The sequence below is a fragment of the Achroia grisella genome, unplaced genomic scaffold, assembly GCF_030625045.1.
Source record: "Achroia grisella isolate CSIRO2021 unplaced genomic scaffold, CSIRO_AGI_Agris_v1 utg1419, whole genome shotgun sequence".
In the NCBI taxonomy this organism is placed as follows: Eukaryota; Metazoa; Arthropoda; class Insecta; order Lepidoptera; family Pyralidae; genus Achroia; species Achroia grisella.
In genome coordinates this window covers 346,102-467,589 of record NW_026712630.1, presented here as the reverse complement: position 1 = coordinate 467,589, position 121,488 = coordinate 346,102, and the positions used below count along the sequence as shown (strand labels likewise).

General features: G+C 36.0%; 4 protein-coding genes, 2 non-coding genes and 1 pseudogene across 6 annotated transcripts; 4 read left to right on the top strand and 3 right to left on the bottom strand.

Annotated features, from left to right (window-relative positions):
- Nucleotides 1-1,556: 1,556 nt before the first annotated feature.
- Nucleotides 1,557-1,629, bottom strand: Trnam-cau (transfer RNA methionine (anticodon CAU)). The gene has a single exon. It is a non-coding gene; the product is annotated as a tRNA-Met (tRNA).
- A 38,970-nt stretch (nucleotides 1,630-40,599) lies between these two features.
- LOC131855439 (homeobox-like protein HDP1) lies at nucleotides 40,600-41,932 on the bottom strand (annotated as a pseudogene).
- Nucleotides 41,933-43,295: 1,363 nt separating this feature from the next.
- Nucleotides 43,296-45,455, top strand: LOC131855438 (homeobox-like protein HDP1). Its single transcript, XM_059206713.1, has 3 exons — nucleotides 43,296-43,394; nucleotides 43,450-43,683; nucleotides 45,264-45,455. Exons 1-3 carry the CDS (start codon nucleotides 43,296-43,298, stop codon nucleotides 45,453-45,455), a joined length of 525 nt encoding a protein of 174 aa, XP_059062696.1.
- A 6,753-nt stretch (nucleotides 45,456-52,208) lies between these two features.
- Trnal-cag (transfer RNA leucine (anticodon CAG)) lies at nucleotides 52,209-52,292 on the top strand. The gene has a single exon. It is a non-coding gene; the product is annotated as a tRNA-Leu (tRNA).
- Nucleotides 52,293-53,090: 798 nt separating this feature from the next.
- On the top strand, nucleotides 53,091-57,749 carry LOC131855459 (6-phosphogluconolactonase). Its single transcript, XM_059206737.1, has 4 exons — nucleotides 53,091-53,351; nucleotides 54,520-54,720; nucleotides 55,460-55,740; nucleotides 57,489-57,749. The coding sequence occupies exons 1-4, from the start codon at nucleotides 53,234-53,236 to the stop codon at nucleotides 57,588-57,590; spliced, it is 702 nt and encodes a 233-aa protein (XP_059062720.1). The 5' UTR covers nucleotides 53,091-53,233; the 3' UTR covers nucleotides 57,591-57,749.
- Nucleotides 57,750-60,217: 2,468 nt separating this feature from the next.
- LOC131855437 (trithorax group protein osa-like) lies at nucleotides 60,218-109,455 on the bottom strand. Its single transcript, XM_059206712.1, has 32 exons — nucleotides 109,388-109,455; nucleotides 100,590-100,759; nucleotides 97,555-97,629; nucleotides 96,565-96,687; nucleotides 95,880-96,092; nucleotides 95,199-95,807; nucleotides 94,679-95,135; nucleotides 93,752-94,563; nucleotides 93,608-93,686; nucleotides 93,064-93,149; nucleotides 91,919-91,993; nucleotides 89,585-89,752; nucleotides 88,825-88,908; nucleotides 88,074-88,158; nucleotides 87,175-87,245; nucleotides 86,060-86,227; nucleotides 84,731-84,832; nucleotides 83,635-83,707; nucleotides 81,122-81,419; nucleotides 79,935-81,006; nucleotides 79,688-79,783; nucleotides 78,780-78,881; nucleotides 77,776-78,018; nucleotides 75,448-75,532; nucleotides 74,896-75,188; nucleotides 74,130-74,312; nucleotides 72,288-72,438; nucleotides 71,407-71,501; nucleotides 70,848-70,958; nucleotides 66,253-66,288; nucleotides 61,711-61,811; nucleotides 60,218-60,930 (listed from the first exon to the last, which is right to left on the bottom strand). Exons 2-31 carry the CDS (start codon nucleotides 100,713-100,715, stop codon nucleotides 61,722-61,724), a joined length of 6,261 nt encoding a protein of 2,086 aa, XP_059062695.1. The 5' UTR covers nucleotides 100,716-100,759; nucleotides 109,388-109,455; the 3' UTR covers nucleotides 60,218-60,930; nucleotides 61,711-61,721.
- A 1,033-nt stretch (nucleotides 109,456-110,488) lies between these two features.
- On the top strand, nucleotides 110,489-116,620 carry LOC131855436 (TIMELESS-interacting protein). The gene is made up of 7 exons (XM_059206711.1): nucleotides 110,489-110,649; nucleotides 111,381-111,530; nucleotides 113,349-113,495; nucleotides 114,098-114,234; nucleotides 114,982-115,181; nucleotides 115,474-116,039; nucleotides 116,196-116,620. Exons 2-7 carry the CDS (start codon nucleotides 111,383-111,385, stop codon nucleotides 116,456-116,458), a joined length of 1,461 nt encoding a protein of 486 aa, XP_059062694.1. The 5' UTR covers nucleotides 110,489-110,649; nucleotides 111,381-111,382; the 3' UTR covers nucleotides 116,459-116,620.
- Nucleotides 116,621-121,488: the final 4,868 nt, after the last annotated feature.

Here is a 121,488-nt window from a genome sequence, read left to right as displayed (position 1 = left end):
TAGATAAACCATCATCTTGTTGCGTAATTTAAAAGGTACAGGCGAACAGACAGTCGCGGCGATTTCATTTTATACTATGTAAAAATCTAAACATATAAATAAAATTGGAGTGTCTGTTTGTCATAAAACTGTGATAAAAGGAATTACTCTAGAGAATTTGTAAAGTTAACATTAATAAGGGCTGAAATTATTATTATCTTTTTATATAATATATAATCTTTCAATTACCTAAAATTAATTACATTGTGTGTGTAATACATAACATTAATTATAAGAAATCAACTAACAAAGTAACATAAAAATACATTATTATTATTATTATTAATTAATACATACAATAAAAAAAAACACCTAAAAGTTAATTGCTATGATTGTCCCGTATCGTACCCGGCTTAAAGGTTCCCATAACGCTCGCAGCATTTCCACGTTGAATTGCTAGGGAAATCCTTTGCGCCAGATACAATCCGGAACGTATTCCGTTATTATCTAAATATATATAACTCAAAGGTGACTGACATAGTGATCTATCAACGCGCAGCCCAAACCACTGGACGGATCGGGCTGAAATTTGGCATGCAGGTAGATGTTATGACGTAGGCATTCGCTAAGAAAGGATTTTGATTAATTCTACTCCCAAGGGGATAAAATAGGGGATGAAAGTTTGTATGAAACTTTGTCATTTTAAACTTTAAACCGATCGGGCTGAGACTTTGCATGCATAAAACTACTATGACGTAGGCATCCCCTAAGAAAGGATTTTGATAAATTCCACCCCTAACGGGGCAAAAAACGCGAGCGAAGCCGCGGGCAAAGTGTTTACATATACACCTTACTCTTGAACCACTCTATCTATTGCTGAAAACTGCATTAAAATCCTTTGCGTAATTTAAAACATATAAGCGAACAAATAGCAGCGACGACTTTATACTATGTAATAATATGTAAGATTAAGATAAGATAAATAGATACCTTAAGTTACACCTACCAGCTAAGTTAAAATACCATTTCAGAGATTATTACATATTACAAACAGACACACCAATTTTATTTATATGTATAGACCTGCCAAAAAAGCCTAAGTCCCGTCAAAATCGGTCCGACCAGACATTTGCTGGAACAACCAGACCGACAGACAAAAATTATATAAAATCTTATTTTGGTGTATGAACGGATTTATATTCATATGCATGTAGTAAAAAACGTTTATTTCAATATTACAAACAAACACTCCAATTTTATTTATATGTATAGATTACAGGTACAATTGTAATGGGGTTTTCACATTACTAAGAACCACTTCTCTCATGTTCGGAGGTTCAATCAGAAATATAAATATACACTCAAAGTTTTCTTTAGTTACAACCAGACTTGAACTTCCGACCTTTTGGGTGTATGTATAAGTGCATAGTAAATCAAATTTAATTTAATTAATTTAGAGTACAGCGCTAAACAAATGAAAAATATATTTTATTCACTATATACTTTATTTAAACCATTATTGTTTAAAATATGTAACTTTTGCTTATCTGTAGGTGTATAAAATAGGACAAAAAGTATGCCCCGGGTGAGGATCGAACTCACGACCTTAAGATTATGAGACTTACGCGCTGCCTACTGCGCTACCGAGGCGATGTTGTAACCATTTGAAAATAACGTTCTCTTCACACAGGATGTTACGTAATATATTTTTTTTATTTTATATTACTCTGTACTATATTATACTTATACATATAAATAAATTTGGAATGTCTGTAATACTGAAATAAAGGTTTTTTACTACATGCATATGAATATAAATACGGTACACCAAAATAACATTTATTACAATTTTTATCAGTCTGTCTATTTGTTCCGGCTAATCTCTGAAATGGCTGGACCGATTATGACGAGACTTTTATTGGCAGGTAGCTGATGTAATAAGGAGTAACTTAGGCTACTTTTATTTTAGAACAATAAAGTTAAATTCCACGCGGACGAAGTTGCGATTACAGCTAGTAGTAAATATATACATACGTTCTTATTGAGACATGTTTGTGGGGACTGGGGAGTGCCATCTGCACTCGCCCCCTATCGTCCGGTGAAGCTGTAAAGGCCAGCTGCGGCCAACATTAGAGTAGTCCAAATGTTCGTAATGTGGACTAATGATACGGTTTCAACGCCTGGAGAATATACCACAAAACTAACTGACCTGACCTCATGCTCATCTTATCATCCTCCACTGGTGCCCCGCCAGCGTATACCGTTAGCGCAGGCGGGTGCACCATTCCATTATAATCAATATTTAAATAAAATACGCAGATATACCTTCTCGTGTCACAGTTTTCGTTCCCATACTCCTCCGAAACGGCTTGACCGATTCTCATGAAATTTTGTGAGCGTATTGAGTAGGTCTGAGAATCGGCCAACATCTATTTTTCATCCCCCTAAATGTTAGGGGTAGTCCACTCGTAAATTGTTTTTTTATTTAAGGCAAAATATCGTTTGCCGTGACAGCTAGTTATATATATAAATTATACCTTGTAGCTATCAGAAGAATACCAGTTTCCTTGTGCGACATTTAACGTATGTGTTTATCTGTCTGTCCTAGACACAGAAAGGCTGCAGGAAGGAACCTTGCGGGTATTATTACGCTCACACATAAGGGTGTGACCTGTTCGCTAATTGCGATATCTCATATACAGGCTGATCGGTTATTTAACGATTAATTTCATTGCCATTCCAATTATATAAAAAAAACATGCTGTATTTTTACGAGCAATGACATGGGAGATAACTATATCCTTACATAGTATAAATATACAGGCTGATCGACTATTTAATAATTAATTCATTGTCATTCCAATTATATAAAAAAACATGCTGTATTTTTACGAGCAATGACATGGGAGATAACTATATCCATACATAGTATAAATATACAGGCTGATCGGTTATTTAATGATTAATTCATTGTCATTCCAATTATATAAAAAAACATGCTGTATTTTTTACGAGCACTGCCACGGGAGATAACTATATCCATATATAGTATAAATATACGTAATGGCCACTACACATCCTATGTGGTTGTGGCCCACTCATGCATAAACGAAATATCTCCTTTGGAAAGTTTACACTCTTTCCCGAGGAGATAAAATCCATCGCTCCTAAGAATATCCTTCAATTCTTGTCCCTGACGGGTCTAGGTAGCGAACTTTGAAAAAGGGCGAGCACAATAGATCTATGTAGGTCGCAGTTTAATCTATACATATAAATAAAATTGGTGTGTCTGTTTGTAATATTGAAATAACCGTTTTTTACTACATGCATCTGAATATAAATACGATAAACACACCAAAATAGCATTTTTTACAATTTTTACCTGTCTGTCTGTCTGTTTCTTCCGGCTAATCTCTGAAATAGCTGAACCGATTTTGACGGGACCTTTTTTTTTGGCAAGTAGCTGATGTAATAAGAAATAACTTAGGCTACTTTTATTTTAGAAAAATAAAGTTAAATTCTACAGTACAACTAGTACATATATACGGGTGCTGCTTGACTGGTGGACTGGTCTGCTCTAATCACTATGACTTATTTTCTCTTATTAATTGTTTAACCAGTTGTTGTATATTGAATGTTTTTTCTATTTTATTATTTCATTGAATTAGTGCTAATCGGTGGTTTGTATTCACACACTTAAACTTAAATTGTAAGTAAGAATAAATTATTTAAAAGAACAACACACAAGTTTCTTGCTCGTTCTTCTTGTGATGAGACAGCTTTCCGAATGAGCGGTAAATAAAAAAAATGTTATGACTATTCAAAAGTGCTTAAATGAAGTTTATTTGAATAAATTATTTTCTATTCTATTCTAATAATAATAAGGACAATTATTATATGTATACTATAATATGTTTTTTTTTTCGGACTACTCTAATACAGCTTCACAGGACTACCATATACAACCATACTATATATTTTTTTTATAACACTATTTGTAAATGATACCGCCGCCATGAGGGTGCATGAGCACCCTCAGGGGAATTGCAAGTACGTTGTCGGCCTTTTAAAAAGGAATAAGCTCTTATCTTGAAGGTTTCAATATCGTATCGGTTCGGAAATACCATTGCTGGAAGGTGATTCCACAATGTGGTTGTACGTGGCAAAAAGTTTCTAGAAAACCGCACTGTGGAAGACCGCCATTCATCCAGATGATCAATATATATTTACAAAAATATATTTATATCAGTTGTCTAGTACCCATAACACAAGCTCTGCTTACCGTTGGACTAGATGGCACTGTGTTAAGGATTATTTATTTATTTATTATATAATTAAATAACTACGGGTGCTGCTTGTAGGGACTGGTCTGCTCTAATCACTATGACTGATTTCCTCTTATTAATTGTTTAACCAGTTGGTTATGTATTCAATATTTTTTCTTTTTGAGTATTTAATTGAATTAGTGCTAATTGGTGGTTTGTATTCACACATTTAAACTTAAAAATGTAAAGTAATAATAAAATTATTTAAAAGAGCAATACACAAGTTTCTTGCTCGTTCTTCTTGTGATGAGAGAGCTTTCCGAACGAGTGGTAGATTAAAAAAAAATGTAATGACTATTCAAAAGTGCTTCAGTGTAAGTTTATTTGAATAAATGATTTTCTATTCTTCTATTCTACTATATTACTGACAGCCTCGGTGGTCTAGTGGTTTAGCACACTACTCTACTATCCGATGGTCGCGGGATATATATACACACACACACACACACACACACACACACACACACACACACACACACACACACACACACACTTATGGTTGACTACACACACACCCTTACACACACACACACACACACACATTTATATATTGTATTTGTGCATTAAAGTTCATCATCAGCTTCTTCCTTATCCCATTTATTTGTGGTCGTAATATGTATTTCGCTTCCATTCATCCCTGTTCGCAGTCATCGCGTTATTTACTTCCTTTCTTACCATATCATCTTTCACACAGTCCATCCATCTCTTTTTTGGCCTTCCTTGTGCATTAAAGTTGAAATAAATATGTAATTATTTTCAAAAAAAATGTATCCATGTATTTATATCAGTTGTCTAATACCCATAACACAAGCTCTGCTTAGCTTAGGTCTAGATGGCGTTGTGTGAACTGTCCTGAGATATTATATTCTTATATTATTAAGTATCGATCGACAAAACAAACATCCTATACACACTAGCCTCTTATGGAAAGTGACAATTGACAAATATCAATCACGAATTTGTGTGTAAACACCTAATTCCTTGTGATAAGGTGCATAATGGTTTATTTTTCTGTTTATCAGATACATGTGTGGTTGTAATATATTACCTTACCTTTCGCGAAGTTAACCAATGTCACAGCGGAAGGAAATAAGGTCATATACGCATTGTAACTGCTGTACATATAAATAAAATTGGAATGTCTGTTTGTAATATAGAAATAACTGTTTACTACATGCATATGAATATAAATACGGTACATACACCAAAATAATATTTTTTTACAATTTTTGTCTGTCTGTCTGTCTTAAGGTCATGTACGCATTGTAAATCTATACATATAAATAAAATTGGAGTGTCTGTTTGTAATATTGAAATAACTGTTTTTTACTACATGCATATGAATATAAATACGGTACATACACCAAAATAACATGTTTTTACAATTTTTGTCTGTCTGTCTGTCTTAAGGTCATGTACGCATTGTAAATCTATACATATAAATAAAATTAGAGTGTCTGTTTGTAATATTGAAATAATCGTTTTTTACATCAGATCTCCGTATTTATATTCATATGCTACATGCATATTGTTGAGAAAACTCTTTTGATATTAATATATTTAAAGGTTTTTTCTATTCTATAATCAAAAATATAAAAACAAAAATTATTTTGTTTCACCTTCTCTATCTACCATTACATTAAAATACATATTTCAGTCATAAATAGTTTTATTACATATTTATACAACACATATGAATATAAATACGTACATACGTACATACACGAAAATAACATTTTTTACATTTCGTCTGTCTGTCTGTTTGTTTGTTCCGGCTGATCTCTGAAAGGGCTGGACCGATTTTGACGGGACTTTTTCTGGCAGGTAGCTGATGTAATAAGGAGTAAGTTAACCTACTTTTATTTTAGAAAAATTATTTTATTACAGAATAATAAAGATAAATTCCACGCAGACGAAGTCGCAAGTACAGCTAGTGCTATATAATTCTTTGACACGTTCTCAATGTGATCATATTTTTTGTATCTATAATTGCTATACAATTAGCAACCTTATTGCGTTACAAACATTATTTGTTTTGTTTATGGTAGTTTTTTTATGGATGACAATGGAATGGAGCTCCCGCCTGCGCAACGGTTTTAGCAACTGTGTCAGATTGACACGTGGTTCCCACTGGAAACCATCACTCTCTCAACAGACACTCCAATTTTATTTATATGTATAGATTATTTAAGTATGTTAGTCTATATGGTATTTATAATATAGATCATATAGCCTGAATTACATAAATAAATATATTATCGAAGAGGTTAAAGAGTAATCGTCTATCGTGGTATGGGCATGTAATGCGTAGGAATGAAGATCATATCCTAAGGACGGTGTTACATATGAATGTGGATGATTATAAGGGTAGAGGAAGACCTAAAAAGAGATGGATGGACTGTGTCAAACATGATATGGTAAGAAAGGAGGTAAATAACGCGATGACTGCGAACAGGGATGAATGGAAGAGAAAGACATATTACGACCACAAATAAATGGGATAAGGAAGAAGCATATGGTTTTATTATTATTTCTCATATATGTTACCAACGACCTCGGTGGTCTAGCGGTCTGGCACACCGCTTTACGTCCGATGGTCACGGGTTCGATTCCTCGCACGGCACAAACATTTATATTCATGAGTATGATTGTTTGTATCGGTCTGGGTGTTTTCTATGTATAATATGTATGTATGTATAAATATAATATCAGTTGTCTAGTACCCATAACACAAGCTTTAGCTAGCTTAACTTGTGTCTAGATGGCGCTGTGTGAATTGTCCTGAGATTATTATTATTATTAGATTATGTTAGTCATTAAGGTATTTATAATTAGGCACATGTAGAATTCAATAATAAATATCCTAAAAAAATCTTGCGACACGAACTGAACGAGTGAACTGTCGTGCGTCATTGAAATGGGCATCACTACGACAGATTGAGAGATATAGCTCTCAAATCGATCACCATTTATCAGGGGAGTCAAAAGACCTGGCGTGTCACTCACGAGCCGTTCGCGGTACTTTCAATGTCGAACTTAATAAGGTCAAGAGCTCGACACATACCTGTGCTTTTTTAATGTAAACGCTCGTGTGTGGTGCATAGTAGAAGCGATAGCGATTCGTTATAAGACGAGTGTACACGCGTTGGCTCAAACTATTAAACTCAAACTCAAGATTATTTCGCTTATTTTGATGAAAGATCAAAAGGTAAGGATATTTGGTGGGCCCCGAACCCTTCTGTGGTGTGCCTCGTTGCCTAAAACTGGGACATCTCAAATTAATAACCAAACGAGAAGCACTGAATCACTGGCAAGAAATGCCAGGATTTACACATTCAGAAGCCCTAATATCGGGCTTCTCGACCAAATACTCCAATAGACTACTGCTATTGAGTAAAAACAACATATGCATGATGACTAGGGCCCTCACAGGACACTGCAAATTAAACAAGCATATGGCTAAACTAGGCCTATGCACGACAAAAATCTGTAGATTCTGCCAAACTGAAGAGGAAACGCCACTACACATCTTATGTGGTTGTAGCCCACTCATGCATAAACGAAATATCTCCTTTGGAAAGTTTACTCTCTTTCCCGAGGAGATAAAAACCATCGCTCCTAAGAAGATCCTTCAATTCTTGTCCCTGACGGGTCTAGGTAGCGAACTTTGAAAAAGGGCGAGCACAATAGATCTATGTAGGTCGCAGTGCTACAGGTGCTATAGACACCTGACAATAGCCCAAACAACCCAATGAAAAAGAAAAGGGTATTTGGTATAAAAGTTTACAATATGAGCCTCTTCATGTACACTGGTTTCATTTCATTAAGTACAATAGAAAATGAATTGTCACAGCTAATGCTGTCTGGAGCGTATGTTTCATTAAAAACAATAATAATAAATAAAATAATTCAATAACTTATCTTATTTAAAAAATACGGAGCTTCCTTTTTTTCCAGTTCTTATTTTTTTTTTTTTTTATGGATGATAATGGAATGGTGCACCCGCCTGCGCTAACGGTTTACGCTGGCGGGGCACCAGTGGAGGATGATAAGATGAGCATGAGGTCAGGTCAGTTAGCCAATCGTGACAAATTCACCAAGAATTTATCACGATGATTTCCAGGGGGAACCGCGTGGAGGTCAACCTGACATGGTGCATTGCTAGCAATAAGATCATAAGTCTACATTACTACCAATCCCCTTTCCCCCCTCCAGTTCTTATTTTAAATATCAATATTTTTCTTTTAAATTTAAGTAGCCACGTGTTTTTATTGATGACCAGTACTATCGAATGCCCTTTGAGGTGAGCACATTGTATAGCCTTTATTGATCGTTACAAGTAAATTAATATTTTTGTGAATGAACTTTATTCACTAAAAACGACCATCTATCATAATACCACAGATAAGATAATATCTCACGTGTTTAATAAACATGTAGAAAATAAAACAAGATTTTTCTTTAATTTGTACATATAAATAAAATTGGAGTGTCTGTTTGTAATATTGAAATAACGTTTCTTACATGCATATGAATATATATACTCGACATACACAAAAATAACATTTTTTACAATTTTTATCTGTCTGTCTGTCTGTCTGTCTGTCCGTTTATTCCGGCTATTCTCTGAAATGGGAGGTCCAACTTTGACTGGACTTTTGTTGCAGGTAGCTGATGTAATAAGGAGTAACTTAAGCTACTTTTATTTTAGAAAAAATCTTTTAAATTCTATTCAATAAAAATACAACATATTGAAACTTTATGTATAGTAGTAACATATAGAATTAAATAAAATATGAAAGCGATTGTATTTCCTCCGCTACCTCTTGTTACTTGTGGTCCTATTATAATTGGAGCTTATTTATCAATATTTAAAATTTTAATATAAATATTTTTTCCTAATTATTGCCTTAAAATATTTAGGTCAAAATTAATGAGTCGTTCAAATTGGAGATAATGTCAGAAAACGGAAGCTGTTGAATATGGAAATTAAAAAAAAACATATATTTAGGTACATATATACGTAGGTATATATTTATATTTATGTATGGATATTTGTAATTATTTTTAAGAAAACCTATTTATCTATGTTAGGTAAAATTATAGGTTAGTCCTTTACCATCACTGCCCATCAACCGCTTTCTGTTCTTACCTAATGGTTAGCTGGTAGAGGATGCCATATGGCATTAAGCTCGCCAAATTGTACAATATTTAAAAGTGCAATAAAGAATAAATAAATAAATATATAGGAAAAATATAATAAAACAAAAACCTTGTACAAACTCACTAATATTATAAATGTGCAAGTAGGGATGTATGTAACACTTTCACGCAAAAACTACTGAACCGATCATGATGAAATTTTGTACACATGTTCCTGGAGGTATTTTTTTTAAAATAATAATGTTTATATAAATATTTTTTCCTAATTATTGCCTTAAAATATTTAGGTCAAAATTAATGAGATAACACGACGGTCTGGTCAAGATCACATGTTCCTGGAATTTTTTTTAAATAATTATAACCCTGGCAACACGACGGTTGGATGCGCTGGAAGGCATTGGATGCGGGCAGCGCAGGACCGTTCGTCGTGGAGATCTTTGGGGGAGGCCTATGTCCAGCAGTGGACGTCTTTCGGGCTGCGATGATGATGATGATGAAATCTGAACAATACACACAGCGTCATCTAGTCCTAAGTCGAGCAGATCAAATCAAATCTTTATTCTTGTAGGTCTATTACAGACTCTTATGATATGTCAAATATACCGTCAGTTGGGAATGATTTCGAGATGAGAAGAACTGACAAGAAACTCAGCTCGTATTCTTTTCAAATTCAAATTCAAATTAAAAATCATTTATTCATGTAGGACATTTTAGCCGCTTATGAACGTCAAGTTTTTACATTATAATTTTTTTTCCATACCGTCCAGTTATATATATAGGTATATAGATCCAATTGAGAAGAACTGGCAAAAAACTGAATTGAATTACTTTTTTTTTAAATCCAGTTTATTTACAATGCGTAGGTATTTATATAGGTGTCTATGTCTAACATTAAATGAAAATCCCGAACATGAAAACTATTGCCATGCACGCTCGTCATTCAAGTAATCGTTTAGTGAGTAATAGGCCTTGCTCAGTAAATATGATTTAACAGATGTTTTGAATTTATTTAAGGGTAATTCTATCCTTTGGTATCTTATTGTATAATTTTATACCTATTCCCATAAAAGACCTATTGACTTTTTCTAAACGATACTTGGGGACAGCAAGTTTGTCTTTAAATCTAGTATTAATATTATGAATATTGCTGTTTTTTGGAAAATGTACATGATTACAAAAATACAGTGTACATAGTACACAACTTGTGTTATGGATATAAGACAAGTAATATGAATACATAATAATATAATAATAACGTCACCCTTCAAAAAGCTGCCATCTTAAATACCTGTCGTACAGTCCGAAAATTTCTCGAAATCGATGAAAATGATATAACACCAGTCACACCAGGCACACAATAAGTACACACACACTCACACATACATACACGCGCACACACACATACACACACTCTGCACTTACTGGTTTCGGCAAGTGATAGAAAACCAGCAAAAGCTGAGAAAAAATAAAGAATAATAATAATAATCTCAGGATAATTTACACAGCCCCATCTAGACCCAAGTGAAGCTAGGTAAAGCCTGTGTTATGAGTACTAGATATATACCCTTCTTGAAAACACCCATGCAGTAGTCTCTCGAGAAAACCGACAGATAGTTCATTTAACAATCTAAGTGTATGTGCAAGGAATCGAACACGGGCTCATTAGAGGTGAGGCGGCGTGCTATGCTGGACCATCGGCCTTCATCATCGTAGCGTATTAAGATTGATTATCAGTGTCAACCCTCATAAACGATTATGTCGTAATATATACATATAAATAAAATTTGACTGTCTGTTTGTAATATTGAAATATCCGTTTTTTACTACATACATGTCAATATAAATACGGTATATATATGTACCGTTAAAATACCGACAAAAATTGTAAAAAATGTTCTTTTAATGCAATATTATATTATCTGTGGTGTAACTAAAAGAACATTTATTACAATTTTTGTCTGTCTGTCTGTCTATCTGTTTGCTCCGGCTAATCTCTGAAACGGCTGCACCGATTTTGACGGGACTTTTTTCGGCAGGTAGCTGATGTAATAAGGAGTAACTTAGGCTACTTTTATTTTAGAAAAATAAAGTTAAATTCAACGCGGACGAAGTCGCGAAAACAGTTAGTAGTTCATAATAGGTTTAATATACAGCCCGAGGCGATACAGCGTCGAAACTTGACTCGCAGCCAGTTAATAGTCACTTCAATTGATCTAACTATACACTTTCAATAATAAGAAAGTGAATTAAAAAAAATATATCTCTAGATCTCTTTTTGTACAATTATATACCGTATAATAAGTGTAAATATAGTTTTAGTTGCGTAACCGGAATGGTAAACAACGGCCCGGCTGATGGTAACTGGCTACCTGCGCTTATGTAGGCACATTAGCCGATACAAACAATCATACTCATGAATAATGTTCCCACCGCGCGAGGAATCGAACCAGCAACCATTGTAAGCGGCGTGCTACACCGCTATACCATCGAGAGCGTGAGGATATTTAGGAAATTTTAAAACAAGAATACATTCTTAACTGACATGAAAAAAGCAGGTAGGTATATATAATATATACATAGTAACTTTTCGTCAAAATTAGAATAGAATAGAATAGAATTTATTAACTCGTTTTATACAGTAATAACATGAGAAGTACAAGAATAATTTACACACTAAATAAAAGAGTCAATGTGGACCACAGCTCAGCATAATGCTGGAAAAATGGTTTCCAACTCTGATTTTCAGTTGGCCGGTTCTACCTGGAAGCCATCGTGATGAATTCTTGGTGAATCTATCACGATGGGCTAACTGACCTGATCTCATGCTCATCTAGTCATCCTCCACAGGTACTCCGCCAGCGTAAACCGTTGGTACAGACGGGAACACCATATCATTATCATACACTAACAAAAAACCTACGCAACAAAATGTGAATACCTATACTATAATACCTGCTAATTAACGTTGTCTATTTCGAGTTCACATAAAAAGCAATCACAGTTTTTGCAGCTCGTGTTAATCGCAATATTATTATAGGAAAAACCTGGGTGATTTCGCGAAAACCATTAGAAATCGTCATAACCCAAGTTTTGCGGATGCCAATTTATAAAAGCAATTTGCAATCGCCCGGTCGCCTCAGCTCGATCGATCGGGTCAAATTATTGTAGAATTCCATATTTTGTATAGCATCCCCTGTACTATAAAAAATTGAATTTCAATGAATCTGTATTATTGTAAACATGTACAACATTTATTTGAAAAGTATACGAGCTGAGTTTCTTGTCAGTTCTTCTCATCTCGCAATCATTCCGAACTGACGGTAGATTTGACATACCATAAGAGTCTGTAATAGACCTACATGAATAAAGATATTTTGAATTTTGAATTTTTATTTCTGAAGAAAATCGTCAAATTTCGTTAATTAAAGATTCTCTTGAAATACGAGGTTAGAAATCCAAATCTTTGGGGGATGCCTATTCCCAGCAGTGGACGTCTTCCGGACTGCGATGATGATGATGATGATGATGACACATATATACTAAGCCACGACTGGTCTCATTCTTTCACCGCCCTTTTCCTGCTGCTGCCTATACCAGACGAACACTGGTTACATAAGTAACAGCCCTATAATATCCGCTAAAAGTTCATATTCAAATCGCATATGTATGATTCAAGTAAATTAAAAAACTTTTACTATCATACGCAATCTTTGTAAACCATTTCAAGTAAATTAAAAAACGATTTTATTAAACCATCAAGATCATCTCACGAAACGCAGTATTTTTACCCATTACAATACTCCGGGTAATGTTTAATCTTTAGATCCCATCGTACTTGTAAAATGTAAAATGTGAACTTACAAGGATTGTTTAAAAGAGCAACACACGCCCGCACAACGGCCCGAATGAGAGGCTAATTGCGGAGACTGGAGTCCAACATACAATACAAGAGCTACACACAAGTTTCTTGCTTATTCTTCTTGTGATGAGACAGCTTTCCGAATGAGCGGTAGATTTAAAAAAAATGTTGACTATTCAAAAGTGCTTAAATTAAGTTTATTTGAGTAAATGATTTTCTATTCTATTCTATTCTATTTTCCTTCTCTCAGATCTTCGGCCAATCATCTCCACACCATGACGTTTTGTCTCCATGTGATCATACAGGCAGGATATTTATTTCTAGACTTAGATACTGATTGCAACATAATTAAAAGTGCAATGTCGTGACACACAATTATGTAAATACGAGATATAAATAGGTAATAACGGAAGACAACATCTTAGGTATTATAAGAGTCTGTTTACAATTGAGAACTGTCAGATAAAAAGACATAAAGCGAATTTTGAAATCAAATATTTCAATCAATCAGCATTATGAAGAAAAGTTGATTGTGAAAAATTTCGCTTGCATAATAATTGATAATGTAGGTGCGAAAAAACTAAAAATATTTTTTAAATTAAAATAATATTGATTTATATTAATAACTATCTGTTCCCGCGACTACGTCCGCGTGGAATTTAACTTTTATTTTTCTAAAATAAAAGTAGCCTAAGAAAAAAAATACTTAGATACATTTTTTTTGTAAATACATACATAATATATATAGGATATACAAACATTGGTATTCATGAGTATGATTGTTTAATCACGGGGAATCTAACCCTAGACTATTGGAAGTAAAGAAGTGTGGTGTGCTAAACCACTAGACCATCGAAATCGTCAAATTAATGAGTCAGTCTGACTCATCTAAAAGCTTATTCCTTCCTAAAAAACCGGCAACGTACTTGCAATTCCCCTAGTGTTGCACCCACGGACGGCTGTCACTTACCATCAGGTCAGCCGCAAGCTAGTTTGGAATCATCATCATCTGCTTCTTCCTTATCCCATTTATTTGTGGTCGTAATATGTTTTTCGCTTCCATTCATCCCTGTTCGCAGTCATCGCGTTATTTACCTCCTTTCTTACCATATCATCTTTCACACAGTCCATCCATCTCTTTTTCGGCCTTCCTCTGCCCTTATAACCATCCACATTCATATGTAATACCTAGTTTCGAATCTATACTATAAAAAAAATCCTTCTAATACCCAGCAACGCCTTTTCAATTCCCCTAGTATTACAGGTGTTTACGGATGGCTGTCACTTACCATCAGGTCAGCCGCAAGCTAGTTTGGAACCTACGCTATAAAAAAAATCCTTCTTAAATGCCCAGCTACGCACTCGCAATTCCCGTAGTGTTGTGGGTGCTCACGGACGGCTGTCACTTACCATCAGGTCAGCCGCAAGCATATTTATACTCTTTGCTATAGAAAATTTTAAAATTCAACATGATTTTAAAACTTCCTGTATTATATTCTTTAAGCTATGTAGCTATACTTTTAATCTTAATATAATATTTTCTTTGTATATAGTTTACTTTTTTTAATTAATTATAATAGTTTAGAAAAGGTTGTTTCAATGAATTATGTAATGAAACAGTTGGTGCAAGATACTGAAGTCAAGAGTAAAACATCCTATAGGCAAAACTTTCTATTCTAAAAAATAATAATATGATTAATCAACCGCGTTCTTCTCGGCGACATGTCCCTAACAAAAGATATATAAACACACATTTACTTCACTTCCAGAGGCCTTGAGTTAATTTACACGCTTCCGTATTGCATTTCCTACTTAGGTATGAAGATAGGCATTATAAATAGTTAGGCTAGGTCATGTCGGACCTTGCCAGCTGATGCAACTAGAATAATTATCACTTGTGATGTGTGGCGTCTCATTTGAAAGTGTAATATGTCACTATATTTATAGTTACTGGCGGAAGGTTGCTCTTGTTGTAGCGTGTGTGGACTTGATGGGAATAGTAATAAAACTTCACGACTAATATCTCTGATGAGGTAGATAGAGACGTAATAATAAAGTCTGACGGCCTCGGTAGTCTAGCGGTTTTGTACACCGGCTTACAATCTTCGCGGGTTCAATTCTTCGCACGGCACTAACATTTGTATTCATGAGTATGACTGTTTGTATCGGTCTGGGTGTTTTCTATTTACATTATGTACTAGCTGTTCCCGCAACTTCGTTCGCGTGGAATTTCACTTTATTTCTCTAAAATAAAAGTAGCCCAAGTTACTCCTTAATACATCAGCTATCTACGAAAAAAAGTCCCGTCATAATCGGTCCAGCCATTTCAGAGATTACCCGGAACAAACAGACGATAGGGGGCGAGTGCAGATGGCACTCCAAACCAAAGGAAGGACTTATGGAGCGGCTGAAGGCCAACTACCGCCTGACGGATACGACTTTAGTCTGAGGGCACCGTTAGGGGTTCGAACCTCAAGTGCTAAACCACTAGAACATTTAGGTCGTCAAAAAGTTTGCTTGTAGCTACATAGATGGCGTTGTGTGAATTGTCTTTTATTATTATTATTATTTATCATCAACCATCACCATCATGCATATAGTTGTTTTTTTATCGCACTACTCTGATGCTGTTGGCCGCAGCTGGCCTTTACAGCTTCACCGGACGATAGGGGGCGAGTGCAGATGGCACTCCAAACCAAAGGAAGGACTCATGGAGCGGCTGAAGGCCAACTCCCGCCTGACGGATACGAGTTTAGTCTGAGGGCACCGCTAGGGGTTCGAACCTCGGCTCAGGCCGTCGTAATATCGATCCCCGTTTGAATTGGACGGGGGATCGATGGGTGAGCATTCTTCTGTGATTTGTAGTAACACAGATCTACATCCTTAAATAAACATTCCCCTGCCACTCGCGCTGCCGGAAATATTGCCGGGCGACAACTGAGCGAGAGGGCTGAATGTAAACATACGCTGCCACTCGCGCTGCCAGTCCTTTGACTCGCGCACACAACAGCGGCAATAGCATAGGAAGTATCGTGTTTACACTCTCGCGCTGCTCACTTCCCTGCCCACTCGGACTGAGTGTAAACGTAGCAATACATATACATACATGTGGTCCATCGAATCTATGCAATACAAATCATCTTATAGAAATAACAAAATACAAATAGAATTGATATTTTTAAATAACTAAAAGAACCGGTTTCTAAGTGAAGTAACTGGAACGGTTTTTTTATCCTTCGTTAAAACGGTGTTTTCCCCGTATTTTGGTATCGGGGAAAACCGAAAACCATATGAAATCCGAAAATGATACGATTAAACAATTATAGTTTCGTTGCGTAACAACGATCTACTAATATAACATTTTATAAATCTTATATATAAAATTCTCGTTTCACAATCTTAGGTGCCATACTCGTTTAAGTGATTTAAATTGTACCATAATTAATTTAAATATATTGTAATTACCGAATCTTCATACCTATTTTTAAGACTGAGTAAGACCATAGACAAATAATATTAAAATTTTTATGTACTAGCTGCACCCTCGACTGATTTTTCTAAAATAACAGTGTCCTAAGTATTTCTATTACATTAGCTACCTGCCAAAAAAGTCCCGTCAAAATCGGTCCAGCCAATTCAGAGATTAGCCGGAACAGACAGACAGACAGACAAAAATTTTAAAAAATGTTATTTCAGTGCATATATCGTATTCATACACATGTAATAAAAAACGGTTATTTCAATATTACAAACAGACACTCCAATTTTATTTATATGTATACATACAGTAAAGGCCTATTTAAAACGGTTTACAAATGGCAAGACTTATCACAAAAGATAATGCAATGCAAGATAACGTGAGATGTCATTGGCACATAAAAAAACGCGTGCGGGCGCGACCTCCACATAGAAACACTACCGGTGCCGCGCATGCGCAAAATGGCGGAGATAGCAACGTACCGTCCACAAAACTAGGTCCTTTTTATATTTTTATACGGTTATAGAATACTGTTCCATATTGTTAACTATTAGTTATTAGATATGTTTATTAATATTTCCCAACCCTTCATGCCCTTCTTTTTCCTATAATTTGACATCTTACTTATATATATTATACTAAACTAGCTACTCGTGCCGGCTTGAAAGAAAGAAAGAAAGAAAGAAAGAAAGAAAGAAGGAAAGAAAGAAAGAAAGAAAGAAAGAAAGAAAATATTTTATTCAGTGCAATGTAAAAAATACAATACTTCGCACGGATGTACATGTATTATATAAATAAACCTTCCTCTTGAATCACTCTATCTATTAAAAAAATCCGTTGCGTAGTTTTAAAGATTTAAACATACATAGGGACGGACAGACAGCGTCAGCGACTTTGTTTTATACTATTTAATGATACTGTGTACTAAGAAGTTTTTTTAATGAACAATAAACATGAAATAAGCTATAAACAAAACACGAAACAAAGAAATATACGAAATAGAAGACTGACTCTCATTTCTATTTCAATCAATAATGCAAAATCATTACGATTTGTAGAAAAACTACATTTTCTAAACACACGGCCGTCTAGAAAATATACTTTTTTGAACTAACAGACATATTCTTTACAAATCTAATATACTTGCAGTATCAATTTGTTGATCCTTCAATAAAAAAAAAATCTGTTAAATTAAAATAAATAACCTAAATAATTATTAAACTATATTTTATTGCTGACCGTACAATGTCCCAGCGCTGACCTTCCCCAATGTCGCTCTAGTGACAAACAATGCAGCTTTCACATACCGTTCCATTGCGGATCACATAACCCTTATTACAATTGCATAAAGTTAAATTTTCACTAAACTGACGACAACAAAAATTTGTAATTATGTACACTATATAATTTGATAATTGTCTCATAAAATACTGTTAAAAAAAATTATGCCTAATTTGTTTATCCATCTACATTTTTTATCAATTTCACGCCCATCACTATTCCCACGGGCATCAATATTTTTTTTTACAAATCGCTTCTATTTTTTTTTAATTAATCTTATATATAAAATTCTCGTGTCACAGTTTTCGTTCCCATACTCCTCCGAAACGGCTTGACCGATTCTCATGAAATTTTGTGAGCGTATTGAGTAGGTCTGAGAATCGGCCAACATCTATGTTTCATCCCCCTAAATGTTAGGGGTAGTCCAGCCGTATTTTTTTTTTATTTTAAGGGAAAACAACGTTTGCCGGGACAGCTAATATAATATAATAGTCTCAGGACAATTCACACAGCGCCATCTAGACCCAAGTTAAGATAGGTAAAGCTTGTGTTATGGGTATTAGATTACTGATACATATACATAGATATTTTTTTGTAAATACATACATATTATACATAGAAAACACCCAGACCGATACATACTCATGAATACAAATGTTTGTGCCGTGCGAGGAATCGAACCCGCGACCCGCGATCGGTTGTAAAGCGGTGTGCTAGACCGGTAGACCACCGAGGTCGTCAAATATATATGTCAAGCTGTATAATCTAAGCTAGTTAAGCTAAAACATAAGTACGTTTTAATAGAAAGGCGAAATTTCAGGGTACTGAGACATATTGGGCGAGCCTTCCCATATGTTTCTTCGAGTGAATTTAGACTTAATTTTTAACTTGATATCGGTGTTTCATTCACCGGAGAGTTAGTCAGAAATATAAATTGAATACAATATATATTGAATGCAATATTACCTTTTTGGTATGAGCTACATTTACATTCACAACCTTTTGAATTTATCACAATGTATGGTGAACACCATGTGCCAACTGACTTTACCTCACACTCATTTTATCATCCTCCATAGATGATAAGAAAAAAAAACTCAATAAATACTTATTTATCATCCTCCATAGATGATAACTCAATAAATATTTATAGGCATCATAGAAGCAGGCTGATTTGGGCCATGTTTTCAATAACATCTTGTGCCAAAATCGCTCACAAAAATGCACAAATGACTTGCTGCCTTCATGAAACAGGACTACTGGCCGAAAGGTGTGGTATATCGGCGGTACCGTGGCAGATTGCCGTCTTCAGTGCCGTGATCACACAGACAATATAGTATTAGTTTTTAAATATTATATTATATGTATGTTAGTCTATATGGTATTTATAATATGTGCCTGAAATAAATGAATAAAAAAATAAAATAAATAAAAGTTAATTATTATCATTATATTGTACCGTACGAAAAATCGAACGCGCGACTATCGGACGTAAACCGATCTGTTAAGCCGCTAGACCACCGAGGTCGTATCTGTAGATTAATCATCTACATGTTAGTGTTATAAACATTATTTCAGGGGCAGTATTAATTACGATCACTTGATTACGCGCTTAATTAAGATAACAAATAAATTGAGATGTATAACAGCTGATCTGTCTTGTCAATAAGTTCACGGCCAGCCTCCTTTGTTGCAATCTACTAGTTCATAATTTGATATAGCAATTATACAAATAAAGAAGGTTAACTACTTAATATTAACTGACTTAGGAGAGATAATTAATTTTACTTTTATACTGTTCAAAATATACCCTGTATCATCGTAAGCACAGATTATTATATTACAGTCCGTTAGTTTCTGTTCCCGCGCGTTTCCTTCTCCCCTCCCTTACCTAGTAACAAACGGACTGTACAGCGGCCTTGACGCGCGCGCGCATTGTGTTGTGAATTAAAATAAATTAGAACTGTGTTAACCTACTGTGAAGCTGGAAAGCTAGCGAAGATACCTTCGAGACCCTGAAGCCTAAGAAATCTGCAGAACCATAAAGGTAAATGACTGACGCTTCCCTAACATTTTGGTTGCAGAGTAGTTTCCCAAACATATACTATTTATATATTTACGTATTCACACTGTAGGGACTGGTCTGCTCTTATCACTACGACAGATTTAATCTTATTGTATATTTATATTTGACCCTAAAAAATTAGTGTTGGTTGATAGTTTGTATTCATACGTTTCGACTTGTAAATGTAAACTTACAAGGATTATTTAAAAGAGGAACATACGAGTTTCTTGCTCGTTCTTCTTGTGATGAGGAGGCATCCCGAATAAGCGGTAGATTAAAAAAAATATTATGACTATTCAAAAGTGCTTAAACTAAGTTTATTTGAATAAATGATTTTCTATTCTGTTCTGTTCCGTTCTATTCCATTATATACCATTCTATTCTATTCTACTACTGTAAATAGTCCTGGACAATTAACACAGCGCCATCTAGTCCCACGGTAAGCAGAGCTTGTGTTACGGATCCAAGAAAAATAATTGTACTTGTGTAATGGAATTTATCACGATGGTTTCCAGGGGAACCGCGTGGTCAACCTGATATGGGACATTGCTAGCAATGGGGTTTTTAATTCCCATTACTAATAAGCCCCTTCCCTCGCAATAATGAATGAATGAATGAATAAATGAAAAACACTTTATTGAACCTCTCACAGAAAGATATGTTATATCTTTCTGTGAGAGGTCTGTTATTCATTACATAAATTAATACGTACATTCGGAGGGAAAGGACATTGTTAGTGTCACATTACTAACAATCCGCCAGGTTGACGCGGTTCCCCCTGGAAACCATCGTGACAAATTCCTGGTGAGCTTGTCACGACATGCTAACTGACCTGAGCTCATGCTCATCTTATCATCCTCCACTGGTGCCCCGCCAGCGTAAACCGTTAGCGCAGGCAAGTGCACCATTCCATTATCATCCAAAAAAAAAATGTACATACAAATATAAAAAAAAACATATAATGTAGAGATAACAATGGGGGGAAATTTGAGGAATTACTTTTTGAAGTAGGTTGAAGTATAAGACTGATCTGTTTACGTACAAATTAGGTTTCAAACGTTGTAGTTGCAGATCAATATGAAACGATACGAGTCTGGCCTGGCACGGAATCCTTTGTTGTTATGTTAAGGCTGTTTATGTTCGCAGGTGGGTAGGTAATATCATTGAGTGCAAAGGTCCCCAAACTTTCATCGCCCACCGTTTAAGGATTATATCCTTAATCAATACATATAAATAAAATTAGAGTGTCTGTTTGTAGTATTGAAATAACCGTTTTTTTTACTACACGAATATGAATATAATATAAATACGGTACATACACCTAAATAATTTTTTTACAATTTTTGTCTGTCTGCCAATAGAAGTCCCGTCAAAATTGGTCCAGCCATTTCAGAGATTAGACGAAAATTGTAAAAAATGTTATTGGTGTATGTACCGTATTTATATTCATATGCATGTAGTAAAAAACAGTTATTTCAATATTACAAACAGACACTAATTTAATTTATTTGTATAGGTAATTCGAGGAGTCAATACACACTTTGAGAACAACTGCCATTATTTAATGTTGTACCATTGAAAAGTCGTGATGGACTTGTACTGAAGGCGCAGATTTGTCATGTCTTTGTGCATTAAGTGCGTCTGTCACACGATAACCTCAGAACTGTTGCGTAACCTCAATGGAGTTCGGCGATGTGTTGGCAGTACATACTTGAGGTAAGGACAGGTTACAGATAAACAAAATTGTGCGTGGATCCACATGTAACACTAATTGATTACCCCGGCTTTGTCCTATACTCTATAACCTAATAGTAGAAATTCATTTAAATTTAATCCACATTGTTCCACGTGTGTATGTATGTGTGCACACGTATATCTATATATATATATAAAATCTACCAATGACAAATGTGTAAATGAATAAATGTTTTTCTTTCTTTCTTTCTTTTTCTGTTTTTTTTTTTTAATTTCCTTCTGCTTATTCGTTACATCACATGCTCCACGAAAAATATTGTGTTACAACAATATTATAATTATTATTAATTTTAGATTACAACTAATATATGTAACCGGTTTATTTACATACAATACCTTTATATGAGGTCATATACATATAATAATAGAGCGACGCGTGTGTCTGTGTATTGGCTAACAAGAGTTACATAATCTACACCCAACCGGCTTGCTGACTACGATAGGGTTCGGTATTTTTTTTTTAATTTTTTATGTAACTGGAATCACTTGGTCATATGATTAGTTGCCATCGACGTAGTATAAAAAAATTGTAAAAAAATAATCATGAGTGGTAGTCATGCGTTGACAGTACAGACAATTTCACTAAACCAGTCAGAAATATAAATTGTGAAGTACTTTGTTGACCAGATTCAAACTCACTATCTTTTTCTTTCTTATCTTATCTTTTTAAGTGAGAGCACTAAGCCACTCAGACACAACGCTGTCAAAAATATTTTTACCTAATATTTAATTGTCTGCGTAATTTAATAATATCTCAAAACAATTCACGCAGCGCCATCTAGTCCCAAGCTAAGCAGAGCTTGTGTTATGAGAACTAGACAACTGATATAAATACATACATAATTATTTTGTAAACACATACGTAATATACATACAAAAAATCATACTCATAAATACAAATGTTTGTACCGTGCGAGGAATCGAACCTGCGACCATCAGATGTAAGTGTAACGATAATAATGTATAAACAGATAACTGTACCGTGATAAATATATTATTATAAAAGTTCATTTGAATTACAAAAATAATATGACATCCGCGTAGTGAGATAATTAATAATAACTATAATAAATTATACCATTTTTTTATAATCAAAAACACTATGATATCATGGTAAACATAAACAAAATATTTATTGCAAAAACCGTGTAAACAAAAATATTCCTTAACAAAAAAGCAATTGGGTCGAATATAAATATGTTTACCGCGATATCAAATCATAATAGATAAGAACTTAACTCTATATCTATAGGACACATTATTGCTTGTAAATAAGTCACTAAAGGTACAAATTATTCAATTGATGACTATAAATACTGATTCAGTCATAAAACTTATAAAATTAACTTCCTTTTCCTACATTAGTACAGTAATAAATTAAAAAATAAAAACTCATTTTCCCGCCAACTAGTTAACCCTGTGACAGCGAAAAAAGCTGCCAGCAATAATTATAAAGTCCGAATCCATTGATTTATATTCGTATAGCTACTGAAATATATAGAACCTTATCTACCTTAACCACACATAAAATTGCATAATAAATACAAGCATATGTCAAAAACATGTAATGCGATAGGGTTGTATCGTGTTTGCGAATGGATAAACTGCCAATTGAAATATAATTCTTATTTTAAAAATCAGTTGAAGACCTTGACACGAATTTGGTACGTTGTCGCTGTACGTGAACATGTGTGGGTCATACAGGTAATTCCATGTGTACTGGCTTACAGCTTGATTGCATATTGACAGCGCTAAACGGCCATGTCTAGCCGCTTGAAGTACCACAGAAGCAATTTTGAATTTAGAACTGTCAAACGAAATTAAATATATTTTTAAATTTTAATTGTTCCACTGACAATGTACAAAAATCAAATCAAATGAAACAGACATTATTAGAGACAATTTTGAATTTAGAAAACGAAATGAGGAATATTTTTAAACTTTAATCGTTCAACAAATAATGAATAAAAATCAAATGAAATCAAACAAACATTGTTAGAAGCAAATTTGAATTTAGAACTATCAAGCGGAATGAGGTATATTTTTAAATTTTAATCGTTTGTTCAACTACAATGTATAAAATTCAAATCAAAACAAACACACACTATTAGAGGCAATTTTGAATTTAGAACTGTCAAATGAAATAAAGTATATTTTTAAATTTTAATCGTTCTACTAACAATGTATAAAACTCAAATCAAACAGACATTTTTAGAGGCAAATTTGAATTTAGAACTGTCAAGCGGAATGAGGTACATTTTTAAATTTTAATCATTTGTTCAACTCACAATGTATAAAATTCAAATCAAATCAAACACACACTATTAGAGGCAATTTTGAATTTAGAAATGTAAAATGAAATAAGGTATATTATTAAATTTTAATCGTTCTACTAACAATGTATAAAAATCAAATCAAACAGACACTATTAGAGGCAAATTTGAATTTAGAAATGTCAAGCGGAATTAGGTATATATTAAATTTTAATCGTTCTACAGACAATGAATAAAAATCAAATGAAATCAAACAAACATTGTTAGAAGCAATTTTGAATTTAGAACTGTCAAATGAAATAAGGTATATTTTTAAATGCTAAATGTTCTACAGACTACAAATTATTATGTTTTGATTACCTTCCAATTTTCTAATAACAATTATAAATGTTCAGATAGTGTTTTTCTATTAACCTATTACTAGGCTAGTACTATAATTGGTAAGTATTTTTGGGGCCGGGTTGAGGGGCGTCGCAAAAAAATAGCGTTTGGGAAGCTCTGCTATAACCTAAAATAACTATATACCATTTATGTGGGAATTTCGTTACTGTTCAAGTTATAATTGCTCATTTCCTGAATTGAAGTGTAATAAAAAATATTAACGTTACCATACAAAGAATAGGCGCCATAATTGTACTCAGTAACGTTAAAATTATAAAAAAAATGTAATGACGCGTATTATTATTATAACGACATAAACAATTACAATTAAAATAGCATTTGTTCACAAATAGAAACATCTAATGGCATAAGAATTATTTCCTATGATTATTTTCTATTGATGAGGACTCGCGGACAAAATAATACCAATATTTCACTGTAAAACAGCAGGAGGTATTAATAATAATAGAATAGAATAGAATAGAAAATCATTTATTCAAATATGTGATGACTATTCAAAAGTGCTTCAATGTAAATTATTGAAGCACTTTTGAATAATCATCACATTTTTTTTAATCTACCGCTCGTTCGGAAAGCAGTCTCATCACAAGAAGAACGAGCAAGAAACTTGCGTGTTGCTCTTTTAAATAATGTTATTATTACTATATATTTTTAAGTTTAAGTGTGTGAATACAAACTAGCGCCATCTAGAGCCAAGTTAAGCTAGCTAAAGTTTGTGTTTCCGACTTGCTTCCGATGGTCGCGGTTCGATTCCTCGCACGGTGCGAACATTTGTATTCATGAGTATGATTGTATGTTTTCTATGTATAATATGTATGTATTTACAAAAAAAGTATCTATTTATATCAGATTATTATTATTTATTTATACATTATTTCTATGGTAATTATTAAGTATTAAATTGAAATATAACCATATTATTAGGAGGGAAGGGGATTGTTAATAATGGGAACTAGGATCGACCTCCACGGGGTTCACCCTGGAAACCATCATGATAAATTCACGAAGAATTTACCACGATGAGCTAACTGACCTCATGCTCATCTTATCATCTTCCAGTGGTGCCCCGCGAGCGTAAACCGTTAGCGCAGGCGGGTGCACCATTCCATTCATTCATTCATTCATAATTAAGAGCTGTGCTCTTGTCGGTGGAGCTCCCGCCACCTTCCACGATCTTCTATCAGTCCCTTTAGCTGTTGATACGACACGACTCCAACTTTTTCTTTAACTTGCTTGATATAGCTGTGTTTATCATTCCAAAAAAAACATATTCTTATTGTGTGTTTATATTTGATCCTAAATAAATTAGTGCTGGTTGGTAGTTTGTTTTCACACGTTTCGACTTGTAAAATGTGAACTTACAAGGATTATTTAAAAGAGCAACACACAAGTTTCTTGCTTATTCTTCTTGTGATGAGACAGCTTTTCGAATAAGCGGTAGATTTAAAAAAAAATTGTTGACTATTCAAAACTGCTTAATGATTTTCTATTCTATTCTATTCTATTCTATTCTATATTATTATTGTAATTATGATATATCGTGACTGCATACAATTATACAATTCATATGAACTGTATATAAGTTAAAACGTAATCCATTCAGTAACTCCTGAATACGATGGAATTATCACAATTTTGATGTATTATTATTGCTTTATATTGGATACAGTCAGCAATAAACTACTAAATCAAGAAATTTAATATTTACTGGTAATATTAAAAACTAGCTGTAGGACGACTTCATACGCGTGGAATCTAAGTTTATTTATAGAAATTAAAAGATTTTTTTCTAAATTTAAAGTAGCCTAAGCTGCTCCTTATTACATCAGTTACCTGCCAAAAATGTCCCGTCAAAATCGGTAGAGCCGTTTCTGAGATTAGCCGGGACAAACAGACGGACAGACAAAAATCGTAAAAATGTCAAAATTTCATTTTTTACAATTGTACAATTGTGTTTTGGTGTATGTACGTATTTATATTCATATGCCTGTAGTAAAAAACGGTTATTTCAATATTACAAACAGACACTCGTATTTTATTTATATGTACGGATATCTTACTAATATTATAAACACGAAAGTTTGTGTCGATAGACGGAAGAATGGATGGATGTTTGTTAGTCTTTCACAAAAAAACTACTAAACGGATTTTAATGAAACTTTACAATAATATAGCTAATACATCAGAATGACACATAGACTATAAATTTCATACAAGTGAAATCGGGGGCACAGCTAGAGTAGTACATACAGACAGAAAGAAAATATAACTTGCCAACCATTGCATTGTTGCTAAATTTTATCCAGGTGAAACCAGGGCCAAAATTAGTATAATAATATAATACATACAGAAAGAAAGAAAATATTTATTACCAACCATTGCATTGTTGCATACATATACTAAATACCATCCTGATCATCTGGATGAATGGCGGTCCTCCACAGCACGGTTTTCTAGAAACTTTTTGCCACGCACAACCACATTGCGGAATCACCTTTCAGCAATGGTATTTCCGAACCGATACGATATTGAAACCTTCAAGATAAGAGCTTATTCTTTTTTAAAAGGCCGACAAAGTACTTGCAATTCCCCTGGTGTTGCGGGTGCTCATGGGCGGCGGTAATCACTTAGCATCAGGTGAGCCGCATGCTCATTTGTCCCGAGTGTTATAAAAAAAAAACATATACTGACATACGTACGTATATAATTATAGTATAAGTATAACAGTAACCCAATTTATTTGTTGTCTGTACACACAATCAATGTGGTTAAACATGTGAGCACGCATGCAAGGCAAACTGGCGCGCCCAGCAGCCCTGCACGCCGCACTAAACACCGTCCGCCTCACTACACTTGTGCGGCCACCCACCGTGTCGATAAACTTATAGACTCCTTATTACATCAGCTTTCTGCCAAAAAAAGTACCGTCAAAATCGGTCCAGCCATTTCAGAGATTAGCCGGAACAAACACACAGACAGACATTAAATTGTAAAAAATGATATTTTGGTGTATGTACCGTATTTATATTTTTTTACTACATGCAAGTACATGCATGTAGTAAAAAACGGTTAATTAAATATTTCAAACAGACACTCCAATTTTATTTATATGTAGACATATATTTACAAAAAATTGTATCTATGTATTTATATCAGTTGCCTAGTACCCATAACACAAGCTCTGCTTATCTTATAACTAGATGGCGCTGTGTGAATAGTCTTAAGAAAGTGATTGATAAAATTGTGATCTTATTTCTTTTGCCTATATAGTAGTTTATAAGATAAACTTTATCGACTGCGTCCCATCACTAGCGGTCAAGTTGTGTAACACGTGTGGCGCGGTGTGAACTGCAGGCCGATGGTGACAGTGGCGCAACAGGGCGCGGTCACCACCTGAAAGATCTATTAACATTATACCACCTTCTAAACTTACCACTAAATTAACTACCTTCAAATCCAACAGTTTAATTTAATTTCTTAAGAGTCGGTAACGCACAAGTTACACTACTGTTATCTGTTGTATCATACAACATACAAAAATACATACAATCCTAAATTTTCCCCCTTCTATCATCAACCTCTATTTTTTTATAGCGTTATTAATTTATATGGCAAAACAACGTTTGACGGGACAGCTAGTAAATATATATAAATTCACTATAAAAATAGAAATAGGTAATATAGGAATACTAAATACATAAACATACAAATACTAAATGTACATAAAAGAAATATACTCGTATTTCACAATCAATAAAATACTATAGCACTATAAAAATCCATAGAGAATGCAATAAAACACAGTGGGGGCCAGACGTCCTTTCATAGGCACTATGCCATAATTGTATGCAAATGATTCGATATATTGACATTGGTCTCGCAGATGTGTGACTTCATAAAAAAAAATGAATACAACCACGAACAATATGAACTTACAACTGTATTCAATATCCCAATCATATTATGCAGTAACCAAAAATTCTCATTTATAAACGACTTGTTCAAGACAATTATTATTATATATATATATATGTAGGTATATGTATTTATATATTATACTTAAATATTAATTTAATATTCTAGTTGATATATACAATGCGTTTGCATCTTTTTCCTTTGTTGTTATTGTCATGTATATATATATATTATATATATATATAGTTCCACCACTCCATAATTCGTTTCAGTCATTCAAAGATTGACTTGAAGAAATCCCTCATTTGGGATAAGTCCGGCATTGTACATCTTATATATATATATATATATATATATATATATTTTTTTTTAATCGTTGTATCTTTAGTTAATTTAAATGTATTTATTGTGCAATAAAGTGTTACAAACAAACAAACAATTTGAACATAAAATAATTATAAATATTTTGTAACATATATTTGCAATTGTATTGTAACATATTGATGCTCGTAGCAATAAAGTCCTCGAATGGCGACCACGGACCGGAAGACGCAGCGTGGGAAGGCCTCCAGCAAGGTGGACCGACGATCTGGTCAAGATCGCTGGAAGGCATTGGATGCGAGCAGCGCAGGACCGATCGTCGTGGAGATCTTTGGGGAAGACCTTTGTTCAGCAGTGGACGTCTTCCAGATTGAGATGATGGTGATGATGATCAGAATAACATCCAAACTGATACAAGCAATCATACTCATGACTACAAATATTTGTACCGTGCGAGGAATCGAACCCGCGATGTTTGACCACAGACGATTTTCCATTAACCGCTAGACCATCGATATCAATTGTACCCTTAATTTAATTAAATATATTTGAGTCATAATTACAACAAATTACGTACAAACAAAATTAAGACATATATTGACATTTCCAATGATCAAAATAAATACCCAGCAATTTCAATAACAATGAACAGCAATTTAAAACACATTTCAAATAATATATATTTCCATTAATTAGAACATTAGAGGAAGTATGAAAGTGGCACCGGTGTCAGAGAGGTTGAAGAGTAATCATCTATCTATCATGGTATGGACATGTAATGCGTAGGAACGAGGATAATATTTTAAGAAAGGTATTACATATGAATGTGGATGGTTATAAGGGCAGAGGAAGGCCGAAAAAGAGATGGATGGACTGTGTGAAAGATGATATGGTAAGAAAGGAGGTTATTTACCTCCTTTCTTACCATATCATCTTTCACTTGCGATGACTGCGAACAGGGATGAATGGGACCGAAAAACATATTACGATGACCACAAATAAATGGGATAAGGAAGAAGCAGATGATGATATATTTCCATTAATCATGTCGCTAATGATGTCACCAGTATTTCAATTATAATACAACAATACTAATGATGAAATGTCTCTTAGCCGGAGCCAAAAGAAGAGAAAAAAAAGTCAAAATCTCTTTTTTTTTCTCTTCATTTGGCTCCAAAATATCTCTCAATATTAGTACATTTTTTTTTATACTACGATGGTGGCAATCAAGCATACGGCCCATTTGATGGTAAATGGTTACCGTAGCCTATGAACGCTTGAAACAATAGGGGTATCACTTGCGCGTTGCCGACCCTTAAGAAACCTTAATATACCCTTCTTGAAAAACCCCATGCTGTAGTCTCGTGGGAAAACCTCGATAGGAAAATTTATTTGACATTTGTCATTATATTTCGCATAATTTCTTTTTCAATTATAGCCTATGGTCTGTTTTTTAATCAACATTATTTTTTTAATCAAAATTAAGGTTTTTGTATTTTTTAAATGAAACGACATTAATGTATATTTTCGTTGTACTAGCTGTACTCGCGACTTTGTCCGCGTGGAATTCAACTTTATTGTTCTAAAATTATTTTTTTCTAAAATAAAAGCCTTCTTTACCAAAATAACATTTTTTACAATTTTTGTCTGTCTGTCTGTTTGTTCCGGCTAATCTCTGGAATGACTGGACAGATTTTGACGGGACTTTTATTGGCAGATAGCTGATGTAATAAGGAGTAACTTGGGGTACTTTTATTTTAGAAAAACAAAGTTAAACTCCACGGACGAAGTCGCGAGTACAGCTAGTGTATAAATAAAGCTGTTAAATTTTGCGCCAAAGTTCATAGTTTAATAAACAATAAACTGCACAATATAACGAACATAAAAACAAACATGTTGAACATAATATGTGGTATTATATGATGATCTTGAACCTGGCTCCCCGCCAATCGTGTCACGGCCAGAACAACTGCGTGGCTGCGACGAGAACCAAACTCTGTATACACATCCGGACAAAACACGCAGACGCGTAAACATAATTATTCATATGCACTAATTTTAGTGGTTGCACTTGTACTAACAGTCTGATAGTTTATTTATTTATCTTATTAGATAATATATTCATTGTACATGTACGGGATTTTCATTTAATGTTAGACAGAGATACCTATATAAACATTGTAAATGAACTGGCCTTTTTTTTACATAAGGAATTCAATTTAATTCCTTATGTAATTATAAGATTGTTTGTATTGAACTGGCAAGAAACCAGTTCGATACAATCATACTCATGAATACAAATGTTTGTGACATTTAAAGTATCAAACCCGCTACCATTGAAAGTGAAGCCGTATGCTAAACCGCTAAACCACCGTGGCCGTCAAATCATACTATTGTAATATTATAAACGTGAAAGTTTGTGTATGTACGGATGTTTGTTACTCTTTCACGCAAAAACTACTGACAGATTTTTCATGAAACTTTACAGTAATATAGTTTATATATCGTTTAAAAAGATATATAGTTTATATATCTTTTTAAATTATAACCTACGTGTTATTCTAAAATAACACAGGCTATAATTTAAAAAGATATTATGTAAGCCTATTACTCACTAAACGATTACTTGAATGACGAGCGTGCATGGCAATAGTTGTTCATGCACGGGATTTTCATTTAATGTTAGACATAGACACCTATATAAATATACATTGTAAATAACATAATGACTGGCTTTTAAAAAAAAAGTAATTCAATTGAGTTTCTTATCAGTTCTTCTAAATTGAATCTGTATATTCAACTGGACTGTAGGGATATTATAATATAAAAAAAATTACGTTCATAAGCGGCTAAAATGTCCTACATGAATAAATGATTTTTGAATATGAATTTGAATTTCTAAATTAGGCGAAATATAAATGTCAAATAATGCAGACAAAGTTTCGCGGCTCAACTAGTAAATAGATAGAAAGGATTCCATAGTTTATGGAAAATCCCTAAAATATGGTCGAGCGCACTGATGGCTGGCTCATCCGTCATACTCGTGAACGAGTGCTGCTTGAAGGGACTGGTCTGCTCTTATCACTACGACTGATTTAATCTTATTGTGTTTTTATATTTGAGCCTAAATAAATTAGTGCCGGTTGGTAGTTTGTATTCACACGTTTCGACTTGTAAAATGTGAACTTACAAGGATTGTTTAAAAGAGCAACACACAAGTTTCTTGCTTATTCTTCTTGTGATGAGACAGCTTTCCGAATAAGCGGTAGATTTAAAAAAATGTTGCCTATTCAAAAGTGCTTAAATTAAGTTTATTTGAAGAAATTATTTTCTATTCTATTATATTCTATGTAGTTTGAAAATGCAAATAATTAATACAAATATAACCTTCGATTTGCATTGAATTCGATGCATTTCAGTAAAGATCGAATTTACTATCAATATAACCATTAATATGTAACTAACAGACAGTACTGATGTAAGGTTTACTGCTCTATATAATATAGTAGCCTTGATTCTATAAACTCGTGTTAGTTATAATAACATACTTAACCTAATTTCTCATTTTAGATTTTCCCAGACATGGCCTTTGGGATGGTTTTGAGCAGCGGTCTTCAACATTTTAGAAATCAAGGGCCAAAAACATTTTTATATTTAGCGGCTTTATTTTAGCAGCACCATATATATTTTTATAAGGATGTTTAATTAGGGAATTTTCTATAATTTCAATGAAAAATTCTAATCAATATACTTCTTTATTTTGAAGCCTTAAATACTTGTACTGTACTTAAATAATTTCAACCATTATATCACTTAAAAAAACTTTTAAACCTGTATTTCAGTAATAAATATGACAATATATATATTTTCTCTATAGTTCGCTTATGGTATATATATTATTATGTATTTTTTAAATTTTGTTGTTTACATTTTGGCGCCAAAATATTTTTTACTATTTTTTATGAATTTATCCACACTAAGGAACATCCTATACAGCTATATTGGTATTATAAACTCTTATTATTATTTTTATCAACATATAAATCGTAGGATATTTAACAAAGGATTTATTTTATTTTATATTAAATGCACTTTTTATTACTTAATAATTTGTCATTATTGATAGTGGGCTTATGCTATTGACAGGCCGCAGAAAACACACCAACGGGCCGCAAGCGGTCCGCGGGCCACGGGTTTTTTTTTTGTGGATGATAATGGAATGGTGTACCCGCCTGCGCTAATTTAGGTTTACACTGGCGGGGCACCAGTGGAGAATGATAAGATGTGCATGAGGTCAGGTCAGTTAGCCCATCGTGACAAATTCACCAAAAATTTATCACGATGGTTTCCAGGGGGAACCGCGTGGAGGTCAACCTGACATGGTACATTGCTGGCAATGAGATCATCAGTCCACATTATTAACAATCCCATTTCCCCCCCGGGCCGCGGGTTGAAGACCGAGAGTTTTGGATTAGATGAGTTTGCCAAAACTCTAGTTTACTGGGCGCTATGGGTAGGTAGTAGGTTGTTGGGATTGTTAGTACCGAGAAATAGAAATAGAAATAATCTTCATTCAAATAAACTTAATATAAGCACTTTTTAATAGTCATAACAATTTGTTTTTTATCTACCACTCGTTGGGAAAGCTGTCTCATCACAAGAAGAATAAGTAAGAAACTTGTGTGTTGCTCTTTTAAATAATCCTTGTAAGTTTACATTTACAAGTCGAAACGTGTGAATACAAACTACCAACCAGCACTAATTTTTTTAGGTCAAATATAAATACACAATAAGATTAAATCAGTCGTAGTGATAAGAGCATCAGCATCAGTCCCTACAAGCAGCACTAGTTCACGAGTAAGACGGATGAGCCAGCCATCACAGCGCTCGACCATATTTTAGGGAGCCCAATGACCCGGGCCACCACATGTCTGGACATTTTAGTGAGCATGACTACTTTCCACTCGACCACGTCACAGCTACTAAAAATCTTTTCTCTCTTCTTTTGGCTCCAAAATATCTCTTAATATTAGTACATTTTATTATTTAGTTTAGGTTTAATTTAGTTTGACGTTTCAGATGTTGCCAGACTTTTGCATTTTTTAAATGAAACAACATAAATGTACCGGGAAATAGAAATAATCTTTATTCAAATAAACTTAATATATGCACTTTTGAATAGTCACATTTTTTTTTATTCTACCAATCATTCGGAACGCAGACTCAACACAAAAAGAACGAGCAAGAAACTTGTGTGTTGCTCTTCGGGATCTCTAGCACCGTTGCTAGCAATGGACCATCCGTTCATCCATTGACTTCCGCTGCAGCATTATGCTGAGCAGGGACCTATTCAGTGGATTCACCTCGCAAACATACGTAACTTTTTGAATGGAATGAGGTGAATGAGGTGAAAAGGTGAATGAAGTGAATGAGGTGAATGAGGTGAATGAGGTGAATGAGGTGAATGAGGTGAATGAGGTGAATGAGGTGAATGAGGTGAATGAGGTGAATGAGGTGAATGAGGTGAATGAGGTGAATGAGGTGAATGAGGTGAATGAGGTGAATGAGGTGAATGAGGTGAATGAGGTGAATGAGGTGAATGAGGTGAACGAAATGAACGAAATGAACGAAATGAACGAAATGAACGAAATGAACGAAATGAACGAAATGAACGAAATGAACGAAATGAGCGAAATGAACGAAATGAAAGAAATGAACGAAATGAACGAAATGAACGAAATGAACGAAATGAACGAAATGAACGAAATTAACGAAATTAACGAAATTAACGAAATTAACGAAATTAACGAAATTAACGAAATTAACGAAATTAACGAAATTAACGAAATGAATGAAATGAACGAAATGAATGAAAAGAATCCGCTAAGAAAGGATTTTGATTAATTCTACCCCCAAGGGGATAAAATAGGGGATGAAAGTTTGTATAAAACTTTGTTAATTTTAAACCGATTGGGCTGAGATTTGAACGAAATGCATAAATTAACTATTAACGAAATTAACGAAATTAACGAAATTAACGAAATTAACGAAATTAACGAAATGAACGAAATGAACGAAATGAACGAAATGAATGAAATGAATTCCATTCAAAAGCTAGTTTTTGATATAATGGTACACCCATCCGTTTACAAGAATTTTGGTAAAATCCACTCCTAAGGGGATAAATTAACGCAAGCGAAGCCGCGGGCAAAAGCTAGTTCACTATAAATTAAGTAGAATGTCTGGAGAGAACGTAATTTATTAGTAATGTGGCTAATATTTTTTTATTAGCCCATTCAAATTCAAAATATCTTTATTCATGTAGGTCTGTTACAGTCTCTTATGATATGTCAAATCTACCGTCAGTTCGGAATGATTTCAAGATGAGAAGAACTGACAAGAAACACAGCTCATATTCTTTTCGTGATCGTAACCCGAACAGACCAGTCCCCACAAGCAGCACCTGTTCACGAGTATGACGGATGAGTCAGCCCAGTTGCCACGTTGCCTTCCAAGCGGTACCCTTGGAAACCATCGTCATATATTCCTGTAGAATTTGCTACAGTGGGCTAAGTAATCTGACATGTGTACCAACATACCAACGTTAAACATTCTAAAATTGAATGTACGTTGAAATCTCATTACTTTTTAGATAGATAGATATATTCTTTATTCACAATTACAGACACATAACGTACATGAGATACAGAAAAAACATGAATTAATAAAAGAAATGTAGGTGACTTTATGTGCCGCAAAAGTGAAATGGCAGCCAACTCAGCATAATACTACAGATAACTCTGCAGCGCTGATATTCTGTTGGCTCCTTACTTGTTTATACTAGCTGTACCCGCGAGTTCGTCCGCATAAAATAGTGATCAAATAATTAATTAATAATCTAACACAATAAAAACCAAATAACAAAAAAAAAATATTCTAGCTTCAACAATGACGAATTTCCATATAGAACTCCATCCAAATCAATCAATAGCCTAAAAAATAAGTTAGAAGCTTATAATTTCAAATGACAATTCTTCCATACAACCTTGCATCTCCCCTATCAACACCTTACAAACATTTTTTCGCATTTAAAAATAGCCTATATCCTTTCTCAGGATATAGACTATCTGTGTACCAAATGTTATTTAAATCGGATCAGTAGTTTTGCCGTGAAAGCGAGACAGACAGACAGAATTACTTTCGCATTTATAATATTTATAAGGAGTAAGGATTTATTACTAAAAATTACATGAATATATATTAAACTTCGAGCTCTTTAATTGCATATTATCAAAACAATAATATATAAAGTATGAATTAACACACTATGTATATATGTGTCGTTATATCTGCCCGTGTGTTGTGGGGGCTGCAGTAACTGGTAAGTGGTAAGTGGTAAGTATATAATAGGTGGGGTCACCACACACGGATCTCGCACGCAACGCCAGCCGCGCCCCGCTCTGTCGACACACATTCGTGGTACCGTAGTACCGTCCACAAAACAATTGCAACCTACCTATTTTTAAATTTATATTGCATTAAAATGGCTAGTAGGCCCGCCTGCTCGCACAGCTGCCTAGCTTGACTGCATTTCTTAAACAGAAGCGTCTACGTTGGCTAGGGCACGTGCACAGAATGGAACCCTCTCGTTTACCACGACGCGTTCTGCTCGGTGCAATAGCGAATGCAAAGAGAGATGTAGGGAGGCCTTTGCTTCGCTTTAAGGATTGCGCCAAACGTGACATGCCCACATTTCAAATAGACCACCGTAGCTGGGAAAAGCTCGCAACCAATAAATCAGATTGGCGCAAACGCGTAATGGAGGGTCGAAGGGTTTGCGATGATGCCTGGCTTCAAAGGCTTGCTGACAAGAGACGGAAGCGCCACCTAGGCGGCTCAGTACAGACTACTGCCAATGGTTTCCCTTGCCGGGCCTGTGGTAGGCCATGCCGTTCTCGTATCGGTTTATACAGCCACGAAAAAAGCTGTTCACGGACCATTACGCCATAAATCTTCTATAATAGACGCATAGGCCATTATATATTATACATATATAGGCCCGCCTGATAGTAAATGGTAAGTGTCATATAAACACACTAACAGCGGGGTGAAAGGGTTACTAATGGTTGACCCCACGCGGTTAACTGGAAACCATTGTGATAAATTCTTGTTGAATTTGTCACGATAGGCTAACTGGCCTGACCTCATGCTCATCTTATCATCTTCCACTGGTGCCCCGCCAGCGTAATGACCTGACCTCATCTTATCATCATCCACTAGTGCCCCGCCAGCGTAAACCGTTAGCGCAGGCGGGTGCACCATTCCATTATCATCCATAAAAAAAAATACACTATAGCACTACGTATATGATAATATTCCAATTGACTATGATTTAAAATTAAAAAATCGCTACGCACTCATTCTTAGTGCAATCAGATAATATTGTCAGCGATATGAATTTTAAGTTTTTCTACAAAAACATTATTGTATGCTTTTTTATAGCAGATTTCACTCTGTATTATGGAATCATTACATAATATAAAAAAAGTCGCTGTCGCTGTCCGTCCCTATGTATGCTTAAATTTTTAAATCTACCCACCGGATTTTGAAGCGATTTTTTTAAGTGATTCAAGAGGACAGTTTACATATATAATACATGTACTATTGTATACAACTACTCGCCCCGGCGTCGCACGGGTGCGAAGCCAAGGCGAGTAGCTAGTACTGAATAAACGTTAATTTTTTTGCTATCTGTATTAGTGTTGCTAAACAACGAGTCGAGATTGATATCGGTGATAAAAACAGACATGTGAATAGATATTATATATATATATACATATACACCTACTGTACCAGACTGCAAATAAAATTATTGATAACAATTATTTATTTGTATTTGAATAACAACATAACAATGGCTGTCGCTTTGAGATTTTTGAATATCGTTACCTAACATACTAACTATACTAACACCGTTAACAAACACTTTAGAGAACCGACGGTAGTTCCTCTATTGCCATATTGAGATTTAACGTTTATCGAAGCTAACTTCTTTTGTAGCGAATTAACGATTAACGAAGTTAACTATTTGATTAACGGTGTCCAGCTATGTATATATATATATACGGCCAAATTCGTCTGTATTTCAATTCCCCACCTTTTTCAATATTTTTCATTGCAGCTCCGCTCCTATTGGTCGTAGCGTAATGTTATATACCTTAAAGCCTCGACAAATAGACCAACCAACACATATTTTTTCAATTCGAAAAAAACAAACAAACTCTTCAGGTTTAATTATATATCTTAGGTAGGTAAACTTATTATGTAGAGTCATCTAAAACTTTTGACTTTATTAAATAATAATAATAACTCTGAACGAATATGCCAATTATTATTTATTATTTAAATAAATTAAGTCATATCCACCGCCGTCTAAAGCTAGGCTGGGGCCCTTGGGCACACAAGAATTCGGGGCCCTTTAAGACAAAAATCATTAGGTATAAGAACATATGCGAAGTAATCGGTATAACAGCGTAGTTTATGCCCTGTAAATACCTTCTGATAACATTACTGATTTGTGAAAAGAAGTATAGTGTGCACGACAAAAACTTTTGAGATTAATTGTGTGCGAAAAATTGTCAGTCCTTCGGGAGCCTCCTGAGAATGGGGGCCCTGGGCCCCGTGTGCCCTTATGGTAAAGACGGTATTGGTCATGTAATAAACGATAAAAAAAATATCTTAGGACAATTCACGCAGTGCCATCTAGTCTCAAGCTAAGCAAAACTTGTGTTATGAGCACTAGACAACTAATTTTTTTTGTTAATACAGACATCATGTACATAGAAAATACTACCGATACAAACAATCATACTCATTAATATAAATGTTTGCACCGTGCGAGGAATCGAAACCGCGACCATCCGAAGCAAGATGACGTGCTAAACCACTAGACCAAGAGCGTTAAAACACTGTAGGTATCAATTTAGCTAGTTTATGTTTTTGACTTTGTGCAAAGCCTGCCTCGGTAAATGTTATTAAATTTCTTCAGTTTTCAAAAATAAATATTAATTATAAATTTTCTAGAAAATTTATAATTAATATTTATTTTTAGTAATTGGCAACCCTACCTCTGGTACACTGGTACTTAGCAGCTTAGCTCGCGAAGGCCACTGACCTGCGCTTACCTTGCAGATAACAGGTTCATACTCTATGAAACTACATGTAACTCATACATGAATTATATCATACATATTAATAGTATTTACCTTTCAATCTGCAGTTAAAATTAATGTATCAATGTACAGTTAATATATACATGTACCTATACATATAAATAAAATTGGAGTGTCTGTTTGTAATATTGAAATAACCGTTTCTTACTACATGCATATGTATATAAATACGGTACATGCACCAAAATATCATTTTTTACTAATTTTTTCTGTCTGTCTGTTTGGCTGGAAATGTATCTCTGTATAATCTGTATCTCTGAAATGGCTGGACCCATTTGAGGCACTTTTATTGACAGGTATCTGATGTAATAAGGAGTAACTTAGGCTACTTTAATTTTAGAAAAAATCTTTCATTTTAGAAATAGAAATAGAAATAATCTTTATTCAAATAAACTCATTACAAGCACTTTTGAATAGTCATATTTTGATTCTACCACTCATTCGGAATGCAGATTCATCACAAGAAGAATGAGCAAGAAACTTGTGTGTTGCTCTTTTTAATAGATGTTTTTTATATAAATAATTACAATATAACAAGTAAGATGCATGCAATAATCAACATAGAAATCGCTACGCACTCATTATTAATGTAATCAGATAATATTGTCAGTGCTATGGATTTAAAGTTTTTCTATAAACACATTATTATCGTTAACGAATTCTTCAATTTTATAGTAAGCTTTTTTGCAAAGGAAGTGTTTTATTTGACATTTAAATCTTTTTTCTGGCAGATTTATAACAGACTCTGGTATTTTGTTATAAAACCTTACGCAATTGATATAAAACGAATTACTAACTTTAACCAAAGGACATTTAGGTAAAATCTGTTTGTTATTTAGAAAATGAAAGTTAAATTCCACGCGGAAGAAGTCGCGGGGAACAGCTACTATATTAATAAATTTACCAAGGTCAACCTTGTATCAAATAGTCTGCGCAAATAACTAATAATAATAACTAAATAATTTCAAAAATGTATTTATTTATTTATAAACTGTGCCCGCGGTTTAAATTTATAGCCTATGTGTTATTCTGATCATCATCATAATAACAATTAAATAATCAATAAATCAAGTAAATAATCAAATAAATAATATTTGTTTTAGTCATTTCATTCACTTCACTCACTTCGCTCACTTCATTCACCGCCCAGTTATACATATATACATGGATTCAATAGAGCAGAACTGGCAAGAAACTCAACTGAATTTCTTTCATTCATTTCATTCATTCACATCATTCACTTCACTCACTTCACTCGCTTCACTGACTTCACTCGCTTCACTCACTTCACTCGCATCACTGACTTCACTCACTTCACTCACTTCACCCACTTCACTCACTTCACTCACTTCACTCACTTCACTCACTTCACTCACTTCACTCACTTCACTCACTTCACTCACTTCACTCACTTCACTCACTTCACTCACTACACTCACTTCACTCACTTCACTCACTTCATTCACCGCCCAGTTATATATACATGGATTGAATAGAGAAGAACGGGCAAGAAATACAACTGAATTTCTTTCATTCATTCACTTCTTTCATTTCATTAATTTCATTCATTTCTTTCATTTCTTTCATTTCATTCTTTTCACTCGCTTCACTCACTTCACTCACTTCACTCACTTCACTCACTTCACTCACTTCACTCAATTCACTCACTTCACTCAATTCACTCACTTCACTCACTTCATTCACTTCACTCACTTCACTCACACTCATTTCACTCACTTCACTCATTAATTTCATTCATTTAATTCATTTCTTTCGTTTCATTCATTTCACTCACTTCACTCACTTAACTCACTTCACTCACTTCACTCACTTCATTCACTTTACTCACTTCACTCACATCACTCATTTCACTCACTTCACTCACTTCACTCACTTCACTCGCTTCACTCACTTCACTCACAACACTCACTTCACTCACTACACTCACTTCACTCACTGTATTCACCGCCCAGTTATACATGGATTGAATAGAGAACTGGCAAGAAATACAACTGAATTTTTTTCATTCATTCACTTCAGTTATTTTATTCATTTCGTTCATTTCGTTATTTCATTCATTTCGTTATTTCGTTCATTTCGTTCATTTCATTCACTTCATTCGCTTCATTCGCTTCATTCGCTTCATTCGCTTCATTCACTTCATTCACTTCACTCACTTCATTCACCGCTCATATACACATGGATTCAATTGAGTAGAACTGAATGAATAAAATTCATTTCATTCATTTCGTTCATTTCGTTCATTTCGTTCATTTCGTTCATTTCGTTCATTTCGTTCATTTCGTTCATTTCGTTCATTTCGTTCATTTCGTTCATTTCGTTCATTTCGTTCATTTCGTTCATTTCGTTCATTTCGTTCATTTCGTTCATTTCGTTCATTTCGTTCATTTCGTTCATTTCGTTCATTTCGTTCATTTCGTTCATTTCGTTCATTTCGTTCATTTCGTTCATTTCGTTCATTTCGTTCATTTCGTTCATTTCGTTCATTTCGTTCATTTCGTTCATTTCGTTCATTTCGTTCATTTCGTTCATTTCGTTCATTTCGTTCATTTCGTTCATTTCGTTCATTTCGTTCATTTCGTTCATTTCGTTCATTTAGTTCATTTCGTTCATTTCATTCATTTCATTCATTTCATTCACTTCATTCACTTCATTCACCTCATTCATCTCATTCACCTCATTCACCTCATTCACCTCATTCACCTCATTCACCTCATTCACTTCATTCACCTCATTCACTTCATTCACCTCATTCACTTCACTTTATTCACTTCACTCGAGTGAAGTGAGTGAAGTCACTCACGGCGGTGTCGCGTACCACTGACGGCACGCGACACAATATTTTGGGCACGTAGTCGATCATAAATCTGTTTGAAGAAGCTGGCTCATGCTATTTTAACAATATTTTCACCTAGCTATGCCTGCGAGTTATTATTTTCAGAGATGAATAACATCAAAAACTCGGTTAGAAACCGTTTGACAGATGAATCCAGTTCAACATGCATTTTGATGCGTACAAGCCTAACATATATTATTTGTCATCTAACCTGCAGCAACAGGAGTCACACAAATTTTACAGTAATTTAATTTGTACTTGTAATGAAAACAATCCAAAATGTACCTCTTTTGTTTACTTTATTTCATAGAGAGTTTTGATAGTATTTATTATTATTATTTTCTAAATAATCAGAAAGTCAAAATTATTTCATGGCACGTCAATGACCCCATTAAACATTTTTTGGAAAAAATGGCACGTTGATACATAAACGTTCGCCTTCCCTGGGCTACATATATTATGCGCGTGAAACCGCGACCACAAACTACAAAATTACTACTAAATTACTACTAAAATACTTCTAAATTACTACTAAATTTACTACTAAATTTTATATAACATACTAAATAATAACTGCGCTACTAAATTTTTCAATTATTTAATTTTGTGCCCGCGGTTTCACCCACTTTTTTACAGCCTATATGTCATTCTGATGTATAAGTTATATCACTGTAAAGTTTCATCAAAATCCGTTCGGTAGTTTTTGCGTGAAAGAGTAATAAACATCCATCTATATTCACAATTTGATTCTTTAGAATTACAGGCAAATTTCTTGTTTGTTAGACATAGACGCCTATACAATATTACAATGCAAATAAACTGGCTTTAAAAAATAAAGAAATGAGTTTTTTGCCAGTTCTTCTCAATTAATTCTATATATAAATGGGCGATAGAGAAGAATGAAATGAATGAAATGAATGAAATGAATGAAATGAATGAAATGAATGAAATGAATGAAATGAATGAAATGAATGAAATGAATGAAATGAATGAAATGAATGAAATGAATGAAATGAATGAAATGAATGAAATGAATGAAATGAATGAAATGAATGAAATGAATGAAATGAATGAAATGAATGAAATGAATGAAATGAATGAAATGAATTAAATTAATTAAATTAATGAAATGAATTAAATGAATTAAATGAATGAAATGAATGAAATGAATGAAATGAATGAAATGAATGAAATGAATGAAATGAATGAAATGAATGAAATGAATGAAATGAATGAAATGAATGAAATGAATGAAATGAATGAAATGAATGAAATGAATGAAATGAATGAAATGAATGAAATGAATGAAATGAATGAAATGAATGAAATGAATGAAATGAATGAAATGAATGAAATGAATGAAATGAATGAAATGAATGAAATGAATGAAATGAATGAAATGAATGAAACTTCAACTTCAAACAGATTTATGATCGACTACGTGCCCAAAATATTGTGTCGCGTGCCGTCAGTGGTACGCGACACCGCCGTGAGTGACTTCACTCACTTCACTCGAGTGAAGTGAATAAAGTGAAGTGAATGAGGTGAATGAAGTGAATGAGGTGAATGAAATGAATGAAATGAATGAAATGAATGAAATGAAGGAAATGAAGGAAATGAATGAAATGAATGAAATGAATGAAATGAATGAAGTGAATGAAATGAATGAAATGAATGAAATGAACGAAATGAACGAAATGAACGAAATGAACGAAATGAATGAAATGAATGAAATGAATGAAATGAATGAAATGAATGAAATGACTGAAATGAATAAAATTAAGGAAATTAATGAAATTAATGAAACGAATGAAATTAATGAAACGAATGAAATTAATGAAATTAATGAATGAAAGAAATTCAGTTGATTTCTTGCAGTTCTCTATTGAATCCATGTATATATAACTAGGCGGTGAATGAAGTGAGTGAAGTGAGTTAAGAGAGTGAAGTGAGTGAAGTCAGTGAAGCGAGTGAAGTGAGTGAAGTGAATGATGTGAATGACGTGAATGAATGAAAGAAATTCAGTTGATTTCATGTCAGCTCTTCTCTATTGAATCCATGTATATATGACTGGACGGTGAATGAAGTGAGTGAAATGAGTGAAGTGAGTTAAGTCAGTTAAGTCAGGTGAGATTGCGGTCAAACGCGCTCAAATTATGATACAAATAAAAAAAAAAGAAGTGATTGAAGTGATTGAAGTGAGTGAAGTGATAAAGTGAGTGAAGTGAGTGAAGTGAGTGAAGTGAATGAAGTGAATGAAGTGTGTGAAGTGAGTGAAGTGAGTGAAGTGAGTGAAGTGAGTGAAGTGAGTGAAGTGAGTGAAGTGATAAAGTGAGTGAAGTGAGTAAAGTGAGTGGAGTGAAGTGAGTTAAGTGAGTGAAGTGAGTGAGTGAAGTGAGTGAAGTGATGATGAAATAAAAAAAAAGAAGTGATTGAAGTGAGTGAACTGAATGAAGTGTGTGAAATGAATGAAGTGAGTGAAGTGAGTGAAGTGAGTGAAGTGAGTGAAGTGAGTGAAGTGATTGAAGTGAGTGAAGTGAGTGAAGTGAGTGAAGTGAGTGAAGTGAGTGAACTGAGTGAAGTGAGTGAAGTGAGTGAAGTGAATGAAGAGAATTTAGTGTGTGAAGTGTGTGAAGTGAATGAAGAGAATGAAGTGAGAGAAGTGAATGGCAGTTCTCTATTGAATCCATGTATATATAACTGGGAGGTGAATGAAGTGAGTGAAGTGAGTGAAGTGAGTGAAGTGAGTGAAGTGAGTGAAGAGAATAAAGTGAATGAATGAAAGAAATTCAGTTGATATCTTGGCAGTTCTCTATTGAATCCGTTCTGAATTGAATATATAACTGGGAGGTGAATGAAGCGAGTGAAGTGAGTGAAGTGAGTGAAGTGAGTGAAGTGAGTGAAGTGAGTGAGTGAGTGAAGTGAGTGAAGTGAGTGAACTGAATGAAGTGTGTGAAATGATTGAAGTGAGTGAAGTGAGTGAAGTGAGTGAAGTGAGTGAACTGAATGAAGTGTGTGAAATGATTGAAGTGAGTGAAGTGAGTGAAGTGAATGAAGTGAGTGAGGTGAGTTAAGTGAGTGAAGTGAGTGAGTGAGTGAAGTGAGTGAAGTGAGTGAAGTGAGTGAAGTGAATGAAGTGAATGTAGTGTGTGAAGTGAATGAAGAGAATGAAGTGAATGAATTAAAGAAATTCAGTTGTTATCTTGGCAGTTCTCTATTGAATCCATGTGTATATATGAATGAAACGAATGAAACGAAGGAAACGAATGAAACGAATGAAACGAATGAAACGAATGAAACGAATGAAACGAATGAAACGAATGAATCGAATGAAACAAATGAAATGAATGAAATGAACGAAATGAACGAAATGAACGAAATGAACGAAATGAACGAAATGAACGAAATGAACGAAATGAACGAAATGAACGAAATGAACGAAATGAACGAAATGAACGAAAAGAACGAAATGAACGAAATGAACGAAAAGAACGAAATGAACGAAATGAACGATCTGAACGAAATATACGAAATTAACGAAATTAACTAAATGAACGAAATGAACGAAATGAACGAAATGAACGAAATGAACGAAATGAACAAAATGAACGAAATGATTCGTTTATTTCGTTCATTCCGTTCATTTTGTTCATTTCGTGAATGAATGAAATGAACGAAATGAACGAAATGAATGAAATGAACGAAATAAACGAATCATTTCGTTCATTTTGTTGTTTCATTCAACGATTTATACGAAATGAACGAAATTATCTAAATGAACGAAATGAACGTTATGAACGAAATGAACGGAACGAACGAAATGAACTAAATTAACGAAATTAACGAAATTAACGAAATTAACGAAATTAACGAAATTAACGAAATTAACGAAATTAACGAAATTAACGAAATTAACGAAATTAACGAAATTAACGAAATTAACGAAATTAACGCAATGAACGAAATTAACGAAATTAACGCAATGAACGAAATGAACGAAATTAAAAATGTGAATGAAGTGAATGAAGTGAAAAGTGAATGAAGTGAATGAAGTGACTGAAGTGAATGAAGTGAATGAAGTGAATGAAGTGAATGAAATGAATGAAATGAAAGAAATTAATAAAATGAATGAAGTGAACGGAGTGAATAAAAGAATGAATTGAACGGAGTGAATGATGTGAACGAAATGAACGAAGAGAGTGAAGTGAGGGAAGTGAGTGAAGTGAATGAAGTGAATGAAGTGTATGAAGTGAATGAAGTGAGCGAAGTGAATGAAGTGAATGAAGTGAATGAAGTGAATGAAGTGATTGAAGAGAATGAAGTGAATGAATGAAAGAAATTCAGTTGATTTCTTGCCAGTTCTGTATTGATCCATGTATATATAACTGGGCGGTGAATAAAGTGAATGAAGTGAGTGAAGTGAAGGAAGGGAGTGAAGTGAATGAATGAATGAATGAATGAAAGAAATTCAGTTGATTTCTTGCCAGTTCTCTATTGAATCCATGTACATTATTATGTAATATAATCTTATATTTGATATTGGTATGTTTTTTATTTGAACACTATTTTTCTCAACACTAACCATTATTGCAACTGATTTCAGGACATTTATAGTAACAAGGGCTTTACAATAATCTTGTTTTTATAGAATAGAATAGAATGGAATAGAATAGAATAGAATTATAAATAAATAACATTTATTAAATCATAACACATCAGAACAATAACGATGTTGACAGCAGCATATAAATTATTACCCCTACTAATATTATAAATGCGAAAATAACTCTGTCTGTCTGTCTGTCTCGCTTTCAAGTCAAAACTACTGAACCAATTTAAATAAAATTTGGTACACAGATAGTCCAGACCAGAGGTTCCAAACTTTTTTGTGTCGTAGACCCCTTGCCATATTTTCGGTTTTGGGTACACCCCCAATCCTTACCTGGTATTGATTTTTTGTAAATTTCTAACTGTAGTAAAGTTTACTGTTAAAAATATAAAGTAAAAACAACAAGATGACGCTGTCGTAGACCTCTTGCGATTTGTCATAGACCCCTGGGGGTCGATATAGACCACTTTGGGAATAAATGATCTAGACCCTGAGAAAGGACATAGACTACTTTTTAATGCTAAAAAAGGGTTGTAAGGGTTGTAGTTGTCCCCCCCTTTCGGATTGAAAGGGGGGGACAAGGTATGAAAGATTATCATTTCTGAAGCTGGAAGCTTGAAACTTATTTTTAAGGCTTGATTAAATATAACTTTTCATTTGGCTTTTATTGGGTTAGGTCATTAAATATTTTTTTTATTTACGCGGACGAAGTCGCGGGTACAGCTAGTATAAAATAAACGTAAATAACAACAATGCATTTGCATATTAGAGATGAATCATTGTATAAAAATCATTATATTTTTCTTTATTTAGTCAGTGTTTGTTCTCTCCACTGTCACATCGGGTTGTTCCGTCTTATATAATTGAGTGCTATGACGACTGCCTAATCCGTCATACTCGTCAACGGGTCACTCTTTGTCATCCCTCTCCTCGCTCCTTAACGTGTAATTAGAGGCCACTAAGATGTCAATATTTTAGTGTTGGTAGAAAAATTATCAAGTTAAATAAATGACATATTTTTTTCAGTACAATTCACACAGCGCCATCTAGACCCAAATTGAGCTAGCTAAAGCCTGTGTTATGGGTACTAGATTACTGATATAAATACATACATTTCGTAAATACCTACATAGAAAACACCCAGACGGATACAAAAAACAATCATACTCATGAATACAAATGTTTGCACCGTGCAAGGAATCGAACCCGCGAGCGGAAGTATGGCGGTATGCTGAACTGAGACCATCGAGGGCGTCATCTATTGAAATACTCATCTAATAATAATAATTTCACAATTGCCAAAATGGAAGCGAGCGCTGCGTTAACAGAATGTCTTGCCACAGATAACATAGTTTAATAATAAGTTTGTGAGCATGGATGTTTGTTACTCTTTCACGCAAAAACTACTCAACAGATTTTGATGAAACTTTACAATAACATAGCTTATACATCAGAATAACACATAGGCCATAAATCAATAAGATATAATGTAAATTGTACTTAATATAATGATAAATGTCAAGTAAGCTAATGCAGACGAAATTGCGCGGGTCACCGAGTGATATATATAGTACCAAGGTAACGTCAGACAGACTTTTCCTGTGTTATTCGAATAATTGTACATCCTACGTACAACACGTATGTACATACCATATGTATATATATATATGTAGTGGCAGAAAGCGAAATGTGTGTCAAGTGCAACGACTCATATGCGAACAAACATACATGCCCACTAGTGCCGAAGGATAGTGACATTTCCCTTTATTTTTTTAATATAATGTTGTCTAGAGGTTTCTTAACAGAGTTTATAGTCTCGGAGCTCATAAACTTTATATATTTTTCATTGCAATACATGTCAGAAATTATGTTTGTAAAGATGTACTCATCTCTAAATGAGATCTCTTCCAGTAGACCCAAAACAACGTGATACAGAAGGCTGTGTATGGGTCACAGAAGTGTCCCAAAAGTAAAGAATAAAAGTCCAATACAGTTAATATATATACGATAGAAATTCTTTTTTAGAGGTTTGTTAACAGAGTTCATAGTCTCAGAGCTCGTAAAGTTTCTGCAATGATAGAAATTCTGAAATCATAGGAGGAGAGGTCACATCTTAGTAGATGTGCCCACTGGTACCGAAGGAGAGTAACATTTCCCTTTTTTTTAAACATAATGTTGCTATATGTTGAGCTTCCTAATTTCTTGTTAATTGAAACACCGATTTAGATATGACGTATCTGTATTAAAGAGTGTCATTACAGAAATCATAAATAAAAATGTTGTTTATTAGTTAGCCGGAAAGAATCCAGGTGTTTCTTGAGCTAAACTCCCAGATGGACTCTTGATCAAGCCCATATCTATAATTTTACAATAAATTCAAATTCAAATTCAAAAATCATTTGTTCATGTAGGACATATTAGCCGCTTATGAACGTCAAATTTTTTATAATAAATAATAATTTATAAAATTTAATAATTTAATTTTTTCCCTACCATCCTAATAAGAAACCTATAGGCAATCTAGAAGTTTCTTAACAGAGTTCATAGTCTCGGAGCTGCCTATTACACACTAAACGATTACTTGAATGACAAACATGCATGGGCATGGTAGTTCACGCACGGGAATTTCACTTAATACCTATTAAACATAGACACCTACATAAATAAATTGGCTTCTAAAATAAAGAAATTCAGTTGAGTTTCTTGCCAGTTCTTCTCAATTGAATCTATATTCTGAACTGGACGGTAGAGAACAATATTAATACAAAAAAATGTATCTAAAGTATAACTAAGTCAAACTACAGATATTATATATTTCAGTGAGGGTAGATTTTTATTGATTATTATAGATATATATTATTATTTATAAATTGGTACAGATATTATGTTATCTGTGCTACAGATTACAAAAGAAAATAAAACGTTACGATTAAAACCGTTTTATACTCCTAATAATACTTTTTACGAATCTAAACTCAATCTTGATGTTAAGATCATGACTGTTACATCACATGCAAGTAATGTTTGACGGTCAACAGCCGGACGGATGCGGTCGGCGTGTTCGCTTCAAATTCTCCGTACACTTTCACTTTTAGTTCACATTTTAATCGTAGTCTTACAAGGTAGCGCCATCTATTAGCGAGTAGCAGAATTATACATCAGATTAGGTGCCATCTATCGGTGAGTAGATTTTAGTAGTTTTACCATTTGATTTAATAGATGGCGTTGAAATAAATAACTTATTGCATGTAAACAGGACTTTTTATGCTTAACTAAATTTATCATAATAAATATCATAAATTATAATTAATAAAAATAATATCTCAAAATGTTTCACTTAGCCTAATCAATACTTACATTTCGTTATCGTAAATTACGAGTACAATAACATTGCAAGCAGTCAACGCGTTCAATATGCAATTTTTAATCATTCTGCGCATGCAATTAAGTTACATTTTCATTGCACTATTGCAGTAACATTTTCTATTATAGTTGGTAATTTCGTTTTGCGGGACAGCTCGTAGTGTGGTTGTCGCGTCCGTAAGTCACTATGCTGACCGATGCAGGTACAGCGCTTACTATGCTTCGGTCACTTAGTGCTTGCTAGTCGCCACGTAAAACTAGGAAAAACACCTCAGTCGCCACACTGCGTGTAGTCCTTTTGTTAACTGTAAAACCAATAATGACGATTGTGAGACGTGTTATTAATTTTCTATCCTTTTTCTTTATTATAATGGGAAAGAAATTCACCCTCCAATCACATAAGATGGCGTGACGAATACGCTATTATCGCGTGGGAACACCGTTGCCTAGTAATTTAAACAGTAGTATGAAATTGGCACCGATGTCGGAGAAGTTGTAGAGTAATCGTCTATCGTGGTATGGACGGAAGGAAGGAAGGTGTTACGTATGAATGTGGATGGTTATAAGGGCAGAGGAAGACCGAAAAGATGGATGGACTGTGTGAAAGATGATATGGTGAGAAAGGGAGTAAATAACGAGATGACTGCGAACAGAGATGAATGGAAGCGAAAAACATATTACGACGACCACAAATAAATGGGATAAGGAAGAAGCTGATGATGATGATGGTATACAAAACACCTAACCGATACAGACAATTATACTCTTATTGCGGGTTAATGATACTATGTTGTTGGTTGAGACGATGTATATTACAGATGATAATTGACTGACAATATGTACATAGAAATATTGATCTTATATACTAAATGACAATAAGAAAATGTAAGGTGGGGTGACACAGTTTAGACACGGCAGTGCCCGGCAGTACACAATATTGGATTTGTCTTACTAGACATTATTAAATGCAATTATTATTTTGATGTATCTAGATAACTGTGTCCCATACTCATGAATACTAATATTTATATCGTGCGAGGAATCGAACCCGCGACCATCGGAAAGTGGTGCTACACCGCTGGACCACCGAGGTTGTCAATAATAATTAATACTAATAACTCCATTGCTAACAATGTACCATGTCAGGTGGACTTACAAGCGGTTCTACCTGGAAACCATCCTGGCAAATTGCCATTTACCACGATGTGCTGAACTGACCTGACCTCATGCTCATCCTATCATCCTCCACTGGTGTCCCGCCAGCGTAAACCGTTAGCGCAGGCGGGTGCAACATTCCATTATCTGTTTGTAATATTGAAATAATCGTTTTTTACTACATGCATATGAATATAAATGTGGTACATACACCAAAAAAACACTTTTTACAATTTTTGTCGATCTGTTTGTTCCGGCTAATCTCAGAAATGGCTGGACCGATTTTAACGGGATTTTTTTGGCAGGTAGCTGATGTAATAAGGAGTAACTAACTTTTACTTTAGAAAAATAAAGTTAAATTACACGTGAACGAAGTCGCGGGTGCAGCTAGTCATACCTAGAAAAAAAATTACATGCCGCTTATACTGTAATTGCGCTGTCTTATGTCATTGTATGACCGAAACAGATCTTACAAAGCAAGCGGTTTATTTGACTCAAATAGTCGGAATTGAGGTGCCAAAAAGGTGACTTTTTACAACTCTGTAGTCAACTCTCTATAGCAAGGATGTTAGGGAGCTTCGTATCCGTAACTGAAAGTATCGGATATAAAAAAATATTAGTAACCGTAACCGAATCCGAAATGAAGTTTCGGATAGTTCGGATAGGGGCGGAGCCTAATTGAGACACGTTATGTAACCATTTTATTAGCTATTTGTATTTTACTTTTGAAATTCCTTAAAAAATTAATATCCGTAACCGAAATTATCCGAAACTAACGGATAATCCGAAATAATTTCGTATCCGTATCCGGTATAATAATCATTCCTATATCCGAAACCTATTCGTATCCGAAATTTCATATCCATAACATCCCTGCTCTATGGATGTCACGATAGTCACAAAAAAAGTGGTGATTCATATTTAATTAGATCTAACATTTTTGTTTATATTGACTTTGGTTTAATGAATGAATCAACGTGTTTTTGTTAATTTGCGCCGTCAGACCAAAAAAATTACGTTCTATGTAAAAAAATATCTAGGATAACCAACAATCTACAAATAATTTTAAGAAAGAATCTTATATGATTATAATTTTCAACAAAATAAATTAAAAATTTATTTTGTTGAAAATTATACTCATAGAAAGTATTGCGTAATTTGCAACAACCTAAATTAGTCAGGATGGCCGAGCGGTCTAAGGCGCTGCGTTCAGGTCGCAGTCCACTTCTGTGGGCGTGGGTTCGAATCCCACTTCTGACAAATTATTTTTGTGTTAAATTTTCATTTTATGTCTCAAATGGGCAAATAAGATATATTTTTTTAGGAAGTATATAAATGCAACTAAAGAATTGAATTTTCAGATCAAATCAAGACGTCGAGTCGCGTCGTCATCCCTTGCACCTATTATTCTATCGTAATTTTTTTAACCCTATCAGTACAAGATTGGATCTAATTTAATTAGTTTTATTTACATTACTAGATTTGTAGACATTTTAGACCGTGTGATTTTGCATTATAAACAATATGGGTATAAAAAATTGTACGTTCATATACCAGAAGAACAGTTTAAATATTATTCTAAATTACTGACAATCTAATACAATTTTCAATTTACACAGTCAATTGATGATGATGATGATGATGATAGTAAAAAATATGCTTGTAATAATTTTAATTGATATTATAATTATTAAATTATTTTTGATTATTTTTATTTTTGAATTGTCAGCAATGGGACTAATAACCCCACAGCTAGCAATTTTTGGTTTGTCTCATTTCAGGTTGACCTCCACGCGGTTCCCTCTATAAACCATCGTGATAAATTGCAATTTGCCAAGAACGGCTAACTGATCTGCTTCATGCTCGTCTTATTATCCTCCACTGGCGCCATGCCAGCGAAAACAGTAAGAACAATACCAAGCTTCTTTTAAAAAAAAATTGGCGCCAATAATTATAATTATCAATCACAGTCTATCTATAGAGTACTGTAACATAATTCGGTCTGTAAATCAATCAGCTGTCAGTCAGTCAATCATTATTATTAGCAATATTTCAATATGATCGCAGTTCCCTTTGCCTTTTCTTTAAGGATAAACAACACCAAAAAAAAAGATATATTCCAATTTTTTTTATTTATTTCATTAATCATAATATAACCTAGCTTTTTTTGTTTATTTACTTTTAATATCTACATTATCAAAATGACGACTATAAAAGTACGAGATGAACAAGAAATTATAAATAAGCTAGTTTTATATATAGAGAAAATATCAAATGATGCTATAAACACGAGAGGAAAATTTTACGTCGGACTATCAGGTTAGTTTACAAGTTAATATATAATAATCGCAAGAATCTCTACTATTGGCTTTGTACGTATTGTACATACATATATGCAGTCACAGTTATTATAAGGATGTTTAATATATTCGGAAAATTCCCTAAGACGTAGTGTGGATGCTTCCATCTCTTTGATTTCTTGTATTTAATCCCGAGTACTACCAATGTGCAATGTCAGGTCGACCTCTACGTGAGTTGCTACTGGCAACTGTCATTGTTAATTCCTGTTGATTCCTTAATAATGGGCCAACTAACCTGAATCTCTCAGCCTATCATCCTCTTTACATTCAACATACAAATTACAAAACTTAGTGAAGTATTTTTTTTTATTTATTGCACAAATTACAGAAAAAAAAAACAATGAAAAATAGAAAATATACATTGATACAAAAGGCGGTGTTATTGCTAAGCAATCTCGTCCAGACTACCTTTAGGTGGATAGAGAAATAAAAATAAGAACAAGGTAGGTGCACATAATAAATAAAAATAAATATATATGACTCAAATATACATTAATATAAATATATATACATATAAATACATATCTACATACACATACATATACTCAATAGTGCACATACATTTGGAAATAATGAAGGAAGATTAGTTAAGAGAATAATAAGAGATTAATTAAAGGGAAAGAAAATGAGATGAAAGAAAAGTATGCGAGAAGGAATTTCCTAAATATGTGACTAAATATTTTTTAATGCATATAATACTTAAACTCCAGTTTACTGGGTGCTATAAGTACTTTGTTGTGATTTGGTACTAACAATCAAAACAAAGTACTTATAGCACCCAGTAATCTGGAGTTTTAGCATTATATCCATTAAAAAACAAGCACCATGGCTGGTTGACCTCTATGCGGTTCCGTTGAACGACATTGTACTTTTTTAAAATTTAATTTTTATGGAATGTTTAACCTACCTGTGCTAATGATTTATGCTTTCAGAGCATCAGTGGAGGATGATAGAATGAGGTGACCGACCTTAGTCAGTTAGCTCATGACAAATTCAATAAGAATTTATCAAGATCATTTCAAGTGTGAATTATGTGAAGGTCAACGGGGTCATCTCTGTAAAACACAATTACATAGATGGCCATACAAATTCTACTTTGTAACTGGAACTCATTGTCATAATTTCAGGGGGCTCGACAGTAAAATATCTCTCGGAAAGTCTGCCCAGAGTGGATACAGACTGGTCGAAATGGGTGCTAGCGTTTTGCGATGAGAGAGTAGTTGGTGAAGATAGTGATGATTCCACATTTGGCACATATAAACGGCAGCTGTTACCGAAGACAGGACTGAAGGCTGCTCAGTTTATAGTCATGAAGCAGGGTATTACAGGTATATAATCTATACATATAAATAAAATTGGAGTGTCTGTTTGTAATATTGAAATACATGCATATGAATATAAATACGGTACATACACCAAAATAACATTTTTTACAAGTTTTGCCTGTCTCTCTGTCTGTCAGTCTGTCCGTTTGTTCCAGCTAATCTCTGAAATGGCTGGACCGATTTTGACGGGACATTTTTGGCAGGTAGCTGATGTAATAAGGAGTAACTTAGGCTACTTTTATTTTAGAAAAATAAAGTTAAACTCCACACGGCTGAAGTCGCGGGATCAGCTAGTAATAATAATATATTTGGACAATTGTCATGTGACACATGTATATTAGACTTGTTCTATGAAATGAAAATGGTACATGTAAGAATACCGCTGGACAATTCACTAGACAACCGCTGGACAATCTAGTCTTGAAGTAAGCAGAACTTATGTTATGGGTACTAGACAACTGATAAAATACGTATTTTCTTTTGTAAATACATGTGTAATATACATAGAAAACACCAAAACTGATACAAACAATCATACGCATGAATACAAATGTTTGTACAGCTCTAGGACTCAAACCAAGGACCATGTGACCACCAAGGCTTTGTATATATAATTAAATACATTTTTTTGTTAATACATACATAATAAAGATAAAACTATCCTAATTGTTGACAAAATAGCTACCCCATTTAGAATTATAGCCCTGGAGACTTCCGTTCAAGATTTTTTAAAAATTTTCAGCACAAGAAGCAGCTGTGGACTACGCAGAACAGTTGAGAACAGCGTTTAGTGGTGATGACTTCAAATTCGACCTGCTGTTACTAGGCATGGGCCCTGATGGACACACCTGCTCTCTGTTCCCTGGTCATCCACTCCTCAACGAAGTCAGGTTACCAGTGGCAGCTATAACAGATTCTCCAAAAGAACCACCTGAGAGGATCACACTTACATTTCCGGTTGTGAATAATGCTAGGAATTGTATTTTTACTATAGGCGGTGCTGGAAAGGCTGATATGGTTAAGGTGGGGTTTTGTTTTTATTACTTACTAGCTGTGCCCGTGACTTCACCCGCGTGTAATTTTTAACATATGTATTATCCTGAAGTATAAACAGTCAAGTCAAAATCAAAACAAAATCAAAATCCGTTTAGTAGGTTTTGTGTGAAAGAGTAACAAACATCAAATTCATAATAATAATAGTAATAAATGAGAGGTTGCCGTACTATAAGTACGAGCCCCATCCGGTTCTCGAAAGCGACAGCGTCAGGCTCTACTGGGACCGATCCATCATCACGGACAGGATCGTTCTTGCGAACAAACCTGATATCGTGGTGATAGATCGGGCACTCTCGAGGGTGTTTTTGGTGGACATCACCATACATCAGTCATTAGATCAGCCATCCATACGTGTACGAGAAAAGAAAAAAAAGGGAAAAGATTAACTTGTGTGAGACTACTAATATTCAGTGCGGAAACCTGACCACCGCTCCTGGAAGCTGTACGACTGTTTGTGAGTAGTTCAGGCGTCACCAAATTGTTTCTTTTAATTCCAACGAGTTTATTGTGAAAATCATTTACAAGATATTATTATGGTTGACGCGTACAAGAGCGTATTATCGAAAAAATATATGTCTCGACTTATGAGCCGTTATGGCCATTGAATTCTCTGATCGATATGCACCGCACTCGGTGCTATGTTCGCACTGATATGTGCCGCCCCCTCCGCCCCGCTCTGCCGTCTATACGGCGTTTTTTTTTTCTTGTAACACAGGGGACAAACGAGCATGCGGCTCACCTGATGGTAAGTGATTACCGCCGCCCATGAGCACCCGCAACACCAAGGGAATTGCAAGTACGTTGTCGGCCTTTTAAAAAGGAATAAGCTCTTTTCTTGAAGGTTTCAATATCGTTTCGGTTCGGAAATACCATTGCTGGAAGGTGATTCCATAATGTGGTTGTGCGAGGCAAAAAGTTTCTAGAAAACCGCACTGTGGAAGACCGCCATTCATCCAGATGATCAGGATGGTATTTCAGTGAACGACATTTATTGGTGATGAAATTCAGACTTATTGGATTAGACCCATACTGGGACACGTGCCCTTGAACGAGGCATGAATTTGCTGTTGTTATACCAGGGCTCGTTTCCAGGTATTTGCAAATATAGCGTTGAGCAATACCACTTTAATTATACCAAGAAATAAGAAATGGGCGACAAAGTTTTTACTAATCTGATTTGATATGCCGCAGCTTAGATGGCATATCAAAACACACAACTGGCAAATTCATCAAATACCAATAACACCAGAAGTACATGCTCGATATTGACCCCTAAAAATAATATACAGGTTCAAGAAAACCTTGAAAATACCCATGCTAGTCTCTAGAGATAACCTTGGCAGTTCTCTACACATTATGTATAAGTGTGTTTTACCTGTTCAATACCCATAACACTAACTGTGCTTAGCTTAGGACTAGATGGTGATGTGTGAGTTGCCCTCAATTAATATTATTATTATTATTAAGGTATAACAATAGTAACTTCAATAACTCTTTGCTATCCGGTACCTCTATGCCATATTGTTTAATTAGAAAAATATTCCTAATTTTTTTCATGGTCTTTGACTTTTTACTTAGAAAAATTATGGTGCTTGCTCATAATCCGATTTATATATGTCGCCCGGGGGCCTCCGGCTTAACACCCTCCACTACGGCACAGAATATAAGTAGAAACTTAGTACCTATAAATAAAATAGTTTTTTTTTATTTCACAGCGCATATTAAAAGACAAGGAAGACCTACCTGCTGGAAGAGTGAAACCCACGAGTGGTTCCGTCTACTGGATTGTTGATGACGCGGCGGCTGCATATTTATAACTTGTTTTAACACTTTAACTGCTGAGAGGAACCCTAAAAAACGTAGATTCAAACTTAGCGAGGACTGTAAGCAGTCGTCTGTGAGGTACCACCAGAGGACTTTTAAAATGATGACAATGTAATATATATTCAATTCAAATCAAAATATCTTTATTTATGTAAGTCTATTACAGACTTATGATATGTCAAATCTACAGTCAGTTTGGAATGATTTCGAGATGAGAACTCAATTTAACAATTGTACCTACACAGTCATTAAAATTCAAATTTGACGCGAATTCATATGCTATTGCAAAAAACAAGAAATCTAATCAGTGTTCGCAACCTGAACAGAGCAAACCCCACAAGTAGCACCCGTTACGAGTATGACGGATGAGCCAGCCATCATTTATACCGTATTAAATTTGTCGCTGTCATTATGTATCATATATTACTGTAAAGTTTCATCGAAATCCGTTTAGTACATTTTGCGTGAAAGAGTAACAAACATCCATCCATACTCACAAACTTTCATAATATGTATATACGTTTATAATATCAGTACGATTCATACGTAAGTGCAAGTCGTTTTGTAAATTCTAGGGGTTGAGGTGCGTCCAAATTAACAATAGCCTCAACCACGCGAATTCCCAGCAGTTAAAGTGTTAAAGTTAGGTTTAGGAGAACGCTTTACTTCCGATGGTCGTGGGTTCTATTCCTCGCACGGTACAAACATTTGTATTCATGAGTATGACTGTTTGTACCGTGTTTTCTATGTATATTATGTATCTATTTACAAAATAAAATATATCTAAGTATTTGTATCAGTTGTCTAGTACCCATAACAAGTTCTGTTTACCTTGGGACTAGATGGCGCTGTGTGAATTGTCCTGACATTATTATTATAAAGTTTTTTTTAACATGATCTGTTAATAGTAACAATGATATCTTATATGATAGTAAGCTATTATTTTGTTAAATAAGTTATATGTATTTTTTGTTAACATTAGTTTTACCAGTTTGGTATATTTTGTTTTGTTTCATTACATTCCTGTTATATTTAAATGTTGATTGGGAATTATATTGTTTTCATTTGTCAATGTTTTTTTAATTATTCCCTAAATGTCATCAAACTTGTTGGTGGTAATCTGTTTTTTTTCTTAGGGATGATAGAATAGAATAGAATAGAAAATCATTTATTGAAATAAATTTACATTGAAGCACTTTTGAATAGTCATTACATTTTTTTAAACTACCGCTCATTCGGAAAGCTGTCTCATCAAAAGATAATGGAATGATGCACGCGCCTGTAATACCTAGTAAGCCGAAGAGTTTTAAAGGTAAAATAATATATTAGGTTACTTGTGACCCGATATCTGGTAGCTATTTTGCCCAAAGGCTAAGTATGGCCATTCAAAGAGGTAACGCTGCCAGTATCTTGGGTACGCTGCCTCGATGTGCCGCGTTGGATTACAATGATTGTTTTTTGTAATTGTTTGTATTGAATTATGAATTTATAGGCTGTTGAAAAATATTAGTTTTATTGATTAAACTGTTTTTACAAAATGTTTAGAATAGAATAGAAAATTATTTATTTTTTTATTTAAGCATTTTTGAATAGTCATAATTTTTTTTTATGTGCCGCTCGTACGGTAAGCTGTCTCATCACAAGAACGAGCAAGAAACTTGTGTTGCTCTTTTAATAATTATACTTTCTTCTTTGACAGTACGCTGCAATTGCAGTTGGGCATTCCCATCTTATCTGCAATATCATGAACAACCATATTTGAAAAGAATACGAGCTGAGTTTCTTCTCAGTTCTCATCTTAAATCACTCCGAACTGACGGTAGATTTGGCATATCATAAGAATCTGTAATAGACCTACATGAATAAAGATATTTTGTATTACGATTTTTTTAAAAACATAAAATGTTGTCATTTTGCAGTTAGGCATTGCCATCTTATCTGTGATCTCATGTACGACCATATTTGAAAAGAATACGAGCTGAGTTTCTTCTCAGTTCTCATATTAAAAACACTCCGAACTGACGGTAGATTTAGCATATTATAAGTCTGTAATAGACCTACATGAATAAAGATATTTTGTATTACGATTTTTTTAAAAACATAAATTGTTGTCATTTTGCAGTTAGGCATTGCCATCTTATCTGCGATCTCATGTACGACCATATTTGAAAAGAATACGAGCTGAGTTTCTTGTCAGTTCTCATATTAAAAACACTCCGAACTGACGGTAGATTTAGCATATTATAAGTCTGTAATAGACCTACATGAATAAAGATATTTTGTATTACGATTTTTTTTAAAACATAAGGCGTTGCGATTTTGCAGTTGGGTATTGCCATCTTATCTGCGATCTCATGTACAACCATATTTGAAAAGAACACGAGCTGAGTTTCTTGTCAGTTCTTCTCATCTCGAAATCATTCTGAATTGACGATATATTTAACATATCATTAGAGTCTGTAATAGACTTACATGAATAAAGAATATTTAGAATTACGATTTTTTTAAAAGGTGTTGCCAACATCAAAATAAAATTACTGTACGGTTTACGTACTTATCATAAAAGTCAGTAATAGATCTGCACGAACAAAGATATTTTGGTAGCAATGAAACGAGGTGGCGAGTTCCAATATTGTTTTATTCCCTCATACAAATGTCCGCGGGTTCAACACAACAGCATTCTTTCACATAAAAAAGACCTCGTCTATAAATTACGGTAGTGTTACATTACGATTACCTATGACATTTTTAATTATAATATGTAATTACAAAAATCAACTAAATACAAGATAATTCGGCGCGCATAGCGCACCAAACACTTACATATACATATTTTATATATAGAGATAAGATATACATAGCACTACAGTTAATTTTTAAACAATTATTGTAACCTATAACGGTGTTACGAATGAGAACGGCGCCGGCGCGAGCTTATGTATACAATAAAATAATAGTACAAAAAAAACAACCTAATATTGCAATTACATATCTAAAGTTCTAAACTTAATCTCTGTTACTCTATGATTTCGACGCGGCCCGCCACCGACGCCCGCACTTATGAATTTAAAATAAAAACATATTAACATAGTTGTCGTTTCAATTTCCTTTTCATTTTATTATACATTAGTTATACATTAAAATAGGTACACGCAAGACATCAAGGTGGCGTTACGGGTGCGTAGCGAGCACGCACGTAACGGACGGTCGGACTGTCCGGCGGCCGGACGGCCGGACGGCCGGACGACCGGACGACACGACAATTGACTGAACGTTGAGGGGGCGTTCGCACGCCATCTATATACATGTGTCTAACGACTGCTTGCTTTTAACCTGCAACATTCAATTGACTAATTAAATATTACAATCAATAATAACAAACTACCTTCGCCGCTGTTACCACACATAGGGTAGTCAGAGTCAATATCTGCCTTTACAGGTACGCTCTTTCAGGCAGGAAAGAATGTGCATGTAAATGGACGGTAGGGAAAACTTTCGACGAAAATTGACGATTTCTTTTTGGTTCTGTTTATCCTTGAACGGAAACTTTATTTTATGTCCTAAATTGTTGTACAAAAAAAATGTTCCCGAGTTTCTCAATAGTTCAGTGCAAAAAAGTTCTAGAATCTCATAATAGTTCTATAGAGAGCAGGATACGCCCACTACCATGGCAGACCCCAAGGAGTCCGGACAATAGAAGTTGCAGTATAGAAAAACTCTGACACATGGATACAAACTCTCCTAGCGGAAAAATTCCCCACACAACGAACTCCCATCCGGAATGCACCACGAAGTCTACCACAGCACATCCCGCTCTCCCGCCATCTTTTTTTTGTAATTATTTTTTATTTAATGACTTATAGAAGGAGACAACTAACAAAAGGAAATGGCTGTCGGAAGGAGTCGACTGACAGAAGGAGATCAACGACAGGAAATGACTGACAGAAGAAAATGGCGGTCAGAAGATGGCTAACAGTAGAAGATGGGCGAGCACAATAGATCTATGTAGGTAGGAGTGCTACTGGTCCAAGCACCTGATAATAGCCCAACCCCCCCCCCCTTCCAATAAAAAAAATAACAGTAGGAAACACTGACTGACAGAAGGCTACTTACCGAACAAGCGGCTAGTTGGGCGTCCAGTAGGACTGCGAGTACGCAGGCTTGCTGGCCTGGGGCTTCGACGACGCGTTACGACCGCCGCCCGCGCCGCTCTCCTGTCAAACATTCGTACATATATACATACTGCGCAATACATTCAAATAGCAACCTTAATTCCTGCGCATAAGGTTGATATTATGTTAAATATATAGATAACGTTCTGCGTATATTATTATTGCTGTCGAGTCACACAACCTTATATATATACTCAGCAATACAGTGAAATAGCAACTTTAATGCTTGGATATAAGACATATAATGTTAAATATATAGATAACATTCTGGGTATATTTTTGTTTCCGTTTAGTTACACATCCTTATGCATACATATATACTGAGCAATCAATTTAAAAAGCAACCTTAATGCTTGTACATAAGATTCACATTATGTTACGTATATATATAACATTCTGTATATATTATTATGCAGTACAGAGTAAAGGCGACAATACAAATAAGCAATTGTATATATTAAAACTATAAGGCATTGAACACATCTGTAAGTATTACAGTTGTTGTTGCAGTTGAAAATTTTGGCAAATCCCCTACTGGATGTGACGTAACGAATTTTGAAACGCCTACCGGATGTGACCTAACGGATTTTGAAACAATTCAAACAGTAGTTGCTAAACGACTGAGCTCGCGATATCACTTATGCGTTGCCATTCAAGTCAAACTAAAATATCAAATTTGCCATTCAAGGTAATTAAAATATCAAATTCTTTTATAAATTACTTCAAATATGTTCTTTAAAATACGACAGAACTTTCATTCCAATCTATTATATACTAGCTGTGCCCGCGGTTTAGTAGTTTTTGCTTGAAAGAGTAACATACATCCATTCATACTCACAAACTGTCGCGTTTATAATCTATACATATATATGTATACATAAAGTAAGTGTATACAGAAAGTTTGTGAGTTTGAATGGAAGTATGTTACTCTTTCAAGCAAAAACTACTAAACCGCGGGCACAAACAAGACAACAGAACTTGGCAGAATATTGTCAGAACCAGCTTCCGGTGCAGCCAAGTTGTTGTTAGTTTAAGTTTTTTTAGTTGATTTTTGTTATTTAGTATAGGTACGATCGGATTGTCATCGTAACATTTTGTGTACAAAATCCTAATTAAAAAAAAAGAGAAATAAATATACGCATATAGTAAAAAATGGTTATTTCAATATTACAAACAGACACTCCAATTTTATTTATATATCTATACATATAAATAAAATTGGAGTGTCTGTTTGTAATATTGTAGTAACCATTTTTTACAGTTTTACAGTTTTTATCTGTCTGTCTGTTTGTTCCGGCTAATCTCAGAAATGGCTGGACGGATTTTGACGGGACTCTTATTGGCAGGCTGATGTAAGGAATAACTTAGGCTACTTTTATTTTAGAAAAATTAAATTAAATTCCACGCAGACGAAGTCGCAGATACAGTCTATATAAAAATTACATAACTCGTTGTTTATCCACGATGGACTCCTACTGAACCGATTGCAAATTTGATTGCACATTGTGTAAAATTTGATCCAACTTGAAGCATCTCAATTTATAGTCGCAATATTATTTTATATAATAATACTCAAGAACCTTATATAGCAATATAAGAAACTTAGCCACAGCAATGTGTGGCCGGGTCTGCTAGTAAAAATAGATATATATTTAACATTTTGACTCCTGAAATGTAGAATCGAATAACTTGATAACGATAACAATGTTTATTTAAAAGAGCAACACACAAGTTTCTTGCCCATTCTTCTTGTGATGAGTCTGCATTCCGAATGAGCGGTACAATCTAAAAATGTGGCTATTCAAAAGTGCTTATATTAAAAGAATAGAATAGAAAATCATTTATTCAAATAAACTTACATTGAAGCACATTTGAATAGTCATTACATTTTTTTTTTTAATCTACCGCTCATTCGGAATGCTGTCTCATCACAAGAAGAACAAGCAAGAAACTTGTGTGTTGCTCTTTTAAATAATTTATTCTAACTTACAATTTAAGTTTAAGTGTGTGAATACGAACCACCGATTAACACTAATTCAATGAAATAATAAAATAGAAAAAACATTCAATATACAACAACTGGTTAAACAATTAATAAGAGAAAATAAGTCATAGTGATTAGAGCAGACCAGTCCACACAAGCTGCACCCGTTCACGAGTATGACGGCTGAGCCAGCCACCATTGCGCTCGAACAAATTTAAAAAAAATATATGTTATTCTGATGCATATGCTATATTACTGTAAGGTTTCATCAAAATCCGTTCAGTAGTTTTTGCGTGAAAGAGTAACAAACATCCATAATTACAAACTTTCGCGTTTATAATATCATAATAAGATTCAAATAAACTCAGTACAAGCAATTTTGAAGTAATATTTTTGATTCTACCACTCATTCGGTACGCAGATTCATCACAAGGAGAATAAGCAAGAAACTTGTGTGTTGTTCTTTTAAATAGATATTTTTTACATTACTACAAATGCAAAAACTATATTTTTCACCTGGATTTTCCTTAAAATAATGGACAATAATAACAAAAGTACCAGAACATATATGTACCCCATCCATCTAAATCCAAAACTGCATATTACATAACCATATAATATAACTACTCGCCCCGGCTTCACCCGGGTGTACATGTACCTTCCTCTTGAATCACTCTATCTACTAAAAAAACCGTTTTAAAATCCGTTGCGTAGTTGTAGATTTAAGCATACATAGGGACGGACAGACAGCGACAGCGACTTTGCTTTATACTATGTAACTAGCTATTCGCCTCGGCTTCACACGGGTGTACATGTATTAAACATATAAACCTCCCTCTTGAATCACTCTATTAAAAAAAAAAGTTCCAAATCCGTTGCGTAGTTTTAAAGATTTAAGCATACATAGGGACAGACAGCGACAGCGACTTTGTTTCATACTATATAATAATATACCTTCATTGAAGTCGTTTAAAACTATATATTTAAAACTATATATAAATGCAGAGATTTACAACCTTTTTTTGTTAAATACAAACATACAACAGAAAGAAATATATATACTTAACATATACATGCATTATGAAAAGGCGGGTAACACTTTATTAAATATATATATATACAACAATAGCGATAGTACAGAATATATTATATGTAATATATATACTTATTTAACAAATATAGTGCGTATATAGGTCGGTTCGTACGTAAGCTACGACAATGGTATAGCATACATATATATTTTGTGTAATTGTCGCGCTGTTTGTTTTTTTTTTTGTTTGTTTAATGTGTGTTTTAGTTTTTTCTTCTACTGAATAAATATCATTTCATTTCATATGAATAGTTTGGTTGTTGGGTGAACATGCTCTTAGGAACAATGTACCATTTCGAATAAAAAAAATATTTTATTGTTTAGTACCCTATTTATCTAGGAAGGCTTTATAACATCTTGCCACGCCTAATAAAAGTGGAGATTCCATGTAAATCTATGAGTAATTCGTAAGATTCGAACCCGGTTACCGTTGTTGAGGTTATATACCATTATAAGAATCTATACATATAAATAAAATTGGAGTGTCTGTTTGTAATGTTGAAATAACCGTTTTTTACTACATGCATATGAATATAAATACGGTACATACACCAAAATGTCATTGTTTACCATTTTTGTCTCTCTGTCTGTTTGTTCCGGCTAATCTCTGAAATGGCTGGACCGACTTTGACGGGACTTTTATTGGCAGGTAGCTGATGTAATGAGTAACTTAGCTGAGCTACCTTTATTTAGAAAAATTATTTTATTTTAGAAAATAAATTTAAATTCCACGCGGACGAGTTCGCGTGTCTAAAATATAACTAATCAAAAAGCTACATTATCTTAATTTTTTTATTATTCGGCATTAAGAAACACAGACATATATAATATAAAATTGCCAGGCGATTTATGAGCGTATACTTCTCGGCATATATATTACTATTGACATAGCAGAATTACATTTTACAATTAATATGTTACAAAAATTAATACAAACAATATTATGTAAAAATAAAAACGCATATTTCTGGCCCTCATTTTATATATCAACTAGTATATAACCCCCTAATCCCAGCTTCGCCCCGGTGTACATATATTATACATATAAACCTTCCTCTTGAATCACTCTATCTATTAAAAAAACCGCTTCAAAATCCGTTGCGTAGTTTTAAAGATTTAAGTATACATAGAAACGGACAGACAGCGACAGCGACTTTGTTTTATACTATGTAATGATATCTATTTAATGTTTTTCTTATTATATTATATACACAGAGTTAATTATTATTTCTTCAACCCTCTCTTTATTAAACCGACAAGAAGGTAAATTTTTAATTATGAATGAATGAATGAATGAATGAATGAATGAATGATAAAGTACCAACCGTATACCTCTCAGTATACACGTAGCCTACATACGAACCGTCAGCGTGCTTGACATAAACATATATGTGTATATATTAACTTACCCGCCTATTATGACTACTGTTCACCCGCACATCCATCTACAAACGAAAGCAAACTCTAAGAATATAGTAATTAAGATCTAAAATAATATACTGTCTGTCGAAGCATGCAATAACATAACATTTTCAATCATAACAAGACTTGATACCGTGCGTGCCACTGAGATGTTGACTGTAGAAGAAATCGGTTTAACATATTTGAAGGTTTAATAACTGTAGCAGTTAACTTTCTTGCCAGTTTTTCTTAAATGTAGTAGTTAGCCAAACTGGACGATAGTGATAGTGTTAAAAATAATGACGCTAACAATCAACAACGTAGAAGAAATCGGTTTAACATATTTGAAGGTTTAAAAACGGTAGCAGTTAACTTTCTTGCCAGTTTTTCTAAACTGTAGTAGTTAACTGGACGGTACGGATAGTGACAAAAAATACCAAAAACTATATCTTAAATCAACAATTTTTTAAGTTCAACTTTAGACTGTGTTTGTTAGTTCGATGCCCGTACAATAAAGACATATTGGTACAAATAATATGACCGTAAATCATATGATAAAAATGTTGCCATTCTAATAACACGACGGTATGAAAAAATACGTGCTCGAAAATATTCACTGAAATTTCTGTTTTATACCTATCAAGAAATTCTTCCTTTCAGGAATGAAACCTCCTTTAATTTGTATTGAATGAGTACTTTACTGTATTATGTTTATTTATAACTAAAACAAAGTATTTTTTTAATTATCATTGTTGGCGACCAGCCGCAGCAACCTCTTTTGATACTTTTATTATTTTTAAATCTATATTTTTAGAACAGTTCTTTTTATACGTCATGTTTTTTTATACATATAAATTACTCTCTTATTGTCTTTGGATAGTTTCGTATCTACACAATAATATACCATTATCACATAATCTACGTGTTTTCATCATTTATATACTCATACAGTCCACCGATCCATTACAATCGTTGAGAAATATAAATCAAATATATAATAATAAATAAATTTTATTCTGGTCAATAACCTGATTATAATTTTGTTTTTATATGGTGTAAACCCATTATAACAATGAGGAAGGAGATACTCAAATGAGGTGAAATAAACGAGTAACTCGGCTCGAAATTACATTCCAACTGACTATCTATGGTAGATTTGACTTAGCATAAGTGTCTGTAATAGACCTACAGGAATAAAGATATTTAACTTGTATTGATAATTTTAATAAGAAGTTTAGTTTTAATATACTTAATTTAGTTTTTTAAACAGTTAATTACTTTATAGGATATCCTCTAATTTTGTTTTAATTAATTATTAGGCATACATTACCTAGGTAAAGCATCTTCGCTTAAATGAATGCTTGATGGTTCTGCAGAATTTTAATATACTTAATTTAGTTTTTTAAACAGTTAATTACTTTATAGGATATCCTCTAATTTTGTTTTAATTAATTATTAGGCATACATTACCTAGGTAAAGCATCTTCGCTTAAATGAATGCTTGATGGTTCTGCAGAATTTTAATATACTTAATTTAGTTTTTAAACAGTTAATTACTTTATAGGATATCCTCTAATTTTGTTTTAATTAATTATTAGGCATACATTACCTAGGTAAAGCATCTTCGCTTAAATGAATGCTTGATGGTTCTGCAGAATTTTAATATACTTAATTTAGTTTTTTAAACAGTTAATTACTTTATAGGATATCCTCTAATTTTGTTTTAATTAATTATTAAGCATACATTACCTAGGTAAAGCATCTTCGCTTAAATGAATGCTTGATGGTTCTGCAGATTGCAGATTTTCTACAGATACTGCAGAATAACTAGGTATTCTGTGAAGCAAAACCATTTTTTGTACGTTAATAGTTTTGGCTAGATTAACTGTGGACTAATTTTTGCAATCTATGGTGATTGTTAGTTTTGGGACCTAGAGGTCCCATTGGTGTTAATGTACTATATCAGATCGGCTTCTACGTAATTCTCTAAAAGAATTTATTTTATTATCATATACTATCTATATATATCTTCCACTAGTTCCTAAAGAAAAAATAATCTATTCAATCAAAGTTTAATAGTAGACAGATGTTCGAATATGAACGCTAACTTCAATGTCATAAAGTTCAATTTCGTTATTTAATAGGATGGTGTACTATACACCTTTTTAAACAGTCTCATCTCAGTGACACGTCTTGGTTTATTCATTATATATTGCATGCTTGAATAGCACAAAAACTCAATTTACTAAAAAAAATGTAAATACATTCGTCTACAATGATACGTAAACACAGGTGTGTCATATTGACATGTTAAACGTGTCTAAACGTGTTCAAACGTGTCTAAACGTGTTCAAACGTGTCCAAACGTGTCTAGTGCTAAAGCATTTATGTATCACTGCTCGTGACTATGTAGCATGCAAATTTTCAAAGTCAGAGATGTAAATAGATGCCATAATCATTTAATTTATTGAATGTAATAATAACACGTCAATATTATTGTTACTAATGCGATAGTTTGTCTGTCTGTCGGTTTGTGGATTTCTCACGGCAAAATGGCTGAACAGGTCATAATGAAGTTTGAAGAACGTACTCCAACAGTTTACACCGCCTTACTTACGATGGTGTGTAGTTCGATTCTCAAACGAGATTATGAATTGGCGTGGGGGGTGTTTACGTATATTATGTATGTATTAAAAATATATTTACTATTTCTCTCAACTCAATTGTTTAGTACCCATACTAATCTAGTTAATTAGGCACTATTTGGGTTGTCTCAGGTAGATGAATTTTAGTATAGAGATAGATTAGATCTTGACAAAATGGTGGATGAAAGTTTGTATTGGTAAATATTATTATTTACCAACTAAAGGGGATAAGATGTTGGTATATTACGCTGACGAAATCGCGTCCATCAGTTGGTCTTTAAAATAAACCATATGCTTCTTGAAAATAAGCTCAAATTACCTTATTTGGTACTTAATGGACTTTCCATTACTTTCTATACACCTATGTGATATTTCGACATACATGTATTATAGCAGAGGTTCCTAAACTTTTTTGTGTCGTAAACCCCTTGCCATATTTTTCGGTTTTGGACAGACCCCCCATTCATACCTGGTATTGATTTTTTGTAAATTTCTAACTGTAGTAAAGTTTAGTGTTGAAAACATAACGTAAAAACAAGATGACCGATGTCGTAGACCCCTTGTAGTCTATCACAGATCCCTGGGGGTCGATATAGACCACTTTGGGAATCACTGTATTATAGCATCTATTTACATTACGTGTATAGTCAAATATATTTTACATTTTTACAAGTTGTGGATAAATTTCCATGCCAATAATGATATTGTTATAATTATAGACAATTCCCAAATACCGTTGTTCTAGCTAAACCGACGCTCCTCCATTCCGATGGTCGAGAGCTGGATGGTCACGAGTTCGATTCTCGGACGTTATAATTTTACGTTCATTTATAAACTTATAGATATATATGTGTTTAGATTGTAGTGGTAATCATATTAATTTAATTTAATTATTGTTGTTACTGAATAGATTTATATAATTTTGTTTAATTCTGCTTTTAATATACAGTACGACACAGTAATGGTTGGTCGTCGAACAGTCAACACTAGGTTTCCAATATACGAGTTTTAATCACAGCCTGATAATGCCTCGTTCAGAGGCGAAACACGTGTCGCAATATGGGTGTAGACTCAATAACGGTCGGAATTTGATCACCAACAGAGAAGCTCGAAACGCTTCCAGTAACGGTGGTCAGGTTTCCACATTAAATTTTTGTAGTCTCACACATGTTAATGGTAGCAGAATTAAACAATATCATATAAATGTATTGAGTAATGGATGGTGTGGTCACCTAGTATGGCGCGTGGTGGTGGTGGTATTGTGGTGGTGTTGGATACTGTGGTGTATGATGGTGGTGGTTGTGTTTGGCAGCAGTGGTGGTGATGTATGGGGATTGTGACGGTGATGGTGTGTTGGTGCGGCGTGGGGATGTAGTGCGAGTCGGCGGGGTGCCGCTGTGAACGTGTGGCGTGTGTGGTGGTGTGTGGTGGTGGTGTACGTGGTGTCACCTGGTGCGGCGCGTGGTGGTAGTGGTGGTGGTGTGTGGTGGTGGTGTGCGTGGTGTCACCTGGTGCGGCGCGTGGTGGTAGTGGTGGTGTGTGGTGGTGGTGGTGGTGGTGGTGTGCGTGGTGTCACTTGGTGCGGCGCGTGGTGGTAGTGGTGGTGTGTGGTGGTGGTGGTGTGCGTGGTGTCACCTGGTGCGGCGCGCGGTAGTGGTGGTGGTGTGTGGTGGTGGTGGTGGTGAGCGTGGCGTCACATGGTGCGGCGCGTGGTGGTAGTGGTGTGGTGGTGGTGGTGGTGGTGTGGTGGTGTCACCTGGTGCGGCGCGTGGTGGTGGTGGTGGTGTGTGGTGGTGGTGGTGGTGTCACCTGGTGCGGCGCGTGGGGGTTGGTGGTGGTGTGTGGTGGTGGTGGCAGTGGTGTGTGGTGGTGGCGGTGGTGTGTGGTGGTGTCACCTGGTGCGGCGCGTGGTGGTGGTGGTGGTGTGTGGTGGTGGTGGTGGTGTGTGGTGGTGTCACCTGGTGCGGCGCGTGGTGGTGGTGGTGGTGCGGCGGCGCGGGGATGTAGAGGTGCGAGCCGGCCCCGAACGGTGGCGGCGTGCCGCTGTGGAACGTTGCCTTCTCGTAACTCTGAAACAACACACCACCACCCACCATCAATTACATAGCCCCTTCCTATACAAAGCTACTCAAATCTTTGATACTGATATTTATGAGATACAGTTACCTAGATACATTTAGATATAAGATCAATATTTTTATATACATACTAGCTGTACTCGCGACTTCGTCGGCGTGGAATTTAACTTCATTTTTCTAAATTAAAAGTGGCCTAAGTTACTCCTTATTACACCAGCTACCTGCCAATATAAGTCCTGTCAAGATCGGTCAGATCGACCAGCCATTTTAGAGATTAGCCGGAACAAACAGACAGACAGACAGACAAAAATTGTAAAAAAAATTATTTTGGTGTATGTTCTAGATTAGATATTACTGTTTTTTTTATGATTCGGCTTAAATTATACATACCATCGTAAACTTTAAACCATCGACCATTGATACGGTAATTTATACTTACATTAACTTTGGAGAGCGCTACATGAGGCTTGCCGTATGCTAACTCGGCTGCGCCACCCGCTTTGCTGCCCGCTCCGCCATATGCTCCGCCGCCGCCTGCAACAGTTGTGTGTTATGGTAAAGAGTGGTAACGGCGCAAAATTACCTAATACATGTGCCACCTTAAGTCGTTGCAACTGTTCTTCGTAGAACTGCATGCAATTACTTACTCCGGCACGTGTAGCTCATTAGCTGCCTCTACACATACGTTTTTTCACTCGCGAATCGGCTTTCACGCAGGAAAGAACGTGTATGTAAATGTAGACAGAGAAAAAGATATTTACTTTGGAAATTACACACTGTCCTAAGGAGATAAAAACCATCGCTTAAGAATATCCTTCAATTCTTATACTTGATAGGCCTAGGCAGCTGTAGTATATGTGGGAAAGAGAAGGAAGTATTACGTCGTCTCTGGCGCACACAGCTGGCGTCATTAAGCTGTGAACGGTGAATGAAAACAGTCTATTTTAGAGACGATAATTAGGAATACAAACAGACACAATAGAACTATGCCGGTTGCTACATTTGAATTTCTTATCAGTTCTTCTCAAATATGTATGTGCTAAAAAAAATATACATAAACACTTGACAGCTAAAATGATACCGATTTGAACTGTTGTCACAAAAGTACAATAAAAATATCTTGATGTTCATAAGTGGCTAAAATGTCCTACATGAGTAAATGATATTACTAGTTCCCTTTAGGATCAAATAATGGCCCAACCCAACATGAATAAATGATTTTAGATTTTACAGGTTTTCTTTAGCATCGACTTATGGCCCAAGGCTCTTAATAAAGAAACAAGGGGTGACTGGTAGAGGGAGTGTGAGTGGTGGTGGTACCAGTCTTGTAGGAGTCCTGTGCGTCGTACTGGGGCTGCTGCTGCGCGTAGGTGGAGACCTTGCCGGCCGCGCCGCCCACGCCGCCCACGCCTCCCACGCCGCCCACGCCGCCCACTCCGCCCACGCCGCCCACGTTCGACCCTCCGCCGTACTGCAACCAAATCATTATCTAATTAAAATCAACCCGCAAAGTAAAGTAACGAGAGACTTTGCATGTCCCGACCTATACTAATCACCGGCTCGATCTGTGTCAGAGATATTAATATAGTAAGAATGAGTGAGATATATAAAATAATAAATATCATTTATTTGCTCCATATGTTCATACTACGTTCATGTACTATAACGAAAACAAATCCTCGGAACGGTGAGGTCGCTCCGTGAAACCTGAGAAGACACTAGGAAACTTCTGCGCTTGTGAGAAGCTTGGCTGGCTACCTTTGTAGTCTAGGCTCTACACGCATAACGGCTCAAATGAGAGGCTGATTGCGGAGATTGTAGTCCAACATACAATACAATACAATAAATATACTATTTTACTTCTTTCATGTTCACTACATACATAAAAATAGTAATATATTAAAAAATCTTTCACCCCATATGTAACTTTTGGTTATCTGAGAAATTAGGATTACATAACAGTGTTACATTTCAACTAATTACGTTTCTCTCGCTCTTTTCATAGAATCAGTGTTCGAGTAGCATTCAACCTAGGTGCTTTCATTTAATGAAACCCCTCATCAATCTATTAATCACTATCACGGAACTGTGGACTTAACCCTCTCCCAACATTCTTTGGTCCTTCGAGCCGGATGTGACACCTTACAACGGTAATTTCTTATTATATTTGATGCAGTTAGTCTATATTTTAGAGAAATATATGTCAAATAAAAAATATAACTATTTTGATACAGTACTATTTATACGATACTATTTTTGAGTAACTTATTAGAAAATTTGGTAATTAATATTAATTTTTGATAGGCAATATATGTAATGTTAAATTTGTTTCTGAGATTAAACATAAATCATATACAACATATAGAATACTTAAATACATTTTATTTCATAAATATGTATTTATTTATCAAAAGTTTCGTGCGAGGAATCGAACCCACGATCAATGGAATTAAAATTGGTGTGCTAAACCCAGTAGACCAGTGATTCCCAAAGTGGTCTATATCGATCCTCAGGGGTCTATGAAAAACTGTAAGGGGGTCCACGACAGCGGTCATCTTGTTGTTTTTACTTTATGTTTTTAACACTAAACTTTACTACAGTTAGAAATTTACAAAAAATCAATATCAGGTAAGAATGGGGGGGTTTACCCAAAACCGAAAAATATGACACAAAAAAGTTTAGGAACCTCTGCAGAAGACCATAGAGAAAATGCTTAGAAAATATACAGCCAACTTCCTTATTAATTCTTCTAAGCAACATTTCAGTAATACAATATACAAAAACTAGCTTTTGCCCGCGGCTTCGCTCGCGTTAATTTATCCCCTTAGGGGTGGAATTTATCAAAATCCTTTCTTAGGGGATGCCTACGTCATAGTAGCTTTATGCATGCAAAGTATCAGCCTGATCGGTTTAGAATTGACAAACTTTCATACAAAATTGTATCCCATATTTTATCCCCCTGGGGGTAGAATTAATCAAAATCCTGTCTTAGCGGATGCCTACGTCATAATATCTACCTGCATGCCAAATTTCAGCCCGATCCGTCCCGTCGCTTGGGCTGTGCGTTGATAGATCACTATGTCAGTCACCTTTCAGTTACATATATATAGATAACAATTTAAAATTGTGCTACCACAAATGAGTATGTATGTGAGCACTGACCGGGTAGACTCCGTACTGGTAGGTGGTGGGCGGCGGCTGGTAGAAGTAGGCGTACCCGGGCGGCAGGGCGGCTGGTACTTGCTGCGGGGAGGCTGCGTCCGTCCGTCCGAACCGATCTCCTGCTCCCAGACCGAAGCTACCCTCGCGCGCGTTCACCCCGTACCCCACCTCGTAGTACCCGCCCTGGAAACGTACATTTATTTATTGACGGTTTTCAATTATTGTCAGGTGGTTATTTTTATTAAAAGAACATTTTAAATTTTCTATAATAATTCTATGCTTCTGCGTTTAGCGCATACGAAAATGTTGATTTGTTTATGACTAGCTAACTACCCACCCCGGCTTCGTACGGGTGTACATATATTATATATATAACCTTCCTCTTCCCAACAGTAAAAGCGACTTTGTTTTATACTATGTAATGATAATGAAGTGGTTTTTATTTGAGTTGGAAATTTACCAACTAACAAGTTGGTAAATTTCCAATGCACAAGTTGGAATTGTGAATTATATGAAGAATATGATTTACCTTTACATTACCACATACATGAAATATTTCATACTAGCGCACTATACTCGCGCAAAATCATTTGCATTACATTTACTTGACATTTAGAATAGAATAAAATAATATTTATGTATTAAAAAAAATACTAATAACAAGCTCTGCTTAGCTTGGGACTGAGTGATATTGTGTATATTGTCTATTATTATTACTGCAATATGTCGTGACGGTGGTGGTGGGCGTGGTGGCGGCGGTACTGACCATGTGGTGTGGTAGCGTGGTGGTGCCGCGCAGCAGCTGCTCGTCGTACGCGTACCCGGCCGCGTGCGCGCCGCCCGCGCCGTACAGCGCGCCGCTCGCGTACCCCGCGCTCACTCCGCTCACTCCGCTCACTCCGCTCACTCCGCTCACTCCGCTCACTCCGCTCACTCCGCTCACTCCGCTCACTCCGCTCACGCCGCTCACACCGCTCACACCGCTCACGGAGCTCACACCGCCCACGCCGCTCACTCCGCTCACGCTACTCGCGGAGTTCGAGCTCGTCGATCCGTGCGCTGACACAAAATACGCTTATTCATTACAGGGTCCTTCGAGCCGGATATTATTATTTCAATAATTTTATCAATTTTAATTAATATTAACGTTAAATTAGAATATAGACAAACTTAAACATGTTATAATACTTCGAGAAGGATAAATTTTAAACGAAATTTTATACTATTTTTTTTTTTTTTATTAAAATTTGTAACTTTAATATTCGTTTTTATCTGACCACTAACAAAGATTCAGACATATATAATGAACAAATCTCACCTGTGGTGGTTGCTACTTTGGCTGTTGACGTCTGAGTCGTTGACGTACTTGATAAACTATTACTCGACGCTACTGGCCCGTCATACTGTAACAAAATTGAAATGTAATAAATAAAAAAAAGGTTACTAATGACTAAAAGTAATAAATGTAATTAATATAAGGCTAAATTTTAAAATCATGTTAAAATTTACATATCGATCTTAAAATGTTTGCGGATTCGATTTCTCGCATGATGTAATTTTGTATTTATGAGTATGACTATTTGTATTGGCGTGGGTAATTTCTATTATATATGTATATTACGTCTACAGTATAACTTAAAAACTAATAATTTATTATATAATCTTAATCAAATCTGTTGGAAATTATTGTATATCAGATAAGCTGTAACTGTTGACACATATATGTATATTGTTATATACATTGCAAATTATTGTATCCACACAGTTAGGAATATTTATTCTATTCTGTCCTCTGGTGTCCTACCAACGTAAACCGTTAGCGTAGGCAGTGCACGATTTCAAAATCATGCATAAAATAAATATAGATTGCGGTGCAGTACTAGCGCGTATTGGACTGCCCTATTATCATCCATAAAAATATTTCAAGACGGTGTGCGATGTGGTAGTAGCGTGTCCTTGAACTGCTCTACTATCATATATAAAAAATATTTCAAGGCGGGGTGTGCGATGTGACACTAGCGCGTCCTTGGGCTGCCCTATTATAGTCTATAAAAATACTTCAAGGCGGGGTGTGCGATGTGATACTAGCGCGTCCTTGGGCTGCCGTATTATAGTCTATAAAAATATTTCAAGGCGGGGAGTGCGATGTGATACTAGCGCGTCCCTGGGCTGCCCTATTATAGTCCATAAAAATATTTCAAGGCGGGGAGTGCGATGTGATACTAGCACGTCCTTGGGCTGCCGTATTATAGTCTATAAAAATACTTCAAGGCGGGGAGTGCGATGTGATACTAGCACGTCCCTGGGCTGCCGTATTATAGTCTATAAAAATACTTCAAGGCGGGGAGTGCGATGTGATACTAGTGCGTCCTTGGGCTGCCGTATTATAGTCTATAAAAATATTTCAAGGCGGGGTGTGCGATGTGATACTAGCACGTCCTTGGGCTGCCCTATTATAGTCTATAAAAATATTTCAAGGCGGGGAGTGCGATGTGATACTAGCACGTCCCTGGGCTGCCCTATTATAGTCTATAAAAATATTTCAAGGCGGGGAGTGCGATGTGATACTAGCGCGTCCCTGGGCTGCCCTATTATAGTCCATAAAAATATTTCAAGGCGGGGAGTGCGATGTGATACTAGCACGTCCTTGGGCTGCCGTATTATAGTCTATAAAAATATTTCAAGGCGGGGAGTGCGATGTGATACTAGCACGTCCTTGGGCTGCCGTATTATAGTCCATAAAAATATTTCAAGGCGGGGAGTGCGATGTGATACTAGCGCGTCCTTGGGCTGCCGTATTATAGACTTCAAGGCGGGGCGTGCGATGTGATACTAGCACGTACTTGGGCTGCCGTATTGTAGTCTATAAAATACTTCAAGGCGGGGTGTGCGATGTGATACTAGCACGTCCTTGGGCTGCCGTATTATAGTCTATAAAAATATTTCAAGGCGGGGAGTGCGATGTGATACTAGCACGTCCTTGGGCTGCCGTATTATAGTCCATAAAAATATTTCAAGGCGGGGAGTGCGATGTGATACTAGCGCGTCCTTGGGCTGCCGTATTATAGACTTCAAGGCGGGGTGTGCGATGTAATACTAGCACGTACTTGGGCTACCATATTATAGTCTATAAAATACCTCAAGGCGGGGTGTGCGATGTGATACTAGCACGTCCCTGGGCTGCCGTATTATAGTCTATAAAATACTTCAAGGCGGGGTGTGCGATGTGATACTAGCACGTACTTGGGCTGCCGTATTATAGTCTATAAAAATATTTCAAGGCGGGGTGTACGATGTGATACTAGCACGTCCTTGGGCTGCCCTATTATAGTCTATAAAAATATTTCAAGGCGGGGAGTGCGATGTGATACTAGCACGTCCCTGGGCTGCCCTATTATAGTCCATAAAAATATTTCAAGGCGGGGAGTGCGATGTGATACTAGCGCGTCCCTGGGCTGCCCTATTATAGTCCATAAAAATATTTCAAGGCGGGGAGTGCGATGTGATACTAGCGCGTCCCTGGGCTGCCCTATTATAGTCCATAAAAATATTTCAAGGCGGGGAGTGCGATGTGATACTAGCACGTCCTTGGGCTGCCGTATTGTAGTCTATAAAATACTTCAAGGCGGGGAGTGCGGCGGTGTACCTGCGCGTCCTTGGGCTGCAGCTTGGCGGCGGGCTGGGCGGGCTGGGCGGGCGCGGGCGCGGCGGCGGGCGCGGGCTGTGCGGGCGGCGGCTGGTAGGCGTAGGGCGCGGAGTACAGCGCGCTGCCGCCGTACGCGCCGCCCACGCCCGCCACGCCCGCCACGCCCGCCACGCCCGCCACGCCCGCCACGCCCGCGCTCACACCCGCCACGCCTCCGCCCGCAGCCGCGCCGCCCGACGCAGACTGTCACACACGGTACTACGTTATACAACCACGCACGCGATCGTGTCATAACAATACGACTAAAAAATACTCTAAAAAATCCACCTCATAGCTAATACGGTTAAGTCCATTTTTATAAACTAAAAAAGAGTCAAATTGCATTATTTTCGGACTACTTTAATGCTGTCGATCGCAGCTGGCCTTTACAGCTTCGGAAAATAGAAAACGAGTGCAGAGTATAGACCCGTAAAATGACTTATGGAGCGGCTGAAGGCCAACTCCTGCCTGACGGATACGACTTTAGTCTGAGGGGTCGTCTGGGGGGAGTCTGCTAGGGGTTTGAACCTAGGCTCAGGCCATCGTAATTTCAAACCCATTTAAATTGTACGGGGTATCAAACGAAGGGGCGGAGGATCGATCAGAAGAGAAAATGCATACATTAATTCCTATGTAAGTAATGTAGACGGACTACGATACTCTTATTTTCCATCATACTAGTGAACGCGAGTTGCTTGTATAGGCTGATCTGCTCTATCACTACGACCAATTTAATGTCATTTAATTTTTCTTTCTTTCCTATCTGCAATCAGTACCTAAACTATGAGCAGATGTTTTGTGTGCGGGAACTGAGAATGGAATGTCCATCCCAACAGGAGGATCTGCTACTTAAAAATACTCGACACATTACATAATGTTACTTCGTTTTAGTAGTGTAGGGTAATGTTTTTCTAATAGTTGAGCGGCCAGTTGATTTGGGGGTTACAAAGGCAAGAGATTTATACCTGGTAGGAATTGAGGATGGGCTGGTATTGTGTGAGCGCCACGCTGGACGGGTAGCCGGCCGATAGTGACGCGCCGGCCAATGACGCATTCGTTGAGTTCACCTACAAGATACCAATGTTTCATTATTGTTTACAGTACAATACAATTTATTTTAACTATTTTACTATTTATGTACTTTATTTAAATTGCGTCCGTGTTGCGTAAGTATAAAAGACAAGGGCGAGCACAATAAATCTATGTAAGTCGCAGTGCTACAGATCTTAACACTTGACAATGCCCCAAATAAAAAATGGTGTGGTATAAACGAAATCTCTTTTGGAAAGTATAAACTCTATCCTGAGGAGACCAAAACTTTTGCTCGTTAAAACATCATTCGATTATCCCTGACCCTAAGGCCTTAGGCCTTAGGCGCCTAAGTAGCGAACTCTGAAAAAGGGATTCCGGGTTCAATAGATCTATGTAAGTCGCATTGCTACAGGTTTTGAACCATCTGACAACAGACCACATGCCTCAATAAAAAACGTTAGTTGCAAAAAAAAATAATAAAGAACAGAGACGTGTGTTTCCTCGCTCAAAACATTATGCATAAACGTACGCAAAATTCAACCTTATCTCATACATAATAAGGTCACAATCGAGCCGGACTACCTGAGAATTACCGATAATGAAACCTTCAAGAAAAGAGCTTATTCCTTTATAAAAGGCCGACAACGCACTTCCAATTCCCCTGGTGTTGCGTGTGCTCATGGGCGGCGGTAATCTTACCATCAGGTGAGCCGCATGTTCGTTTGTCCCTCGTTGTAGGGTCGACCTATCGTCGAGAACAAGACAAACCACATTCCATTGCATAAGTGCATCAGTTATATTTTATGTGATAATATTGAAGTTTTAAAGTTTGTAGTGGTACCTGCTGTGCGTACACGCCGCCGTAGACGGGCGGGTGGTGCGACACCGCGTGGTACAGCGGCGGACCGCCCGACTGCGCGCCCGCACTGCTCGCCGTCTGCAAGTCACCACAGTCATTACCGTCACATACATATACACTCACTTGTACCCAACACACCATTATATATATTCTTATATCAATTATCAACCAAGTGTAGGGAACAACCCCTAAATTTTTTGGTCCTTCGAGCTGGATTTCCAGCACGTACCTTGGGCCGGTGGTGCGAGTACGAGTGGTGGTGCGGCGCGTGGTGCGCGGCCGAGGTGGCGGGCGAGGGCGCGGCGGGGGGCGCGGCGGGGGGGCGGGGGGGCGGGGGGGGCACGTACCTTGGGCCGGTGGTGCGAGTACGAGTGGTGGTGCGGCGCGTGGTGCGCGGCCGAGGTGGCGGGCGAGGGCGCGGCGGGGGGGGGGGGGGGGCACGTACCTTGGGCCGGTGGTGCGAGTACGAGTGGTGGTGCGGCGCGTGGTGCGCGGCCGAGGTGGCGGGCGAGGGCGCGGCGGGGGGGCGGGGGGGCGGGGGGGCACGTACCTTGGGCCGGTGGTGCGAGTACGAGTGGTGGTGCGGCGCGTGGTGCGCGGCCGAGGTGGCGGGCGAGGGCGCGGCGGGGGGGCGGGGGGGGCACGTACCTTGGGCCGGTGGTGCGAGTACGAGTGGTGGTGCGGCGCGTGGTGCGCGGCCGAGGTGGCGGGCGAGGGCGCGGCGGGGGGGCGGGGGGGCGGGGGGGGCACGTACCTTGGGCCGGTGGTGCGAGTACGAGTGGTGGTGCGGCGCGTGGTGCGCGGCCGAGGTGGCGGGCGAGGGCGCGGCGGGGGGCGCGGCGGGGGGGCACGTACCTTGGGCCGGTGGTGCGAGTACGAGTGGTGGTGCGGCGCGTGGTGCGCGGCCGAGGTGGCGGGCGAGGGCGCGGCGTCGGCGGCGGGGCGGCGGCACGTACCTTGGGCCGGTGGTGCGAGTACGAGTGGTGGTGCGGCGCGTGGTGCGCGGCCGAGGTGGCGGGCGAGGGCGCGGCGGGGGGCGCGGCGGGGGGGGGGGGGGGGGGGGGGCACGTACCTTGGGCCGGTGGTGCGAGGACGAGTGGTGGTGCGGCGCGGGGTGCGCGGCCGAGGTGGCGGGCGAGGGCGCGGCGGGGGGCGCGGCGGGGGGGGGGGGGGCACGTACCTTGGGCCGGTGGTGCGAGTACGAGTGGTGGTGCGGCGCGTGGTGCGCGGCCGAGGTGGCGGGCGAGGGCGCGGCGGGGGGCGCGGCGGGGGGCGGGGGGGGCGGGGGGGGGGGCACGTACCTTGGGCCGGTGGTGCGAGTACGAGTGGTGGTGCGGCGCGTGGTGCGCGGCCGAGGTGGCGGGCGAGGGCGCGGCGGGGGGCGCGGCGGGGGGCGGGGGGCGGGGGGGCACGTACCTTGGGCCGGTGGTGCGAGTACGAGTGGTGGTGCGGCGCGTGGTGCGCGGCCGAGGTGGCGGGCGAGGGCGCGGCGGGGGGCGCGGCGGGGGGGCGGGGGGGGCACGTACCTTGGGCCGGTGGTGCGAGTACGAGTGGTGGTGCGGCGCGTGGTGCGCGGCCGAGGTGGCGGGCGAGGGCGCGGCGGGGGGCGCGGCGGGGGCGGCGGGGGGCGCGGTGTCTGCGGCGGGGGGCGCCGCGCTCGCCGCGGGTCCCACCGACAGCTGCTTCATCGACGCCGTCAGCTGCTTCTCCAGCGCTGGACATAAACCGCGACATCCTACATCTCACTTATCCGCTTTAAACTACATTCTAACACTCGCTTAACCAGCAACATTACTGTTGCCGGTGAAATGAGAGCCATCTCAATAAATATAAATTTGTTTCTTAGGAGAGGTCTCAGGATGCAGTCGGTGTATTTTGTGATCTTTCAAAAGCATTTGATTGCGTTAATCATGAAACACTTTTACACAAACTTGAACATTTCGGTATTAGATATAAAGCCCTAAACATGATGAAATACTATTTAAATAGAAGAGAACAAGTTGATAAAATAAATTGTGTAAAGTCTGAAGGAATTTGTGTTAAAATGGGTGTTCCTCAGGGATCTATTCTAGGTCCTTTTTTATTTTTAGTTTACATAAATGACCTTCCTTACATCGTAGAAAACATAGCTGACATAGTTCTGATTGCTAATGATACTTCATTAGTAATCAAAGTCAATCGGCAAATTAATGATATGGACGAAACGGTGCTCTCACTTCTGTTTTAAAATGGTTTACTGCTAATAATATGCTATTAAACGCAAATAAAACTAAATATATTAAAGCCTCCGATCTAGGCCGTTGTGCATATAGTTTGACGATACTGTATTTCAGGGTATCACATTAGATTTCAAGTTATAATGAGGTATCCATATTTCTAAATTGGTGAATCCAATAACTTCTGCTGCTTATGCGGTAAGCAGAATTAGACAATTAACAGACGTGGCAATGGCTAAACTCGTCTACTTTAGCTATTTCCATAGCATTGTTGTATAGTATTTTGTTATGGGACAAAGCAGCGGATATAAATACAATATTTATTTTACAAAAGAGATACATTCACTCAATTTATAGGTTGGATTCCAGGGAGTCTTTACGAGAGTGGTTTAAGGAATGCTCACCGTTGCTTCTCAATACATTTACAAAAATATCATGTAGCATGTATCATGGAAAAATATAGACCATTTCAAAAGATTTAGTGATTACATTATTAAAAGCTTATGTAACAATAAAACAGATTTTACCTAAATCTAGTTTAACTAAAGGTAGTAATTCGTTTTATGGAAATTACATAAGGTTTTACAACAAATTACCACAATCTGTTCTAAATCTGCCTGAAAATAGATTTAAATGTCGTATAAAACACTTCCTTTGCCAAAAAGCATATAAAATTGAAGAGTTCGTTAACAATAATAACGATTTTGTGATGTCTGTTCATGTCAATCCACCACTCATAAACTACCGTACGCTAGCATGCGCTATTATAAAACGGTTTCAACTTATGCATAACTATTTCTCGGGCATGAATCAAATGAAGACACAACATGAATACAAAAACCTACTAATATAGCCACAAAGGTCAGCTTTTCTAAAAGTAAACCAGAGCTGTGGTAAACTGGTTTAATTTAGAACTCGGACAGCAACCAGATATACTTACTACTATGACCCAGGAAAAACAGCTATTATAGAGGAGTAAATGTAAGGTTTTTTAAAACATCCAGTCTTTGAAAAAGAATGAATAAACTCTTAATAAACCCGTATTAATATTGCATGAATTTTACATCGGTGACAATATAATATCATCCCGCTTCTAGCATCATGCTTGTAAAAAGCCAGAGGTAGACTGTAAAAATTTACAATAAGATACCAAAGGAAATATTGGAATTACCCTTAAATAAATTCAAAACATCTGTTAAATCATATTTACTGAGCAAGGCCTATTACTCACTAAACGATTACTCGAATGACGAGCGTGCATGGCAATAGTTTTCATGTTCGGGATTTTCATTTAATGTTAGACATAGACACCTATATAAATACCTATACATTGTAAATAAACTGGCTTTTAAAAAAAAAGTAATACAATTGAGTTTCTTGCCAGTTCTTCTCAATTGGATCTATATATCGAACTGGACGGTAGGGAAAAAAAATATAATGTAAAAACTTGACGTTCATAAGCAGCTAAAATGTCCTACATGAATAAATTATTTTTGAATTAGAATTTGAATTTATACAGATACAGATATAGATTCAGATACAGATATTAGTACAGATTTTATTCGGTATAATAATAATACAGTCCTTTCGCTCACATATTGGTTTTTAACCCTGGTAAAGTACAAGCAAAATAAAGACAACATTATAAAATAGGTATACATTGTAGGTATTAAAATTAGAAAATATATAGTGAACGGAATAGAAGGCGCGTACCTGCGGTTGTGGAGACGACCGTGTCGGGCGCGGGCTGCGCGGTCACCGGCTCCGGTGCTGGCAGTTCGCTCAGCTGCAACAAACAACGTTGTATTCAGCACTTCATTACACATTCATACTCCCTTCGATCGATCCCCCGTCCAATTAAAACGGGGACTGAAATTACGACGGTCTGAGCCGAGGTTCGAACCCCTAGCGGTGCCCTCAGACTAAAATCGTATCCGTTACACGGGAGTTGGTCTTCAGTCGCTCCATAAGTCGTTCCTTTGGTTTGGAGTGGCATCTGCACTCGTTCTCTATCGTCCGATGAAGCTGTAAAGGCCAGCTGCAGCCGACAGCATTATAATGGTTTAAAAAAATTCTAACAAAACAGAAATTAGCTTTTATAAAAGGGGCATAATGTTTCCAGTTAATACAGCTCCATAAAAAGTTTTGAAATAGCCTAATGATTTTCCACCCCTACTTGGACTTAAAGCTCGTGGTTTTAAACATGTCTGAGGTCAAAAATTTAAAACTATGCTTGTGAGTCTATATTTTTACTCTCCAGTGATTAAAATGTTCGTAAGTTCGCACCCGATAATAAAAATAATTTTGCCTTTTTTCCCGAAAGTTGGGGTACATTTTGATGTTTAAAAAATCTCCCGCAAATCGGCGTGGCTTTTGGCATAGGCCTCCTCCAGCTGTCTCCACTGAACTCTGTCTTCCGCAACCCTGTTCCAGAACGGTCCCAGAGTCCGGTTGATGTCATCTTTCCAGCATATTCTTTGGCAACTCTTCTTCTGGTCCTGTCTCTAGTATCCCAGAGTCACTTGCTCCATTTATTTATTTTGCACCTTATATGTCCAGTCAAACTCCATTGTAAATGGTCCATTCTAGAGAGTACATATGTTACTTTCGCACCCAATAGGCTGAATTCAAATATAGCATTTGGACCCATCGTTTAAACCGAGACACTCCACGAGCAGGGGGCTCGGGGGACGGTAGCCCCACACCCAGATTCAATCTCCCGACCTTACCTTCAAAGTCAGGATAGTAAACCACTAGGCTCCAAGCTCTCCAGGTCTCTCTCCAGCAGTAAACATAAAACAATACTCACTATACTGTTGGTGTTGGGATATACTGTGGTAGGTATTTCCGTCGTCGTCTCGTGACTGCTCGATATCACAGACTGTGACTCCGCTACTGACGTCGGCTGCACCTGAACACATCACATATTAATATAATTTATTATTCATTCATATATTATATTGTTCTATGACCCATGCATGTTAGGTATATGTAATTGGTGAATAAAGGATTTATTTATCTATTTGCTATTTCGTAGATTTGTGTACTTGTTTGCCACCAGTATAGTGTAAATAAAAAGAAAACTTATAATACCCTTATGGGACACAGTCACCTATATACATCAAAATAATAATTGCATTTAATAATGTCTAGTAAGACAAATTCAATATTGTCTACTAATCACTGCTGTGTCTAAACTGTGTCACCCCACCTTACATTTTCCTATTGTTATTTAGTATATAAGATCATTATTTCTATGTACATATTGTCAGTTTATTATCATCTGTAATATACATCGTCTTGACCAACAACATAGTATCTTTCACCCGCAACACCCTTAATAAGGTTTATTTATGGTGGACACTGCGTACGTAACCTTTCGTTTTAGGAGTCCACACGCTACGGTAATGGTTTAGTATTAGGCACGCAATCCTGCGCTGAACAAAAACCTGCAGATTTTGCCAAGCCGAATAGGAAACGCCACTCCACATATGGTTGTAGCCCACTCATACATAAACGAAATATCTTTTTTGGAAAGTATTTGTAAAGTATACACTCTATCTTGAGGAGATAAAAATCATCGTTCCTAAGAATATCCTTCTTGTCCCTGACGGGTCTAGGTAGCGTACTCTAAAAAGGCGCGAGCACAATAGATCTATGTAGATCGCAGTGCTACAGGTCTTGAACAACCTGACAATAGCGAGGGGAGGGGATTGTTAGTAATGTGGACTGTTGACCCTATTACTAGCAATGTACCATGTCAGGTTGACCTCCATGTGGTTCCCCCTGGAAATCATCGTGATAAATTCCTAATGAATTTGTCACGAAAACCAAAACCCTTAATAAAACGAAAATCGGCGAGCATTATAGTAGATGTATAAATGTAGATCGTGTTACAGATGTTGAACCATCTGACAACAACCAACACTAGAGATGTATCAACTCGAGTGGGGCTGAATTTGAGTTAACTCAAGTTGATTGCTTAATTAATTAAAAAAAATATTTCTTCTAGGTAACTCGAGTTAGTCCGAGTTAACTCGAGTTACCTGAATTTCAACTCGAGTTAACTAAAGTCACATATATTACGAGTTAGTACATCATTACCCCACACCACTCAATAAAAAAATCTTGCACGTACCTGTGCGGCGTGCGCGTGTTGGTGCTGGTGTTGATGTTGGTGTTGGTGCTGGTGTTGGTGTTGGTGCTGGTGCTGGTGTTGGTCCAGGGCGTCGTTGTCGAGCGCTCCGAACTGTACGTCCAGGAACACCTCCCCACCGCCCGGCATCTCCACGGCAGACACCGGGATCTACAAACAAACACACATACTTACTATTTACTATGTATAGTATGTACATATTCAAGAAAAAACATATATCTGTGTATCAAACTATTCAAATATATCTTTTTCCTTACTTCTTCACATAATCCGGGATAACTTCTTAAATAATCATAATATTTATTTATTGCCAGAACAAAAGATACATAAACATTTGAGTTCGTACACAAAAACTATATAAAAAAAAGCAACCTCTTAAACTACGTATAAAAACCAACAGTAGTACCTCATACCGCGTATTCTGGACAAATGGGGCTGACTCAGCTGATGCTGTGAGCGTAACGTTTACACGTGCTCTGCACAGCGCTGATTTTCAGTCAGTCCCTCTCATTTAGCGAAATATTAATTTAATATCTAATAAATAAATATGAATAATAATTATCTTTTTTTTATCATTTTGTACATAATTGTATTTTCTGTGAGAGGAACAATAAAGAGTTTCATTCATTCATAATAATGGCGTGATTTGAATGAATTTGGTATAAATTTAAAGTTAACGGTTTACCTTTAAAATTTTTATTATTCTTAACTAGTTATTAAGTACTCAAAATCAATTCTAAGTAAGTGATTCCATACTTCTGCTCGCAAGTGTATATTAATAATAATAATCTCAGGACAATTGACACACAGCGTTATTGACACACAAGTTAAGCTAACTAAAAGCTTGCTGATACAAATACATAGATAATTTTTTTTTTCGTAAATACATATTATACATAGAAAATACCCAGACCGATACAAACAATCATACTCATGAATACAAATGTTTATGCCGTGCGAGGAATCGAACCCGCGACCATCGGACGTAAAGCGGTATGCTAGACCGCTAGACCACCGAGGCCGTCATATTATTTATATTTTTCCATAAAAATTATAATCCATAGATGATGATATAATGATAGTTAATGTGATAGTACCTTGGATGGCGGTGGTAACCTCGCCCGTTGCTTCCGTCCCGCCTCGCCGTATACGAACCCACCGTACGCATCTACAAACCAACAAAAACACCTCTTATTTTATGTAACAGCAACAGCAAACAACCTGTCTACCTGATGGAAACACCCATTATCTACAATCCGACCGCTCAGAGTTTGAAACAGTACAATACAATAACCTTGAAACAGCGCAGTTTGGTGTGGTTTGACTTTTAAAAACTATTGTTTTTATATTTGTTAAGTAGATAATAGTTGATAATTTGAACCGAAAATTAATACTATACTATACTAATACTATTTTGGTCCATTTAATCCAGATTGTACATGCTTATTACACTTATAACTCTTAGCAATATTGATTACTAGTCTTAACTAGTCGTAATTAAAAGCAAGTAGCATTTTTTTTTTCTCTTTACAATAACAATCTAACGCGTTTACGTAAATAACCCACATTTTGAAAAATCTTACGTTTGATTGGGGATTGGGGGGAAAGAGGTTGAATAAAATCTCACGACATCTCACCAGTGGGGGAAGAAAGAACAGAAAATTCAAAAAAACACCTTACGTAATTTATGGACGCCCAGTTATATAAAAATGTATGTCAAAGTCGGGTCAAGGAAAACCTTGGAGTCGTATCGTATCAACAATAATTAAAGATTAATGGAAGATCATGAGAAATGGCAAAGCAAAACCTTGGAGTCGTATCAACAATTAATGAATGATTAATGAATGAATGAAAACTGGCATTATCAAAACCTTTGTGACTGTCGTATCAACAATAATAAATAATGGAAGATCATGAGAAACGGCCGACAAACTGCCAGGGACCAGGGCGCGGCTCTTAAACAATTAATGAATGAAATGAATGAATGAAAACTTACTATTGTCGTGCCTTTGTGACTGTTGGGTTAACTGTGATAAATACTGCGACTGTGCGGCCGACAAACTGCCAGACATGCCCATCGGCTGAAATGCAAACACATTACATATATTAATATAGAAATAGAAATAATCTTTATTCAAATAAACTTAAAATATCACTTTTATTGTACTACTCATTCGGAACGCAGACTCATCACAAGAAGATTATTACGTTACATTTTTAAGTTTAAGTGTGTGAATACAAACCACAAATTAGCACTAATTCAATTAAATACTCAAAAAGTATTGCTTTTTTAATAAATAAATGTTATTCAGAATTAAGTTTTTAAGAATGTTGTGTTAATACAAACTATTAAATACTAAAGTTCACACAATTAAATAAACAGTATATATAATCTCACTACCAGTTTCACATGGGTTTACTCCATGGTGCAATTTAACTTTAGTTCCGTAAAATTTTTTAAACAATTAAAATTTTAAACACTGCCAACCAAAGTAAGGAAGCATGCCTATTATTTCCTCATTTAGTTAAGTGGGTTTTAAAAAAAAACCTTGTAATATCGAGAACTGCTTGTACATTAAATTTTAATTTAATACTTTGTCGGTCTCGATGATCTAGCGGGTCATCACACCCCATCCGGATGATCACGAGTTGCATTCTATGCCCGGCGGGATGGTACTGACACGTGGACTGGAATATGCAGCCCACACTGCTGCACTGCTGGCCTCCTGCTGTCGGGCGGCACGTACCTGGTGGTGGACGGCGGCGAGGTAGGGCTCCGGTGCGGGCTCGGGCGCAGCCGCCGGCGAAGCGCTGCCGCCGCTGCCCATCTGCTGCAAAACGATTGCCCAAAAAATTCAACAAAAATTGAGATGGAACACATTTATCACATTGGAGTATGAAAAATTGTTAATTAAGTCCTTATACTCAGACCTACTGTATATATAATTAAAACTTCATAAGAATCGGTGGATTCATTTTGAAGAAATTTTGTTACAAGCACTGTGACACGAAAATTTTATATATCTATATTATAATATTATAAAGTTGAAGAGTTTATTTGTTTGTTTGAACGCGCTAATCTGAGGAAGTATTGGTTCAATTGAAAAAATATTTTTGTGTTGGATAGTCTATTTATCCAAGAAGGCTTTAAGCTATATAACATTACGCTACGATCAATAGGAGCGGAGCTGCAATGAAAAATATTGCAAAAGGTGGGGCAACGAAACGCAGACGAAGTTATACGGGTCAGCTAATAAGATATGTATACAAAAGATGTATCAAACAACACCTTTGGTAGTACATGAATAACATTAAATATTTTGACCACAGGCACAAAAAAACTAAAAAATAAATTTCCATTATATCTAAATACTTAAAATATCTGAATATATCTTCATAAACTTTAGCTAAGGAGCATTTCAATCATATCTACTTTCAACTAAAAAACCCCATAATAGTCGGTCCATCGTTCTTAGCAAGTGGTGACTAAAATGTGCATGTACGTACGTCGATGAGTGTATGGTGGTGGTGCGCGTTGTGGTAGGTGTAGGAGGGGATGTGTGCGTCGGGACCGTTGCTGGCCGCCCCCGGCCCCCCCGCCCCCGACACCCCCGCCACCCCCGCCCCCGCCCCCGACACCGCCGACACCGCCGCGACACCCGACTCCCAGTCCTCCTGCACACAAACGTTATATGACTTTTTTGTTTCTAATACAATGAAACTTGGTTAATTGGGATCTCAAAGAAACAAGATTATGTATCAATTATTGAAGTAAAACCTGATTAATTGGGATCTCAAAAAACCAAGATTATGGACCAATTATTGAAGTAAAACCTGGTTAATTGAGATCTCAAAGAACCAAGATTATGTACCAATTAATGAAGTAAAACCTAGGTAATTGCGATCTCAAAGAACCAAGATTATGTACCAATTAATGGTTAATTGAGATCTCAAAGAACCAAGATTATGTACCAATTAATGAAGTAAAACCTAGGTAATTGCGATCTCAAGGGACCAAAAATTATGTACCATTTATTAAGTGTTTCTATTAATCCAGTTTTCCAATTAAGCAAATTTAAAATTATAGTTGCCTCATTTACAGAGGCCCCCGATTATAGAGATCGAAATGTACCGTTATTCCATTTTTAGAGGTGGAAAAAACTGAAATAGCACTGATAAACAATGCATATTCGAAAGACATTCAAAACAAACGAAACCTATCCCAATCTGATATTTATCTCACTTATATTTATCACACTTCACAATGAACTACAGAGTCCCAATTATCTAAATATATATATCTCAAAGGTGACTGACGTAGTGATCTATCAACGCACAGCCCAAACTACTGGGCGGATCAAGCTGAAATTTGGTATGCAGATAGATGTTATAGACGTAGGCGTAGATATATGACGTAGGCATCCCCTAATAAAGGATTTTGATAAATTCCACCCCTAAGGGGATAAAAGTAACGCGAGCGAAGCCGCGGGAAAAATCTAGTAGAGATATAACATTAAGAAATCTTAGAATTCAAATCTCATTTAAACAGGTTGGAAAAGTTCCACTAACAGAGGTAGTTCTATGAAACAGTACCGGGACCTCATTGCAACTCTCAATCAAATTCAAATTCAAATTCAAATTTGATGATTTTATACGTATAATTAGTAAAAATCTCGGGATCTTACCACGTTTTATATTTATTTGCTGAGTTCCCGATATTTCGGCAGTGTTTCAACCACCATGATCACGGGTAAACTGATAATAAATATAAAACGACGTAAAAAAAAAATATAAAAGATCCCGTGATTTTTACTAATTATACGTATAAATAATGACCGTGTCAAATTTAAAACATATAAGTGATTTTATTTCACGCCTTTATAATAACAACAACACCCCCTCTCTTATAAATTTCATTTAAGGTATCAGAAATCATATTGATTTTATCATAAAACTTGCTGGTATGGTAAAATACCGAAGAAAACTGTGATATTCTTCGGTATTTTACCATATACTTGTGAACAGCAAGTTTTGTGAAAAATCCATGTGATTTCTGACACCTTAAATGAAATTTTCCGTGACGATACTTGCAACTACGTCGTCAATAATATATCGCTTCATTCATTCATTCATAGTTTAAGAGCCGGCTCGAAGGACCATATGTTCTTTACAATAGGGTCCGTTTTCGATTGCTTGATTCTGTACTATTTATTTTGCAAAGAATTAAAATACATGTGCTTGCTTCTATTTTTTTATTGAAACTGACTTTAAACGGATTGAACATTTTATAATATAGACAACGACTTCGTTGTCTATATTATAAAATGGTCGAGACAGTATGAACTTAGCTTCTAAATAACTATAAACTAAGACTCATGAATACAAATGTTTGCACCGTGTGAGGAATCGAACCCATCATAAGTAAAGTGGTGAGTTTAACCGCTTGACCACCGAGGCCGTGTCGTCACCATTGTCGTATTTGTATTGAGATACTCAATACAAAAAAAAATTAATTAGGACACAGTTATCTAGATACATCAAAATAATAATTGCATTTAATAATGTCTAGTATGACAAATCCAATATTGTGTACTAAGCACTGCCGTGTCTAAACTGTGTCACCCCACCTTACATTTTCCTATTGAGATTTAGTATATAAGATCAATTTTTTTATGTACATATTGTCGTCAATTATCATCTGTAATATACATCGTCTCAACTAACAACATAGTATCATTAAGGCCAGGCCAGTTGATTAAAAAGTTGCTCATCCCTGATCTAATGGATATATTTTATCACGGTAAAAAGCTAGTATAAATATAAAAAGCTATATAAACTCACTGTGGAATTAATCTGTGTGGCGACAGGTTCTGTGTCGTTTGCCTGGTTTTGAGCACTCGAACTCGGCGTGAACACCTGCAGTATAAAAATTTAATTATTAAAAAAAATCCACATTTTTTATAGAACTAAACTACATACAGATTCATCTGAGAGGACCCTTGTCTCACCCATCTCTGCAATATCTTTGTAGCTGTATTTTAGTTTGAAGGTGAGTGTACGGAGAACAGCACATGCCTGCTTACTGTGCAATACACAATTCCCGACACTTACAATTTTGCCGCATAATACATTTCACCTCATTACATTTCTTTTAGCAATAAAATCAGTGTTCGAGTAGCACTCAACCAAAGCGGTTTTATTTAGTAAAAATTCCTCATCAATCAATTAATCATTAATCAATTCATAATTAAAAAAAACTAAAATAGCTTTAAGAAATATTTGCAATTCAATCATATATCATATTAGCTTTTGCCCGCGGCTTCGCTCGCGTTATTTTATCCCCTTAGGGGTGAAATTTATCAAAATCCTTTCTTAGGGGATGCCTACGTCATAGTAGTTTTATGCATGCAAAATCTCAGTCTGATCGGTTTAAAATTGACAAAGTTTCATACAAACTTTCATGACGTCAACTTATGGTCCTTCGGATAAAATGGACGGACATCGTATATTAATACCAGTTGGAGACAATATAAAGAGTCTCTATTACTCGCTGACGCCAAGATATGGTCCTTCGAGCCGGATATAATGGACACAGTTTAGATACAGCAGTGCCTAGTAGACAATATTGAATTTGTCTTACTAGACATTATTAAATGCAATTATTATTTTATGTATCTAGGTGACTGTGTCCCATAGGCACTATATGTTAATACCAGTCGGAGACAATATAGTCTCTTTTACTCGTTGACGCCAACATATGGTCCTTCGAGCCGGATAATGATAATGATAATGACCTGGTATCATATGTTGGAGTACCTATTTTTTTTAAGGCTATTAAAAAGTTAAAGAATAGTTGTCTGCGCGACAAAGCGACTTCGTGTGGTCGTGAAACATGAAACCTTTCTCATCTACCAGGCGATAATGTTCCTAATTTTATTTACAGAAGATAGATAATAGATAAACGTAGTGCGTATAATCTGACGTACATATACCTTGGTGTCTGACAGAGATCCTGACCACTCCTCGTTGTCCCAGTCTTCTGTGGTGGGGAACGAGTCCCCGATGTTGCCACCTACACATACAGAAATGATATTTACTTTTTATACATTTTAAGTTCAATTTTGATAGTCATTTTATCTGACTGGTAAATTTGGATGAACTGATATCATCCAGTCATGGGAGTTGTACTTCTTATGTACCCTGTGTCTCTTGCTTGTATATTCTGTTCCCCGTTTCCCATGTGTGCAGTCGTACCCTTCAGCCAACATATACATTCTGCTCTTCAATCTCCCTATGTATGCCTTGGTAAGTGTGTATATGTACCAAGAAATATGGAAACCTACGAGTGTGAGAAAGCTTCGTATATAGGGGTCGTCGGAGGCTCTGCGTGTAGGAGGTAGTGTGAGAGACCTTACGTGTTGGGGGGTTGTGGGCGCCTGTGAAGGGGGCGTATATTGTCCATCACCCGTGCCGCACTTTACTGTGCCTCTTTTTCTCGGCCGCCCGCCCCCGCCGCCCCCCCGTACTGACCTGTGTGTGCGGGCGCGCGCGCGGGCCGGGGGCGGGGCGGGCCGGCGCGCCTGCCCCCGCGGCCCCGGCCCGCGCCCCCCCCCCCCCCCCCCCCCCCCCCCCCGCCCCCCCCCCCCCCCGCCCCCGCCGCCCCCCCGTACTGACCTGTGTGTGCGGGCGCGCGCGCGGGCCGGGGGCGGGGCGGGCCGGCGCGCCTGCCCCCGCGGCCCCGGCCCGCGCCGCCCCCCCGCCCCCGCCCCCGCCGCCCCCCCGTACTGACCTGTGTGTGCGGGCGCGCGCGCGGGCCGGGGGCGGGGCGGGCCGGCGCGCCTGCCCCCGCGGCCCCGGCCCGCGCCGCCCCCCCGCCCCCGCCCCCGCCGCCCCCCCGTACTGACCTGTGTGTGCGGGCGCGCGCGCGGGCGGGGGGCGGGGCGGGCCGGCGCGCCTGCCCCCGCGGCCCCGGCCCGCGCCGCCCCCCCGCCCCCGCCCCCGCCGCCCCCCCGTACTGACCTGTGTGTGCGGGCGCGCGCGCGGGCCGGGGGCGGGGCGGGCCGGCGCGCCTGCCCCCGCGGCCCCGGCCCGCGCCCCCGCCCCCGCCGCCCCCCCGTACTGACCTGTGTGTGCGGGCGCGCGCGCGGGCCGGGGGCGGGGCGGGCCGGCGCGCCTGCCCCCGCGGCCCCGGCCCGCGCCGCCCCCCCGCCCCCGCCCCCGCCGCCCCCCCGTACTGACCTGTGTGTGCGGGCGCGCGCGCGGGCCGGGGGCGGGGCGGGCCGGCGCGCCTGCCCCCGCGGCCCCGGCCCGCGCCGCCGCCGCCGCGCGCCGCGCCCCCGCCCCGCCCGTGTGTGCGGGCGCGCGCGCGCCCCCGGGCGGGGCCGCGCGCCTGCCCCCGCGCCCGGGCCCCGAGTGCCCTCGCCCCCGCCGCGCCCCCGAACAAAAAACATGTGTGTGCATATACGCGCGCGCGGGGAAGAGCGCGCCTGCAGCGAAAACTTACTATATAAACTTATAGTAACAACAATCTGAAAGCAGTAATCAGTATCTTGATAGTGTGTGCGATAGCGCGCGCGCGAATGGTATGGGAGGTGGGTGAGCCTGTATGGGAGGTGTGTGAGAGTACCCCGTGCGCGGCCGCCCCCCCGGCTGCGGGGCGTGTGGCTCTAGCTCGCCGTTGTATGGGAGGTGGATGAGTTGTATGGGAGGTGTATGAGAGTACGTACGCGTGCGCGGCCCGGAGCGGCTGCGGGGCGAGCGCGGCTCTAGCTCGCCGTTGTATGGGAGGTGGGTGAGTTGTATGGGAGGTGTATGAGAGTACGTACGCGTGCGCGGCCCGGAGCGGCTGCGGGGCGAGCGCGGCTCTAGCTCGCCGTTGTATGGGAGGTGGGTGAGTTGTATGGGAGGTGTATGAGAGTACGTACGCGTGCGCGGCCCGGAGCGGCTGCGGGGCGAGCGCGGCTCTAGCTCGCCGTTGTATGGGAGGTGGGTGAGTTGTATGGGAGGTGTCTGAGAGTACGTACGCGTGCGCGGCCCGGCCGCCCCGGGGCGAGCGCGCCTAGCTCCCCGTTGTATGGGTGTGTGGGTGCGCGCGCGGGAGGTGTATGAGCGTACGGCGCGCCTGCGCGGCCCGGAGCGGCCGCCCCGAGCGCGGCTCCCCGCCGCCGTTGTATGGGAGTGTGCGGGCGCGCGCGCGGGGGGGGTGTATGAGAGTACGTACGCGCCTGCGCGGCCCGGAGCGCGCCGCGGGGCGAGCGCGCCTAGCCCGCCGTTGTATGTGTGTGCGGGCGCGCGCGCGGGAGGTGTATGAGAGTACGGCGCGCGCGCGCGCGGCCCGGAGCCGCGCCGGGCCCCCCGCGGCTCCCGCTCGCCGTTGTATGGTGTGCGGGGCGCGCGCGCGGTATGGGAGGTGTATGAGAGTACGTACGCGTGCGCGGCCCCGGCCCGCGCCGCCCCCCGAGCGCGGCCCCCCCGTAGCTCGCCGTTGTGTGTGGAGGCGCGCGCGCGTTGTATGGGAGGGGTATGAGAGTACGGCGCGCCTGCGCGGGCCCGGAGCGCGCCGCTGCCCGCCCGCCCGCGGCTCTAGCTCGCCGTGTGTGCGGGCGCGCGCGCGGTGAGTTGTATGGGAGGTGTATGAGCGCGCCGCGTGCGCGGCCCGGAGCGCCGCCGCCGCCGCGCGCGCGCCCCGCGCGGCTCTAGCTCGCCGTTGTATCTCGGAGGTCGCCGCGCCCTGAGATTGTTACATATACAAACAATAAGGAAGAGTGATCAGTGAAAACTTACTATATAAACTTATAGTAACGACAATCTGAAAGCAGTAATCAGTATCTTGATAGTAAGCGATAGCGATAGATAGCGAATGGTATGGGAGGTGGGTGAGTTGTATGGGAGGTGTATGAGAGTACGTACGCGTGCGCGGCCCGGAGCGGCTGCGGGGCGAGCGCGGCTCTAGCTCGCCGTTGCCGGGTGCAGGCGCCGGTTTTTTCTTTTTTTTTTCATTGGTCTGCCATTCACCCTGAAATAATTAAACAACTGTTACACTAATGTGTATTTAATTCCACACAGCATAATAGTGAATGTCGTTTAATAAATATGCTGAAGCCTATAATTACAAATTCACAAAGTAAAGCTAAGTATCAGTGAAAAATGTTGCAAAACTGGGGAAAAATATTCATATTTGACGGCTTCCGTTGCGTAAACGGTTCAAGTTACCCAAAAAATATATATGAACGAATTATTCCTCTTTAAATGATCTAAAAAAATATCTGCGACTAATCGCGATAGTGTTTTTGATAACCACACGAACTCGCGGGCAGTAGTAGAAGGCTAATTGTTGAGTCCGCATTACATTACATTTCATTCACATTACATTACATTCACTTTACATTACATTACAGCTAGTAGTTAATAATGTGCGTAGGTATTAAGACCAGTACTTTGTAAATAACCATTCATTTAATTTCAAGAAACAAAAAAAGTCTTGTAACCTGTATTCGTTGCGTGTCCTCCAGCAGTAGATTACATGCCGCGACCAAATCGTTGTCGGAGTCATGCAGTGCCGAACAAACCTCCTCCTCTGTACGACGCGTCATCTCCATTAACTCCAACACCTGCAAATAATATAAACATTGTCAGAACATTTATTTTAGGAATAGCAAATAGACTTCTGTAGTCTTTGATTGAAATAATCGCTCTCAATGCACCCTCTGTTTTGAAGTATGAAATCTAATATATAAAATTCTCGTGTCACAGTTTTCGTTCCTATACTCCTCCGAAACGGCTTGACCGATTGTCATGAAATTTTGTGAGCGTATTGAGTAGGTCTGAGAATCGGCCAACATCTATTTTTCATCCCCCTAAATGTAGTCCACCCCTAAATTATTATTTTTTATTTTAAGGCAAAACAACGTTTGCCGGGACAGCTAGTATACATATAAATCTTATAATCTCTCCGACACTGTCGTACTTCCCCTGATGTCTTATATCTGACTAGCTGTTCCCGCGACTTCTTTCGCGTGGAATTTAACTTTATTTATCTAAAATAAAAGTAGCCTAAAGAACTAAAAATTATTTTGTTCGTCTTAGTTTATTCGTTCCATTAGGTACTGATAGATTCAAACTAATACATTTACATCCTGCATCACCCCTTACTTCATCCCCATGGGGGTGGAATTTATCAAAATCCTTTCTTAGGGGATGAAAGTTTGTATGAAACTTTGTCAATTTTAAACCGATCGGGCTGAGACTTTGCATGCATAAAGCTACTATGACGTAGGCATCCCCTAAGAAACGATTTTGATAAATTCCACCCTTAAGGTGATAAAATAGGGGATGAAAGTTTGTATAAATCAGTCGCGGAAACAGCTAGTTAAAAAATAAAAACAAACATTTAGGGCCTTCCATAAGTCTAGTCTGGCCAATTTCAGCAATTTTATATTCAATAGAAATAAATATTTTTACTAGAGAGTTCAACTTACCATTCTGCGAACATCTGTGGAATCTTCACTTTTACGGTCGATCATGTTTGCCATACGTAGTTGTTCAGTTGTGGCCTGAAATTAAAAAAAATGTATATAAATAACAATTTGAAAAAATATTTAAAATGTCTTTGTACGTGTTACTATTGTAGTCTTATGATAATGTAAAATTTCCTCTACTGTAATCTATACATCTGCATATATAAATAAATTTGGAGTGTCTGTTTGTAATATTGAAATAACAGTTTTTTACGGTACATACACAAAAATGACAATTTTACAATTTTTGTCTGTTTACTCCGACTAATCTCTGAAATGGCTGAACCGATTTTGACGGGACTTTTATTTACAGCTAGCTGATGTGATAAGGTAACTTAGGCTACTTTTATTTTAGAAAAATTCTTTTATTTTATAACATGAAAGTTGAATTCCACGAGGACAAAGTCGCGGGAGCAGCTAGTAGTTAATAACATCTGGCAATTCTTATGTGGACTCTCGCGATACGGGTTAGTCTAATGCGGTGTCCAATGTATAGTTAGGTTTGTTATATATGAAAATTTCAAGATAATTTAAAATAAATGTTAGCAATGGGTTCTAGAGGTCCCATTTCTAGCAATATACTAGCCGTACCTACGGCAGGTCGAACTTCACGCAGATCTCGCTGGCATCCATTAGATAGATATATAGATATATCGTTTATTTGTTTGTTACTAATCACACACAACATGTTCATAAGAATCGACAGTACCTAATACGACATAAGATTTATAAAATTGTGTTATTATGTGTGATCTGTAGGAATAAAAGGTCGAAGCTCAGCGTGGAACATTGTTCAGGGAAGAAAACACTGATTTTCAGCTTCAACCCATTTGAGAGTACGTGAAAATAATAATTAAAATAAATATAAAATAAAAAGAGCAATGTAATTGGTGACTTTCTGTGCGTTGTGTGTATAATAAAAATGTAAATAGTTCAGAGTATAATTTGATATAATTTTAACTGGTAAGGATTAATCGAGAGAAAAGAAAATATTAATAAGAAAAAATTTTAAAATGAGATTGCAACCGCTAGCCAAGAAATTTCTGTGGAATGTCTAAAATTTCTTTTTTTGAATTAGTATTCTTTGTGATGTTTATTATGGGATAACAGACCTGACTACAAGCTCTTCCTATCAGGACAAGAATTGAAGGATATTTTTAGGAGCGATAATTTTTATCTCCTCAGGATACAGTGTAAACTTTCCAAAGGAGATATTACGTTTATGCATGAGTAGGCTACAACCACATAGGATGTATAGTGGCGTTTCCTCTTCTGCTTGGCAAAATCTGCAGATTGTTGTTAAGTTAAAACATAATTTCGCCATGTACTTATAGATCATAGATCTATTGTGCTCGCCCTTTTTCAGAGTTCGCTACCTAGACCCGTCAGGGACAAGAATTGAAGGATATTCTTAGGAGCGATGGCTTTAATCTCCTCAGGATAGAGTGTAATCTTTCCAAAGGAGATATTACGTTATGCATGAGTGGGCTACAACCAGGGATGTTATGGATATGAAATTTCGGATACGGATAGGTTTCGGATATAGGAATGATTATTATACCGGATACGGATACGGATACTAAATTATTTCGGATTATCCGTTAGTTTCGGATAATTTCGGTTACGGATAACAATTTTTAGAGGAATTTCAAAAGTAAAATACAAACAGCTTATAAAATGGTTTCATAACGTGTCTTAATAGGCTCCGCCCGTATCCGATATTGTCCGAAACTTTTATTTCGGATTCGGTTACGGTTACGGACATTTTTTTATATCGGATATCCGATAGATATGGTTTTTCAGACAGCGGTCCGTGACTTTGTTGACTTTATCCATCTCCATTAAAATTAATTAAAATTTTCATTTATTGACATTTTATGGTTTACCGCCCTATCTATTTATATATAGATATGTATATATATAACAATTAGAAATTACATTATATATTATAAGTTACAATTAGAATCCGATTCAAAAACTATCAATAAACAAAATTATACGACAGTTTCGGTTACGGTGACGGATCTCCTTAACATCCCTAGCTTCAATGCATAAAGAACACTCAGTTAACTAATTTGTTACATACATATCAAATTAAACACCATAGCGAGTCACGTGATGTTGGTGGCGTCTAATTTGTTTGGCGGAGTGTAATTTGAAAAAGGAATAAAATAAAAGTACTGCTGCACCGACATATCATTTCTGAATTTCCGAATAACAGTTAGTTATTTATTTATTCATTTGCATTCCATAGTGATACAATAGTGGTTGACATATTATTATAAGAGCACCATTGACCCTGATGGGCGCAGCAAGCTACAATGAGATACAGTGTTAACAGAATTTGATTATTTTATATATTATTTTTCAAATCGGTCTGTATACATTATTACTATAGACTGACTTTATAATTTATCTGTCAAATATTCGTTGACATTATAATAACATTTTTGTATTAGTAATTTTTTAGATTATCTTTAAAAAAATTTTTTTTTATATTTTTCAAATCTTTCGGTATTTTATTATATATTTTTATCGACATTGCCATAGGACCAGATGAGTGCAAACTAAGTTTGGGGTCTGGAAGCATTAATTTGTTTTGCAATACAGAATAATTCTGTTTAATATCTACTCTTTTTTTGTATAAATCTGGGTATTTGCGAACAAATTTACATAGTTCCAATATATTGTTAGGGTTCACATCGATATTATCGAAAAATCTGATATTTTATATTAAAAGAAGGTAGTTTCATTATTACTCGGTATCGTTAAAGGCCAGCTATGGCCAACAGCATCATAGTCCGGAAAAAAAAAAAAGCCGCGGCATTCGGTCTTTGCGCACAGGATGTGCTGGTTGTATTTTAATTGCTAAATAAATTGTATTAGAGACATAGTTAAATTAATGTTATTTTATTACAATACATACTTTTACTAGTACATAGAGTTGATATATCTTACAATATAAATACATGGAAGACAGTTATAACATTACGCACCTGTGGTTTGATCTTCTCCTTTGTCTGTATCTTATCTGTGGCCTTGTTCTTGTCCGGCGCGTGTTTCCCCTCCTTCCCCCCGCCGGTTTTCGCACCACCCTTGGTGGCGCGCGAACCCAAACTCATTTTTACTTGCTATGGTTATATTTACAGCCTCTATTTACAAGCAGCTGTGGACAAACATAAAAACATCTGATTAATATTGTTATTTATTGTTAGTGCGTGTGGATGGATGGCTGTTTGTTACTCTTTCACGCAAAAACTAAGGAATGTCATCATCTGCTTCTTCCTTATCCCATTTATTTGGGGTCGGCGTAATATGTTTTTCTCTTCCATTCATCTCTGTTCGCAGTCATTCCGTTATTTACTCCCTTTCTCACCATATCATCTTTCACACAGTCCATCCATCTCTTTTTCTTCCTCTACCCCTATAACCATCCACATTCATATATAACACCGTCCTTAGGATATGATCTTCATTCCTACGCATTACATGCCCATACCACGATAGACGATTACTCTTTAATAAGGAATGTATTATAATATATATAGCTTTTACATAAAAATAACACATAGTCTATAAATATCACGCAGGTGAATGACGGGCACAGCTAGTAATAAATAATTACAAAATTTAGTAGCTAAAGTCAAAAACACAAGAATATAAGTATACTAACTAGCGCTACATGTGTTTTCACTCGCATAAAATATACAGCCTATGTGTTACTCTTGTACATAAGCTATATTATTGTACAGTTTCATCAAAATCAGTTTAGTAGTTTTTCCGTCAAAGAGTAACAAACATCCATCCATTCTAACTTTCGTGTTTATAATATTAGTAAGATAAGTTTTTGGTCTGCGGTGAGGTTAACTTAGTTTTTGAGATTGAAGGAAACAGAAACACCTAAGTTAACACTAAAGGATTTTTAACTAACTAACCGTACAGTTAGTTTTAGAGAATAAACTTTAGTATTATAATTAGTTTATGTAACAACAAAACCAGAACGCAATCCAAAGTTTTAAAACAAACAATTTTTGGTTGCGTATAAAACATTCTACAATATTGTTTCGAGAATATTCTATGACTTCTCGTAAAGTCAGCAACTGAAGGTCTACAAGTGAAGAGTGTTGGGGAATAAAATAGTGTATTAATTTTAAAACTGTTCTAAGATTAATATGTTTATTTCCGTCAAGCACTCAAATTATTGGTTACCATCTTAGAATTTAATTAATAGTGTGAATGTTAACTTTTTTTATTAAAATTAAAATGTCTATAATAAAATAGTGATAAAATATCTATCTATACATATAAATAAAATTGGAGTGTCTGTTTGTAATAATGAGTTTTTAAGAAACTAACGGATAATCCGAAATAATTTCATATCCGTATCCGGTATAATAATCATTCCTATATCTGAAACCTATCCGTATCCGAAATTTCATATCCATAACATCCCGGCAACAGAGTATGCAAGCTCAGCAATTAATAAGAAAGAAAGAGAAAGAAAGAAAGAAAGAAATATATTTTATTCAGTGCAATGTAAAAATTACTAAATACATTTTAAGTTATAATCTTACTAATTATAAACGTTCGTGAATATGGATAGATGGACGGATGTTTTTTACTCTTTCACGCAAAAACTACATAACGAATTTTAATTAAACTTTACAATAATATAACTTATACATCAGAATAACAAATAGACTATAATTTAAAAAGATATTATGAAATGAAATGGTGAAAGGGAATAATATTATGTAAATTGGGCGAAATCTTTTATATATAAAAATTACGTGTCACGTTGTCTGTCCGCGATGGACTAAACTACTGAACCGATTGCAAATTTGATTAGCACATTGTGTGCAATTTGATCCAACTTGAAAGATAGGATAGCTTACATCTCAATTTATAGTCGCAATATTATTTTATTCAAGAACCTTAGCCAAAGCAACGCGTGGCCGGCTCTGCTAGTATTATGATAAATATCAAGTGTGATGCAGGCGACGTTGCGAGGGTCAGATAGTTATTCAATATTCCTATAAAAATTAATAAAAATAAAAAAAATCTAACCTAATAAAAAAAAAATTATATGACCATAAAAAATAACGTTTTTAACGTGTCTGATTCAAATTATACGAAGTTGCTTAGAATCATATCTATAAATAATTCCATTTCTCAAGCGAGAAGGCATCGAACTTGTGACCTCGAAATAGTTTACCATTAAACTAGAAGTTCAATGTCAACAAATACAAATAATGTGGTGATGAATGTAGATCGAACTGGTTTTCACGATTTATGCAAAGTAATTGCTTTTTATTTTTAAATCCCGACTAAAAATAATATAATAATAATCTAAGGACAATTCACACAGCGCCATCTAGACCCAAGTTAAGCTAGCTAAAGCTTGTGTTATGGGTACTAGACAACTGATATAAATACATGGATGCAATTTTTACACAGCGCCACCTAGTCGGCAACTTAGCAGGGCTTTTTATACTATAGGTAATAAACAAATAAACAACTTAAATACATTTTTTTATGTAATATACATAGAAAACTACCAGACCATAACACTCATGAATAAAAAAATTTCGTCCGAGGAATCGAACCCGCGGCTATCGAAAGGAAGTTACTACACTACAAATTAATAGACCACCGAGACCGAAATTTTGCATTCACAAATTTAAGTTAAATTTATTTATTTATTGACAAACTTAATTTAATTTAAGTTAAAATCTGAATTTTTTTAAGTTGGACCACATTTATTTAAAAGAGCAACAGGCAATTTCTTGCCTCATTCTTGACACAATCTGCATTAATGAGCGATAGATTAAAAAAAATACTATTCAAAAGAGCTTATATTAAGTTTATTTGAATAAACATTATCTCTTCTTAATTGATTAACGTGTCTATCTGTGACATCATATCTCCTAAACGGATGGACTGAATTTGCGCTTAGGTTTTTTGGTGCTTTTTATTTAAAGTTGACGTCATCGAAATTATTTTTATAGTATAGGAGACAAACTAGCTTGTGGCGCATCTGATGGTAAGTGATAACCGTCAGGTTTTTTTGTTTATTTATTGAACATGTTATAAGTATAGCACAGTGATAAATTGCTTGTGGGTTAACTATACACAGCAGGCATACAGCGCTCTGTGAGTTCAATATAATAATGTTTTCAGAATGTTGTTGCGTTTGCCGCGCTTTTGTAGTGCATGCATTATCATCATCATCATCAATGTTTGCAGCAGTATCTACAGACGACCTGTATGCCATCAGACGCAAACGGATCGCCTCTTTATTGCACAGACTGCGGGGCAGCAATAACAGCATTCTAAAAATGCAGTGCAAAAAATTTGACAGCCCAATACTTTGTTTTTGGACCCAAATTGTTACGAGGGCCCTTAAATGACAATATGTAATTTTAGATATACTAACATAGGCTAAGTACAATTGTTACTAACAAATTGGATCTCTGTTATCTGAATATATAAATTTAAATAAATAATAAAATAAATAAATTAACACAATGATTAGGATATAAAGTTGGAGTCAAACAACACATCTTCAAAACAGTCAGGAATGTATTTTGTTAAATACACACCTGAATTTAATAAAATGATGCAACTGCGCTAATGGTTTACGCTGACGTGGCACCAGTGGGGGGTGACAAGATGAGCATGAAGTACTAGGATGGGGGTTTAATACGACGAGGTCAATCTAACATGGTACATTGCTAGCAATTGGGTTATTAGTCCACTTTACTGACAATCCCCTAAGCCCGTCAGTTATGTATTCCTGAGACTGAAATAAACTACTCGTCTACCCAAGACAGATGACGACCTAGACAGACGCCTGGCGAAACTGACTAGGAGAGCCGACCCCAAATGAAATCGGAAAAGGATAGAGAGAGTCAGTTATATATTCTTTACTTTTTTGTATATGGATTCAAACTCATCAATGACTGAGAGACTAGGTAGAGAGAATCAGTTATATATTCTATAATTTTTGTATATGAATTGAAACTCATCAATGACTGAGAGACTAGGTAGAGAGAGAGAGAGAGTCAGTTTTGTATTCTATACTTTTTGTATATGAATTGAAACTCATTAATGACTAAGAGGCCAGGTAGAGAGAGTCAGTTATGTATTCTATAACTATTGTATATGAATTGAAACTCATCAATGACTTAGGACTAGGTAGAGAGAGAGAGTCAGTTATGTATTCTATAACTATTGTATATGAATTGAAACTCATCAATGACTGAGAGGCTAGGTAGAAAGAGAGAGAGAGTCAGTTTTGTATTCTATACTTTTTGTATATGAATTGAAACTCATCATGGATTGAGAGAGATTCCAACATAATCTTGGTGTACGAAATTATAATGTATTGCGTAGAAAACACAATTAATTCTTTCAATAATGGACTCCTGTACATTTCCACTGTAGCGCCGTATATTTATTGAGTAAGGTTTGTATTCTAAACATTGGAGTATAAACAGCTTGAACTGGGAGCACTAATCAAATACTGAATCAAATTGGGAAAAGGGAACTGAGTATATATATATATATATATATACTAGCTGACCCTGCAAACATTGATTTGCCATACAAATTATAATCGCTATAAAAAATATGGTAAGTAAAATATGTCAGAAGTGTGAAAATTTACGGTAGTATGTATTTTTTTTTATCCCACATTTTGATAGTAGCCGATTCTCAGACCTACTGAATATGCATACGTCCTTGTGGTATTTGACGAATTTGTAAAATTATATAAACAGGCTCCAACAAAGTAAGAAGTGTCTGTTGGTAGGTGAGATATGGCAGTAACAAGATGTAGTATAGTATTACAAGGTATCTCTGATAAAATGAATAGAACACGAACTTGAGTTTCTTGTCAGTTCTCATCTCGAAATCATTCCGAACTGACGGTAGATTTGACATATCATGAGAGTCTGTAATAGACGTACATGAATAAAGATATTTTGAATTTGATACATGTTCATATTTGTTTGGGCAGAAAACAATGTACGCCAGTCGTGACTAAAATTACTCATTAATAAATCAACATCCATTACTAACTACCTAAATGTATATATAGTGATAAGAAAATAAACAAATATAGATACAATATATTAGTAACAATACAGTAAACAAGTATTTTATACTCCAAATCAACAAAACAGTCAACAAGCAGTAGTCTACATCCGGATATTTGATATCTATATATATATATATATAACTCAAAGGTGACTGACGTAGTGATCTATCAACACTCAGCCCAAACCACTGGACGGATCGAGCTGAAATTTGGCATGCAGGTAGATGTTATGACGTAGGCATCCGCTAAGAAAGAATTTTGATTAATTCTACCCCCAAAGGAATAAAATAGGGGATGAAAGTTTATATGAAACTTTGTCAATGTTAAACCGGTCGGGCTGAGACTTTGCATGCATAAAACTACTATGACGTAAGCATCTCCCAAGAAAGGATTTTGATAAATTCCACCCCTAAGGGGATAAATTAACGCGAGCGAAAGCTAGTGAAATAATATAATCTGATTTTGGTATTATCATGAAGAAATACATTGCTGCATGGTGGTCATATATTAAACCAACATATCTTAAATAAAGTAAATAAACATTCATAAAGTCTACAAGAAAATCCCAGCTACTCTAATTTAGATGCAGTGGTTGAAAATCAACTAGGATTCAGTAAATTTTAAGTTTGATTATTATTAAGTGTCTATTGTCAAAGTCTAGATATATTTACTGGCTTGTAAGCCTTTGAATAGAAACAGACAACCAAGAATATCAGATGTAGTGTAAACAGCAAAAAAAAAATGTTATCTGTGCTTAATGTTTTTTTTTAATAATATAATTTAAAAATATTTGTAATCTGCTCTCCCTCTATACAAACTTAAATAATATTCATAAACTTTTCGAAATTTTCGTAACTATTCAATTTATATATGACTAACTACATGCCCCGGCTTCACATGTATTATACACATAAACATTCAATCAATTGCTAAGAACTGCATTAAAATAAAATACATAATTTAAAAGATCTAAGGGAACAGAGAGAGGAAGTTACATCATCATCTACTTTTTCCTTATCTCATTTAATTAGGGTTGGTATGATCATATGAGTATAATATATCATATGAGTATTATATAGAGATATGGTTTGCATCATAAAACTCACAAATAATTCGGTGTTATTTAAAGCTTGTTAATGAATCATAACATTTAAATGCAAATTGTTGTTATCACCAACAAATAAATTATAATATATAGTACCTACATACTAAAAATTTTTGTACTGTATATTGGATCATAATAAAATTAGATAATTTTAAATTACAATGAAACAGTGAAGTCGCTCCTTGAAGACCCAGGAGACTTCTGCACTTTTGGGAGGAGCTTGGCTGGCTACTTTAGTAGTCTGGCTCTACATGCACAACGGCCCAAATAAGAGGCTGATTGCAGAGACTGGAGTCTAATTTACATTTACAATTACGATGAAGTCAGTTAATACAGATAAGAGGCTACGGAGAGTAGTTATAGGCTCATATTTCCTTAAACTTATCATTACATAGTATAAAACAAAGTCGCTGTCACTGTCTGTCCATACCTATGTATGCTCAAATCTTTAAAACTATGCAAAGGATTATGAAGCGGTTTTTTTAATAGATAGAGTGATTCAAGAGGAAGGTTTATATGTATAAAACATGTACACTGGTGCGAAGCCGGGGAGAGTAGCTAAGTTAAATATAAACTATTGGCCTACTCTAGCTTTACTTGTGCTCATAACATAGTGAGTTTCACATATAATAATGTATTAAATTCTCATGTAACAATGATTACAATAATAAAATTTCTTAAAGAAATTTTTATGTCATATTCAGTAGGTCTGAGAACCGGCTACTATTTTTTATACACCTAAGACATTTTATATTTTTTTTGATTTTTTGACATATTCTATATTTATGTTTTGTTTACCAATTTCATTCAACTAATTTTTTAGTTTTCTATTATTTTCTAGAATTTTCTTATAGAGTGAGAAATAAAGAAGGATGGAAAAATATAACAATTATTGTAACTTATTGAAAAAATATAACAATTTCATTCCTATTATTTTTCAATTATTTTCTCATGGAGTGGAAGGATGGAAAAATTCTGTAAATATACCAATCAATTTTTACTTTCGTTATAAAATCATATTTTACTTTTCATGTGACTATTAAAGAAGACAATATCCATTGTGCTATCTAGTATTAGTATATATACACAAGAATAGAATAGAACAGAATAGAATAGAAATAATCTTTATTCAAATAAACTTAATATAAGCATTTTTTAATATTTTTTTATTCTACCGCTCATTCAAGAATATCATTTTCATTTAAGTTTTTAAAGTAATTTTTACTTGGCATGTTAATTTTAATAAACTAATATTGTAGAACTAAATTATTTCATTGTACTCATACTATCTAACAGTATGGAGGGACTAGTATGGTTTTAAGAAAGTTTTTTTAACCATTCTAATGCTGCTGGCCACTGGTCTTTACAGCTTCACCATATAAACATTTATTACTATATGTATATTCACTATATTAATTCATTCATAATTTAAGAGCTATCCTTTATGTAATTTCCCTTAATATTTAGAGAACTTGCACTTATTTATTTTCTTAGTCAAATAACCATATATCTTAATAATATTATAAACGCATAAGTTTGTGAGTATAGATGGATGTTTGTTGCATTTCCACACAAAAACTACTGAAAGAATTTTGATGAAACTTTACAGTAATATAGCTTATTCATCAGAATAATATATAGGCTATAAGTTTCATGCAGGTGAAAACGCGAGCACAGTTAGTATTTGATATTTTTAACATCAATTCATACTGTTTGTAATTCACACAAAATCTTACAAAAATAAAGTAAAAGAGCAACAGGCAAGTTGCATTTACTATACTTAGTGAATCTGTATACCAAATGGGTGGTAGAATAAAAAAATAGCTTACATTAAGTCAACTTAAACGCAGATTACTTCTATTTCATATTTATTTATAATGATATCAAGAAATTGTATCTGTTGATACTGTATTCATTGCATATTCATTATCTACGTTGTTGGTATTAATAGTGTTTGTGCTTAAAAACCTTGAGGAAGTCCCCTATCACTGACAATTTCGCTGTAATCAGATAATATACCTCTCATTAAATAAAAGCGTCGTAAAGCTGTAAATTAGTAAACAAAACATTTGGGTGGGTCTACCAAATTTTCGTATTATTTACAACTAATACCAAAGATATAAAACTGCAAAAACTCTAAAAGTGGTCGCTGCAACGTCAAGGTTGTAGAAATACGGGAAATATTTAACAACTTTTCGACGAAACCAGGACAATGAATCATTACAGGCGTTATGGCAAGGGCAAAATGCGATTGTAAAGGATGCAAAGTGATTTCCATTGCAAGAACAAAATATTCGATGTATGCACTTTGTCACGAGATTTTAACCGGTCACGTTAATGGATTTTTGCACTTTCAATAAGAAATTTCACAGGCCAGCGGCACATGTGGGGACGCCATTCTTGAAGCACCTTTCTTGGTATCAAAATGACAGTCTTTGTTGACGAAATAATCGTGCACAACACCAAACTACACCTTATATTCACGCACATCGTAACACATTAAATAATTATGTTTGATTTTTACCTTAATTCTAACAAATATCCGATATAAAACTGATTTTTTAAATAAAATTTACGAATTTCCATACCTGTGAATGCGCTCTCAAACGCAAGCTGGTCACGTGATTTCCTAGTGTTGCAACAACATGCAGAATTTTAAAAAAAGTACAGCCATTTAGAAAAATTTTTCAATGTTTAAACTTCCTAAGAATGCAGGCACGTTCATTTACTAATATAAAATAAATACTTCCTATTTTTTTTTTTTCACTATTTACTGACAACAAAATTAGAAATACTTTACAAAATGCGGGGTCGATTTTGTTTACTGCTATTATATTCCATGGTAAAAAGTTGATTTAATTTGTTTAATAATTATTTATTTAAAAATAAAAATTGTATAAAGAGAGGTAAAATTTGTATATTTTGTTTTTTATGTTTTGTTATACAAGACAGTTGCTAAATATTTTCTAATTGGAATGCCGCCGTATACATATACATGCGGTATATTGTATATACCTAAGGCGCTTTTAACAGAATATATAGAGGCAATATCCCTATTTACTGATTACTTACTAAATTAAAAGCTCTCTGTAGAAAACTGCATGAATATTTAATTATAATTCATAGTAATGACACCGTTAACTATCCTTTTAAATTAGCTATCTGTGGATTTTTCATGTAGATAAAGAAGAAGCGTTCGCGGTAAAATTAATGTCAATACATTGTTACGAAAGATGTCAGTCAAGTCAAACAATGTGGTCAAATTATAGTATTTTACCCTTTGTTTCGGGTAAAAAAGATTATACGAAACTTACGAATACGAAATATACGAAACAGGGTGATATTGATAACTACTTCATTTTGTATTTTCAGTTATCAATTGTAATCACATTATACTTCATACTGAAATATCTGAAATTTTTACCTAGACATTAATTTAATGTTTATCTTCTATTTTGTGCATCACAAACTGATAGTTCATAGTACAAAATAGTTTATAGTTTCTAAATAATTAACGAGCATTATGTAATGTAGTGGTGTTTTAAAATCGCAGTCTTGATTATTTAATACAGATCTTAGAATAAAGTGAAAACTAGCAATAATTTCTATGTAACATATTGTATTTTACAGAAAATCGCTTACAACACCATTTAAAAAAAAAAACATTCACCAGTCAATTGAAGTCAATCAAGAAGTCAAGGGTCTCTCAGTCAGTAAAATGTACAAAGGCGGCAAATAAATACCAAGAATATTTCGATTTCGAAAACTTTAATTTCTATTGAATTTAAAATATATGTAATTTTCACTAACATATAATATCCAGAAGAAGGAAATTCGAGCTTAGTTTTCGGTAAGTATTTTAGAATATATTGAAAAATTTGTATTGTGGTGTGCAGTATCACTTTTTCTTGTTATTTATTATGTATTGTTTGTTTTTGCTGTGAAAACGTGTAACATAGTTCAGATCACCTATACTTTGTATATTTTATACAATACAAACAAGTAAGTAGGCTGCAGGCAAAAATATTTCATCTATTGGAAACTATTTTATTAGTGGTTAACATACTTTACTTTTTAGTATAGATCTAATATAACACCTATTCAATACCTCCTGTTTTGAACGTTTTACTCTCCGATAATCACGGGTGTGATTCCTCAACTGTACAAACATTTGTATTTATGAGTATGATTGTTGGATATTTACGAAATTGTCATTGTATATATATATTTACGAAAATAAAAATATGTACATATCGGTTGTCTAGTACCCATAACACAACCTCTGTATAGCTCTGTTTTTTTTATGGATGGTAATGGAAATGATGGCACCCGCCTGCGCTAACTGTTTACGCTGGTGGGGCACCAGTGGAGGATGATAAGATGAACATGAGATTAGTTAGCCCATCATGACAAATTTACCAAGAATTTATCATGATGGTTTCCAGGGGGGCCGCATGGAGGTCAAACTGACATGGTACATTGCTAGCAATAAGATCATCAATCCACATTACTAACGACCCCTTTCCTTCCTTTCTTGTCCTGAAATATTATTATTATGTTGTTATATTTATGTTATTATAGAGATGTCACTTCTTGAGGATGTCTTCCTGGAGGACGAGGCTGGTGAAGCTCAAGATTTGGAGCGTGTCATTGAGGGTGATGAGTATGATGATAGACCACAGTCAGTATACAGAGACAGTGACAGTAACAGTGAGAAAGAAGACGAAGCTGGTATGTGTGTAAATAATATATTCTTAAAACTATTAAACTCCTTTTTTCATTAGTTTTCTTGAGAGACAGCATAGGTGTGTATTTTCAATTTTTTTATATATATTTAAAATCCATTTTCTATTGTTCTTTTTATTGTCAATATGAAATATATGCCTTTACCTTCAGCGACTGTAGTTTCTCTTAAAACTAAAATTAAAATATATTAAAAATACAGTCCTTAGAAACATCAGTAATTAAAAATAGGGATTTTCAAGAAGGGTATATAAATTTCTTAAGGGTCTGCAATGCGCATGTGACTCCCTTGGTATTTCAGGCCTCCATAGGCTACGGTAACCATATGCTTGCTTGCCACCTGTATGGTATAAAATAAAAAAAAATTAATGGACAGTTTTATTTACTACTACCTGACTGCGCAACTTCATCTTTATTTCATTTTCCCACCTTTTGCAATATTTTTCATTGCAGCTCCACTCCTATTGGCCATACCACACTGTTTTATAACTTAAAGTCTTCCTTGACAGATGGACTATCCAACACAAAAATATTTTTCCAATTTGAATCAGTAGTTCCTGAGATTAGCAGGATTAAACAAACAAACAACTCTCCATCTTTATAATATTAGTAACTAGGTAGCAGCCTCTTCAAACATTGTTTTGCCCTATTAAAAATTAAAGGTTGGTGATAGAAGGGTGAAAATTTAAAATTGCATGTATTTTTAATGCCACATAATAAAAAAAATGTTAGGGGTACAACCCTTATCACTTTGGGGTATGAACAATATTATTAGTAACTGAATATATTCAGTAGGAGAATCGGAGAATATAAAATTTCAGAGGAGCCATTCTAGTCAAACCATTTCAGAGGAGTATGGTGACACAAGAATTTTATATATAAGATTCGGGTATATTGGTGTCGTAGTGTATTTGAAAGCCTCTGTGGTCTAGCAGTTAGCACACCAGTTTGTTTCCAACGTTCACAGATGCTATTCCTTCACAGTGCAAATATTACAAGTATAAATGTATATAAATATATCAAACATTTAAATACAATGTACATTGTTTATGAAAAAAAATATATTGCTTTGCGTGTTTGTATATTAGTATATACTGTAAGGACAGGACAGATAGGACAGGATGCAATATCTCACCGCATAGCCAATAGGTCGAGTCTGTCACATAGACGTTGATTACCAATGATTCATGCTGCTCGGTTCTCTATTTATATAGTGTGTTTAAATTTCAATAAAAAATATAGCCTATGTATTGTTCTGATGCATAAGCTATATTACTGTAAAGTTTCATCATAATTTGCAGCTAGTTCTTGGGTGAAAGAGTAACAAACATCCATAGTCACAAACTTTCGCGTTTATAATATGACTAGCGTTTACCTGCGGCTTCACTCTCATTGAAACCATTCAATAACTGGCTGCTAGATGGCGCAGAAGTAGCAAAATGCTGATAATTTACTTCTTTTTTTTTTTATAAAAATATTTTTTTATTTTAGTTTTATAATTTTTTAAATTTGACCACGGCGGTCTAATGGTTTATCACACCGCTTTACGTCCGATGGTCGCGGGTTCGATTCCTCGTACGGCACGAACATTTGTATTCATGAGCATGATTGTTTGTATCGGTCTGGGTATTTTCTATGTATGATATGTATGTATTTACAAAAAAAAATATCTATGTATGTGTCAGTTATCTAGTACCTATAACACAAGCTTTAGCTAGCTTAACTTGAGTCTAGATGGCGCTGTGTGAATTGTCCTGAGATTATTATTATTATTATTGTTGATTGTTTTTAATTTTAATTTTACAGTGGAAGACAGAAGGCGTGTTGATCCTACACAGAATAAAACAAAGAGGGTCATAAAGAATCCCAGGTTTCTCTTGAATCCAGCCAGGCTGACAGGTCCCAGGGGTATACAGGTCATTCCTGAACATTTTAAGGATTTTAAATTTAAAGGTAGTTATTAAGTTATATTTTATTATATTACGTACTAGCTGTTCCGCGGTTTCATAGCATATATGTTATTCTGATGCATAAGCTATATTTCTGTAAAGTTAAATCAAAATCCGTTCAGTAGTTTTCCGTTGAGTAACAAACATCCATACTTACAAAATCTCGCGTTTATAATATTACTAGCTACTCACCCCGGTTTCGCACCTTCCTCTTGAATCACTCTATCTATTAAAACCGCTTCAAAATCCGTTGTGTAGTTTTAAAGATTTAAGCATACATAGGGACGGACAGACAGCGACAGCGACTTTGTTTTATACTATGTAATGATTAAGATTATTGCATGGTTTTTAAGTATATTTGTTTTTAAGATATTGCGACCGCTACCAGTATTACGCATAATAGAAAAACACATATTAATTTTTTTTTATCTAGATTTATTTTGGAGTTTTTGTTTTTAGACATGTCAACCCCATTATTGCAAACTAATCGGAACAATTCTTAAAAATAACAAATATTAAAATAACATTCACAAACACATTAACAAATATTAAACAAACAATACAACAAAAATAGCTTTTAATCCCGGAAAAATGTTTATATTTTAGGAAAAGGGCATGAGAAAGAAGATCTGGACCTGGTTCTAAAGAAACTTGAGCACTGGGCTTATAGGTTGTACCCAAAATTTGAATTTGAGGACTGCTTGAAGAAAATTGAGATGCTCGGAAAGAAGCGGCCGGTTATGGTAAATATTATCTATACTAATATTACAAAACTGAATAGCTCATTTGTTTGTTTGAACGCACTAATCTCAGGAACTACTGGTTAGAATTGAAAAAATATTCTTGTGTAGGATAGACCATTTGTCGAGAAAGGATTTAGCTTTATAACATTACGCTACGACCAATAGAAGTGAAGCATCAGTGAAAAATGTTGCAAAATAAAAACAGGGAAAATTGAGAATATTTGAGGGCTTCCGTTGCGTGCACACAGAACACAGGCTAGTCTTTAATATAAAAAAAAACATACAACTACAACTAACTTTAACTACTATATAATAACACTATGATGAGCTAACTGACCTAATTTTCTTCCACTGATGCACCTCCAGCACAATGAAATATGTTATATAAAATACAGTTGTCTAGTACCTATAACACAAGCTCTGCTTAGCATAGGACTAGATGGCGCTGTGTGACTTGTCGTAAGATATTATTATTATACATATTTGAAGTTTGTCCAGTATGTTTACATGCAAAATGTTTTGCATATTTGTCTTTATTACATAGATAGTATAAAAAGTAGTCGCTTCCGCTGTTTGTTCGCTTCGATCTTTTAAACTACGCAACGCATTTTTAACTATACATAGAGTGATTCAAGGGGAAGGTTTAATATAAAAGGAGTATACATCCGTGCGAAGCAGGGGCGGATAGCTAGTATACTATGACAATTGTGCCACTAAAATTAAAACCATTATAAATTAAATTTCTAGGTTCATTTACACAAAATCAGATCAGACCAGTTCACCACCGAGGAGACAGTTGTCCAGAAAGATTCCAGCGATGAGGACACACCAGTGGTACAAGAGGAAGATGAGTTTGACAAACTTTTGCAGCAGCAGATAGAGTTGGCCAGATCCACTCCAGCGTCCAGTTCTGTGAAGTCTTTCAGTACTCCGAAAGTCATTGACAAGTATGTTTTGGATGTTACATATGTGTCTATTACATTACCCATCAACTTTTGCCTTATTGCCTTTTTAAAATAAGAAATAGCATATGTCCATGTCATGATATATCTTCACGCTATATTTCTTTTAAAATCAGTATCAGAAACAGATCCTAATAAAAATTTATATGAAGATTAGAAGGACCTATTTGATATAACGAGGATAAGTTTACAAAATATGTGTTATCTTTACATTCTCTCTTTGGGAGCGTCTGTACTTGAACACTTAATTAATTGAACATTTTTTGTCATTTTACAGAACACCACGAATGATGCCAAAGGCAGTATCATCACCATCAATAACAAATGAGCAGAAAGAGAGAATGCTTCAGAACAGAAGACTGGCTGAAGAAAGAAGACTTGCTAGAATACAAAATAATACTAATAAAAGTGATGGTACTATCAATACAGAGACTATAATAGTTGAAGATCATGTAAATTCAAATATAACTAAGGATCCAGATGATAATAATGAAATTGTAGTTGTAGAAAATTACTTTGCCAATGAACGAATTGCAGAAGACGAACCTAGAAGGAAGAAACATAACAGATCAAATGTAATCGATAGTTCAGATGACGAATGTGAAGAAGTAGCTGTTAATAAATCAATAACTGTTGATGTACATGAACAGAATATGGATATTGTAAGCAATAGCAAAATATGTGCTAAAGATTCTATAGATTTAACGAATAGCAATACAACAAATAACGAAGTAGATGATTATAATACAGTAACAAACAATAGTATTCATGATACTGTTGAACGTGATGATGAAACTGCTATTGCAACTGTTACAAAAGCAAAAGATAGTGGAATTACTGAAGGTAAACATAAAAAATCTATGAATATCATGAATAGTGAAGAAAATATTTCTAATTGTGATGTAACATCAGATACAGAAAAGAATGCTATGCAAATAAATACAGTAGAAAATAATGAAACATTAGAAAATGATAATATAGAAAATGAAGTAAACAAAGAAAATGATAATATAGAAAATGAAGTATCTGGAATGGATGATGATAGTAATAGTGGTATAGTTGATGAAAATTCCGTAAAACCTATTGAAGGTGATAAAATTCGAATCTCTAATGATAACTTAGACGAAGAAATAAATCAAGACAGTGAATATATAAATAGTGAAAATAATGTAAAAGAGAAATCAATTAACAATGTTAAGGAAAATGTACCTAATAATGATGTTGAAGAGTTCATGGATGTTGATTTTAGTGATGACTTCTAAACTGTTTTGTGTTTTCAAATTCAAATTCAAAAATAATTTATTCATGTAGGACCTTTTAGTCGTTATGAACATAAAATTTTTTTACATTATAATTTTAATTTATTTCCCTACCGTCCAGTTTAGTATATAGATCCAATTGAGAAGAACTGGCAAGAAAGTCAATTGAATTACTTTTTTTTAAAAGCAGGTTTATTTAAAATATATATTTATTCATATAGGTGTGTATGTCTAACATTAAATGAAAATCCAGTGCATGAACAACTATTGCCATGCACGCTCGTCATTCAAGTAATCGTTTAGTGAGTAATAGGCTTTGCTCAGTAAATATGATTTAACAGTGTTTTATATTCATCTAATATATTTGAATTTATTTAAGGGTAATTCCAATATATCCTTTGGTATCTTATTGTAAAATTTTATGAAAGAAATGTATGTATGTACCTACATTAGAAGATAATTTTTGACATTCCTACATTAAAATATAATTTTTGAAATGTATGCATACTAGTATGAAAGAAATGTAGACCTAATTAAAATATATTTTTGTAATGTATGAAAGTAATGTAAGATGTATCCCATAAAGGACCTATTGACTTTTTCTAAACGATACGATATTTTGTTATCAATATAAATAAATGTATGTTAATTATGGGATTGCAGTTTCTTTTATTTAATTAGAATGGTAAACAGTCGTCTATATACATTAAAAATGCTACAGTCATACATTGCTACTAGCTGTTACATATACTGTTGCTGTTACTGGTGATGACTATGATGTCATGCCTCTTATCCTGTATTTTTTTTATACCACGTAGGTGGCAAACAACTGCCTAATCAGTTTAGATCTTAGTAAAAATATATCTCAGTGGAGAAGTGGGGGATACTGGATAAGGTAAGTGGACTGTATATAGAAATAAGGGATGCACGAGTACCTGCGACTAGAGCGGGTATATTCTTGTACAGCTGCTGCACTCGATGAATACTAGGTTTAACACAGGCACGCACAGAATCAAAATTACTTATTTTGATGTCAATATATTATATTAATTAATTTAAAGCTGAGCGGTCGGGACGAGATGTCACCATTCGGTCTTAACCGTTAGTAGTCGGGCGACCTCGACTTTACATACTGTGAGCGGGAAAGTGATGAAGAATGAAATGGATAAAAAAATGGCGCGAACTCTCTCAGAATAATTAATACAGCGCCATCTAGTCCCACGTTTAGCATACCTTGTGATACTGGACAACAGATAAAAATTGACGACCTCGGTGGTCTAGGGGTCTAGCACACCGCTTTACGTCCGATGGTCGCGGATTCGATTGCTCGCACGCCACAAACATTTGTATTCATGAATGTTTGTTTGTATCCGTCTGGGTATTTTCTATGTATAATATGTATGTATTTACAAAAAAATATCTAGGTATTTGTATCAGTTATGTAGAATCCATAACACAAGCTTTAGCTAGCTTAACTTGGTTCTTGATGGCGCTGTGTGAATTATCCTGAGATTATTATTCTTGGTAAATTTTGTTTTCTCAGGTTTTTTTGCTGGAATTTTTACGCTTTGCGGCGTATACCACACTTACGGGCCAAAACCAGATAAGTGCAGTGTGTATGTATGTACGTGCGTGTTATTATTATATACCTAGACATACATTTTTTTAAAATAAAACAAAAAGCCACATTTCATATTTTATTTACGTGATTGCGAACAACATATCTTATCACAGTACACAATGATTCTTGTAATAACATGCTTCAGAAACTTTTATATTGACGACTTTTTGCTTTTTAAACATGACAATCTGAGAAATTAACTTTACGTAGCTTCTGTTTAATATTTAGGTTTTATTCAACTATAACAATAATAACTTAGAAATAATCATACAGCGCTATCTAGTTCTAAACTAAGCAGAGTTCATATTCCGGATACTAGATAATACAAATACTTTTTCGTAAATACATACATACATAATATACATAACAAACACCCAGATCAATACTAATACAGTCATACTCCTGAATATAAATGTTTGTACTGTGTCAGGAATCGAACCCGCGACCATCGGAAATAAGATGGTGTGCTAAATCAGGATGTACACGTTGTTTTGTTGATGTTTATTCTTATTTATTCTCTATGTCTAAGAAAACCAGTGAAATTAGTTTGTATTAAAAAGTACGATTGTTTGTATTGTTCTGGATGTTTTCCTTATATATATACCACTACTACTCATAACACAAGCAGAAGCTCAGCTTAGCTTGAGGCAAGATGGCGCTGTGTGAATTGCCCTGGGTTTATATATACATATAAATAAAATTGGAGTGTCTGTTTGTAACATTGAAATAACCGTTTTTTACTACATACTTATGAATCTAAATACGGTACATACACCATAATAACATTTATTACAATTTTTGTCTGTCTGTTTGTTCCGGCTAATCTTTGAAATGACTGGACCGATTTTGACGGGACTTTTTTTGGCAGGTAGCTGATACAATAAGGAGTAACCTAGGCTACTTTTCTTTTTTTATTTTAGAAAAATAAAGTTAAATTACACGCGGACGTAGTCGCGTGTACAGCTAAGTTTATTATATATTTAAAGTTTAAAATCTGATGTTCAACAAACAGTCGTCAATACCTAAGTTTCCTATATCAATATCCAAAACTTATAATTATAACAAAATGCAGGTGATCTTTGTATGACGTTTCATTTTGTATTTAAATTAATTTGTAATTAAACATAACCAAACGGTTATTTTTTAAATTTAAACAACTGTTATAAATTAACCCCTTAATCATAAAACGTTAAACGTTTATTAAAGCTACTTTACAACTATTTAATTTAGGTATTAACGAGCTAAAATTTAATTACAAACTGACAAACAATTACTAAAATATGTTCATTGGAGATTTTAGTTTTATATGAAAACATTTTTTTAAAATACATTTTTACGTAATTTTTTTTTATTTAACATTCCATTCCAACCTTGTACTCTAAAGTCGAGATTAAAAAAAAAGAATGGCTACTATCGAATATTATTAGATTGGTAGATATTGACTTCCAGAGAAGAATGTCCTATATATTTCCTTACTTAATAGTAATGATTACACCAATTTAGTTTCTGCACTATAAAGTCACTCAAAACTTCAAAATAAATATGCAACAAGAACCAATAATAGTACACAGAATTGAAACCAAAATGATATTTAGGGATGTCTTCTATCTCGCTTGCACTCGCATCGGAGCAGCTTAGAAACAATGAAATAAAGATATTATTAAAAAATTATAATAATCTGTGACAAATGGAGAAAAAATTTGTCTGATTAATCTATAGGAAATTTATTGGTAACAATTATATGTTTAACACTTAACTAAATAAAAAAAAATAAGAAAAGAAAAAAAAGTAAAAAAAAACCTAATAGTACATATAAGTCTGTCACATTTTACTTTAATGGAGTTACTAATAAGTTAGAAGATCCAATGTGCAAAGATAATTTGACATTTCGATGATAGATACTTTTTGTTTTTTTTTTTTATCATTATAGGAAAGGCAAAGAGTCTAAGCCCATACAGCCAGATGGTCGTCACTACTTATTTTAGGCATTGTCATTTGTATCTTACGGTAATAAATAATTCTTTTTGTAAATCCACCAATCGGAACGGGTGTCGCATTTAGACAACCTGACGGGCGACCAATCGTCTAAGGCTACATATAATACGGTTCAGTTAATATTTTAATCATGTATCTGTAGATTTAGTTATGATTCTTGAAGTCAATGTAAGAATAACTATATGGTTTCTAAACTTGTTGATATTAAAACACACTTTTACTCAATTAGAGTCGCAAATTTAAACTAATTCAACGACCTTGTTGTTGTTTTAATAATTTATCTTATTTTTTTCCCTTTGGAGGATGTTTTTAGTAAACCATATATATTACACTATGAGCTAGGTGAAGGTACAGGTGCATAGAAATAGTCTTTGTTTAAATAAACTTATAAGCACATTTCTATAGTTATATTTATTCTACCACTCATTCGGAAAGCAGACTCGTCACAAGATATTTTGCGTTTGTAGTAGTCTACGGTCAGTAAATAAATACACAAATACTTTATATATATGATTTCTTATTTTTATATGTAGGTTTTGATTATTGCACATGCTAAATTTAATTTTTTATAGTGCATTTCTTCAACTCCAGTTATCAAGAAAAAAATGACACTACTTACAAGGTCATGCGATAAACACATACGTTAGTGTGACGCACATGTTTACTTGTTCAATCTGGTTTATTCCAGTTTTAGTGCCCATCTGTATAACCATGTTGACTAGTTCAAACTGGTTTATTCCGGTTTTAGTGCCCATCTGTATAACCATGTTGACTAGTTCAAACTGGTTTATTCCGGTTTTAGTGCCCATCTGTCTAACCATGTTGACTAGTTTTAACTGGTTTATACCGGTTTTACTGACTATTATAACACTACTACAAACGTAAAAACGTCTTTAGTCGATAAGCCTGTACAATCACCTTGATTTCAGTGTTTCTTGTCACAATTTTAGCGGATATATTATATTTACTACTTAACTGCATTACATTAAATTATATATAGTGGATACAGTATCAAGTTATATATAATTAATTCAAAACTCACCAAGCTCAACTTACGCTATATTAAAACTAAGGAGCCGTTCCAGTATTACGTAAGCAGATTTATTAAAATTATTTACCCCCCCCCCCCCCCACCCCAAGTCAGCAAAAGTAAGTAAAGTCCTTACCTCTGGAGGGGAGGTCCCATGCTTACGTAAACATTTTTTAATTAATGTATTGTTTTTTTAGCAAAGACAATGTGAGGGTTGCCATTCGTGTAAAAAAGTAAATGACTACCGATGACGTAATCATCATTTAGACTCCCCCACCCCCCATCATCCAAAATAAGCAAAACAAAGTTCTCCCGTCCGCTTATGATGTTTACGTAATACTTGAACGGCCCCTAACTACAATATAAGTAATACACGACCAAACAACT

What these genes read in the sequence shown, in the direction of transcription:
- LOC131855437 (XM_059206712.1), bottom strand. Translation starts at nt 100,715, where the DNA reads ATGAGTTTGGGTTCGCGCGCCACCAAGGGTGGTGCGAAAACCGGCGGG. An exon ending in GGTTACCACCGCCATCCAAG is followed by an intron (nt 86,228 to 87,174) that starts GTACTATCACAT and finishes GTTTGTTTGTAG; the next exon opens with ATCCCGGTGTCTGCCGTGGA. An exon ending in ACTCGCACCACCGGCCCAAG is followed by an intron (nt 81,007 to 81,121) that starts GTACGTGCCCCC and finishes CACCGGCCCAAG; the next exon opens with GTACGTGCCCCCCCCCCCGC.
- LOC131855459 (XM_059206737.1), top strand. Translation starts at nt 53,234, where the DNA reads ATGACGACTATAAAAGTACGAGATGAACAAGAAATTATAAATAAGCTA. An exon ending in ATTTTACGTCGGACTATCAG is followed by an intron (nt 53,352 to 54,519) that starts GTTAGTTTACAA and finishes TCATAATTTCAG; the next exon opens with GGGGCTCGACAGTAAAATAT. An exon ending in GAAAGGCTGATATGGTTAAG is followed by an intron (nt 55,741 to 57,488) that starts GTGGGGTTTTGT and finishes TTTATTTCACAG; the next exon opens with CGCATATTAAAAGACAAGGA.
- LOC131855436 (XM_059206711.1), top strand. Translation starts at nt 111,383, where the DNA reads ATGTCACTTCTTGAGGATGTCTTCCTGGAGGACGAGGCTGGTGAAGCT. An exon ending in ACTCCGAAAGTCATTGACAA is followed by an intron (nt 115,182 to 115,473) that starts GTATGTTTTGGA and finishes GTCATTTTACAG; the next exon opens with AACACCACGAATGATGCCAA. An exon ending in AGATAGTGGAATTACTGAAG is followed by an intron (nt 116,040 to 116,195) that starts GTAAACATAAAA and finishes AAGTAAACAAAG; the next exon opens with AAAATGATAATATAGAAAAT.
- LOC131855438 (XM_059206713.1), top strand. Translation starts at nt 43,296, where the DNA reads ATGAATGAAATGAATGAAACTTCAACTTCAAACAGATTTATGATCGAC. An exon ending in CAGTGGTACGCGACACCGCC is followed by an intron (nt 43,395 to 43,449) that starts GTGAGTGACTTC and finishes GAAGTGAATGAG; the next exon opens with GTGAATGAAGTGAATGAGGT. An exon ending in AAATGACTGAAATGAATAAA is followed by an intron (nt 43,684 to 45,263) that starts ATTAAGGAAATT and finishes AATGAAATGAAC; the next exon opens with GAAATGAACGAAATGAACGA.